This window comes from Toxorhynchites rutilus, chromosome 2 (assembly GCF_029784135.1).
Source record: "Toxorhynchites rutilus septentrionalis strain SRP chromosome 2, ASM2978413v1, whole genome shotgun sequence".
In the NCBI taxonomy this organism is placed as follows: Eukaryota; Metazoa; Arthropoda; class Insecta; order Diptera; family Culicidae; genus Toxorhynchites; species Toxorhynchites rutilus.
Window position 1 is genome coordinate 102,781,199 of NC_073745.1, and position 144,179 is coordinate 102,925,377.

Consider the following 144,179-nt stretch of genomic DNA (forward strand, 5'->3'; position numbering starts at 1 on the left):
ATGCCAAAACATGTGCTAAAAATTGATTTTGGATGTAGAATGGATTATTCAATATCATTTTGAGTATTTTGTTTTGTATCATTTGTAACTTGTTCCTATGAGTGCGTGCACAGTTTTCCCAGACTGGAGACACATATAAGATCACAGGCAAAATAATGGATTGATATACTGCTAAGTTGTTGCTCGAAGATAATCTACACCCAAACCAGCATTGCGAGAAAACATTTCATCTTCGACAGAAAAAATGCTTCTTCGTGTCTTGAAGCGTCAAATGAGCAAATAGAATCATCTGCCTCAAAAGCTTTAAAATGTGTGTATGTATGGGAGCAGAAATCTCATTCTTTTTCCTTTTTTTATCTCTTTTGGGATTGCACAAAAAAAAAGTTCGAACGATGTTAACAGGGATCGAACCAAGGCCGGTTGGAATGCAAGGCTGTTTCTCTCGACCACATAACTACTGGTGTTGTTGTGTAAATACGTGATAATATTACACCTCATTATGGAATGAAGTTGGAAAGTGTTTTTTACGAGTGAAAAGGAGAGCATAAAGGTGATCTATATCCATCTCGGTCTGAGGTCTGAGTGTATGTGGCAAAGTATGCTCGTATCGCTCGCTCATATTGATCTTATGTTGCTATGCTGTCTGTCTGATTCTTATGGACTCGGAAACTACTGAACCGATCAACATGAAAATTGGTCTCCAGAACTCCAGAACTAATCAAGCAAATAGAACCAAATTTTGTATGTGGAGGCTTAGGGTGCAATAAATGTTTTCCTGGTGGTTTGACACCAGTAGTGAGAAATTAGGGAGATTTCTGCCTTGAAGCACGTGACCGACTGTTGCTTATCAGTCCTCCCCCAACAGCTCCCGCAGGTGAGTGTGGACACGATTCGGCCGACAGTGGACAGGCTGACACAATGTAGTTATGAAGAAATCAAATTATCTAAAATCTACCAGTGTCCATGTGCTATATGAAACGTCCCATACCAGAAAAACAAAAAGAAGAAAAAACTGCTGCGATGTGGACCGCGAAACAATGGACCAAAATAGAAAGAATATGAAAAAGATTAACATTTAGTTCAGCGAATATGCTTAAAGTGTAGGAGAAGATAATGAAAAACATCTACCAGTGTGTTAAAAATTTCAAAAAGGTAGGCCAAAATTTCTAAATTCTATGGGCAGCAAGTTTGAAGGTGATTCGTTTGAAGCTAAGAGGTAATCGTTCAGTGCCATGTGACGAAACGTCTGTCGTATGAAGAATCTATATATATAAAAATGGATTTCTGTCTGTCTGTCTGTCTGTCCGTCTGTCTGGCTGTCTGTCTGATTCTTATGGTTGTCGGTTTGCTATAAAAGGTGTATATATAAATGGTGGGATGAACAAGTATGACGAGACAGTTATAATGAACAGTGCTGCCAATACGCATTCTGGAGCCCACACATCCTCCCCCCTCTCTAAAAAACGAAATATGGGGAATAAATGAAGAAAATTTATCTCTCTTCAGTTTTTCTTCCAACATTTTATGCTGCCCTCTTATAGTCGATGTCGCTCATGCCTCTGCACCCTTCGACATCCCAGAAAACCATACGTTCTAACAAATTTAGCCGTAGCTGAGTTACGCTCATGAGCGATAGCGACTTCTGTCGTAGGATCTGTGGTATGACTGCATTACCAGTTTCGATCAAAATTCTTTTCCAATTCCACAGCATTTCAAATCTCTTCATTTTTTTTACTGGCTGTTTCATGAGCATCTACTACCTTCTCAAGCTGTACATAATCCGCTTTAACATGACTGATCTCAAATTTGCGGTTGCCATGAGCCGCTTCAACCAAATCACGCGCGGTCGTCGTGATCGTCTTCCTATTCACCATATCGCTGTCGTCGCGATTCACATTCAATCTAGCGCAGCCGTCGCAATACGCTTCATTGAAACCAAGCGCGGTCGTCGCGATCCGCTTTGAATTCAACCTAGCGTGGTCGACTCGATCCATTTTTAAATAAAACTGGCGCGGTCGTCTCGATCCGCTTTTAATTAAACCTGGCGCGGTCGTCACGATCCGCTCTTAATTCATACTAGTACGGTCGTCGCGATCCGTTTTTAAATAAACCTGGCGCGGTCGTCACGATTCGCTTTTAATTCAACATGGCGCGGTCGTCTCGATACGCTTTCAGTTTTATCAAACGTGGTAGTTCCGACACTTTCTACATATCTGATCTTACATCAAAGCACATCACTTCCCTTCATATTCATTTTTTTTGTTACTTTAACCCGCTGTGCGAAACCAGCGATTCAATTCACAAGTTCTGGCCTACCCACATTTGAATCAGCATTGAATCGTATCTCAAAGTTAAATACCCGTCCGCTAATCTAAATCATTAAACTGCACGCCTCAGCATGAGGCATTTTGTATCACCGCCTGTAAGAAAAACTGATAGAACAAAATTAGTTAAGTTTAGACTGTTTGGAGTAACTTTGCTTCCTTGGGCATGGTGAACGAGGAATCCAAGTTCCGCCATGAGAAAATTGTCATCAACCAGCAACAGCAGTCGCAACAGAACTTACTCCCGGCTATTCCACAAGAGGATGGAATAAAATCTATTGACTTTATCGCGCTTTGCTGTGTGACATTAGTGGTTGGAATCGCGGCACGCCTTTTCTAAGATTGTTGTGCAGATCGACTAATCGGATCCAGCAACGTACGGAGCTTGGACTCCGCTGCATAATCATACCGTACAACACAACATAGGGAAACCAATGACTATCAACCAAATTCACATCGTACTTAGACGCAACACTTCCATTTACCGCAGTCCACTCCAGCTCCTGGCAGGATCGCCAATGTGAATATCCGGGCTACTTGGAGTGGGCGGTTTTGCTCCGGGGCTCGGTAAACATGTCTGATCTCTGCTATGACTGGAGCGAAAAAGCCCCTTTTCCGTTTGGTGTAATGCTGCCATACAAATGAAACACAAATTTCTTCATAACTCGAGAACTAATCAAGCAAACGAAACCAAGTTTGGCATGTGAAGATTTAGGGAGCATGAAACGTTTCTATGGTGAATAGCTACTCCTCTCTGAGGGGCGTCTTCATTCTATCATATTAGAATTGTGTCTGAAAATAATCTGATATTATAATGATGAGTTTTGGTAGAAGTACTAGGTAAATTCAACGGGGTCGATTAGAAGATCTATTAATGAACAGTTCTAAGATTGGACTCATGAACTTGCGCTTAGTGAGAAAACGTGAATGTTTGAAGGTATTGATAACAAAAAACAAATTTTGGGCGGGACGAAGTTTTCCGGGTCAGCTTGTCTATATATATAAAAATGGTTTTATGTCTGTCTGTCTGCCTGTCTGATTCTTATGAACTCGGAAACCACTGAACCGATCGACATGAAAATTGGTATGTAGGGGTTTTTGGGATCGGGGAAGGTTCTTATGATAGTTCGAGACCCCTCCCCCCTTTCTAAGGGTGGGCTGTCATACATATGAAACACAAATTTCTGCATAACTCGAAAACTAATGATGGTATGACACCCCTCTCTCCTTTGGAATGGAGAGGGGGTCCCATAAAAATAATACACATATTTCTACCAAACATGAAAATTGAAAAATTTCGGAAAACTCTGAGGGAAAATGGGAAAATTAGGAAAATTTAATTCGCATATGTTCTACAATTACATATTGACAAACGTTGTTAGTCCATTTGATGTTTACGCTAACGAAATTGATCTTCGTTCGAAAATGGAAATGGATTTTAATGTGATAAAACGCACTATGTCGTCTTCTATCTATATAAATAAAAATGGGTCACCGATTGTGTTGATAAGAGCAAAACTCGAGAAAAGAATTGTCCGATTTAGGGCTGTCTTCATTCTATCATATTTTCTGTATCAAACATTTATTCCATGTAACGGAGAAACATGTTATGTGCGAGTGGATGAAAAGTCTTGCACGAGAATTGTGCCTGAAAATAATCTGATATTATAATGTCGTTTTTTGGTAGAAGTACTAGAATGTAATAGTAAAAAATAATTTTAATAGGGTAGATTAGAAGATCAATTAATGAACAGTTCTGCGATTGGACCCATGAACGTGCGCTTAGTAAGAAAACGTGGATGTGATAATGAAGAATAAATTATGGGCGGGACGAAGTTTGCCGGATCAGCTAGTAGATGAAATTAAATGAAATTAAAATTAATTCGCATAAAAACAATATATTTACAGATCAACCATACAAACACACTCATTCATTCATTCCGCAAAATTTCCAGTTCCTCGGGTATAGCGTGAATCCTCAGTTGCTTCTCCATCAACAAATCCAGCAGCTGGGAAAGCTCTTGCGGTGCAAAAAACGCCCCATCCAAATACAGAGCTTTGTTCCACGGACACGCCTCCAGGGCCATATAAACCGTTTTTCTACAATCCTCCAAAACATTGCGCCCAGTTTCCGTCCTCGTGCAGTTCGGCTGATCAAACAGCTCCCGCAAATAGAGTCTCCACAGAAGAGCATTCTGACGCAGGGTGGACTCTCTTCGGACAGCGTGTTTCAGCAAGTTCAGTATGCGGCGTTTATACGTTTCCCCACCTCGTTTGCAATCATTCTCATCGCCTACCGTCGAGTAGAGGTTCCTTATGCGAGCGGCTGCCACCATCAGCAGGACGGACGTCGTGGTCAGACGTTTGCCCAGAATGGTTCGCATCTGGAACCACGAAAGTGATTCGGAAAAAGTGCACAACCGGATGGCGTTAAGATTGTCCGGATATTCGTGCAAAACTCGATCGATCACTTGCATGAAGCCGATGTTGCTGAATTCGTCTAGCCGGAATTCTAGGATTTTGAGATAAATTTCGAAGATTTGCTCCCGAATGTAGGCGTGGCGTTGGTTGTCCACGTTGTTGAAGTGAAACAGAAACCCATCGATTTTTCTGATGGTTTCCGCCTTGGATTTAATCAGTGCCATATAATAGAGATACACTTTCAAACTGTTAACTGTAGGATTGGGTCTGAAATACTGTTCCAGCAGCATATGTTCACCATGATCATCTTCCTGTAAGTGATGATTGGCACGATCTTTCAACTTTTGCAGGGCCAGTAGTTTCGATGGATCCCCAACAGAATCTGAAGGGTTTAGAGAAATCTCATTTGGGTTCAGGGCAAGTTTGGTCATCAGATGAATTGCTTCCGTTTTTCTGTTCTCTTTCAGTAGGATTTCGGTAAGTCTAAGCACGAGTGTGAACAAATCATTATCATCTGAACGGTCTTCCGCAGAACAGAACATTTGAATGGAAGTGTTAAAAATCTTCATACAACTTGTTCCGAATCCTTCCATCTCATACTCAATCAGTCCGTACTCAACGTAAAATTCAAGCTCGTTCTGGTATTTACTGTTCTTGAGCAGTTTTTTTATCCGTCCTCGGCATGACTTTTTCCGTTCGTCATTAAGGTTCTCCATGGTCTTATCGTTCACAATTAGGATCCGTTCAAGTTTCAGATAGAGCAGAAGTAACGCAATATTTTTTTCGTCAGAGAAATACTCCGAAGCAGATATCAGCAACTCTCGCATCACATCGAGATACGATTCGAAGGCGAGGTTTGTGTTGATGAAGGAAGGTGGCGTGCAAAGCTCCTTTATCAGATTCATCACAACCGAGTCGACTTTCCTGTTTCTGTTAAGATCCAACAGCAGGGGGAGAAGCTGTTCGGCGTGATCGGATTCATATGGTTCTGGTTTGAAAACAGTGCATCTCTCGAAGGCGCTGCTCTCGAAAGGATATTTCATAAGTTTCAGAATCAGAATTACGAGATCGAAGGAATACTCTTTGTTGATCAGTGGATACACAAAACCGATGACATCCTCGTGTAGAACCATCCTTTGGGGATCACTGCACATATTTGTTCCCCCAAAGGGCAGGAAATGGAAAGCGCTACGGAGTTTCTCGATCCTCAACCAGATCTCGTTCATGGGAAGTCCCGATTTGAGAATCAACTCCTCGTATTCGATCAGCTGATGGTAATGCTCTGGCGAAGCGAACAAATGTTTCCCACTTGCGAAAGTGGTGCTCACGTTTAAACTGACGGTCAGCTGTATCAACCCGAAAAGGTGCTCCCAGAGGCCGGCTTGTCTACAGAAAGTTGCGCACTTCTTGAAAAATCTCAACATCACCTCGTCACTTCTTTTTGCCATGAATAGCGAGCGCGTGCTTTTTTCATACAATTTCAGCACATTCGGAGCGATACACTGAGCCATTGCAGACTGCTTGTTGCTAATCAAGGCATCCCACAGCAGAACGTTCGTGTTATCCTTCGAAATCAGCTTCTGGATCATTTCCAGCACTTCGTCCGTTGGATGAACCTTCACAATACCCTCAAGATACAGCTGCAGCAGTCTTTCATCGTCGGGATGATATCGCATGGCTTTCTCGATGATGGCAAGCTCTGCCTTATGATTCTGATAACTATCCATATGAACCGGATGATTTTCCTTGAACTCTATGTAATCAATCCATTTCTCGACCGAGTTATTACTTCGGGCGTCTTTTTCCATCTCAATCTCTTTGTCCTTGATATCATCCTTCCACTCGGAATCTTTCGTGAATTGCTTGGCTTTTTTAAAATACCGAAAGTATCGCTGAATTTTTGCACCCTGAAATTTTCCTTTTCTACCAAAGCGATAGCAACCCAATCGATACTTGGGACAGGCTGGACGATGCAGAGTCTCCACCGTAAGATAAATCTTAAGCGCATCCAAGTCGGTGTAATATTCAAGCTCAGAAACCACCACCGGTGGTTGCAGTAGCAATTTCGACTTCGCATCGGTCTCCCCGGGGTTGCTCTCGCTGTCGCTCGAAGAATGCCTCCGCTTTTTGTGGTGTTTCTTTTTCTTCTTCTTCCGTTCGCGTTTTGATGAACGATTGGATCTGGTGTTCGTTTCAATCGCCCCTATGTTATTTTGATCCGACTCGGAGGCATCATCGCGATTACCGGCGCTAGGGAAAGCGATAAAGCTTTGGTTCGACAGCCAAGATAAATCGTTAGGCTTGGAAGGTACTGACACTGTAAATGGTTTCATTTCTTTATTGGTTTGAGAATCATTTTAATTGATGATACCATACCTGCTGGATTACTCGAAACGCTTGAGGAATACGCTGGGAATAAAGACATCGCAATTATATATGAGAACAAACCATTCGATACGAGAACCGCAGTCTGTTGGCAAACAAAGTGAGTTTTTACGAAGAGAAACTTCAAATTTTATTATTACGGCGACACTGAAAGAAAAACGATGCAAAAATGGAACGTTTTAGGGTGCTCATCACTGTTTGGCCGATGCCAAATATTCGACTATTTTTGATAGATAAAATTTGATCAACCGAAGCCAAAGCCAAATATTTGACTGTTTTTGACAGATAAAATTTGATCAACGTGTATTGATCAAATATTTTCGACACAAAACACGACGAGCGAATATTTAGTACTTGTTTGCTTAAACTTTTTTAGACCAATTTGTCAAACAATGTACTGACATACGTTAAATATTTCAATCAAATTTTTTGTATTTTTGATGTTTGGCATGATGTTTTTAAGCGATTTCTTGCAATAACCAATAATCAGACCACCAGAGATGCCAGATTTACAGATATGTTTGTAAACTAAAGCACTAGGTTCGCCCCGAAAGCTGTTAGTTTCGCACTGAGATGTTTCACGGGTTGGCACTCGGGTTCACCAATACAACTATACTGAACTGTCAAGTTCCGAGTATTGTTCTGGAAAATCTGAAAATAAAGACTATGAAAATTGAAAACCTGCTGCTTTTGCTGCTGTGGAATTAGGCTTCGTGTGTTTTCATTGAGAGGCGAAAATAATGATGGATATTTATGTGGAACTAGCTGACCCGGCAAACTTCGTCCCGCCCAAAATTTGTTTTTCGTTATCAATACCTTCACACATTCACGTTTTCTTACTAAGCGCAAGTTCATGAGTCCAATCGCAGAACTGTTCATTGAATGATCTTCTAATTGGCCCCGTTGAATTTTCCTTTTACTAAAAAATTTTAAAACTCATCATTATAATATCAGATTATTTTCAGATACAATTCTCGTTCAAGATTTTTCAGCCACTTGCAAATAACATGTTTCTCCGTTACATGGAAAAGTTGTTTGGTACAGAAAATATGATAGAATAAAGACAGACAGAGAAATCTTCACATGCCAAATTTGGCTCCATTTGCTTGATTAGTATGGCAGCCTCCTCTTTGAGAGGGGGTGGAGTGTCTAACCACCCTAGAAACATTGATTGCACCCGAAAAACCTCCACATGCCAAATTTGGTTTCATTTGCTTGATTAATTCTCGAGTAATGCAGAAATTTGTGTTTCATTTGTATGGCAGCCCCTACTAAGAGAGGAGGGAGGATTATCTAACCACAGTAAGAACATTTATTGTACCCTAAAACCTCCACATACCAAATTTGATTTCGTTTGCTTGATCAATTCTCGAGTAATGCAGAAATTTGTGTTTCATTTGTATGGCAGCCCCCCCTAAGAGAAGGGGGAGGAGTGTCTAACCACCATAGAAACATTTATTGCAGCCTAAAACCACCATATGCCTATTTTGGTTTCATTTGTTTGACTGATTGTTGAGTAATGCAGAAATTTGTGTTTCATTTGTATGACAGACAGGAGGAGTATCTGACCACCGTAAAAATATTTATTGCACCCTAAAATCTGCAAATGACAAATTTGGTTTGATTTGCTTGATTAATTCTCAGGTAATGCATAAATTTGTGTTTCATTTGTATGGCAGACTAAAAACAAAGCATGAATAAATTGAATTGTAAGCCGGTAAGAACAGTAATAGAAAAACGTAAATGTGCCCTCTGTTTCCAATACTCTCTACTTTGCCAGCCTGCCCAGAGGCACTTGGTTTTCGTAAAAAAAATTCTAAACATTAACTTCTGTTCTATAATTCCGTATTTTTGGTTGAGCATGATCTCTTTCTTTGCAAAGACAACATTGTCAAAGAAACAAGAGTTGAATTCAATGGGATCCATTGGTTGAATTAATAACATTGCGATGTCCATATAATATTCGAAATATTGAGGGTGGGCTTACTGAGACCCCAAACAGCAGGGCGTGCTGTTGAAGAGTTTCGTCAAGATTAAAGGTAGGATTATTCAGGAACAGGATTATCAAACATATTCGTTTGTCTACATCTAACTTCCGAAAAGTTCTTTGCCGTTTTCTGAAATGTTTTATTCCTTCTCGTTCATAATCCATGATCCAGGAACCAACGGTGGAGTTGATTTTCTTGCAGCTTGTATTTAATTGTGATCGTGATAATCCCAGGAAGTAGTAGCTGTACAAACAAAGTTTTTTTTTTGTAATGATATTGACCCGTTTACAAGAATTGAATTTTTCATGCAATCTTTAAAATTCACGAAAATACTCGCAAACTAATAAGCAAAGACGATAATCAGATTTGTCATTCTTGACATATTTGTCTGTCAACAGTGAACGCGACTATTTTTACGACCGTTTGAAGCGCGGCTATTTCTAACCGTCGTGTCCAGTTAGGGAATAGACGCACAATAAAAGTTAGAGCAAAAAAACCGTTTTTTTCATGGTGGCCCTAACGTAACTTAGATAGAGAGCGCTAAAGTCCTGGTGTAAACAGATAATGTGAAATCTATAACGGCCCTTACACGATCATCCGTACTGACATTTCCAGTAATGATATTCATTCGAGATTCACTTCAATCCACAATGTCATTATTTTTCAACCCTACACAATCATCTCCATCGTTATTACTTTTCTAAAACATTATTATGGTCTTTGATTTAATATGTACGCTCCAACACAAATGAAAAGAGTTTGCAGAACTACAATGTTATTGCACAATATATTTTGCTGCGTATTAACTTATACTAATGCGTGAACGTTTATAGCATGCCAAGGAAACTGGATATGTACAATCTATTTCAACTTTGTGGAATTACACGATATTTTTTATTGTCATTCTGTTGAACTAATGTCAATACGAATTATCGTGTAAGTGCCCAAAACCAAAGAAGCAAGTGCTTACCTCTCACTGGCAGATTTCGAGAAAACTCCCTAAAATTACTATGGAACTCGCTTTTGCGGATAAAGTGCGCTACACATATAGCATCACCGTCACCGTCTCGTCAACTGTTCTGTTGGACTTATTTTGCCGACGTCAAAGCTACCGGTGATGGTGTATGTGAATGCTACCACACGATTTCCATGGAAGAATATTTGACATTTCTCGCGTAACTTTTGAAAAGGTCCAATGTAACATTTTCGCCAACTCGAGAAAAACGTAGTTGAAGACCCGAACATTATTTCGCGAATTGTCTTTAAAGCTATCAATCTTTATCAGTGTTTTCACCACTAGCTGTCAGGAATAACTCCGTAAAACCAATCGTAACCATTGTTCCGTGATTTGAGATTAAGGTTGAAGCCTCGGAGCAAAAAATGTTACATTGGACGTTTTGACTGCCCGCGTTTGCACATTGGACATATTACGTTGCCCTATAAAAATTTGAAACTAACTAATAAACAACAATCCAAATATCAGCATTTCGTTCTAAAGACTGATTATTATTGTTATCACTCGTTGAATTGCACTGAAATCGATAACAACACCTATAAAAAACAAATTCCAAAACGACCGAAGTACGACTGCGAGTTGTATTGACTGCTTTGTTACTTCGGACGGTTCGGCCGTCGGAGGAAAGTGGCGTCCGAAGTAACAGTTGGGTGCTTAAAATTCGAATCTGTACATTGGATATTTTTTGTATCGGCGACAAAAAGATGAAGAAGATAGATACGTGAACGATTGTTTTTGTAATACATTCAATGATTGAAAACTAATAGCGTGCATCCATTAACTCGATTTGTTTACATTTGTTACATAGGACATTTTCAAAAGTTACGCGAGATTTCATTCTTTTATGTTGACTTCACGGTAACGGGACGATGTATGTGTAGCGCACTTAACACGCACAGCGGAATACCCGCTCATCAATAATCGGGGTTCAACTGTATTATAAAATTTCAAAAACGTATTCAAAAGTACATTCTTAATATTAGTACTAAAATAAAAAAAAATAACCTTTGATTTATTTTTTGTTGATGTACTAAAGGTAACACAGACCCCTCGGTATCCGCTTTTCGATTGTCAAACTCAGTCAGCTGAGCGAATGGCGCGCGTGTATCTGCTTGTTTACGTTTTTCGGTGGTCACCTTCTGTTTTATTTTCATCATTTTCTGTTTCGCACAATAGTTGTTGATTTAAATGTAATCTGTTTATGTTACCAGCGAGCAAAATATCAAAATGTGCAATCATAAACTACTCGTCGAAAAGTATGCACAGCATCGGAAAGTCCACGAAGATTTCCTCAAGATGTTCGAGACCCTTTTCGAGACTGCAATGAGTGAGGATTCCAGTGGAATAAATGCTTCTGTTCTCACTTTTGTTCTCTTCTTTTAAGATATGCAAAGTCTTGCCTCACAAGTTACACGTCAATACGATGAAATTTTACACCAATTAAAACAAAGTCCGTCCCCACCCCGTTCACCCAAACGACGGAAAGCACACTCATTCGAATCACCTTCCACGTCGTTCCGAATGAACGATTCGTCTATGATTCAGAATAAATCCGATCCGGAGGTATCAAGTTCAGCCTTGAACCTGAACATAAATCCTCCGGATTCGGAGGAGTCATTTTTTGTTTTAACTCAAAGTCCTACCAGAGATCCATTGTCGCCAAAGGCGACTTCCAGTGGAAAAACGATTATCCAATGTACACCACCGAAGAAAAGTTGGTTCAAAGCGGCACTCTTCCAAGAGCAAGAGCAGCAAAAAACTCCGGATGTAGAGAAAAAAAGGAAAAAGAATAACCTCTCGTTGAGCAGATATCCCGGCACCTCTCACATGTCCCCGGAATCGCATAAACAATTTGAGCAACTTCCAATCCGACAAAAGATGACTACACCCAAGCCTACTGCTTCCCGTGTTGGTGATCAGCAGGAAAATCTGGCACCTGTGGGGAAATGGACCTCAAAGAAAACAAATAATGCCGGAGGACTGGGTAGGACGGATTCAACCTTACGGTGGACCCCAACAAACGTTAAGCATGAGAGTACTTTGCTGAATAAAACAAGGTAAGATGCATGCGTTTTAGCGATTGTACATCGCTCATCGTTATTTATTCAACGCAGGTTAAGGCAAACCAAACTACGATTCCCGGATGATACGAGCAAACGAGCGACTGACGACGATGAGACATTTTGCAGTGATTTTGTTGTCCCAAGTCCCACGTCATTCAGTGGTTCTCGTTTCCTCAAAAGCGTGAAAAAGAAGGAACAATCCTCACTGGTTGCTGATAATACACATTCAGAGCGTGTCGAAACTGAACTTACAAAACCTGATGAGGATGATTTTGACATCGATCAAACTTATTTCTCTGAGGCGGAAAAAGTCATGAATCCATCCAGACCAAAAACGGAACCTCTCAGCCAGAGCAAATCAAAAACTTTCGTCAAAGAGTCGGTTCTAGAGAAAGAAACTCAGCAGCCGGATTTGGATACCAGCAGCGTATTGTTGGTGAAACGTCCATCACAGGAGGAAATCATAAGTATCGAAGAAACACAACCGGACAACAATGATCTATTTATGGCAGCGATTAAAGAGGAACACCGTAAGGAACAACAGGCACGCCAGTCGGTGTTGAATATAATGGGACCACCACGAGCCCCAATGAAGCTAGAGTTTCCTTTCAAGCGGGACAAATCGCCAGCAAGGAAGCCAACCGAAAGACGCTGTACGGAATGTACCAAACACTATCAGTTTTTGCTCAACCGTGGAATGGCGCCGGACGCGATTCAATACAAACTACCACGAAACTGTCGAGAGTGTCGTATCGCACAGCTGCATGAGACCCCGCCGGGCTTCTGGAATCCGGGTTTCTCGCCAACGCAACGAGACTGACATCACAATGTTGTGCCATATCCACAGACCATAATATAGTTTATAAGGCGGGCGCTTTTGTTGTGTTTGGTCGTCCCATAAAACATTTTTTTGTTAAGTTTGAACGCTTGTAGAATACTGTAAGACTTTGGAATTGAAGAAATAAAAAAATAGATTTTTCTTTTCACCTTGATTCATTACTGCTTATATTCTGCTAGGCATGCTTTCAATGAGTCCTCAACATTCCTTGATAACGCGCTGTTATTCCTGCGAGTTGCATATTTCGAAGCGGTTCTAAAAAGTTTCCCGAAAGAAAACAATTAAAAACATTGAAATTTATAGGCGAAATAACGCATTTCCATATCTTATATCTATAAATTAAAATGGAAGCCCAAATGTGTTGGTAAGCGCAAAACCCGAGGAAGGAAAAGTTCAATTTGAGTCATCTATATTTCGTTGTATTCGTCTCTTCCGGTAGATCAATATAGTGGAGAGAAAAATCGGAAAATTGAATTCCCATATGTTCTACAACTAGCTAATAGCGAATTCGTTTTTAAAACTGAGTCAGTGCCAAACTGACTCTGTAATAAAAAAACGTTTTCAGTTTCACGAATGCGTTGGTTTGTTGGTGTACGTTATATAGTCTGATTTGTTTATATTTACGACGGCAAATGTACAGTGTCGACGTCTGGTGGTGATATTAGTGCTTGGGAGGTAAATTGTTCTCCATCAGATCAGAAGGGCCAAGTGCAGTGTAAACATATAAAAGTTTGAATGAAAATTTGTACTTCATATTGTTCGATTACCTAACACATGTAGTTCTGACACTCACTTAACCATTTGTCGATGCATTTCCTGTTTGTTCCACAAATAATTACTATTATAATATAAAATCATCATTAGACACAGTTTTCGTTCAATATGTTTCTGCGATATCGGAAAAATCCTCTTATTTAATCACATAAAATAAATATTCGATACGTTAAAGTAAATTTTCATTCATAATTTTGATTTTGAAATTTATTCCACCTGAATATCCATCATTTTCACCTCCCAATGAAAGCACACGTAGCTTAATGCCGTCTACTCGAATATACTCTTCAAAATCAGAATCCGAATTGGATTACGCTTCCAATAATACAAAAGCAAAAGCAGCAGGTTTTCCGTTTTCATAGTCTTTATTTTTAGATTTTCCAAAATAATATTCGGAACTTGACAGTTCAGTATAGTTGTATTGGTGAACCCGAGTGCCAACCCGTGAAACATCTCAGTGCGAAACTAACAGTTTTCGGGGCGAACTAGTGCGACACTGAGTGCGAAACTGAGTGAATAAAAAAACGTTTTGACAGCAGTTAGTGCGGCACTGGGGTTGAAACTGAACAAAAACGAATTCGCTATAAGCGTTGTTAGTTCATTTGATGTTGCCGATAACGAAATTGATTTTTGTTTGAAAGTGGAAAAGAATTTTCAGACGGAATAATGCATTCCTATATCTTCTATCTATATAAACAAAAATGGAAGGCCAAATGTGTTGGTGTGCCCTAAACCCGAGGAAGGAATGGTCCGATTTGAGCTGTCTTTATTTTGTAATATTCTCTGTATCAAACATGTATTCAGTGCAACGGAGGAACATGTTATTTCCAAATACTTGAAGAATCTTGAACGAGAATTGTGTCTTAAAATGATTTTATATTATAAGGACGAATTTTTGTAGAAGTACTAGACAATTTATAGTAAAAGAAAATTGTAAAGGGTCAAAGGGTAATCAATCAATGAAGAGTTCAGTGGTTGGACTCACCAACGTTCACTTAGTAAGAAAACGTGGATGTTTGAAAGTATTCTAATCAAAAAATCTATTTTGGGTGGAACGAAGTTCGTCGGGTCAACTAGTTCGAGAATAAAGATTTTGTATCGTGAGACATTTTTTTATACGATTTTTTTGTGCAAATCGGTTGCGTGACTTACGTGCCACTCTGTAGAATACTGGCTCAAAGTGCGCTACACATTGCTACTCTCTCTCTTACGAGGTCTTTCAGATTAACAGCTCACCCAAAAAAATCGAGTAGCTCCTTATAATTTTTTTTATCTGATTTGAGACACTTTATCACAATGTGACATTCGTATCATTTACTGAAGGAGAAAAACGAAAAGAATTAAAATACAGTGAAAACTAACTAAACTAAATTTCTTTGAACACATTTGCATCTTTCAAAAACCTGATTACTGCTTCTTCCTGCCTGTTGGTGTTTGCAAGAATAGTTGCTATTGTGCCATTCATTTCATATTTTCTTCTTTTTTCGTCGAGTCATCTGCAATCCACAAGTATATCAGTCACAGTAAGCTGCGTTCCGAAGAAGCGGCACCTTGGTGGGGGTTTCTTTTCTAAGGGTGGGTTTAGACTAGTGATATATTCATGTGAAGAAATATGATGAGATTTATAGAAATCGCATCAACCGTTTACACTAGCGTGAACTTCTATAATGAATATATTCATATCTTAGGTGAATTTATTCACCTGAAGTAGAACTGCATCCAACTTTAGTGATTTCTCACCAGTGAGAAATTCACAATCGTTTACATATGCTGAATTTATTCAAGTTATATATACCTCGAATAAGTGTATCATATTTATTCTCACCCGTTTACATCTATTTTCACGTGAATAAATCCATCTATAGCTATAGATCTCCCTAATGTAAACCCGCCATAAAACATGGGAGTGGGTCAGTCGGGTGTGCCCAATGCGTAGCCTGATGAGAACACATTGCTCCGATGAATTTTTACAGTCCACATATTTGCAGACGATTGGCTTAATTTGACGTAAGTGCGCATGTGTTTGTCTCAACTAGTTTTCCCAAACACACCAGATGCGTTGTTTTATGAAACGTACAGCATCTTGTGCGGGAATTGCCATGATTTGTGGAGTTTCGTTCCGTCCTTGGTTCGCTAATCTATCAGCTTCCTCATTTCCCGAAATTTCCGCTTGACCAGGAATCCAACAGAACATAACATTTCTCCCTCCCACTTCACGTTCAATCGCTTGAATCCAGGGATGAGTTGATTTCCCTTTTTGAAGAGCATCCAAACAGCTGGCCGAATCGGTTAGTATGATGGTTGGTTCCTGGTTACTAGTCTCTGATAAAGCAGCCTTAAGTGCGAATGCTTCTGCTGACATTATGCCACACATTCCTGACAAGCTGAGAGAAATTCGTTTAGTTCCTGTTACAGTTCCCGCACCAGTTGTTTCGTTGATCTGTGATCCGTCAATGAATACTCTAACATGATTGGGAAATTTGTTTGTAATGATTTCAGTAAAAATCGACACGACAATTTGGCTTGCAGTGACGGCTCTCTTTTTTTAAGTCGCTACATATAGATGGTGATGGGGTTAACCACTCCCTGTCGTTTTGTCTCAATATGTTACAAACGTTTGGCAAAGATTGTCCTGTTCGGGCTGAGAAAAGATCAGCTGCTCGTTTCATTACCGGTAGGACAGTTACTGATCTGTTTTTTCCGCGAGTCGCACTGTGAGTTGTGATAAGCGCTGTATCAGTACAAGACGAAATGGTAGACAACCTGCTTCAGTCATAATGGAGTGGATGGGGCTGGTTTTGAACGCACCTGAGGCATGTCTTATTACTTCATTGTACGTTGTTGAAAGGATGCGTTCCAATGCATCTAAGTTGATACTAGTGAAGACTACAATAGTACAATAGTTTAGATGTTACAAAAGCTGACCCTATGTTTAGAAGGGTTGAGCGACTGCTTCTGACTAAACGGCGTCCCAGTATTAGGAGTATGTTCAATCTACGATCGCAACTGTGTTTGGTCTCTTTGAAGTGTTGAAGAAGATTGATTTTTGCGTCTAGTAGTATCCCAAGAATTCGTAACTTTCTCACATATGGAATCGGAGTAAAATTGACTTTGATGGCTCGAACTCGCTGTTAAATAATTTTTGAAATTTCAAAATTATATAAAAGAACAAGTGCCCTTTAAGTTGATCATGTCTAAACCTTCATTTATTTCACTTTCTAAATTCTCCAAAAAAGTACGAATTTAAAATCCCCATAATCACATCTTTCGGACACTTTTTGAAACACAACTTTTTCTATCACGCCACAGTCGGCTGAAAAAAAACTAAATAAAGCTAACGGAGCGACCGGAAAGCACGTCTTTAATGATGACTACTCTCACGAGACTCCTCAATTCATGTTTACCTTTCAGGACTAGAACTCGAAAGCTATTTGGGATTGAGTGGGGGTATTACAGATAAAGAACAAGGAAGCCTAACCTAATGAGTGGAAAGTAATCTAAAACGACTAGTGCATTTCTCTTAATTCCACGGCTTCCCAAAAGCTATCCTTTCCTCGTTCAGGTAAATTTATTCATCAATATCGACTCCAGTTGTACAGTGGCGTAAAAATATTCTAGCGTATGCAATGAGTGTAACTTCTCACCCAGAGAACCGTCGCTAACGTTGTGGTAGCGAGCAGTTGGTACTAGGTGAAAATGATACGTTTGAACTAACATTCATTCTTCTCTTGTGTAATGCTCGTTTCTCGATGCTAGCGCACGTTTCATGAACACCAAGTTCGAACAAGTGAAGGAAATCATACTTTCTTATGTCTACCAAAAAATCATCTTCTTTCGAATCTTGATTACTCATCTCTCTTTCTCGTCTAGTGAACAACCTAATTATATTAACAACTTAAACCTACGGGGATGAAATTGTGTGTGTTCCTATCTGTACATATACACATATATCCTACCAAGCAGTTGGAAAGGAAATCGTGATATGCAATAGTACAATAGTAGTAGTCACCGGACAGAAAGTGGGCGCGGAATACAGTGAGTGAGGGGTTCTCGATGCTGCAGTGCGATGCAGTTCGCATTTTGCCAGGAGGACTAGTTGCACTGGTGTCGAATTCGTCTGATAGTTCTCACTAAGCCGGCTGTTTTCTATATCACCCCAATCGAAGATGGATGAACCGTGAGCACCATTAGCTGAGGCTTCCTGTTGTAAAATTTGTTTGAGTCAAGACACACATGCGGAAGATTGAATGACGAATTCGGCACAGTCACCCCTATTCTGTATTTCAACCGATTCGAAATATTTCGAACGACTTGATAAAATTCCATTCTGTGTTTCGTTTGGGTTGTTTTTGCATTCCGTTCGATCTGTTTCTCTTCGAACATTAAATGGACAAAACGTTCGAAATAGGAAATGCGAAATTGTAACTCGAACGAAATAACGGTTTCGAACGAAATGGAAATCCGTCGGAATACAGAATAGGGCTGAGTATGTCTGATGCTACCGAGAGCGTACTGTATTTCAATCGCAGTTTCCATCGCAAATAAATGCAAAGAAAATAGAGTGAGTCCCGAAAAAGTAAGAATACATAAGGTAGGCTTACTAGCCAGGCTGCCTACGCGCACAATGCTACACTTTACGTAGAGTTAAATATCGTCGTAATCCTCGTCCATGTCTGGAATCGCGCTGGAGGAAACGCTGGAATAAAGAGGAGCAACGGCAGCGACCGCAGTTCCGCTAGTGGCTACTAGCGATGAAGAAGCAAGGACAGATGCGTTCTGCGCGGCGGACACAGTAGAATGTTGAAAGATGTAGGGGTTTTTACTGCTCGAACCGGACGAAGACGCATTGCTTAGCGCCGAAAGGGGCGTCGAGGGCGTTGAGGGAGTGTGCGCAGTTGGCGTTGAAGGCACTTGCTTTGACACGATGACGCCACCACCTGTTAGCGCCGGTGATGAAGATGCTGATGATGATGACTGTGGTTTGGAACTGAAGTTTGTGATACTGCTCAGATCGATCTTGATCGTCGGTTGGGACTGATGGCGGGCGTTCGATGACTGCTTTGGTTGTTCTGCTGCAATCGTCATCGGGAGCTTCAGGTTGGTGTAGTCTATTTTGATGGTGGGTTGATCAATGTTTGCGGGAGGCACCACAGCGGGAGTGAGTGGCTCGATTTTGAATGATATCTGAAATAAAAACAGTTGCAGCGAAATGATCTAGAGCAATTCCACGCCAAATCAGCCAGCAAATTCTGACTCGACCTTCTCAAATTTTTTTTAAACTTGGTACTTATGATGGATGCTTCCCAAAAACACAATTTTTATTATTATATGACCAATTTAAATTACGACTGATTTTCGAAAAAGGCGTAATCGAAACCATTGGTCTTTCTTTCAAAAAATCGTAAATCAAAATCCAGATGAATATGATGTTCGACAAAGGGGCTGTCCACATACCACATGGACACAAAACGCACGATTTTAGACTCCCCCTCCCCCTCCGTGGACAAGCGTGGACATTGACCAGACCCCTTTCCCTGTTGTCCACGTGGACATTCCTGAATATTTTTTCTTTATTCTTTCTCTCTCAATTTCTGTTCTCAGGCACCAAACTTTTACCGTGCAGAACTATAGTCAAAAACCAGGACCTCATTTTGAGAGACTGTTTCGAAAGATGGCACACGAACGAGAGTTTTAGAATATATTTTTAATATAAAAAGAGTATTCTAAAACGCATTAGTCAGTAGATACACATCTAAAGTTCACAACGAATTGAAAAATCTTGTTTATCTTTCATTATCATACAAATTTTACATCACTGCAATGTCTTGTTTACATCCTTTGCATTGTAAAAAATACGTTCATTTACCAAAAAAAAATCATGAAAAAGTATTTTGCATAAAGCTGTTTACTTTTTTCTTTCCAACACTGTACTTAGGATATTTGGTAACGTATCGAGGAGCTCTTGATCAAACTTATAAATCTTCACAAACTGCTTCTCTGATTAGTTCTCTGACACAAAATTGCTAGATTATTTACTTCCGTAGCAATTTCATTTTAAGCATTTCCAAAAACCACGAATTGTACCATTGTGTTCACACTGACAATTATTTCAAAAAAAACATCAGGCGGCTCAAACTTTTGTTTTTTAAATATGCAGAACAAGCATAATAGGAAACTTTTAAAATTTTTAATAATGAAAAACAGATTTCGTTGATTTTTAACACGTTGAGCACAGCGTCGGTCCCTAGCGGCCGACATTGAGCTTTTTGGTAGAAAAGTGCTGAGTGTCTGGGACTAACAGCTACAAATAATAAAATAAAAATAAATACGGTTTGTTTTCGAATGTTCCACAAAATGTGACTACTTACTAGTCAAATTGCGGACTCTTTTTTTTTATCTATACAATAAGTATTTTTGGGAACTAGAACTGACACTGATATTGTGCAAACGCCTCTGATGCGCGCTGAACGAAAAGCACTGCAAGAAAAAAATCGGGGCCTAACGTGTTAAATATAGATGTGATTTTTTTTTCTCAAATATTTATTTCACGTATACACGTAGACATTGGCTATACCCCTACCCCCCTCACGGGGACAATCATGGACATTTTCGTAACACCTACAGCGCCGAATAACCCCACCAACCCTTCAATATTTTTTTGTATATTTTTATTAAAAAGCCCTTCCAATTTAACTAAGTTTGATGTACAGTGGTGCCGTGGTAAACTCTCCTAAATGGAGATACAATTTTTTGAAAATTTATGAAATTTCAGTACTTTGTGAAATTTTAGCTTTACAAGAAAAGTAACGGAATAAACTACACGCTATTTGGCATGAAAAACTGTAAACTGTATTGTCCTAAGACTGACCATTTTCGAGAGCTGAGAGCGAGCAGCATGGAACCGGATACACGACCAGACAATATGCTCGATGTCGTGGTAGCCATCGCCACGATCACAAAGATTGTTTGCTGCGAGCCCAATGCGATAAAGATGCGCGTTTAGGTTGTAGTGATTGGCCATAAGCCGAGGTATCACGCGAATGAAATCACGACCTACATCAATCCCTTCAACCATGCACTCGTCGTGACCTTAGGGATAATCGTGTGTAACCAACGAGCGAACTCATCTTCACTCCACATGCGCTGCCAATTTTGTATTGATAACAAAAAACAAATTTTGGGCGGGACGAAGTTTGCCGGGCCAGCTAGTAAAGACATAAAACTTGACTGAGGAGTCAGTTGGAGTATATTTTCACAGCTGTAGGATAATTCTGTGAAACGAAGAGTAAGCGGGGGTACTCCTGCCAAGACTTCGAGACTCATCGTATGTGTCGAATCCAAACACCCCATGGTTATACGCAAGCAACGATATTGTATCCTCTCCAGCTTGAGAATATGAATCACGGGATAGCAAAAACTGGTATATTCTAACACTGATAACATCGTTGTTTTGTATAGCTTAATGAGGTCTCCTGGATGGGCACCCCACCATGTTCCGGTAATTGTTTGGAGAAAATTGATTCTTTGCTGGCATTTCTGTTTCAGATACACAATGTGTCTTCCCCAGGTACATTTTGAATCAAAATATACACCCAGATATTTTAAAAACTTAGAGTGCATGATAGTATTGCCGGATAGGTGAAGCTGGAATTGGACGGGTTCGTGCTTCCTAGAAAAAACGACCATTTCAGTTTTCTCCATAGAGAATTCGATACCCAGCTTAAGGGCCCACGTGAACAGATTATTCAGGGTATCTTGCAACGACTTTTGCAGAACGACGGGATTAGTACCCGTGATGGAAATAATTCTATCGTCTGCAAGTTGTCTCAGCGTGCAGTCTATAGTTAGACAATCATCCATATCATTGATGTAAAAACTGTACAAGCAGGAGGCAGGAGGCAGGAGCCTTGCGGTAGGCCCATAAAACTGTAACGAGAAGATTTCGAGATGCCATGAGAGAAAATCTTGTGCTTTTCTGGCAGTAAATTGTACAGGAAATTATTCAGAACTGGTGAAAGTCCACGATTATGAAGCTTCTCTGAGAGAATTTCCATGGAAACTGAATCAAAGACCACTTTGATATCGAGAAAAACGAAAGCCATTTGTTATTTGCGAGCAAATGCGATTTGGATTTCATAAGATAGCAGCGCGAGACAATCATTCGTCCCTTCACCTCGGCGGAAGCCAAACTGGGTATTTGACAGCAAATTGTTCGTTTCGGCCCACTTGTCCAAACGAAGTAGAATCATTTTCTCTAATATTTTTCTAATTTTTTACAGGATAACATTGCAATCGGCCTATACGAATCGCAAGCTGGCTTGTTGGGTTTTCGTATGGCTATCACTCTCACTTGTCTCCAGTCATGCGGGACAATATTCAGCTGCAGAAACTTGTTGAACAAGTTCAGCAAACGCTGTTTTGCCAAGTCGGGAAGGTACTTCAACAAGTTGATTTAATCTTGTCCGACCCCGGAGCTGAATTGTTACATGAGAGAAGGGCAATTGAGAGTTCCGCCATCGAAAAATTCTCATGATCGCTTTGAAGCGGAAAAAATTCAAGTTCAATTGAATAAAAAAATGTTATAGAGGTGGCTTTTGAGCAGAGGGTGTCAACTGATAGATGTGAAATTGGAAATTCTTCACAAGAATGTCAAAATCGCTCATGTCAAAATTGATAAATTGGTACATCACGATTTCATTAAAAATGAACAAGCAAGATTTCCGAAAACAAGAAAACAATGTTTGACAGAAGAAATTATTATACTTATAACGTAAAATTATACTTTCGTTTTACAAGATGAGGTGCAGAGCTATTGGAATAATTCCCAGTGCACAATACACCCGTTTGCAGTTTATTGCAATGATAATAGTACACTACAGAACTTGAGCTTTATTGTCATTTCTGAGGTTTTGAAACATGGTGCCTTTGCAGTGCTGCTGTTTATATCGAAATTATTGGGGCATTTGAAATCGACTGTATCTATAAAAAAGTGTATCTTTATGTCAGATGGTGCTGCTTCTCAGTACAAGAATAGAAAACACATTGCTAGTCTATGAGAATATACGAGAAGCTATGGTTCAGAAGTTGAATGGCATTTTTTTTGCAACTTCACATGTGATGCAATAGGAGGAACTTCCAAACGAATGGCAAGAAGAGCTAGTTTCTTTTGAATTTTTTGCTTTTTTCTTCACAAATATAAATGGTATGTGAAGGATTGTTGATGGAAATAACGATAAATAAAATAACAACAAATAAGTGTTCCGACATCGTATGGAAATTTCACTGACATCGTTTCCACTATAAGAGCCTCCGCATACTGCAGACTGATTTGTCGGTCGATACGAAGAAGTATGCATGTGCGCACATTACGCCGATTCAGTTGGGTCGGTTTTTGCACCAGAAGGCCGACGCGATCAAACTGTTGGTTAATAGAAAGTCTATAGTATGCGGGGCTCTAAAAAATGATTAGGGGAACCCGAGGCAAGAGTTCCACCTTAAGCTAATACGCGTTTTTGAATGCTCTTTTGTTATATTTTTTCCATTTTTTTGCTGGTTTGTTCATTTATACTCCTATTTAGGTGTAGCTACGCATCAAATTGTTCAAAAGTTATGTTTACTATGAAAATGTTTCATTTACAAAAATTATGTTTTTGGCTTGTATTTTTCCAATACGGGGCAAGAGTGCCAATCATATAAAATTATAATTTTTGATGAAAAAAGGACTGTGAAATTCACGGTGGTTCCAAAGAACGCAAACTCGAGTTCTGGTGGCTTTCACGGAAACCGGCAAGCCAATCTTCTCCGGCCAATTTGGATGTTTTGTCGAAAGAGTGATCTTAAATATTTCACTCTGCGATTTTATACCCTAGGTTCGGGATGTCGTGTGTTGTCAGCCCATGAAATAACTTCTGCATATTAAGGATGTGACTCACGAGTTACTCCTCCTGTTGTTTAGAAAACACAGTTTTAAAACGGACTAACTTCTGCACATATTTGGCAAATGTTCTTCTGGGCAAACTATATTCCTCCGCAGCTCGTCTCCATGATTCACATAATGTACGGCAACAACCATAGTTTTCATCTGCCACTGTTTTCGGAACGAAATCCGTTCATATTTACAAATCATGACCAAAACAAACACAATCACGATTACACTATTTGCGTTTGAGAGATCGAATTCGAGGTTACGACTATAGCATTTTTCCCCCGGTAATAATGGCTCCTTTTGCCCCGGAAGTTAGAGATAATAAATTAATTTTTTATTGAAATAAATGCGTACGATTTAAATTAGTTCATACAGTTGAAGAAAAATGATTATTCTATTTGTATTTATGGGTGGAGTCATGCAAACATATAGAAACTGAGGGTATTTCGTTAATTTGCGCCTGTGCGTTCTTATTTCGTTTCGTTTCTTTGTTTTTAAGAGGCTTTAAACTTTGCAGTTCATTCGCCTCCAAAATGTGCGTTCTTATATAGATTGGAGTTGTTAGAAGCTCGGTTAGTATTTATATGTTTTCCAATAAAAAAATATTTAAGGTTCTGGCTGATAATATGTGAGATATATGCAGTATCTGTAAAAAACAAAGTTCTGTAGTTAAATAATTGTAAAAGAAGGAAATAGGCAAAATAATCAGATGGGCACTCTTGCCCCGGGTTCCCCTATATTTCTAGAACGGTTGGTCCCAGAACGAAGCGTTATATGTAGGTTTTCATGTTGAATCGTATGTAGACAAAGTATTACAAAGTATTGAAATTTCATATATTTTCACTAATTCATATCTCCATTTTGGTGAATTTACCACAGCACCACTGTACGTCAAACTTTGTTTCATTGGAAGGGCTTTCCACTAAAAATATTCACAAAAATAACGAAGGGAGGTGTTTCAAGATATAAAAGTTTTTAATATTAAATTCAATTTTTGAGTAAGATTTTTTGACAGTGCACAGTGAAATGTAATTTTTTCAAAATAGTTCATTGATTTTCCAACAACTTTGTCGAACATCTTATTTTAATCAGACATCTGGATTTTGAGTTACAATTTTTTGAAAGAAAGATCGATTATTTCGATGACGTCCTTTTCAAAAATAAATCGTAATTCAAATTGGTCATATGCTAATGAAAATTGTGTTTCCATCATAAATGTGGGAAGTGGGAAGTTTCCATCATAAGTACCAAGTTTGAAAAAAATCGGAGAAGATCGGGTCAGCGGCCGGCTGATTTAGCGTGGAATTGCTCTCTATGAAAACCTTTTTTTCAATGTACCTTATAGTTGTTACTGTTGGGACCAGAACTGTTATTGTTCGATTGTAGCTGCTGTTGGGTGGCGCTCGACCCAACCGGCGACAGGTTCGGTAGAATATTGATTTTGATAGGGCCGGTACTCGTTGAGGTGGCGCTAACGGCCGGTGCCGAATGCAGTCTAGTTAGCTTCCGGGGTACTTCCCGATTACTACTACTGGATTCATCGAGCGATATTTCTTTATAGAAGTTCGCTTGGTTATGCGCTCGCTTTGCACTATTTGACTGATGCTGCTGTGAGTGAGAGGCTGGTTGATTTGGAATTTGTGTAGACAACACACCGCCATAGTTACTGCTACCCGCCGATGTATATGATTCCGATCGTTGCAACTGCATTCCACCTGAGTTGGGCTCACTAGTCGTGGAAAAGGTCGCACCGCTGTGACTCGTACCGCCTCCGTTCGAAGAGGATGACGTGGATGTAGACGCGGGTGAAGCTGCAGTTTCGTTACCGTAGCCAGCTTCGGAACCGGACAGCTGATCTTCGTTGACGCCGATGTCCGGTATGTTTTTCACCAGGTCGCGCAAGAAATCAAAACGACTCTCGGAAATAATGCACTGTTTCATGTGGGACGGTGAGAGAGTCTTCGCATTCCGAGCGTTGGTTATGCGAAGTGTCTTCGTCAGCAGGGATTCAACGAAGAGTTCGAGGGTTCGAGGTATTAAAGAGAGTTAAGGAAAATTGATGAGGGGTTTTTATCGTACTTAGTATAATGGGAACTGTTTGTTATATTTCCTCGCTAACCTGGGCTATATATATAGATAAAACCGTTAGCTGTATAGTTACACCAACTCATTAGCAATAAGTCTCATTTCATCACCATGTGGACTTATGTTTTCTTTGAAAATGCCAACAAGAATTCCGATCATAAGTGGCAGAATTCATTTAGCTAGACCAATTTTCCAAACGTTTTTCGATATTTATTGAGCCTCTACAAAAAATCAATTGTGCGTCCAAACGAATGGAACACAAATTTCTGCATACCTCGAAAACCAATCAAGCAAATGAAGCCCAATTTGACATTTGAATGTTTTAGGGGGCAAGAAACGTTTCTATGGTGAGTAGACACTCCTCCCCTCTCTCTAAAGGGGGGCTGTCATACAAATGAAAAACAAATTTCTGGATAACTCGAAAACCAGTCAAGCAAATGGAGCTAAACTTGGCATCTAAAGGTTTTAGGGAGCAAGAAACGTTTCTATGGTGAGTAGACACTCCTCCCCCTCTCGATGGGGGGGGGGCTGCCATACAAATGAAACACAAATTTCTGCATAGCCAAATTTGGCATGTGAAGGTTTTAGGGGACAAAAAATGTTTCTATGGTGGTTAGACACTCCTTCTCCTTTTTAAAGGGGGGGGGGTCCACCATACGTATGAAACACACATTTCTGCAAACATCGAAAACCAATCAAGCAAATGAAGCCAAATTTAGTAAGTGAAGGTTTTAGGGGAAAAAAACGTTTCTATGGTGAGTACACTCGTCCCCCCTCTCTAAGAGGGGGGCTATCATGCAGATGAAGCATAAGTTTCTGCATAACTCAAGAACTAATCAAGCAAATGGAACCAATTTCGGTATATGGAGGTTTTAGGGGGCAATAGACGTTTCTATGGTGGTTTGACACTCTTCCCCCTCCCTAAGGTGGGGGGCTACTCGAGAATCAATCACGCAAACGGAACCAAATTTGGGATGTGAGAGTTTTTGAGTACGAGAAATGTTTCTATGATGGTATAACACCCCTCTCTCCTCGGACTCGTCGGACTCGATTATATGTGATTCGATTATATACAATTTTGGACTCGATTATATAGAGTTGGTATTTTTTTTGTGTTTCAAATATGACTTATTTCAATAAGAAATGTAACCTTTCAACGTTAAGGTGTAATTTAAGTGACTAATTCATGTACAGTGGAGTAAAAATCGTGATTTTTGAAGATTTTGCTTGAATTTTCACCAGGAATTAATTATATCGATATTGCAGCCAAATTAAGATAGATAGAAGTTGGGTGTCAAAGAACAAATTGTGGAGCGGATAGAGAGCTTTGATTGATAGAATCAATCCAGTTTAATAAAAAAAATCAGGATGACATTAATAATAACACATAAAAAATTACTAACTTTTAAGTTTTTCACTTCCAAAATGTTATTAAAATCCATTAATTTAGATGTACACTACTATATCCTGTATCAAATTTTCTCATCTTTCAAATGAAAGCAACAGAATCGTCTTCCGTAGCGTACTTTGTAATGTAGAGTCTGTTCGAGGCAACAGAGTCCGAAACAAAAAAAAGTTCTATAACTCTGTCATTGTTGAAATTCGAACATATGCGTAGAAGGATTTTTTCCATCAAATATGATCATCTATCACCCTCTGAGAGAATCTGGATAATTTTTTTTTTCATGTGAGAAAGGTATTTCCTGACTTTAAGGGGATGAATCAAAAATCAAATTCCTCTTTTATATTAAAAAAAAAACAAAAATACATGCAAAAAAACCAATAAAAAATTATTTTTTTTGATTCGATTATATACAGGATTCGATTATATATAGTGAAAAGAAATCAGAAACTGTATATAATCGAGTCCGCGCTGTATGTACATTTAGAGTACGAGTACGAAGTAAATATTTTCAAGTGATTTTTGGAATGCTGTAACTTCGTGAAAACTTCGCGAATGAAGATGGGATGTACATAATTTTTAAGTTTCAATATTCAAGTTCTGGGGTATTCTACGTACACATTCTCATCATGTGTGTATGTGTTGTGGACAAAAATATCGGAAAGAAATAAACGATAGCCCTAATACGTTTGAAAATTTCCATAGAGTCGCTCTAAAACAGTGGCACTCAACGTGTTTACAATCTTTGTGTTATTATAGCAATGTCCACGCAATCATCAAGTCACGGTGATCCAAACTCTCTCCCTTTCACGCATACTCTGTTGCTTGAAACAAGAAACATCGAATTATTTGTGCCATTATCAACTGTCTTCGCTGTTCGTTCCAACTGAACATTCTAGAACTTTAAATTTGATGCATGAAAGTGATGTAAATCTCGTCTTGATGAGTTGATTTTTGAGAAAGTTACAGCATTTCAAAAATCATTCAAAAAATCGACTTTGCAGTCTATTCCTCTGACATTTTTGTCGAGACAACCATAGATCACAGAATTTCGATTAACCATGATTGATGTATAAGCGTCCACAGTGTCTGAGCTTTACCTTTTGTCGTCAACGTAATATACAAGGGCGGTCCGGTAAGTGCTTAGTCTCATAGTCCGATGGTGTCAGTATCGCAAGAGAGATTATCTACGTGTAGTACATCCTCGTAAACGGCTACTGTCAAAATTTCAGCCGAATCGGAATCGTAGTTTTGTTTTGACCGTGTGTGGAAGCAGGCGTGTTCGCGAATTTTAGAAAAATGGAAATTCCGCCGTCGCCACGACCAAATTGGTCGAGTTGCACTACGAATTGCTGCCCCATCCACCGCATTCTCCAGATTTATCCCGTGCGACTTTTTGTTTGTTTCCAAACTTGAAAAGTCACTCGCCTAGCAGAAATTTGGGTCGAATGAGGTCATCGCCGCCACGGCGATTTTTTTCACATAAATTAAAGAAGTTGGAGCATCGCTGGGTCAAGTGTATCAAAGTAAAAGGAGATTATGTTGAGAAATAAATCGCCACTTTTCCAAAATTTTTGTTTTTTTGTAGGCTAAGTACTTATCGGACTGCCCTCGTAAAACTCCCATCATTACATAGAGAATTTTCGATGGACTTCGATGTGATTGAAGGTTCCATCCACAGATTATCTTTCTGTACAATTTGTTGATTCATGGCGCGTTTTCCAAAAACGCAGAAATCAACTCCATTCACTTCACAGATCGACATGATAGTTAACAAAACTTTCGCTGCCAAATGAGGCTGACACTGAAATAGAAACAGCGGGAATGATTCTACAACAGATTTTTTTTTTGCTCAGACTAGAGCCATAAAAATTCTTATTGTATTAAAAGGCCAATGAGTTTAATATTCGTTACACGCAATGGATGAATCAACGTCAACACGTACATGTTTGTTACCCATTAGAATGTTCAAACCAAATACTATTTGAAAAGGATATAGATTATAACAGGAACCGCTTGTGCAACTTTACCGACCTCTTCATCGGTCTGCATAATCTTCTTGATTCTTCCCTAAAACGATACAAAACAGAAGTCTTTCAGTGAAACATACATATAAACAAACACAAAATAAAGCACATAACAAATCTAAGAGCACCCAGCAAGCTGCACCATTTTTGGCAAAAGCTAATTGGCGGGCTTCCGCATCCCAACGGGCGCAGCCAGTTGCTTTACTGATCGAACAACACCAAACATTCTAGAGAACCACAATCCGCTTACCGCCGGAAATCGGGCATTGTATTTTTTCTTCTTCGACGGCATTGTTTCGCACTGTATTTTTCACCTTCCAAACAAACGTTACGCCAGACACTAAACGCCTTTAGGCGGTCCGTTGTGGGAAGTTTGCGGCAAACACTATTCTAAACGTATAGACTTCAGATTCAGCGAATATTTTGGCTATTTTGTGCGAAATCAGATACCGCAATCTCTTTGCATCTTCTTTTCGACTTTCCTTGTTCGTTGTATGTTGCTCAGGAGGGCTTTGGCGTTTTGTTGGATTGTTTGATGTGTTCCGAGGGGTTCACTGATTGTTTGTATTACAATACGTTTCATGAAATAATCTTAAAGGCTGATTTAGACTATGCCAGTCAGCGCTCTAGTTGAAGTATCCAGTGAACAGAGAACAGACACTCTGTTCAAGTTACTTGTACCAGTATCGAACAAGTAATTGGCCTCTAACTTGAACAGAGTGTCTGTTCTCTATTCACTGGATACTTCAACTAGAGCGCTGACTGGCATCGTCTAAATCAGCCTTTAGTAACTCGGTTCGAGATTTTCTTCGAAGTCTAGATCAACTTGTCAAAAGGGTCTATCTTCTTTGATCGATTCTCTTCACCGTCTTTCTCTTTCGATAACCACGGCCTTTCAGACAGATTTGGCTCCAGTTTGCCATGTAGTTTGATAAACGAGGTCCCCTTTTCACACTCCTTGTCGTCGAACACATCAGGAAATCATATTACTGCTGAGTTATTAATGAAAGAGAATGTAGATGAATAGAATCGATCAAAGAAGATAGACCATTTTGACATGTTGATCTAGAAGTGTGGATCAAGACGGGTCTATGGTACTAGGTGAGGCCGTTTCGTCACTAAGTTGGTTAGAGCATCCGCACCAATGCGTCGTTACAGACATTTTGACAATCCTCACCATAACGCAGCAACCCCACTGGTGGTTGCGGTTCAGGTGTGGGAAATAGTAATCGGCCTCTCGGTGAATAGTGAGTTAACAAATTTGGCAACGCGATAGCAACCGAGCCAAGTGTTGCTATTTTCAACAAACGTCAAACATCTGTTGTGGGTTTCATTCGTCTTGTGTTCGTTTTTTGTGATTTTGCTCTGAAATATTATTTCGGAAGTGTATAAGTGTATTTATCTACCAAAAATTAAACGCGACGAAAAGAGAATTAACTGACACTTGTCATTTCTTCTAGTAATAGCAATTGTATTTAGCAACCTGCGGTGCGAAAAAGAAGTGATACTATAGCAACCGCGATAGCAACGACGGGTGCGCAAATCGATGAGTTAAAAAAATTAGCAACGGCTAAAACTCGAGACTAGAAGCCTTGAATAGTAACGCATTGGTGCGGATGCCCTTAGGGGAGCGATATATGAAAACAGTACGGAAGAAAGCAGAAGGGGAATTATTTCCTTCATCTTGATCAGGAGCGAGCTTCGGCACTAGCGCATTGTGTTTTGTTTACAAACAAAACACAGTAGACTTCCAAGATGGCTGAAGAGTGGTTTTAGCAAGTTGGCCCACCTTAGGATATACTTCTATGCGCCTTGGTATGGATATTATTGTGCGTTTATTCCCTAACTTGACACGACGGTTAGAAATAGTCGCACTTGAAGCGGTCGTAAAAATAGTCGCGTTTGCTGTTGACAGGTAAATGTATCAATAATGACAAATCTTATAAACGCATTTGCTAATTGAGGGGCTTAGAATGAAAGGAGTGTAAGTGATTTGATCGATTTCTCTACATCGACTCTCTATTTTGGTCATAACTTAGCTGCAAACTCAAGCCGGGTTCAGACGGTGCGAGTAAGCATACGAGTCGGTCTAGTCAGTTACTGCAGTGGAGCTACTCACACCGTGTGAACACATCATGCCAGTTAGTGTCATGTGTAATCCGGCGTGCGAGCTACTTCAAAGTTTTTTGAATTTACTTGCACTCGCATCCCTCAAAACGTCAAAAACAGAATTTAGCGTTCGAATCATGGATGCCAAATATAAAGAAATGTCTCTATTTTTAAGATATTTGAAAATATGCGAAGATATTTAAAGACTTGAGAATTATTGGAAAAACAAATAAAACCCTCATAGTTTCTAAATGAAATCGTTGTTATTTCGTTTTGCACGCTGGCGGGGCACGCTTTCTTTTTGAGATAGTTTTCTTGAGAATCTCTAATATAGAATCATTATCAGGCACAATTTTCATTCAAAATTCACTCATAACTTGCAAAAAAAAGTATTGCGAAATAAATAAAATTTAAAAAAATCTTTCAGACTGCCATTTATAGCATCACATACCTCCGGAATTATCTTAGCTATGGATGCTTTCGAGATTCTAAAAAAATATCAATAACAATCTGAACGATATTCCAGAAAAAAGGCACATCAATGTCATTTCTAATTTCACTCTTGCAGGTACAGCATCCCTCATGAGTGTATCTTGGCGTTGTATTTGTGGAGCAATTAAACCCAATAGTTTTTCCACCTGTTCAGGTGTTATTCTCAACACTGCTTTGTAATCTCGGGGATCCTCATCGCAGAGTTCCTTCAATATTGTATTTGTTGTTCCTTTTCTTTGCATCCAATTCCTGGCCCGAATCCCTTTTTTCTTTCTGTTTTTTCGGATAGTACCTTCAGTTCAAAGAAATTCAGCACAAAGTATGTATTTTTAATCACGATCAGCTTCTGTTTCGCTATAAAATTGTGTAATGATACATTCAACTGAAAACCTAAGAAGAAAACTGCCAATAGAGAAGTAGATTTCGGATCAATCATCTGACAAATTCGGACCTGATTGCTGTTTCTGACTATTTGATGGACTTTTGAAAAATCGCCTGGCATCCCTGGTAAACCCGTGCCGTCATATCTAGTTTCTCGCCAACAGCTCACACTGTGTGAACGGACAAGGCGAATAAACCAATTGTCAAGCGAGTTCACCGGGTCAGTAGCTGCTCATTGACAAGTCAGCTACTAGCAACGTATAAATAGGCCTTCATTCTCAGCTGTAATTAACAAAGTGGAAGATAGGTCAAAACCTCATCTATCGGATTCTATAGCAAACTCAAATTGGAACGTTTTTGTAATTGAGTTATTAACTAAAGAAAAAGTTGATGAAGAGAAATCGATCAAGTCACTTACACCCCTTGCATTCTAAGCCCCTCAATTATTCTTCGACTATTTTGGTGAAATTTAAAGGATTGATAACATCAGGAAAATAAAATTCTTGATATTTTTTAGCATTGTTGGGCTTAACATCAACATAAACTATCATTATTTGTATGGTTACTACTTCCTGGGATTATCACGATCACAATTAGACACAATCTACAAGAAGTCTAAATCAATCATTAGTTCTTGGATCGCAGATTATCAATGAGAAAGAATTGCAACTCTTTGCAAACGACAGAGCACTTTTCGAATGTTTGATGTAGTTAAACGAACCTAGTTGATAAACCAATTCCTCTCTGCTTTTCATAGTATGACATAATAGAAAGTTTTGAAATAGTGGGAATATTTATGCGTCATAAGTTCTACGATTGCTGTCGAAAAATGCATGTTTCTAATGGTAGCGTTACATCATATTCAGGTAAATGATGGACTGTGCTCGCACTCATTGTGATGCGAACATCATGCAGAATTTGCGTTCGCTCCTCTTCGGCTTCGTCCATTTTACAAACCAATTGATATTGTTATTGTCAGGTCCCATTGTTGGTTACAGCGAAGACGAATCAAATTCCATGAACGTGTTTAACAATTTTTTATTAAGAACAGGAGTTATAAAAATCTTAAAGTTCATAAACTTGTAGCTAAGTATAATAACAATTGTGTATGACTTACTTTAGTGGTTCTTGCTGTTTTTATTATCAGTTTTAAACCCAACCGTACTCTTAAGTTAGGTGAATCAAGCGACTCTAAGAGCCCCCGCATACTACAGACTTTCTGTCAACCAACAGTTTGGTCGGGTCGGCCTTCTGGTGCAAAAACCGACCCAACTGAATCGGCGTAATGTGCGCACATGCATACCTTTCCGTACTGATTAAGAAGCCGAGCAAACTATCAGCCGACAAATCAGGCTGCAGTCTGCGGGGGCTCTAACAGTATTTTCCGTGGCCACCGTTCGCTTCGCCGTGGCACCTTTTATCAGGAAGTATTAAATTCTTTGGTTATTTCTGGGCTGCTAAGTATACATTTTATAATGTTGAAATATTTTTCTAATTGCGAGATAATAAATAATGGCAATCTTATGACATCTATATCACATTTGAGTACCTGGTAGCAAGAAACAACTTAATGTGGTATCGCGGGGAACTCACACTTCCAAATGAAGTCACCGTCGCTGCAAACGCTATCAAATTATAATAGATTAATATTCTGTGATTCGATGATAAAATTCAATTACTTCAACCACCGCTCAATACTTTTGTCGAGGAAATTTCTCAATATTTTCAAATTACTTCAATCAGCCGTATGGCACCCGCCATGTTTTTGGTGCCAACATCTCACACGTCAGAAGCATTTTTTTTCTTCAAAACAGCGATCCGCGTTGACGGCAGTGAGCTTCGTTTACTAGTTTAGGGGAGTGTCAAAAAACAGCTGATTTTCAGTCGGAGTGAACGTTTTCAAAATTAAAATTATGAACGAAAATTAGCTTTTCCATATCAAATTAGTATTCTGTTTAAATTAAAAACATGTTTGTTTGGAGGTGGGGAAAAAGTCTCATACGAAAATTGTTTATGAAGACAACTTTATATTATAGAGAAAAAAATCACCAACAATGTTGGAATTGTATGACCATATGAATGAATGAAAGTCAGAAATACGTGTTTCTAATAATTAAATAACATAATGTGAAAATTTTCATTCAAATTTTAAAATTTGGAAACCGGCTCCGTGTCTTCTAATCTGGTAGAGATTACACTAACGATTTTGGGACCCAAATTATGGCTCTAATAGCGAATTCGTTTTTGTTCAGTTTCAACCCCAGTGCCGCACTAACTGCTGTCAAAACGTTTTTTTATTCACTCAGTTTCGCACTCAGTGTCGCACTAGTTCGCCCCGAAAGCTGTTAGTTTCGCACTGAGATGTTTCACGGGTTGGCACTCGGGTTCACCAATACAACTATACTGAACTGTCAAGTTCCGAGTATTGTTTTGGAAAATCTAAAAATAGAGACTATGAAAATGGAAAACCTGCTGCTCTTGCTTTTGTATTATTTGAATCGTAATTCAATTCGGATTCTGATTTTGAAGAGTATATTCGTGTAGACGGCATTAAGCTCCGTGTGCTTTCATTGGGAGGCGAAAATTATTATGGATATTCAGGTGGAATAAACATGCTCTCAAAATCAAAATTAGGAATGAAAATTTACTTTAACGTATCGAATATTTATTTTATGTGATGAAATAAGAGGGTTTTTTTCCGATATCGCAGAAACATTGAACGAAAACTGTGTCTAATGATGATTTTATATTATAATAGTAATTATTTGTAGAACAAACAGGAAATGCATCGACAAATGGTTAAGTGAGTGTCATGACTAAATGTGTTAGGTAATCAAACAATATGAAGTAAAAATTTTCATTCAAACTTTTATATTTTTACACCGCACTTGGCCCTTCTGATCTTATAGAGAATACTTTACCTCCCAAGCACTAATATCTCCACCAGACGTCGACACTGTACATTTGTCGTCGCAAATATAAACAAATCAGACTATACAACGCACACCAACAAACCACCGCATTCGTGAAACTGAAAACGTTTTTTTATTACAAAGTCAGTGTGGCACTGACTCAGTTTTAAAAACGAATTCGCTATAACTTGAAGTCGCCACCAGACGTCGACGTCATCGCGAATTACCAATTTACCACCATCTGACATATCGTGATGTCGATGATGAACTTTTACAGCAGAGGGATAGTGAGATAGGCGGTGACGGTAGGTAGAGTGAGATAGCGATAATCGTGTCATACACCTGACTTCAATCACTTGTAAGCACTTGTTTTTGTTTTGTATACTTCGTCCTACCGATCACGACGATCCGTCAACCGGTAATGGGTGTGGCTACAGATCAGTGGCGTAAATCTATGGTGGGGGCAGATGATAAACATTTCGATGGGGTGCAATAAACACCAATTGAATCTGACAGTATGAAACTGTTTTCGAAATGTATTTGTATGTAATGTTAACTAAAATATTTCTTTGAATGTGTTATCTGATTTCTTACAACCTGAGAATGCATATTTGAGTTGTAGCATACCATGAAAAGATACACTCTTATTTTTTGTAAACCGATACCCCTTTTGAAAAATTGAGCCCGTTGTTTATAAAATTAAAAGCGATCAAACAAATATAGGAGATTTTCAATCTATCAAAAACATTAAAAACTAGAGATGGTCAAACCGTTCACGGCCGGTACGAAAGAACTAGTTCGCCAAAAAGAGTGAACGAACGTTCGCCCCATGAACTGATGGCGAGCGATCGGATTGTAAACGAACTGATTCAGAAATAACTGTTTGCGAGTGAATTGTTTGAGAACGAAGTGTTTGCGGGCGAAATGTTTGCAAACGAACGAGTGCAGCTAAACTGATTTGCGCTGGACGGAATGGATGAATATAACGAGAACGCTTGTAAGAAGTATAAAATGATATTGTCATTTACGAGAAAAATGCATGTAACGCAGGGTTTATTTTGCTCAATTGTGGGTTTAAAATTAAATTTGATTTTCTTAGTTTTAAAGGCAAAGCTATATATTTAATGTATTTTTTCAATTCTCGCGTAACATTCATATACTTCCTGATTATCAGAAAAACAACTGGGGGAAGCTGGGACGGTCCATTCATTAGGTAAACATAAAATCTTCTAGTGAGGGCAAGTTAAGAAATAAGTTTTTTCGTTGCTTCCAATCCATTGTATGGCCTGTTGCATGTAGGCGTTATCATTATTGTTTATATGATTGATTGTTAGTGAAAATTTTTAAAAAATCGCTGCGGAATTTTTTTCTCTGAATGAACCATTATGAAACATTATCTTACATGGAACCTTTGTTTTTTCTAACAGAAAATATGAAAAATTTCACATAGTTATTACATATACTATTGTCGGCCGATAAACATATTTTCACATGCAGTTTGTGACTTTTAAAGAAGCACCATATCTTTCCCCATTAAATTTCAAACATAAAAATCAAAAACAAAAAATCTCCTATTCAATTCAAAGGTAGCAATGAATAGCTGTCTATTGATGTTGAGTTCCAGCTAAGATTCTATGCTGTTTTTAATACCGCTGAACGAAAGAGCGAAAGAACGGTTCAAAAGAACTGTTTCACTTAGATGAAGAGTTAGTGACTGAACCGTTCATCAAAGTGAACTGCTTTGCCCATCCCTATTAGAAACACAGAACAGAAAATTTCGCTTGTTATCCACTATTTCACCGATACGTTATGCAATTTGCGTAATTGTCGGTAAAATTGCGATTCCGCCGATATGACAAATAAACACGAACTGTCACAAAATAGTAACGCCCAGTGTAACGGTTGGTGTTCGTAGAGCATTGTGTGTTGTTTCGTAAGAACTCAGAATTGGGTTGTTCACACCGAAAGGATCAATATTTAGTTGAATATTAGTTCGTTTATTACCTATTATGCGAATAGGACGTTTGGGAAAAATAGGAATTGGCTGGTAATTACTTTGCGAATTTATCATCTATTCAAAAACTGTTTTTATTGCTTATCTTTCTTCCGCAAAGGGGTTTCATCACGGTTGCCGGAATCGCCGGGTTTGTGTACTCAAAGCATTTGGTTGATAAGAATCGTTATGAGAATATGAAAATTCGCAAGCGCATGAGGGAATCCAATCTAGGCGAATATACTGTAGAATCTCCAAGACGCTATTAAATTGATCCGCAATCAAGGAGCTATAATTTGTGGAGGCTACTTATAATCTGATAGAAACGTCCAAGTAAACGCAACAAATCCGTTCAAAATGAGTTCCCAACAGCTGGATGCCGCTCAGCAAGCCAAACTGCAACTGATGCAGGATATGGAAATCGAAATGATGTCCGACCTCTACACTAGAATGACTCATGCTTGTCATAAGAAGTGCATACCTCCAAAATACGCCGATGCTGAATTGGGTAGGCGCTTCACAATTTGATAAATCCTAAAGTCTAACATAAAAATATATTATTGTTTCAGGCAAAGGCGAATCCGTTTGTCTGGATCGCTGCGTGGCCAAGTACCTGGAAATCCACGAGCGTATAGGCAAGAAACTCACCGCCATGAGTGCGCAGGACGAGGATCTCAAGAAAAAGATGGGCGTGTAAGCTTGGATGGATATTTTTCCGTACTTGATAAAGTCAACATGAGTTCTAGTTTCATTAGCATTGTAATAATTTTTGTTGAATCATGCAATTCCGTCATTTTCGACGGAGAAGTTATTATGAAGTTAGGAGTGTTCATTATGCGTGCCATTGGGTTCCAATTGTAATTAACATGCGACGCGTTTAATAAAATACACCCGATGAAAACAAACGGTTTTTTTCATCTTCGTACGTTTTGTAAATACCCACTTACCACTACTGGAAAAGATCCATTCTACTAGACAAAAATAATACGAAGGAAGGTAGGAAGGTATTGAATTAGAGAGACTTTAAACTCTGAGAGTTCATTCGTCTCTTAAATAATACGAATTGCCATCGTTTGTCATGTAGCTGTAGAATTGTTGAATTTCCAACATATTAAACGGTAGGAATATGGAAATGAAAAAGTAATAACTCTACACTACGAGGGACAATTAACTATGTTTGAAATATAGGCGAAAGCCATTATCCTATAACATCATTGAAATATGAGTTAACACTGACATTTCTGAAAGATCAAACAAGAAATTGTGATAAAAACATTCAGTAATAAAATAAAGATAAAGTTGAGTAAGGGCCACTTTCCAAGACGAGGATGAAAATGAGTGATTTATTTACTCGTCTTGAGCACGCCTAGTAAGATTATTATTTTGGACGGCCGCTTTCTTTTACCTTGACCTGAGCTTTGATCATGTTTATGTCGACTTCCTTTTTTTCTTTATTGAGACTGCATCGCCATGAGCCCCCGAGTTTGCCTATGCTGGATTTTAATCCTGTGCTCGTTTGCTGTATTCATTTCCATACATCCGTACTATGTAGGGGTAGTGGGGGGAAAGTGGTCACCTGCTTGTTTGGTAGTATAACTATTGACTATTGACACCGTATTTATAGTCACCTTGTGTTTGAAGAATTTCATGACTTTTGAATCACCCGTTCAATAATAATTTAAACAAATTTCACCAAGAAAACATGCATAAATCTATCCCTTCTAGCTTGACGAAACCTATGTACATTATGATAAGAGTTAGTTCAATTTTAAAACTTCCAGCAATGTTATCAGGATGATTATTGTTGTTGTTCGGCTCAATCGAGCGCCTGGGACGGCAGCCATCAGTTCCAGTCTGGAAATCGACTGACGCTTTAGCGGCGCTACTTTTGCGCGAGACATGACCAGATTACAGTTCAGTTCTCCATTGACGACCGACCTTAGGTATGCCACGCAGCCATAAGCGTGCTTCCTCGCATCCGTAAAGATGTGCAGCTCGAGGGACTCTACCGATGAAGATTCAGCATCACCCAGACAACATCGTGGAATTCGTAATTCCTCGACTTTTGGAAGCAATCCAATCCACGGCTGCCACTGGTTCCAACCGTGTTCATCGATTTGGTGATCCCACTCGCAGCCACTTCGCCAGAGATGTTGGACAAGCATCTTTCCATGAATCGTGAATGGGGACAGTAGCCCCAATGGGTCGAAAAACCCCATAACACAGCTTAGAACGTTTCGTTTTGTAGGACGCTTTTCACCGCACAAATAGACTTGCATTTCCGGCCGGGGAGTCGCGGAAAAGGCAAAGGCAACATTTTCTTGCTCCCAAATTACCCCAAGGACCCGTTCATTGGACTTCTGCTTATCATGATTGAAGACAACTGCTCCCCCAGGTTTGGCGTCCCATAACGCTGTCAGAACTTCCAGCGAATTCGACACCCAGTTTCGAATGTCAAATCCGGCTCGCTTGTGGATAAACCTCACCTGTTTCGCTCGTTCTACCGCTTCCTCAATCGTGTCGACACTGTCGAAGTAGTCATCGACATAGTGTCTTTTGATGATGGCCATCGCTGCTTCTGGGAACTGCCCGGCATGCTCCTCCGCATTCCGGTTCTTGACGTACTGTGCTGACGCAGGCGAGCTCGTTGACCCAAACGTGGCGACATTCATCACGTACACTTTCGGCTCTTTTGCGCTGTTGTTCCGGAACCATTGGGCGGATTTGTCCTTGGCGATCATCTTCATTTGATGGTACATCTCGCGGAAGTCCCCACCGAAAGCAATCCGTCGCTCCCGGAAGTTGAGAAGCACTGACACCAGCGGCACTAGTAGGTCCGGCCCCTTCAGCAGCATGGAGTTGAGGGAGATTCCTTGGACCATCGCCGCAGCGTCCCAAATGAGTCGAACTTTGTCAGGCTTCTTCGGATTTAGCACCACATTCAGCGGGAGATACCACACTTTTTTGGGATCCGCAGTACGCAGCTCTTCTTCGGTGGCTTCGTGGGCATATTCTTTTGTTTGATATTCTTCGATCTGCTTTCGAACGTTTCGATACAATTCCGGCGACCTTTCCAGCTTTCTCTCCAACTGCTTGAGCCGCTTCAGCACCATAGGGTAGCTGTCCGGGAAGCTCACGTCGTCCATGATCCAGAGGAGCCCCGTCTCGAAGTGGTCCCCTACGCGTTTCGTAGTCTGCTCTAGGATCGACCGAGCCCTCTTGTCGATTCCTGGTGCACTTGTACCACGGATTCTTCGAGTGCGTAATGGTTCTTGAGGAGATCGTGAAGATCTTCGTTAGATACCTGTTGGTGGTAGCCTAGATAGTTGCCCTGCGATTCAGGAGATGCTCGTCGGGGCCCGTACACCGTCCAGCCGAGTTGACACCGTACTTCGATTGGCTCGCTCGTAGTGCCTATCTTCGCTTCCAGGGGAGCAAAGGCGTGAATGTTGCTTAGCCCAATGAGAATTCCTGGTCGACCATCATACGAGCTGATCGGCAATCCCCGCATGTGGTCGTACTGCGCCGATAGTTCATCAGGCTTGTGCGTCTGGTGCGGTAGTCTTAGCTTGTCGACCGTATACACCGATCTCAGCAAAGTCTTCTCCGGATTCTCCTCATCAACAGCGGAAGTCCACAGATTCATTCGCCTGGTCCGCAGTCCAGTTGAGAACTAGCTTTTCTTTCACTCCGTTTAGCCCCAGACGATCAGCCATCTCTATCAACGTGATGGAAGCTCCTTCGTCTAGGAATGCAAGCACAGCCAGCGATTTTTCTCCGCAGTGAACCTTAACTGGAATCATCCGGAACATCATTGTACCGCTGGGCTTGATGTGCGCGTGCATTCCAACTGCCAATTCTCTGCAATCATCTACGTCGCACCGAATCGTGAAACGACATTGCCCACTGTGCTCGTTCAGGCAAACCGTGCAAAGTTTCCATTTGGTGACTATCTTCATTCTGTCTGCAAAGGATAAGTTTTTGAAGTCCTGACAGTTATTTAGTTATCTGAACAGTTGTGTTATTCACACTACATACATGAGAGAAAATTTTTTTTACTCGTAATAGTTCCTATTTCGTGCTCCAGTACATAGCTCAATGGAAGAATATTTTACAATGATGCTACATCCCATGAAAAAATTGGATCTAATTCACAATATTGTTCCGTCAACGAACTCGATTCATAGTTGCAGTTCTCCAAGTTCTTCTTGCCAAGTACTGTTCCTGGGCTCCTGTTTTTCTTGTATCACCGGTTTCGATGCGAACACCATCTTTGTAGGGCTGCTGTTCGGCAATCTTACAACATGCTGTATACCGCCATGTTCGAAAACATCAAGTGCTTGTGAATCCTCTTGACGAATTTATACAAAGCTAAATCAGCTCATGCGACATCTACATTATAGCTCAGAACCACAAAAGTGAGGGTGTTTGTTTATTTGACGCACTGAAAAGCAAGATTCGGTCGTGATTATTCATTTTATTTCTATTAAGATTCATTTCAACCATTAAATGCCATCAGTATATTTTAAGAAAGTTAGAGCTTTGTATATTCACTATGGTTTCAACACGCGATTGAACCAGTGTCATTGATAATCTTCGAAAATTTTGAGTTTGATGACGCATACAGGTTATGCATACTGTGGATAATGGTGATGAAATCGATATCATATTAAGTTAGATGATATCATTGATAATTTTGACGTAGAACTACGTCTCTCATTAAGGGTGCCAAATCAGAAAACATGTCACGTTTTTATGAAATACAGTTAACGTTAATAACTATGTTTGCTGCGAACGGATGTAGACGATCTACATACCAAACGAATCGGAAATTCCCTAAGATTTGTTTTTTTGACATTTCTTACTGGATCGGAAAGATGTTTGCATCAACTGATAGGGAATATTTCTACGCATCTATCGCAATTAATAAAATGTTATTTTTCATTAGATAAACAATTGAGTTACTGTAAAACGTTAAGCGTTATATAAACGCCCTAACTACCTCGCTTTGATTGGCCCGATTGACGGTTTCCCCAACACAGCCATCAAAATCAAGCAGCATTGGGGAAATCGGCATGGCAAATACATGAAAGTCGGGGGTATTTTTGTTCTGACTGAAATGTGTTTCCCTAACACGGACTTTAAATCCATGGAGCGTGGGGAAATTGGCATTGCGAATGCATGTAAGTCGTGGGCATTTTTGTTGCGACTCTAATGTGTTTCCTTAACGTAGACTTGAAATCAATGGAGCGTGGGGAAACTGGCATTATAAGTCAGGAGTATTTTTGTTCTGGCTGGAATATATTTCCTTAACACAGACTTCAAATTCATGGAGCGTGGGGAAAATGGCATTGAAAATTCATGCAAGTCGGGGTTTTTTTTTGTTCCGATTGAAATGTGTTTCCCTAGAAGCCCCCGCGGACTGCAGAAAGAGCTTTTGTTGGCCGATAGTTTGACTGGCCGACTTAATCAGTACAAAGCGACATGCATATGCGCACACTTCACCAATTCAGTATCGGCAAACCGCATTCAAACTGTTTTGTCGGCAAACTATCGGCCGTCTGTTTAATCAGTACTGGCTAGTTTTGACCTGCGGCCATACGACGATTGTTTATTGATCGATAATTCAATTCGCTCTCAATTTTGGAATCCGACATACATGCCGTGCGAATCACTGAGAATGGGATGTACCCAATACTCTCGGATTCTGTTTTTGATTTTCCTTCTCCGTTGTCAAACGATGATTAAACAATATGCGTTCGACGTACATATCAAAATCGAAACTGAGTGCCTGAAATTAATCAAATCAAGTGAATTCGCGGTTCAAGAAGTACGTACACTTGAGAGATGCAACCTTCAGAGGGAAATGTAAAATAAAATAATCGTTTGATAATTGTTCCGTTCACATATTTTGTAGTAACGTAAAAGAAATGTCATTAAATTTACTTATAACGAAGAACATAATCTATCACAATGCATAAATTGACCTTATATGGCATTTATTCAACCTTTTTACTCACAACTGAATATATTAAATTCGGAAATTGTTTCATTCAATCAAAAAGTCAATCAACGCAAACAAATGATTGCTAAGCTAAGGTAGTCCCACGTCAACATTGCGGTTATATCATAGATATAACCCACCCATTTTTATGCTATATATTACAATCCCCTGATGTGTAAACAGTTTAAATTGATGAAAACTAGAAGCATTTCCATTTTCCCAAACATTTGTTCTGTTCATTTGTGAGCTTCCCTACCCATGCCGTCAATAACGAGCAACTTATCAATGGTCAACGGAAGCGAATGATTTACAGTCACTGTGAACAAAGAAAAGAAGAAGAATAACGAAGAACAATATTTGCCTGGAGCAAAAATATTGGATCTCGCTGACGCAAACTTTCAGTATCGTTCTAGATACGAAGCAATGAACATCGTTTGTTCTTCCTTGTTTTGCGTCATCACATGTCTTCGTTTCGGATTGAGCTGTGGACACGACCAAATATCTCTAGTATTGCAATCCTTACATCAAACTGACGCCATTTCATTAGGGTCCTGAACTACACAATTATGTGGGGAATCATCGAATTAGGCTATCATCGGCTTACCAAGAAAATAATTGTATAAGAATTTCGTGTGTCATTTGATTTCACATGACAGTAGTAAAACTATCTCCACCAAGGAAGGCAGCTAAGCTAATCGAGACCGGAAATATTAAAAGAAAGAGCTTCTGTTGAGAAGAGCGCAGAGCGAAGATAAGTGTGTGTGTGTAACATAATATCCGAAGTTATTAATAAGTGATTTGAACAAAAAACAACGTAGTTCTACGTCAACAAAATGGTCGTGCCTTGGACACAACCTCCTATAATTTTTTTTTCTTTCTTTATTAAAGAGACTTTCAGCCAAAGGCTGGTTCATCTCTATACATCATTGATAATGTAAGGGTCGATACGAGAAGGATTTGCAGTATTTTTAGCAAAACACATGCCACTCATCGTTTATCTAGTTGAGAAAAAATAAAAGTAACAACACTTATAACAAGCAATTCTTCAAAATACACATACCACATTGTAAAATGGTGATTCTCTAACCTTTTTAGCGTAGAAAGAATACGTGAAACCGGGAAATTCGAAGATAAATTCTGATTTTTCTCGAAAATTTGAACGAATTTCACACCAGAAAAACAAAACATCATCATTTTACTCGCTGCGCCATCTGGTAGTAAATCCAACGTAAATTCGTCAATAGAGATAAATAAATAAAAATATATAACATGCGCGACTTCTATTGGCTATACGTCTTCGAATTTCACGGCTTTTGTTGTTGTCAGTGATTATCAACGAGCCAAGGTGTACAAATTCCTCTACCACCTCGAGCTCATCGCCGTCGATCACAATACTGCTGCCAAGAAGGATTATGTTATGATCAGTCCCTCCGGCTAGCATGTATTCAGTCTTTAACGCATTGATCCCAAGCCCAATCAACCCTGCTTCGTGTTTCAGCCGGGCATACATGTCTGCTATCGTCGCATGTGTTCTTCCGACTATGTCCACGTTGTCGGCGAAGCAGATAAACTGACTAGACTTGTTTAAAATCGTGCCCTGCATATTGAAGTCCGTTCTTTGGAGGGCAAACAAGAGAGTCCATCGCCTTGTCGAAGTCCCTGTGAGTCTCGAACGATTCCGACAGATTGCTTGAGATCCGCACACTGCACCACACATCGTCCTGCGTTCCCTGAATCAGTCTTGTCAGCTTTCGAGGAAAGCCATGTTCGTTAAAGGAGTACCGAAAAATTTCTTCGTTTTTTTCAAAAATTAATGCTTTATTCTGCAAAAATGGTTACAAATTTAATATTCAAAGTATTGCCCATCGCTAGTCACAACTTTTTCCCATCTTTCTGGCAATCCACGGATCCCTTTGAGGAACTAATCGGCCGGTTTTTCGGCTAACTACGAAACGATCCAATTTTTGACTTCATCAAAATTGGAGAAGTGCTGGTCAACCAGGCCATATTGCATCGATCGAAAAAGCTAGTAATCGGACGGAGCAATGTCTGGAGAACACGGCGGGTGGGATGGGACCTCCCATTTCAGCGTTTCCAAGTATGTTTTGAACAGTTACGCGACATGCGGCCGAGCATAGTCGTGCTGCAAAATAACTTTATCGTGTCTTCGCTTGTATTGTTTTTAAATATGTTCGTATGTGTTTTTTGATATTTGTGAATTAAACCAGTGCAAAGTCTCAAAATTCTAAAAAAAATTATCAAATTTCATAAACATATATATTTTTGTACCGCGGAGCATTGCTAAAATTCGGAAAAAAAATCACACATATCTAGAAAAGGCGTATAAACACATTCTAAACCATCAAAATTCAACTTGCAGAGAGGTCCAGCAATCAGGATGTTTTTGTAAGATTGCTTATGACATCCGACCCTCTAATAAGCAGCTTGCGAAAACGAAAATCGAAAGAGGTCCAACTGCAATAAAACTACTGCAAAATAACTCAAATTTGAGCTCTGATAGTGAGAAAGAATCAGAAATTGATTTATAAATTAATATAATGCGATTAAACATCAGTAGTAGATAAAGTATTAAGAAAACAGAGCAAAATTGAGTTAATTGCGCTGTAAAAGTTATAAAATAAAAATGGTATAAAAAGTGATGGTTCCGAGAGTCCCCGAGTTCGAATAGTAGTTTGCCGTATACTCCGAGCCCTGACGAACAAAATAACGTTGAGTATTGATGCACAGACGTGCACATTTCTGGATCATTGATTGAATAAAAGTGACATATTTCTGCTTTGCTTTGTTTCATGAAATTTATAGATCTACAATGTTGCTGAAGACATAACTCAACTATCTCGTAAAAATGAACACAGATTTCTGCATTACTCGGATCAAGCAAATGAAACCAAATTAGGCATATGGAGGTTTTAGGGTGCAAAAATTTTTTCTATGGTGGTTAGACACTCCACCCCCCTCTCTAAAGGGGAGCTGCCATACAAACGAAACACAAATTTCTGCATTTATCGAGAATTAATCAAACAAATAAAACCAAGTTTTAGGGGGCACGAAACATTTCTATGGTGAATCGACACTTTTTCCTCCGGGGGATCTGCCATACAAAAGAAACACAAGTTTCTGCACTACTCGAGAATTAATCAAGCAAATGAAACCATATTAGGCATGTGAAGGTTTTTGATTATGAGAAATATGATATGACACCCCTCGCTCCTCTGAAATGGAGAGGGGGTCCCGTAAAAATAATACACATATTTCAACCAAGCATATTCCAACCAAACATGACAATTGATTTTTTTTAATGTGATAAAACGCACTCCTATATCTTCTTCTATCTATATAAATAAAAATGGATCACCGAATGTGTTCCTAAGAGCAAAACTCGAGAAAGGAATTGTTCGATTTAGGGCTGTCCTTATTCTATCATATTTTCTGTATCAAACATTTATTCTATGTAACGGAGAAACAAGTTATTTGCATGTGGTTGAAAAATCATGAACGAGGATTGTGTCTGAAAATAATCTGATATTAAAATGACGAGTTTTGGTAGAAGTACTAGGAATTTTATAGTAAAAAGTAATGTTAAAGGGTAGATTGGAAAATCAATCAATGAACAGTTCTGCGTTTGGACCTATGCGCTTAGTAAAAAACGTGAATGTGTTAATGAAAAATAAATTTTGGGCGGAACGAAGTTTGCCGGGTCAGCTAGTAAATAAATAAACCGAAAAAAAGAAGATCAATTCTTCCATCTGGTTCGCCCAGGATATAATGAAGCGGGCCGAAGGTAAGGTAAGGAGGGCGCCTAACGGAACCGATGAACAGAATACGGTGGCCAAATCTGGTGCCAGGAAGTGATTGGTGCAGCCGAAATGCGTCGTAATGGACAACGAGACGTACATTAGAGGGGACGCCAAGCAGATCCACGACCTGGAGTTTTTCATCGGCAAGTCCCGCCTGGATATTCAGTGGAAGTTCCGAGAGAAGAAGATCGATAAATTTGTCAAGAAGTACTTGTTGTAGTAGATGATTTAAGGACGCGGTAAATTCAGCAAGTATATTTGAAAAACAATGCATCCAGAAGCGTCTGCTGCCCTTTCTCCGGTCCCACGAACTCGGGTTTGCCCGAAACTCGGGTTTTGGTACGAAACCAACGATGTTGTTTTTGTGCCGAAGAGTGCAAATCCACCACTCACCAGAGCTTCGCCCAATAGAAAAATTCTTGACGAGTGTGAAGGGAATGTTTCGGAAAACAAGAAAGTCTTCAAAAACGACCAGGATTTGGAAAAAGAGTGGATGAAAGTGTGTAAGAAAGATGACGGAAGTGTTGCACAGATGGGTAACGTTAAGTCCGAAGTGCGGGTCTAGGAGAGGAAGTTGGATAAACTAACTTTTCTAAAACATAGCTAATAAGTATTTATTTTCTGAGAGTTCAAAAAATATCCGACTTGAAAGGAAATTTTGGTGATCATTTTTGTCTGTTGCATTTTTTCAGAGTACGGTCTTTTTACTCCACAAAAGAGAGAGAGAGAGAGAAAGAGAGAGAGAGAGAAAGAGAGAGAGAGAGAGAGAGAGAGAGAGAGAAAGAGAGAGAGAGAGAGAGAGAGAGAGGGCTTGCAACTCCGCCTGCGAATGAAGGATCTCTATAGTAGCATGTCCGAAAAAGAACCTGAAACTGTTGAGAACCAGAGAGGTTCTAAAGTCCCTAATCACGTCACTCACCACAGCTAATCTTTGTTTTTACCTCCCCCACTAACAACTATCCATTCTCTGATAACCAGGCGACCCTACTGGCGACGAACATCATACTAATATTCCTTCCCTTCCACTGGTGGCTATAAGGGCATGGCCGGCGTCGTTATTTATTATTCAAAGTTCGATTCACCGTAACTTGCACAATGAGAATACTACTCCTAAGCGTCATTCGGTGTTGCCTTTGTGCAATTTTACTGGTTCAGGTCAATCACGCAGAGCAACTACGAAGTGTACAGTCTCCCTAAGCACAAGCTCAGACTAGAGAGGGTGTGTCGAACCTATTTTATGGTCTGTTATCATGAATTTCTCTATACATTATCCTCGTGTTGTATTTCCGAATTCTGGAGGTTTTCTTGTTCACATTTTATTATTGCTCTATTTGAGGGATTTATTCGCCATACAATGCAGTAACTAATATGCTCACTTTTTTGCTTGTATACTACACGCACGATCATAGAAAACAACAATGTAACTATCATGATACGTAACCTAATATATATTAAGCAGCTACTTACAGTAACATTTCTATTCGAATTGCTTTGTTGCTCCTCCCTTTTTGCTAGACATTTGTGTCCGTTAATTAGAATAAACGTTCACATCCAACGAGGGGAAACTCATCGTTGGATGTAGATTAAGTACAAGTGTTGGATGTAGGTTAAGTGTTGTAAATAAGTTCGAAAAAAATTCTGACTTTTCGTTACAGAGCGCGCTCACTCGCGGCTTGATTGTTTTTCTGTACGGCCTCGGCTAAAAGGGAAGAGATGGAGGTGTTACTAATGCACAGGCACACAATATAATTTACTTGGAGGCACTTTAAGAACATTGGTTTCCAAACTTCGGATTTTCCTAATGGTTGTTTTATCAGCTACCTACTGTTCATCTTACTCGCTACTAATGTGACTATGTAATACTTACTACCTTCTCAAAAGGATGCAACACTACAAGGAATAAACGGTTCCAAGTTACCCCATGGATAGTTTCGATAAGCTCTCATTGCCGACATAGGATAAACAAGGGGGTGGAACTATATAAACTATAAACATTTTCTACTACTTTAATATTTACAATCCAACCAATTCGATTGTAAACAAATATCGTCTCTAACAAGTGGCTTGTTTCGTGTATAAATATATGGTTAAGGCAAGATTTTTTTTCACGCGCACGATTGCTTGTTTCTGTTGTTCGGTTTAACGATGCACCGTTTATTGCGTTTGTTAACTTGGAGCAAAATCTACTAATTGTGTGCAGTGTTTGTTTTGTTTTAACATTGTGTTGATATGTGTTTCTTACTTTTTCACGCGTTCATTTGATTTTTATCATACATCATATTGAAATAATTTCAGTCCTTTGAATATGTTTGTTTTGTTTTGTTGTAAAGCGCTACATGTTAGTAAAATGTTGTTTTTCCTTCCTATTTGGATGTTTGTTTCCTTTGTTTTCTAGTTAAGGCGTATTTTTACATTCTTGTTTCTTCTAACGGTGGTGGTTGAAGGCAATTACTGTTGTGTTTCGCTCCGTGTTCTACTAGACATGATTCTTTTTCCGACGCGGCTCATATGCTAGCTGTTGTTTCACAAGTCTCTGGGTCCGTTTCTATTCAATGATGCGTATAATTTGCGGTACACTTGGGAGGGCGGTATCAACCCCTGGCACGCCCTCGCTTGTGTTTGTACTGTGTGTTGTTGTTTTTGCGATACATATTTTGTCATAACTGGATTACACGCATTTTCCCACAGCAAACTTGAATGGAGGCAAAGATAGTGCAGTGGAGCGCGCCACTACATATGATTATGAGGCGCGGATCGCGACTGTCTTCATTGTTGCAAGAAGTAGAGCTCGCACGTTTACCGTTTCATTCCCGCGAAAAAGAAAAAAATAACAATACGAAAAAAGTAGAAAATTAATGTCATAGCTAGCGGTAAATTGTGCAATGCAATGATAGAAGAATCGGATTATGCCTGCATGATCTGATTTATTCGAATGCAGTTGGTGATTCGGAAAATTCTACTACAGTGACACAAACTCGAATTCATACCCCACAATGCAGATCTTTTTTCACTATTTTTGATCGTCGAAAACAAACTTTCGAAACATTCTATTTAGATGATGATTTATACATCATTTTAAAACTTAAACCTTCAGCTTTTGGAATATGTTACTAGCATATTGTTATTTTGGTGTGTGTAGATGTAGTGGACAAAAATATCGGGACGACATAAGAAATCGATTTTCTTTCGTATTTTTCAAAAATTCATAAATTCATGCCAACATAGTCAGTTGCTAAATCCATTAAACCTTATCAACCAGCTTTCTTTTGATCCCTATAACGTTTCTGTAGGATTTCTCTTCACAGATATTTTTATTTGGATGAAAATAACCCCTTGAGTTTTTCTGGGTAAGGAGTGCATGTATATGTGGGAATGCGTATGTCTACTAGGATTGGGTGATCTTTAGAAAAAGATCTATTCCATAAACCACCCTTTTAAGGGCATCTAATTTAAGTTTTACGGAAGATATTTATAAAAATCTACGAAAATTAGTTGGAAACAGAGGAAGTTACTGAGATGCATGTATTTGCATCTCTTTCGCGCCATGCACTGTAAGAGTTCTTCTCGTTGAGAAAGTTTGTGAGTTGTGTGTTTATGAATTTAGGGTTGAACATCGAATAAATAATCAACATTTCTATTCAAACATCAAAGGCATTTTAGTTGGCATATTTTAAGCATGAAAGTTACAAAAAAAAAACTGAAGGTCCAGAAAAATTGTATTTTTCAGGGCATTCATCTTGTACTGTCAGCTTACTGAATATGTTGGTGTAAATATAACTTGTGACCAATTTTTTTGTAATGATCAAACTTACAGAATTGCTTCTCCTAAATTTACGTCCACTAATTTGACAAAGTTGAAAAAAAAACCCAAAGTTTATGGAATTTATCAGGTGATTTTAAGTGAGATATATTTTCGCTGGAAAATAAATTTCAGAAAAATATAGACTATCAAAAAATTAGAAAGATCGAAAAGAAAAGATTGACTTTCTCGATTTTTTGGAGTACAAGGGATCGATCCAAAAAATCGGAAAATTGACAGGAAAAGATCGATCTTCTAAATATCGATCCAAGATCGCCCAATCCTAATGTATACGTGTGAGTGTCAACACTCCTTGCAATCCTTGTACCTACAAAGCATGAAAACGAATTGTTCATTATGAGAGTACGCAAATCATTTTGATATTCCGGGTCGATACGCCATGAAGTGCTATTCAATTTACTCAAAACTTCGATCGATCGGCTAGGAAGAACGGCTGAACGTATCAATATGAAACTGAAGCGGTACCACTGAAGCACCTCTCGACTGTAATGGCAGCTTGCCAAATATGGCCAAAATTTCATCGGATCTTTGTGAGTCTTAATAAACGGAAGAAGTTTCTGAAGGCACTCTTCTCCAGACGTTTTTGAGTTCATTGTCGTGCTTGTGCCGAGAACTTTGGTTTTATGTTCACAGCTGCAAATCCTATGCCAAATCAAGAACTTTCTGGCAAATTTATCAACGAAGCGAGCCTCAATTTGCGGGAGCCCCGGATTTGCTTAAAATTTTCTGAGAACCTTCAACCTCAGCTTCTGATGGTAAGTTCTATTGCGACGCGTCTTCATGGAGCAGAAGCAGATATACGTTCACGGAAACGTTCCAGCACATCATACACGGACGATTCAGTCACTTTCAGCGATTTCGGAATTTCAGTACCTGACCACGCCGGCACACCTTTTTTAAAACAAAACGGACCAACGTAAAATTGTGTAAAGATACGTAAAACAATTACTTAAACAATTTGTTGTTAAAAGATTTAAGATACGCCTACTACGACCACTGCTATCGAATGAACAGTGATTCCGGATTCTTAATGTTCCAAGCAGGGTCCGACATTTAGGAATGCGAAACACGAGAATCGACTACCCTCTTAGTCGGTTCGTCTAGGACTACTTGAATTGATTAGAAATGATTCGAAGAGAGTTAAGAGCGAGGGCGACTGATGAACTATTCTAGCAAATGGTTAATCTAATTGGCGTAACTTGAATATATATCTTCCTCTTCATACAACCTGACTTCAATCCATCACCATTTCCCCATGAACCTCGTTGCCCGCGTACACAATCTTATTTTAACGTCCATATAAAGTGAAACGGAAAATTGATTACCAATGTAAAAATAATTGTAATAAAAATAACCATTAATGGACGGCTCCATTGCTTACTCACCGTGAACTCAAACATCGATACATGCACTATATAAATAGAATACCAAGTATATTACTCTCTGCTATTTTGATATAGTGGTAGGCAGTCTTCCATGTTTCACAAAAAACACTGCGTCCGGAATAAACATGTCCACGCTGTTGTTCACAGTTTTGTGTTTGAGTACAAACATGATTTTTTCGTACCTATGTTAGAAAATGTGAAATGTTTGTATTCGTGGTATGTTTGGACATACGATGTTTAATCCCAATGTTTCACATGATGTTCGAACATGGTGTACAGTTTCTCTTGCATTTTCACCCCAAGCACCGGCAGTGCGTAGAGTAGAAGAAGCGAATCGGACACCACACCACCACCACTCAACGCGTGGTGTGTTGGTATGTTGACATGGAAAAAATGCTTTCAATTCATGACAATGGGTGCTTCATCAAAAATATTGGGCAAATAAAATAAACCTCTTTTTCGGTTCTGAACAAAATAAACATCGATTGATATGACAGTTTTTCACATTTGATATCATTATTTAGTGCACGCATCAATTTATATATTGAATTCATGAAACATTCGCTATTATTAGCTATTTGAACAAGTACTAAAATTGAATTATTCAGCAGTGACATGTTAGGCGTGATGCTAACCACTCGACCACGGGAGCAACAATTTTGGCTGGATATTTGAATACAAATGGCCAATACTGCTTGTTCGCGACGATCGCGACCCGAGCTATAAAACGAGCGGAGAAGAGGAGAAGAAAGGATGATGCAATCGCATGCACACATAGCATATGTAGTGCAGTGTAAGTGTAGCTTTTAGTTTTTTCCTTCATTCAGTTTGTGATAACATCGAGAAATTAATGGTGTGTTTTAGCCGCTGAAATTTCTCTGCTGGTTCTGCTGTGTGCCGCTAAAGGTTGCATCTAAAACTAATTTTTGGGTATTTATTTTTTTGGTCAGCATTTGTACGACGTCGCCCGCTATGCAGTCGGCTCCCCAGACTTTAATTGCCAACATGCACGCAAAAAAAAAATAGAAAGCTTCTTTCTATTCAGAGAATATTTTCTTTGAACGAAACCAAGGATTATTTAATCAGACTTGCAAATGTGCATGAACGATCTATAAACTTTTACTTAGTCGCGGCAATACATACACACACTCTTTACAGATACGCGGGCCGAAGGTTGTGCAGTCCACTGATGATTCAACAAGAGCCAAAGGTTGTACCGCTCATGACAACTCTACACTAGCTGATGATTGCGCCGGCTAGTGATCATTCTATCCTGGATTCCTCGAGTCGAAAAAGACGCACCACGCTAGATATGGGGTGCAGACTAGGGGGGCGTTGCTGATTAACGGTCAGCTGCATCCCAATAGGAAGTATCCCATGTCGGGCACACGTACGGAGCACTGAAGACTGCAACATCCCAATTATGAGAACACTTGTAATACTAACCTCGAGCCAACCGCGAGTAATCGGTTACATATTACTAACATAGTTGTAAGCAAACATTGTCAAAATATTGAACTCCCGGCCCCGTTAGGCTGACGCTATATGAGCCTTAATAAAAATATATTTTGGTGCATGAACTTATAGCCTCTTAGTTCGTCCAATTTTTGAAATGCGAACTAAATTTCAAGTTCGTTTCTGTGAAAAAGTATTCTACGAAGAAATGTTTTGGGATGAATAATTACTTTCCGTGTATGAAAAGAAACGAAACGAAAGCAATGAATACTGCGACATCGGGTGATATGTTTGTACATGATGTTCTTGAATTATAAACATCGTGTTTGTTTTCACATGTCTATGTTTGTGTATCATTGTTCGTGTTGGGGATAGACACTCAACACTAGCGAGAATCATGTTCGAATTCAAACAAAAACATGGAATTTTCACATCGCGTGGACATGTGTAAGTGTTTTTCGGAAGACTGGTGGTAGGCAAAGAAAAAAAGTAAAATGGTCTGAGCCCAATGAGGCACATATGAGGATGAGCAGTATGCCTACTGCTATATTTGTATATTTGGATTGGTAAAAAAAAATATGGTGTCGTCATTATTTGCATTTAATATGGAATGTAAATGGAGAAACAAAACAATGTTTAAATAACGCTCGGTTTCATGATGTCATGAGCCAATTGAAAATGAAATCTTGTAACTGATTGCTTTTTAATAAATGATATTTGTATTATGACTTATTTCCATCATTTAAAAGGTAAAAAGGTCCAGAGTCGTGTTCTTAGTTCTCAGGAATAGCAGAATTTTGAATGAAATGCTGCTTGATTGTAAACTATTTTCTCGGATCGCATACACCGATACTGTGAGCCTTACAAATATTGTCAAATTATCGCGAAAATGATGAAAATCTCTTTGTTTCTATGATAGTGAAAAAGACACACAAAAATATAATTTTTATTCATCTTCTCCGACATGATTCCACAAATATAAACTGCACACTACCGCATTATACTTCAGCGGGAATTCCAAAAGATTATCTGTTTTTAATTGATAAGAAACATACTAAAAATAACGTTTTTGCATGGATGTAGAAGGCAATTGAATGTAAACACAAATATGAACGTCACATATCGAGAAGTAGCTATGGCAGCGCGTACTATCACGCACACTACGCTCGCAAATTCTACCATCTGCTCCACCTATACTTCTTACTCATGGGTCTGAGCCTAGAGGCATGGATGGAAACTTGACGTAGGACTTTGAGAACAAATGCGAATTGAGTTCTTTCATTGCAAAATTTTTGATAATACCAACGTACTCATATTTATGATAGAGACTTGCATTGCATGATATGATTAGACAACAACCTTTCTAATAAAATATCTGCCAACGCTTAACTCTATGAAACAGCCTCTCATCGAAACTTTAGGTATAATGAGGTGTCGCCATCTTCAAGTCATCCCCTCTTCTTTGATTCTGATAAGTGTTGCTATCAGTGAAGAAAATAATCAATTGATTTATTTGAATTCGAACGAGCAATCACCATCAGTCATGCTGGACAACATGAGCTGCTTTGACGGATGGGCATGTTTCATTCATACGGATCTCTTCTCACTCTATCCTTCCCATTCGATTGAATAACCGCACCTTCATTCAAGCCGCTCGTCATGCTGTTATTTGAGATTTACGTTTGTCTCTATCAATTGAACTAGTGATCGAGTCTCAATTGACACCCGAGGATGCTATGGCTTGTTTGAAACGAGAAACAGAGGAACAGCTGGCGAGAATGGTTTTTCTAATTTCTCTCATTCTTACGCTTCTCGAATTAATATGAGAGTGTAATACCAGGGACAGACATACAGCTGTACTTGCGCTGTAAGGGTATAGCGTTGTACAGGTACTATCGTACCATGACAGACATACTTTGGTTGTACATTGTACCGTATGTCAAACTGACAATCAGAAATTTTTCCAATTTTCACCACATATTTCAATGAAAAAGGTTTTTATTTAGTGTCTCAACTATCAAACACAACAAACAAGTTTCCAATCTGAGTTATTAACTCAAGAGAAAGTCAATGAAAAGAATATTTACCAAGTGTTTTGATTCAGTTTGTTCATGCTACCCACCACTAACCATTTGTGGCGCTGCGCACAGTACAACTGTAGCCATGTACAGCGGTAAAATAGGTCGGTACAGGTACAGCGATTGTACCGAGTTGCTTGCATGGTTCTAGCGCTGTACATGGTGACAGACATACAATTTTCGAAGTACAACGGTAGTACAGCTGTATGTCTGTCATAAGTATAACGCTAACACATGCGTAAGGGGGCATTATGGCGGGTTTACATTAGGGAGATCTATAGCTATAGATGGATTTATTCACGTGAAAATAGGTGTAAACCGGTGAGAATAAATAGGATACACTTATTCGAGGTATACATAACTTGAATAAATTCAGCATATGTAAACGCTTGTGAATTTTTCACTGGTGAGAAATCACTAAAGTTGGATGCAGTTCTACTTCAGGTGAATAAATTCATTGAAAATATGAATATATTCATTATAGAAGTTCACGCTAGTGTAAACGGTTGATGTGATTTCTATAAATCTCATCATATTTCTTCACATGAATATACCCTTAGAAAAAACTCTCCCATAGCCTGCTTTGTGAATTAGGGTGGCAGCGAAAATGGTCATGTCAAATTTAAAAAATCGATCATGCACATTTTGTTTATTGGCACAAAAAAATGACCTGTGCAAAGTTTCAGCTCGATCGGACATGATTTAGGGGTGCCTCAAAGCGCTCAAAGTTTTAATTTTTTTTATCCTTAACAATCTTCCAAGAGGGGAGTAAGGGAAATTTGGCAATTCGAAATTTAGTTTTCAATGCCAAATGTCTTAAAAATGCATAAAACGTCGAGGTCTGGTGTTATCTTGAAAAAAAAATTTTGACCGTACATCGACTTTTTGGGACTTTGGCCTGAGTGGCCAAAACATCAAAATTTTGAGTGCTTTGAGACACCCCTCAAGCATGTCTGATCGAGCTGAAACTTTGCACAGGTTATTTTTTTTGTGCCAATAAACAAAATGTACATGGTCGGTTTTTGAAATTCGATTATGAATTTTTTTTACATACATCCATTGCCTTGCCTATGACAGTGAATAAACCGAAATCATGCTTCAATACCGAAAGCCGAGGTTGTGAAAATGAATTATTTGTTTTCGTTCGACTCAATACATTAGCCCCATTCAAATGAGAAGAAATAGCATTCTCTTGACAATGAACCCTTTCGGATCTCAGTTGACGAGGTTGACGAATTTGATGACGAATGGTATTATTTGTCATTTTCGTCGATTTCTTTGAGATTGTTGCGATTGAATTTTCACTGCACTGGTTGCTATCGGCAAATGTAGAATAATTCTTAATATGCAATAACTCACCTTGTCCGTCACGAAAAAAAGTGAAAACGGATAACAAAACCAGACCATGAAGTAGAGTAAAGCAGTTAATTTTGATGAACGGCATCGGTTATTTGGTCTTTCGATCAGTGGTATCAATACCGACATCAAGAACAACATAGAATGTTAGCTGAAACCAGGAAACACAGGCATTTTCACAGCTATCCATGTCCTGGCATTGATATCTTTAGATTGGTTAGGACATTTTCTAATTTGTGTGGATTTTTTTTAATTACTAGGGAAAGAAAAGGCGCTTCTTCGTAAAAACTTGCAAATTGTATTTAAAAATATTATTAAAATATATTTTTCTCACCAGACAAATACTGTGTGTAATAATTTGATTCGCACAACTTTTCAAATTTTATGTTCGGAATCACTCTAGTTTTCATCGAAGATCATGTCTGATAATAACCCTATCAGAGAAGTAATCCCGTAACGACGTTTTTAAATACTCACTAACAACCCGGTAATGCTTATCACGATAAAACGTACCCGCAATTGGCCAAACAATGGATTGAGAGCAACGAAAATTTTTCTTTTGATCTGATTATCAAAAGATTATTTGTTTACCGTATTAATTACCACAGCTTCTACTGGTTTTGTTCTGATAAACTGAAAGTATCTAAAGAGTACACATGAATTGGAAAAACTGCTTGAACTGCATTCCACATGTATTCAGTTCAGCAACTAATTTCCTATCCAATGGTATTTAGTACAACATATATCGCATATATCGATTTTGTGTAATGTGCATTTGAAATCTCTTATTTTTTCGTCACACTTTTCGTAGAGTGACCCTCCTATATAGAAATCAAAGACGTAGTCCTACGTCAAAAGCAAAAAAATGTCAACAAGACAGTTGAAATTACAGTTACGCGGGGGATACGTACCTCGTAAAAACCGCGTTAATTCCAAAATCTGAGTAGAAAACCGCGTTAATTGGAAAATCCGCGCAAAAAACAAGGTAACCTAAAATCTACGTAAGCATCGGTATAGAGTGTGGCTCTGATTACCGTCATATGCTCTAGGGAGCAAGAAGAAGAAATGTGAGCTGAGAGAGAGAGAGATGTGATATTGCTCAGGTTAGCGCGTTTATTGGAAAATCTGCGTAAAAAAACCTCGTAAAAACTGGGTGTACAGCTTTTTTGTATTGGAGAGTGTGTGTATAATTTATTTACGTTGATACATGCATACATGATACATGAGAGCGTGAAACGAATTAAGTCTGGGGGAGTCACTTCGATTTGCCATGAAGTCCATTTGAAGCATTTGAAAGTGAACAATGGAATGAGACGGTACTTCGTTAGAACAGTTAGCAAGGAGAGAGCCCGAATGAATGTTGATTCATGTTGACGGAGACTTGCTTGAAGAAGCAAAAACTCATTTCCAATTGAATGCGAAGACCGATGGCTTCATAGTACCCTGAATATCCTCAGTTGCTATACCTTGCAACTCAAAGTATGGGCAATCATAAATGTATAGAATGACTGCAACACTCGCGCGAAACCTTTTTCAATGTTCGCACCAAAATATGTGGACCAATTCAATATCATCGGGAGAACATTTGCGATGTGAGACCGATTCAAATTCCGAACTAAACTCGAATGGACAGAACTAATTTTGAAAGAGTCACTCTTGATAGGAACGAGGTACACAACAGCGGCGAATTCGAGGTCTCCGTGAATTTGTCTACCTAGGTTTGATGTTACAAAAGACAACTCCGATTCTGTATTGAACGTTAAGGATCAAGTTAAGTACAGGGGAACGAAGTATAGAGTAGCTAACTAAAGAAGCTTTACAGCGAACCCAATATTCAGGAAGTTGTCTTCAAAGTTAGTGTCCGCATCAAAATGTAGTGAAAACAAGAAGAAAGGGCAGTTTATGAACCTGAACCTGGAGGAGCGTGGATTGAAAGTAGCCATGGGTTCGGATTCGGGTAAATAAAAAATAGGTATCATCACATTGACAAGTGAGAAATGACCGAATCGATCGATCTTTAGGATCACTTGAACTTGAATTTTGCTCTATGAAATACGATTATTCGAATGTTTTGCTCCACATCGTTCCCTATCATTCCCGTCAGTCTACAAGTTCGAGATGCACGGTATGCCAATATATCTTCACGTATTATATGATAGATTAATCTGAGACCTATCGAAAAAGTCAACAACACATGTTTGATCCAAAGCATCAAAATCTCCAGCTATCAGTTTACACAATTTCAGAATTGGTTCAGACGAAAACAACACAACACGTATCACACGAGCGTTCCGTAACACTTTTGTACACAACACACAACATTGGCAAAATCAGCACCTGGTGGTCGTAATACATGCCAACCGATAAAACTAAATATATGTTGCAACTAGCTTGCGCGTAGTACGAATTGCCACCGTTTTTTCCTCCACTTAATCGCTTTTTCGCTTCTTCGTATAAATACATATATCCTCTCTCTCTTTACCTTTTCCCCGCGGCGGTTGCGAACTTTTTGATGCTTATCATCATCTTTTACTACCCAGGTCTACTTATGTGTTTAAATCGCTGCATACGACGACTTCATCTACAAATAGAGAAGTTGCATGTTTCCCGAGTGCTAATTAAAACAGGTTTTGCAACATATGCACATACAAACATACAAACGCACACACATACACATTCACATATTTGTCTTAAATGAACTTGTTATATCCGATTACTATTGAGCTTCTGGTTTCCCACAGTTATTTCATCACTTTCTTCTGAGCTTTTCGTTAACTTGCGCGCTGGTAATAAACGCTCAACTTGTATAAAAAAAACCTACACACTCTGAACGACCTTAAGATTAGTTAAAAATGCTTTGGTTCCAACGGAAAAAAGGAACGAGTGCGTTTCTGTGTTCCGACCCACTCACTCTTCCTCCTCTTCCTCCTCGATCGACATCGACGAGCGGCCACTTTGCAGCAGCACTTTGGTCCTCAATCAGGAAATAATCGTCGGGTAGCGATTCATGATTGGGCCATTGCTGCCGCTGCCACTGCTACTCACGTACAGCTCGTTGCCGCTGCCATTGGACGCACTGGACGCAGCCACCGCTGCCGTCGTTAGGCTCCCACCGGGGGTCTGTATCAGCGGTGGACCTGCACCGTCCGGCCGGGGACAGCCTATCGTGAGCTGAACCTGCAGGCCGGACTCCTTGATCAGATTCACTACGTCACCGTGGCTCATGCCGGTGATGTCGATCGCGTTTACCGCCACTATCCGGTCGCCAATTTTAAGCTCACTGCATCGTTCCGCCGGGCTGCCCGGTATGAGATCGCCGATGGAGGACCCATGGAACTGGCCCGACGAAGATATTATCACAAATCCGAAGCCCTCGTTCTCGTTACGGGACACCAGCACATTGTACGGATAACGTGGATTCGGAGGGGGCGGTGGGGCTTTGTTCATTTTCCTTCGCCGCAGTATCATGGTGACGTGGCCCCGCAAACCGGCCTCGCCCATCAGCTGTACCACCCGGTGGTGGGATGCGTTTTCCTGGAATGAAGGGAGGGAGTTTGTTAGTGTGATAATAATTTGAACACTTAGGTGAAGCTTCAAACGACTTAATAGTATTGGGTACTTTTTTAATCATCTGTTGTACAAGCAATTCATCTTTTATAGTGTAACCCTATCCGTTCTATTTTGGTACTGTTCATTTTCGACATTATGCGAACCAGTACAGAACCAAAATCGAATCGTACAATTTTCTAATCCAATGTTTTTCTCGGTTCTGTACGCAAAGGACCATGGGTTGGTTCAAAAGTAGATTAAGTTGATAGGTTGCAATGCTGAAACGGTTCGATTCTCGGGACGTTAAATTGTTAAGCTTGATGTCAAAACTAAACAAGTAGTGTTTGGTTTGTTTGGGACAGAATCTGAACACCCCCAAAATACACAGCTTCAGAAATACACCAACAATGAGTGAAATATTTTGCAGAGTGGTGGACGTTTGCTTGTGCTTTTTGAAAATATAACAATTATTTATATTGCAAGCGTGCGGAATTCAATTGCAAACAAATCCTAATTTAGGTAAATTCATGCATTATAGTAGTGGCTATCGCAACAAATAGTTATCAACATTTTGCCTAATCATCAAACAGTATGCCACATAATGTGTGCTGAGCTGATGACATGAAGGGGGTGACCGGAATAAATCGCCACAGTAAACAACTGCAACAGAAACAACCGCTTAGAAAAAGTGTAGTAGGCTAGAAATATTTGGCGCGGGAAAAACATCATGTGCCTCACATTTCTATTATAAATTTATTCTCTTGTTCTCGTTTTTCGAAATTTATTCTGAGGACAATGTAATGGGGACGAAGTCCCCATTTGGCGAGGATAAGGAATCGAGGCGGCCCATGCCGCCAAGATGACGCAATCCGAGTCCACCGCCGACCCGCCGTCGGAAGCGGCGGTGTCTCGCACGCAAACCTGGGATCCACTGATTGCCCGGTTAGTTTGAAACATAGGATACGATCCTTTAGCAATGTCCGACCGAGCTCTAGCGAGCGTCGGACGGTATACGTCTGCCCGGGGCGTTACGTTTGCCTGGGGCGATACGTTTGCCCGGTTAATTCTTGTTTTGAAATACAATACCGCGCCACAATATTTATAGCCTACTACACATTTTATAAGCGGTGGTTTCTGTTGCAGTCGTTTTCTGTGGCGATTTATTCCGGGAACCCATGAAGGGATATCTTCCAATGCAGTCTTGAATAACCGAGCCAAAGCGTTGCATTTGTACCCGCTTTTGTAGACCGTGTTAGCAAAACGACTTCTGGAGTGTAAAAGAACGTCTGAACTTTGCCTTGATTCTATTTATTATTGATATCATATCACAACGAGTGGACTCAGAAGAAATACTAGGAAACCTAATTTTTTACGCACCGATTAGGAACCTGAGAAACCCTAACATTTTTTACATAGATTATCGAAGAACGAATTATGCCAAATATAGTCCTATTAATCTTATGATGAGCCTCTGTAACGAACACAGTGAAACAATTGATGTAACCATGTCAAGGTCAATGCTCAAAGACTATCTGAATAGCATAAGATATCGTTAAATTTCACTGTAATATTTGGGCAGCATATTTAGTCTACGCTGGTTTGACGAAATAAATAAATAAAAAAAATTGATTCTGTAACTTGTTAAAATCGTCTTTTAAATTAAACGAATAAATTATCCAGCCAGCTCTCTTTAGATTTTTAGTTTTAAGTAAGTAGTTTTAAGTAGTATTAAGAATGTATCGGTCTACAATTTAGATTGACGACAATAAAAATAAAATAAAAAATAAATATAATATATAATATATCGAAACATATCGAAAACCGGGTGGCGAAAAGTTTTCGTCAAAACAAAAAAAAACTATGGCTGGGTTATACCTATGTTATAACCGCAAGGTTGACGTAGAACTGCCGTTGGCTTAGTAATCATTTGTTTTTTTTCAATTAGCAATAATCGCACCTCGGATGTTCCTCATTGGGTACGATATCGCCGCTGCGCAGAGCTATCTTTTATATGTATGATTAAATTATTGATTAAACTAATGAATGAATGAAACAATTTACGAATTCAATTGCAAACAAATTCCAATTTAGGTCAATTCATGCATAATGGTAGTGGTTATCGAAGCAAATAGTTATCAATATTTTGCCTAATCATCAAACGGTATGCTTGAAAGTTCAGTGAGCCGGTGACATGAAGGGATATGCAGTCTTGAATAACCAAGTCAAAGCGTTGCATTTGTACTCGCTTTTGTAGACCGTGTGAGCAAAACCATTTCCGAAGTGTAAAAATGCATGGGAGTATAAAAGTACTGCCGAGATCAGCAATGCCGATTTTCCCAACTTATTGGTTTCGGAATCTGTGTTGGGAAAACACATTCCGGTTTGCAAACAAAGTATAGTAGAGTACAAACGTACTCGCAGCTTGCATCTCATTTGCAATGCCAATTTTCCCACGCTCCATAGTTTTGAAATCCGTTTTAGGGATACATTCCGATTTGCAGAAACGCAAGCGAGTACAAAAGTACCCGCTGCTTGTATCTATTTTGCAAGGCCGATTTCCCCAGTTTCCATGGTTTTAAAGTCTGTGTTAGGGAAACATTCCGATTTGCAAAAGCGCAAACGAGTACAAAAGTACCCGTTGACTGCATCTCATTTGCAATGCCTGTTTCCCCAGGCTCCATGGTTTTGAAGTATGTGTTAGGGAAACATTCCGATTTGCAGAAATGCAAGCGAGTACAAAATAACCCGCTGCATGTATCTATTTTGCAAGGCCGATTTCCCCAGGCTCTATGGTTTTGAAGTCTGTGTTAGGGAAACATCCATTCATTCCAGCGATGGTATCTCGATCGTTGCGCAATTATAACTGAGTGGATTTCCGAGCGTCACTCGCTTTATTTCAATAGCCTGTTTGAGAGCAAGAAACAAGTTTTTGAATAAAAAAGTAACAAGTATAGAGCGCGTACACATTTTATCTTTCGAATGAAGTGTTCATCATATCATTTCGTTCGGTTGTTTAGGAGCTATTAACGCTCAAAATCTCGTTCTCCGGCGTAACGCTTTCGTTTTCGTAACTTTGAACTTACACCCCAGTATAGAAATGAGAGACGTAGTCCTACGTCAAAAATGCATGGGTTATAAAAGTACTGCCAACTTCCATGTATCTGCAATGCCGATTTTCCTAACTTCTTGGTTTCGGAATTTGCAGAAACGCAAACGAGTACGGAAGTACCCGTAGCTTGCATCTATTTTGCAATGACAATTTCCCTTGGTTCCATGGTTTTCAAATCTGTGTTAGGGAAACATCCCAATTTGCAAAAACGCAAACGAGTACGAAAGTACCCGCAGCATACATCTATTTTGCAATACCGATTTCCCCAGGCTCCATGGTTTTGAAGTCTGTGTTAGGGAAACATCCATTCATTCCAGCGATCCTACCTCAATCGTTGCGCAATCATAACTGAGAGGATTTCCGAGCGGCACTCGCTTATTTACCGATTGGTGTGATTTCAATAGCCTGCTTTGAAAGCAATTTTAAGACTATTGAAACAAGTTCTTGGATCAAAAGGTGACAAGCATAAGACGCGTAGATATTTTATCTTTCGAATGAAGTGTTTATCATACTATTTCGATCAGTTGTTTAGGAGATATTAACGCTCAAAATATCGTTGCTCCGGCGCAACGAGGAAATATTGCAATGTAAGCACATCCTGTTCTACGGAGTACAAATAACATACTTGCGATTGCAAATCGCAGTCCTAACCCTGCTACGAGCGAACAGCATTCTTTCTTGATGCTGAGAGGTTTTACAGAAGTTGAAGTAGTACGATACATAGAAAGAATGGTTATTCTGTGTTTTACCACCCTGTCTGCAGACGTGTTTGTAAAACTTTTAGTTCGAAGAAACTCGTTCAAAGTTCCTTTTATTTTGGTAAAAGCCCAAGTGCAATAAAAAGTGATTGTGTGGAATCTTCTTTCATTTTTCTTTCTCACGCCAATCATCATGCTAAATACAATTGATCACACATATACACACTTGTGAAAGAATTGCACTTGAGGAAGAATTTTAAACTGTAAACTATAAACTAATCGGTGGTTGATGGTTATTTTTTACAATCTAAGAACGTTTCGGGGAATCATTGTTGTATAACATGCTGGTTGAACAATATCGACAAGAAAACAAGTCGCAGGAAGTTCCTAGAAATCCTTCTAAAGGGTGTGTCACATCAAATTGCATCACGGAAAAAACGCTGTAGAAAATCGCCCAGTAGACCGATCCTTTTAAAAATTTTAGACAGTAAAATAAAAACTATTAAACAACTTTTGGCATTTTCTTTTAATTCCTACTTCGAGCCCAAGCCCGTATGCTCGCACCTTCCTCTTTACCCCGTCCATAAGGTTCTGTACAACGTCAGGTTGTAGTTTTTTTTGAACAGAAATCCATTTTCTCTTGAAGTCCGCCTCCGATTTGACAACTTTTGGGTTCATCCGGAGGGCCTGCTTCATAATCGCCCAATATTTCTCTATTGGGCGAAGCTCCGGCGCGTTGGGCGGGTTCATTTCCTTTGGCACGAAGGTGACCCCGTTGGCTTCGTACCACTCCAACGCGTCCTTTGAATAGTGGCACGAAGCGAGATCCGGCCAGAAGATGGTCGGACCCTCGTGCTGCTTCAATAGTGGTAGTAAGCGCTTCTGTAGGCACTCCTTAAGGTAAACCTGTCCGTTTACCGTGCCGGTCATCACGAAGGGGGCGCTCCGCTTTCCGCGCTTGCCACACCATGTACTTTTTGGCAAACTTGCATAGTTTCTGCTTGCGAATCTCCTCCGGAACGCTGAATTTGTCCTCTGCGGAGAATAACAACAGGCCCGGCAGCTGACGAAAGTCCGCTTTGACGTAGGTTTCGTCGTCCATTACCAAGCAATGCGGCTTCGTCAGCATTTCGGTGTACAGCTTCCGGGCTCGCGTCTTCCCCACCATGTTTTGCCTTTCGTCGCGGTTAGGAGCCTTCTGAACCTTGTATGTACGCAGGCCCTCCCGCTGCTTGGTCCGCTGGACGAATGAACTTGACAAATTCAGCTTATTGGCGACATCCCGGACCGAACTTCTCGGATCACGTCTAAACTGCTTAACTACGCGCTTGTGATCTTTTTCACTGACGGAGCATCCATTTTTGCCATTCTTCACCTTCCGATCGATGGTTAGGTTCTCGAAGTATCGTTTTAGTACTCTGCTGACCGTGGATTGGACGATTCCCAGTATCTTACCGATGTCCCGATGTGACAACTCCGGATTCTCGAAATGAGTGCACAGGATTAATTCACGACGCTCTTTTTCGTTCGACAACATTCTTCCAAATTTACGAAAAATTGACAGTGGAGCATGGCCAACGTGATCTATACACTCTTATCTGATTATAAGCGAAAGCAGAAGATATAATTCCTAAAAATTAAATTTCTACAGCGTTTTTTCCGTGATGCAATTTGATGTGACACACCCTTTATATCATCTTTTTATGTCCCATCAAAAATTAAATTCTTTGTTTATCAAGACACATAGACGAAGAATATTAGAAATATACAAACTTGATATTGCGGAACCTAATCTGGTAACTATCTAGAAGATCAATATACATTCTTCTCTTCGAATAAAGACCCAAAAAACACGCTACAACTGCATGAAATGAAAAAAAAAATATGTTTGTCTCGAGTATGCAATTATAGTACGTTCTGATTCATACACCAATGAAACCTCGATTGATACGTTTGTATGTTATTTTACAGCTCTTTATACTTTCATGAATTATATTCAGTTGCTTATTTTCAATTAATAACAGGAAAAAATCGAATTTCGTTATTTGTGTTGGAGTATCAAAAATTACTATGTTTTGAGGAGGTCGAATTAGATGACGATTAAAACTGAATGAAGACGAAGAAACAATATTTTCTGGAGTTTTTCCATTCAATCTTACCCTTGTCTTCAAATAAATACCAATAAATCCAACAAAAAAATACACAATAGCAATGTTACAGAGAAGTTCAATTTTCGGTCTATGGCACCGTGCGTGAGTATACCAGTTATGATTTTGCACGCGAGTACAGGAGTGTTGAATACCGATTGATTCCGAAATGGAAGTCAAATAAATAATTGCGTAGTCTTACGTCAACCGTGTTTTGGGTACCATTCCCCATGGTTTTTTTTATTAATCATTCTGTTTTTGTAGAAAAAATAAAAAAAGTTATTGACCATATTTGAATACATGAGTTAGAATATAAATTTACAGCACGTTTGAAAGGAAGATCGAAACAGTTTCAGAATCAAAATTGTCTCCAATGTTGTTTTTGGCTTGCTTCATCCAAATCGTTGCCTTAACTCAATACGGCTTGGATTCGATGGTTTGGGGAACATTTTCGCCGGATAGATTTCGAATATCGGTGTCACGACGCACGGTACACTGAAAGCTGGAATATTTTTAAAATCACCTACTCCATAGACGTGTTTCAATAAACATCTCACCATTTTTAACACCATCTTTGATCTTTGATAGAACTCTGCTCCGCCTGTGCTTCTCGCTAGGCTTCCTCTCTGGCGAAGCTGATCGATCATTTAGGATCTCCGCCGCCAGAGAATCATTTCGCATTGCAGCGGCTACTTCTTCCGCTTTAACGTAGCGATATTCTTTGTTTCCTAGCTTCACATTAACAACCAGATCTTGCGTTGCATCTTCCCGTTCCCACCCTGTCGTGGCTAAGATTTCGCTAACCCGTTGGATGGATTGGTAACATTTTTTGATGTTCGCCTCTAGCCTGGCGAAGGAATCATGAAAATCGGATTCGACACGAGTCATCTTCGAGTCGATTTCCAACAACCGCGAGTGGATTATGTGGAGGGTATTTTCCTGTAGCATTTCCCTGTGATGCTTGGTAGAAGAAGGTGCTGATGACATCGATTCGTTTTTTCCGGTTTTCGAATGCAGGTGCTTGCAAGATTCAAAGCTAGTCAAAGACGACATCGATTTGAGATGTGGAAAAGCCTTGTTGGACATTCTTTTTTTTCTTGCTTTCAGTGAGACGATAAACTGGACCGTACTTCGAATTTGGAGTGATATTTGTTGTTCTGAGCAAGGGTAACTTGATCACAGCTTTGTGAATGTAGAATCCCAGGTGTGTAAAAGTTGATTTTACTATTATCGTCAGTAGTAGATAGATTGAATTGATACCAATCGAATAATCCCGTTTCGAACATTAATGTGTTAATGTGAATTGAATTGTAACGAAAAGTTGAATTATATGAAAGGAAATATAGACCAATGCTCGTAGATAGTTGGATAAAAGATAGAACCGAATTGAAGTAGTTGTTGCTGAAGAATTGAAATAGAAAACTAAAATGTAAGGAAAATAATTATGTGTACGTATGTTATCAAAAAATGAAAATAATTACAGCTTTGAGTGCTTGAAAGTAACAGTACTCTAAGTTTTTTTACGAACGAAATACAAGTCCTGTTAGGTCATCGAAAAGGAAAGGAACCATCGGTGCCTCTGTCTGATATTCATGCAAAAACGATTCAACTATTGATGCTACCGTAACTCAAAAAATCAATTTCGGTTCCAGCAGCATATCATTCACAGCATTGGCGACAATCTCGAAGACTTTTGACCGGAAAACTGATGCAAAGTTCCATTTTAAGTTTGGAGCTTTTCTTAAGCTTATTTTCCTCTTGTTTCTTTACCTCGCCGACAAACCGTCTGAGGCGTGGTAGCGTTTGAACTGCACGTCCTGCTACACGTTCATTTTCCACCCAGCGAACATCACAAAACTTCAACGAAAATCTAGTTAAACCCGTCACGGCTGTGTAATCTGCCCTTCTCAGAGGAAAAAGTCATTCAAATTACATTAGGTTTTTCCAGGCCCCTTCTTGGAAGTGGAAATCCAGAACCGTATGGAGTTCGCATCTACACCAAGGTTGATAATTTCGCACGACAGGTTGATGTAAGTTCTTGAACCTCGTGTGTACATTTTCTTAAATATTTTCCAGTTTACTGCTGGGCTATCCATGAAGAAAAAGAAGGTCGCTTGCTTAGAAGGTCGTAACGCGCCAATACACATACAGTAACATTTTAGAGCGTCACAAAAAAACACTGAGCTTAAAACCCGATTTCGTGAAGCAATTCCCGACTTTTTCCCGATGGATTTTGATTCCCGACTTTTTACCGCATTTCCCACTTTTCCCGAATGGGTGGCCACTCTGCAATACGGATCAAAGCCGTTTTGTTCGTATAACTGTACCCAAACTAACGTTGTCAGAAAGCATTTCATTTTCGACAGAAAACATGCCATTTCGTGCCTTGAAGCGTCAAATAGGCAAATAATGCCATCTGTCCCCCAACGCTTTAAAATGTTTGTATGTATGGAAGCAGACATTTTTTTCTTTTTTCTTGTTTCATCTCTTTTTGGGATTGCACCCAAAAAAAAAAAGTCCAAACGACGACAACGGGGATCGAACCAAGGCCGGCTAGGACGCAAGACTGTTTTACACGACCATGCTATCCACATGGATAATGATGCTGCTCGGCAAATGTGTGATAATATTGCACCTGATAATAAAGTGAAGTTGGAAAGTATTTTCTAAGAGTGAAAAAGGAGCGCAATATTTATTTTTTCCATAGCACATAGCTCAGATTGCAGTGAAACTATTTATGGCAGAATTTTAGTCTAGAAATTTGAAAAAAATAAAAAAAAATCTTTCATATTTCTGTAGTTTAGGTATTCAAAAGTCCTAGAAAGGACTTATTGAAAATCCTATTGTTTATCGAGTTAGAGCCATTTTAGTGATGCGGTATTCAACCTGATACGGCCATAACAATGAACTTCAAACACGTTTTTCTCGAAACTAGTTTTTTTTCAAACTGACGTACACGATATCTCAAGTTCTACTGAACCGATTCATGTCGAATTCATATGGATACAATCCGCAAACTTCTCTCTATCGCATGAACCTATAAAAATTTTACTATTTTTAAAAAATAGAGAAACGTAATAAAAAACGTCCATAACATAATGTACAAGCACATCGTAACAAACGTTTTTGACTAGCGGCATCTTTACTGATTCAGAATCTGTTCGATTTATTTGTTTCAGATAACCAGAAGGGCTGGAGGCGTGTACGCCATGGCACAACTTTTTTTCTAACCCTGTATAATATTTTTTCTTCGTTCAATTCTTGTTTTATTGTTGAAAGAAACGTACCCCCTTAAACAACTTTGCATACTTGAAATAAAAAAAAAAACGTTTTGGAAATGGGCTCAAGTTCTTTCCGTAATTTTTTACAATAACGTATTTTTGTAAAATTGAGAAAAAATAAATTATGAACAGCCCGTACAATAACCCACAAATTATCAATACATCAGAAGATGAGCACTTCTACAGGGGAAGAGTTTTGCTACCAACAACTTTTTCTTCAAGATAGCGACATAGTTCGACAAAGTTTAAGATGATTCTAAAAATGGACCTTCGCCAAAAAGCCAATCTCAAATTCAACTTCAATCACTCCTGACATTTGTGGGTGTAAATTTTCGTGATTAGTATTTTCTTGACATGTTTCTAAATAGAAAATAGATTGTGCAATATGTCAATCACGAGAATTTACACACTTAAATTTCTCGAGTTAAACATTAGTAATAATTATTAAAAGAAAACAGGGAATGTTGTTTTTTGAACTTTTTGCCTGTAGCAGTGTCCTTCTTCCGATGTATGGATGACTTAATGGTTATCGTATAAATTATTCATAGAATTTAAAAAAAACGTTTTTAAAAAATGAATTTTAATTTTTGAAATATTTTTGAAGTGATTATTTTTAATTTGCTTGATAACCCCAAATGAAAATTTAAACAATTTATTACATTTTATTTTTCGACCGCCATTTATTAGTTCTTATAGTTTTTAAGTTAGCATTTTTTTTTGCAAAAAGCTCAAAAATTACAGAAAATTCAAACCGTTAGGATCTGAGAAATTTTAGTTAAGGAATGGAATTTCTGAAATCGTTTAATTTTCTTTAAAAAATATTAAACACAATAAAAAAAATCACTGAGAAAAATTATTTTTATTTTTTTTACAGGGGAAAAGTTTTTTTAGCCAAAATTTTTCCATGTTTTTTTTCTGAAAATAAAACAATTTATTCTATTAATTTTGTACACATTTTTACAATCTAGTTTATGTTAATTTATTAATTCTGAGTAAGTTTTATGTTTTCTCTGTGATCTAAAAATATATAAATCTTTTGTGAATGATTTTGTTTCAATAAAACATGAAAATTTCGATTAATCTTTTTTCGGAAAAAATCACCTGTTTTCATCTGATTGTCAGCACTTCGAAAATACTCAATAGTGAAAAAAATAAGATAAACCGTCTCCCTCGACTATTTCTCACGTGGATATCAGAAATCGAAACAAAACCTTGCTAGCGAAGACGCGAACTTGCTAATAACTCAAATTGACATATTATTTGCAGATGGACACAAAAAAAAAGCATCATTCCCCAATGCCGACGACCAAAACAATGCATCAGGGAGGCAGCTTTGCCGTGATTATTATATAAATAGTTCTGCAATGAATCACGCACACTGGCGAGAGAGAAAGAGCAGCAGCCAGACAACGATGATGACTCATCTCATATTCTTGCTGTATCAATAATGTTGGGAAACAACCGGTATTTCGTGAGGCTTTCGTCCTGCATACCGGGCGGCGATCGCATTCCACGCAAGTTATGCGCGCGACTCATTCGTAGTAGGTTATATACGGCATATTGGTGAATTATAGAAAGCACTCACCACATTAACTCCGTTGATATTCAAAATCTCATCGCCGGAAGCGATCCGCGTGTCTTTATCCGCTGCACCGCCAGGTACGATGTGTCCAACGGTCACCTGGGAACCCTCCTCGGTGCCGCCGACTATTCGAAAGCCAAAACCAAGCGCCTGGCGCTCCAGTGTCACCTCGGTCAGGGTGTAATCCTCCAGTGGAAGAGCACCGGGATACATTGGACCACCACCGTACATTTGGGGCGAGTGTTGGCTTCCGACCGGACCCCGCCAGCTGGGAGGCTGTGTCGGATAGTAATGCTGATCGAACGCTGACGGAGGTTGCGATTGATGCTGTGGCGGCAGTGGCACCGGGGCTTTGTGGTGATGATATAAATTGTCGTACTGAGGTTGCTGCTGCTGCTGTTGATGAAGAGAACGCTTGCGATCCATCAGATACTCGTTTAGGCGTTTGCCGATATTGTCGCTCATCTGAGGAGGGAGCTGATACGGCAGTTGCTGGAAATGACTTGGATTATTCGCGTAACCACGATTGAGTGTTTGCTGCTGATATATGTGCTGTTGGTGTTGATGTTGCTGTTGGCGTTGGTAATCCTGACAATCGTAACAAAAACAGTTTTCATGATGGTAAGTTGGTTGTAGGGGAACAGGATTTGGTCCATAACCAACATGACTCGTGGCGATTGGAGGCACAGGAGGCGGAGGAACAAGTGGCGGAGAATATAACTGGTTATAGCCGTGGTTGTAACTCGGTTGATGTTGGAGATGACTTCCGTGGTCGTACTGAGTTTGATGATTGTGATAGATTGTATCAGTCGTACTATTGTTGGAACTGCTTATTGTTAGCTCTCCCAATCTGTCCGCAAGGTTCGAATGCTTCTCCGAATGATACTGCTCATCGTTGTTGAACGAACCAATATCGTTGGCAATAGAATCATTATCATGAGAGCTGCTGTTGGATTTCATGTTCAGATTGAGATCCATTTTAGGATCGTTGCTATTCTTATTTACATCCAATTCAATATCGTCCGTATTCAGGTCAGATAATGGCAGAGATGGAGTTTTTGCTCTAGCTCTAGTATCTACCAAAGGTGTTTTGGGTCGCGTTGGAAGAATTTCCTTCGCTTGAGTGCTATAAAGATCCGCCGTAGGCGTCTTACTCCTGAACAAACTATTTCCCCCGATTCCATACCCATCCTTCTTCAGTAATCCCCCACCGAACTTAGCCATCTCGATACTTTTCCTTAATTTATTCGTCATTTTGCTGCTGCCCACCAACAAAGCCGATGGTCCTCTCTGAACCTTAAGGGTCGTCTCTATATTCTTAGGACAATCCTTCAAAACTTGCACTACCTCATTGTGAGACATATCCTTAACAGGAATGGAATTTATGCTCAATAGAATATCCCCCTCCTGTAAATTCTTACAACACTGTCGATCCAGAATCTTTTTCACCTTCTGACCGTAAGAACTATCCGTTATCGTAAACCCAAACCCGGTATCACTCTTCACAATATTTATATGTAGTATCTCCGGTATCTCGAATGGATTGTCCTTATTTTTGTAATGCTGCTGGTAGGGATGAGTGTCACTAAAATACACGTCTCCACCATTTGCAGTGGCACCACCGGATTGAATTTTCGCCAACGGATTCTTATGCTGGACATCTCCCGGGTCCATGAAACCTCCCGTTTCCAGAAACTTCAGATCGGACTCGGTCATTGCCCCATTGTTCAAACCATCAACTGCAATCGTTGTTACAACCTCCGTGTTTGGATCATTGGGATCAAACGGCAGTGGATAACCCCGACAAACATCCAGATGCACCTCTTCGCCAGGAAGTATCGATTGAAATATATTCACCATCTCATGGTGTGTAAACCCGAGTACACAAATATCGTTCACATAAACCAACACATCGCCCGTCTTCAGCTTGCCGTCCATCCAAGCCGGACCATTCGGTACGATCGATTTGATCTGCAGAAACTCCTCCACATTGTCGTCTCCACCAACAATCGTAAACCCAAGTCCTCGGGTTGATTTGACCAGCGTTGTCATCAACCGTTCCCCTCGCAAGTTTGCGGGATTTTTGGTGAAATGATTTGGCCGTCCAACACCGTTTCCCGCCTCGATGTGTCCGGTGGTGCCATTGGTGTTGTTGTAACTATTTAGCCCCGAAGAGGTGGCGGTACCCACCACCGTCATGTTCGGGTTTCGTTCGCTCATCCGTTTGGCCTGCAAGACCGGATTTTCGTACTGCGTCTTCCGGTTCACGTGATCGATGTAATAGGTGCCGTAGTGTGGATCGCAGATCTTCTCCCACCCGTACGGCAACTCATCGTCCTGACAATCGGCGAGGGATTTCTTCTGGAATTTGGACAGCCGCGGATCGAGCCAGTGCGATGTGCCCGTGTTGTGGCTGGAAAGAGAGTGAATAAGAGGAAGAATTATGAAAAGAGTTTTGTATAAAACAGAAAATACTGTTGTAATTTTAATAATTTAATTTTAATAAGTAACATATTTTGTTAAACGTATTGCTCCTTGAAGTTTACAGTAGAATGAACTATGAAAGCAAAGTATTGATATGTAATCTCTTCGAACTTGAGCTTGGGAAGACTGTACACTGAGTAGCTGATCTACGTAATTGACCTGAACCATCGAAATTGCACAAAGAACACACTAAAAAAAATCTTCACTCTCAATGTGATTTAATTTTGAAAAGTTGTGCGCAATCCTCTGACCCACCCCACAAAATTCCGAAAATCAGAGCGCAATCTTCATCGCAAAGCATTCAATTCAAATCAGTAAGTTCCTCTACCACTACCACCCTGTAATTCGAAGTTTCATTACAGAAACATAGATTTCTCCGAACATTTTGACAATTCATGATTTGGTTAAAAGCTTGACAATTTACTTCGATGACAACATATTGGGTTGGGGAAAAAGAAATGTCGTATATTGTCAATATATGGCAACACTTAAACATATCTTGTGTTGTACTTATCGCATCGGGTCATACTATACAGGGGTACGACTAAAACGTCAAATCCCTTATATTGCCAGTGTACCCAATATTGCTGCGGTTTACTGACATTTTGGTTCAATCAATTACTGTTGTTTACAACTCGGTCCGGTTATATAGTCGAATAGTGGCTAACTTTAAACTCCATATTAAATGTGAACACCTCCATGTGAAACCGAAATATGAAAATCGCTCATGCAGTTAGAATAAAGCAGCGCATTTTTCGATTTCAATCCTCGTAAATGATATGTTGATAAACAAATGACGCCATTTTGATTTTGATTTTGGGTAGCCTATATTCAATTGATGTCTAACCCCTGATACTATACGGCTATTTAAAGACGACAACCTGTGCTACAAGTGTCGTTTTGACAGTGTTGTGATTGTCCTTTTCAGTCTCAAGTTATAGCGCGTCAAAGATGGAGTCCACCAAGCAAGAAATTCGCCTTATTTTACGTTTTTACTACCTACGAGGTAAAACTGCAACGAAGGCGGCCGAAAAAAATCGTGTAGTTTATGGACCCGATACTGTAACGATTCGCACAGCACATCGTTGGTTTGATCGATTTCGTTCTGGTTGTAGTGGCTGTCGAAGATACACCCCGTACTGGTAGGCCAATCGTCGTGGAAACCGATAAAATCGTTGAAATTATCCAAGTAAACCGGCATGTGAGCACTCGCTCGATTGGCCAGGAACTGGGTATAGACCATAAAACCGTTTGGAACCATTTGCAGAAGATTGGATTCCATTCACTATGAACTGCTCAACTATGGCCAGACCTCCAACTCGGTTCTCTACTGTGAGCAGCTTGACCGTTTGAAGCAGGCGATTGACCAGAAGCGGCCAGAAATGATCAATAGGAATGGTGTTGTTTTCCACTAGGACAACGCTCAGCCTCATACATCTTTAATGATCCGCCAGAAGCTACGGGAGCTCGGATGGGATGTCCTATTGCACCCACCGTATAGTCCGGACCTGGCTCCAAGTGATGTCTTCCGGTCCATGCAAAACACTCTTGGTGATACTAAGTTGGCATCAAAAGAGGCTTGCGAAAACTGGCTGTCTGAGTTTCTTGCAAATAAGGAGGGGGAGTTTTATGAGGGGGGATAATTAAGTTGTCTCAATGGCAACAAGTTTGCGAACAATATATATTTGACGGCGCATATTTGACATAAATTGGTTAATTTTAAGAATGTTAAATAAAACGTCAAAGCGTCAGAAATACGACATTTATTTTTCCCCAACCCTATATCCACAGCAGTGGAACTCTATACAATTCACTGACTAAAAAGTGTCCACATTTTCATCTCTTGTTTACGTGAAGAATATATTTTTTTCAGGCGCACTTGATTTGAGAGTGTATGGATTTCTAGCTGTCTTGACGCAAGGTCTTTAATGAAGAATGATAAGATGGGAAGGTTTATATAAACATGTTTATAATAACATTTTAAAAGTTTATTTAAATATTAATATTGCCCTTCTTTAACTATTCAGTGCAATTTTATCAAAATTTGAAAGAGAAATTAAAAAAGGAATGTTTTTTTAAAATATTTTTCTGAGATGCTTTAAAATTGCGACAAGATTGAAATTTGGTGTGAAATAGTGAATTGTGGAAAATTAAGTGGCAAATTTTAAAATAAAGTTTTTCTGTAGAATTTAATTTCTGAGTATGTTTGAATGACAGATTGAAGTTGATTCATAGAAGAATAAGATTTCGTTTGATATGTCGATTTTTGAAATCGACTCAATTGTTGAAAAGTTATGACATTTTGGAAGAAATCTTACTTACTTAATCAGCAAAAGGCCCCAGTGGCATGTACTGTACACAAACGTCGTCTCCATTCACATGAATTTTATATTTTTTTCCAATTCTTAACTTCCAAACTTATTCCAAGGATCAACTTATAATATCTTTCTATTAATCCGTAAACATGCCTTGTAGTAACTTAAAAAAAACTCATAAACGACAAAAAGAGTCTTCGATTTTATATTTTTGATATATTTTTTACAGTTTTACTGTACACATTCACTTATTGGCGCTTTTTTAGTTGGAGTGCTTTTTAATTGACGGTTCGCTAGTTGGAGCACGCGCCAATCAAAAAGCAATCATCCGTCATAATTGTATGTCAGTTTTACTCTGTTGTTCCAATGCCATTTTTATTGAAGGGGTCTTTGAATGTTAAACTCAAAAAATGAAGACACAGTATAAAAGTTTTTAGTTTTGCAGTTTATTTGACAAATATTTTTGTTTAAAAATATATATAAATATATATACATATATAAAGTGAATCACATCTACTATTCAAGGAAGTTAATGATATTCATATTTTCTAGTATCAATCCAAATGCAGTAATCCTAATTATTATTGCCGCACTAAAAGACATGAAAGACAACAAGAGAAACGCGAACTTTGGAATTTGTGAACTATTGCAGTATTACTTGAGCCATTCCATACCAAACTGATATAGTGGTTTTCAGATCTTCGTGAAAATTGGTAGCTTGTTTTCGTTATGGTAAAACATTGAACCTGTATTTTTTTTTTGTGATTCGATTTTATTCACTTTCTTCCAAAAATGGCTTTTATTAAAAACTCATAACTTTTGAACCACTAAGCCGATTCAGATGATCGATACATCAAATTGAAGTTAATTAGCTAGTCGTTTTTGAAAAATATGAAGCTTGCGAGAAATTCGAATCTTGTTTTCGTAATTATTGATTGTATCCATTTTTTAAAGTTTACATGGTTTCGGGACCAATGGCGCTATAATTTTCTATATTTTTTTCTTGAAAACTGAGGATTTTTTTTACACATTTACATTCTTTAGATGTGTTCTTTCTTTCTTTTTTGAGTTATAATTTTTAAATGTTAACCGATAGTTCGGAATATTAATTTCTTCCCCTTTTTATAACCGATAGTTCGGAATATTAATTATTTCCTTTTTCCAGATGATCGATATATCAAATTAAAGCCAATGATCTAGAATTTTTTGGAAAATTATTGCACTTGCGAAAGAAATGAAATGTTTTCGTGATTAATAATTGTATCTGTTTTTTATAGTTTACATGGTTTCGGGACCGAGAGCGCTATATTTTTTATATATATTTTTTTGAAATCTGAGGATTTTTATGTTCTTGAGTTATGATTTTTCAGAGCTTACATGTTTTTAAGATTCGTTCGATCATCCTGTGCGATTAGACAATATATTAGGCTGTCAAAAAAGTCCTGCGGTATTTCCGCGAGGTGTCCTTGTAAGCGCGTAGTTCTAGTTGTATTCATTGTATCGAGTCATACTTGTTGGAAAGGTATTTTTGCGCGCTATAATATAGTCCTTGACAGTGTTTTGTTTGGTTAAGTCGTTCGTGAGTTATAGTGTCGCAAATATGGAGCAAAATAAAGAGAAAATCCGACATATTTTACAGTACTACTATGACAAAGGCAAAAATGCATCTCAAGCTGCCAATAAAATTTGTGCAGTTTATGGACGCGATACAGTTTCCATTTCCACCGCACAACGATGGTTTCAACGTTTTCGTTCTGGTGTAGAGGTCGTCAAAGATGCGCCACGCTCCGGAAGGCCTGTCGTCGAAAATTGCCACAAAATCGCTGAATTAGCCGAGAAAGACCGGCATAGTAGCAGCCGTAGCATCGGCCAAGAGCTGGGGATAAGTCACCAAACCGTTATTAATCATTTGAAGAAGCTTGGATTCACAAAGAAGCTCGATGTATGGGTGTCACACACGTTGACGCAAAAAACATCTTTGACCGTATCGACGCATGTGAATCGCTGCTGAATCGCAACAAAATCGACCCGTTTCTGAAGCGGATGGTGACTGGCGATGAAAAGTGGGTCACTTACGACAACGTGAAGCGCAAACGGTCGTGGTCGAAGCCCGCTGAAGCGGCTCAGACGGTGACCAAGCCCTCATTAAAGGCCAGGAAGGTTCTGCTGTGTGTTTGGTGGGATTGTCAAGGAATAATCTATTATGAGCTGCTTCCCTATGGCCAAACGCTCAATTTGGACCTGTACTGCCAACAACTGGACCGCTTGAAGGTAGCACTCATGAAGAAGAGGCCATCTTTGATAAACAGAGGCCGCATTGTCTTCCATCAGGACAACGCCAGGCCACACACTTCTTTGGTGACGCGCCAGAAGCTCCGGGAGCTCGGATGGGAGGTTCTTTTGCATCCGCCGTATAGTCCGGACCTTGCACCAAGTGACTACCACCTGTTTTTGTCCATGGCGAACGAGCTAGGTAGTCGAAGTTAGCCACAAAAGAGGCCTGTGAAAATTGGCTATCCGAGTTTTTTTGCCAATAAGGAAGCGAGCTTCTATAACAGGGTTATTATGAAATTGGTATCTCGTTGGGAATAAGTCATCGAACAAAACGGCGCATATTTGGCTTAAAACAGATGATTGCATAAAATTATTTATGAACAAATGAAAATTCAAAAAAAATACCGCAGGACTTTTTTGACAGCCTAATATATGCGAATAGAATTCGCCTTTTTTGCAAGTGTGAAATTATTGACTTCAATTAACTATGTCGATTGTCTGAATCGGTTCAGTAGATCAAAAGTTATGAATTTTTGAAAAACGTCATTTTTGCAAAAAAGGAGAGAAATGCTTATTGACAAATCATAATCCAAAAACGGAGAACACATTTTTGGATATGTTATCTAAAAAAACCTCAGCTCTCGAGAAAAAAAAATATAGCGCCCTTGGACAATGAAAACTATAAAGAACAAATACGATCAATAATTAAGAAAACAAAATTATTTTTTTACAAGTTTTTTTCAAAAAAGACTAGCTAACTGGACAATTTGATATGTCGATCATCTGAATCGGTTTAGTAGTTCAAAAGATATGAATTTTTGAAAAAAGTTATTTTTGGAAAAGGGTAAAAACTAGATTTTTCGAACCACCCTAAAATGGAATGGGATCTAATATTTTGCGGTAAGGAATAAATCTACCAATTTACACGAAAATCTGCGAACCACTATATCGATTTGACTTGGAATATATATAACACTTAAAAAGTAGTTTGGTGTTAATTTCCCCGGCAACTAAAAAGCTGATTACTAGAAACTAATTGATGTTAACGTTTCATTACCTTGTAAATTCTAAATACAATACCAACAGAAGGTATTTAAAAAAATTAAAATGGCGTTCTACGGGGTGTGTTCGAAACTGAAAAAATGGAATTTATTCATAAATCATATTTTTATGTGGTTTTTCAAGCGTACATACATTTTTTGTTCGTATAATTATTGTATCATTCAATTTATTCCGATGAGAATGCTTTGAAATATTTCAACTGATGCTCTTACCACATTTCTATTTTTTTTATTCAATGTCCAATTTCTGTGGCGGAGCTTCATTCGTAAATTACACATTTGTCATCATTGGTGGAATACGACCATACATGTTGTTGTTATAGTACAGCAAGCTATGATTACAATACATATGGGTTTATTTTGATAATGCAAATATTAACGACATTATACATAAACCGACAGAAATGCATTATAATATTTGTCCACAGCACTTTCAGCGTCTATATGTATATTTTATTCAATTTTTAGTTCGGAATTTCTATCCCATTCGCCGTGTTTATCATGATGATGCTAACATTAATAACATTTTATACGAACCTCCCACCTTATATATATAATGTCTCCCACAGTTTTAGAGACATCTTAACATTATGTTCAATTTTTAGAGCGTAAACCATCTGTCAATTTTTTCACTGTTTATATTTTCGTGCCACAAATCGTTGCCACTTTTTTCACTCAAGTTCCACTTCTCTTCTCTGCCTATATCACTGATATCTGTCATCAATGAAATTATAAACTGAGCAATTTGACTCAAGCTGGCCCATAAAACGTGAAGTCAAGGTATTGTTATTTCTTGTAAATGTATTGCTAATCTACGTTACGAATTATTAAGTACGAATACGAAAAATGGATAGTGCTTCCGTGGCCGAGTTCGATTTCCTTCTGGTTGGGGGATTTTTCGTAAAAAAAAATTCTTCCGATTTGTCACAGCTTTCCACTCCAGATTGTACTCAAGGCGTGTTATTTGACATAGAAAACCTCAACTAAGTACTACTAATAAAAATGACGCATAGAATATCTACAGTCAATCGCAAAATTGTGTATACACATGGTACTTGACGATACTTTCCATTTATTTGATACAAAATATTTTTGATACATTAATTCTTTTGATGTATGTTAGTTACTCACACATTCGCAATAAAATTTCGCGAATTTTCTTTTTGGGTAATTATGTAACTCTAAAAGAACAAATTTCAATTCGGGGCATTGCAAAGTTGAGTGTACACCTTAAATTTCATCAAACAAACAAACCTTGTAAGTGAGATCATTGCAAATTAGGGTACTTCTTTGGTCAATGTGTAATGACAACACCCGACCACTGCTTGGGCAGTGTTGGTTTTTGTTTTTCATTGAGGTTTTATAATGTTTTTATTAAAATGATAAGTAAGAGAAAATAAATAGATATTGTTACACGTACAATGATAATTAGCAAGACTTGTAGAGGGAAGACATTGCGGGAAATAGCAGCTGCTGTCGGAAGAACCCACTCTACAGTGAAGAAAATCATATACAAGTGGAAATACGAAGAAATCATGGAAGATCTCCAGGTAGAGAAAGCAAATGGATCCTGTCTCCTGATAATAAACGGGTAGTTTGGCAAACATTGTGAAAGAAAGATGAAACAACCCTAAATCGACTATCGAAGTAGCCGGCACCATTGGAAGGCCTGTCAGCGCAGACACTGTCCGGAGAGTAACATCCAGGAACAATCTGAGAGGTCGTGTTGGTCGTAAAAATCTCTCATCTCAAATGTGAATATGAAAAAAAATTATTTTAGTTTGCTAAGATTATGTAAACAAACCTAAGGAGTTCTGGAACAAGGTCCTCTATACAAATGAGACGAAAACCAATGGCGAACAGCATATGTACTGCAGTGAAAAATGAAATCGAAAAAAATGGTTACGCATTTGTTCTACAATGATAAGATTGTCTGATTGAAGGTAATTTATTTAATTGGAATTGATTTTGACGACATTGATATTTATGTTTAGCCATTTTGTAAATATTAATGGATTTTCAGGTGGAAAATGAAAATGAATCGCCAAAATGTGGTTATCAAATTCGAGTAAAGATTGTCCGATTTGAGCTGACATCCCTTCGTAGATCAATATAATGGTGAGAAAATTTGTTTTTTTGAAAATTTTGAAGAAAAAAGGAAGAAAATCTAAAAAAAAATTGAGCAATTTGAAACTCCTCTCGAGCTTGGTAATCTGATAGAGTTTATTGCAAATTATAGATTGATATTTATTTTCTACTAGTTGACCTGGCAAACTTCGTCCTGCCCAACATTCATTTTTCGTTATCACATCCACATTTTCTTACTGAGCGCACGTTCATGGGTCCAATAGCAGAACTGTTCATTAATAGGTATTCTAATCTACCCTTTAAAATTACCTTTTACTCTAAAATTCCTAGTACTATCAGATTATTTTCAGACACAATTCTCGATTTTTTAACCACTCGCAAATAACATGTTTCTCCGTTACATGGAATAAATGTTTGATATGGAAAATATGATACGACAATAAAGACAGCCCTGAATCGGACAATTCCTTTCTCGAGTATTGCTCACATCAACACATTCGGTGATCCATTTTTATTTATATAGATAGAAGGCGATATAGGAGTGCGTTTATTCATAATAAAGTCCATTTACACATTCGAACGAAGATCAATTTCATTTCAGAAGAGGGAGGGGTGGTATACTATAGTAGAAACATTTCTCCTACCCAAAAACAATCACATCCCAAATTTGGCTCCATTTGCTTGATTAGTTATGCAGAAATTTGTGTTTCATAGTGTGTATGGCAGCCCCCCTAAGAGAGGGGGATGAGGTTCTAACCACCATAGAACTTTTAATGTACCCTAAAACCTCCACATGCCAAATTTCGTTTCATTTGCTTGATTAACTCTCGAATAATCCAGAAATTTGTGTTTCATTTGAATGATAGCCCCCCTTAGAGAGGGGGGAGGTGTCTCAAACTATCATAAGAACCTTCCCCGAACCCAAAAACCCCTACATACCAATTTTCATGTCGATCGGTTCATTAGTTTCCGAGTCCATAAGAATCGGACAGACAGACAGAAAAAAATCAATTTTGGGCAAGACAAAGTTAGCTTTTAGCTTTTAGTTTTTAGAAAATATATGTATTGGAAAAATCCCTTCAATTTAATAAAGTTTGACATATAACGATGCCGTGTTGCATGTCGCAGAATAATAAAATTTCATTTTTTTGAATTCAAATCTTTATTTTGGTAGATCTGACATGGCTCCCCTTCACATCAAACTTTGTTAAATTGAAAAAGTTTTTAATAGAAGGATATATAAAACAAATATTGAAAGGGACATGTTCTGGGTTATAAAAAAAATGTTAATATTAAATTCAATTTTTGAGTGACACTTTTCAACAGTTTGCTCAAAATTTATTCCCAACAACTTTGTTGCACATGTATTAGTCAGACAACTGGATTCCGAGTTACGATATATATGGGCCATGATAAATACATCAGTCGTAATTAAAATTGGTAATCTTAAATGTGTGAATTTAGGGTAGTAGAGTGAAGAGAGTTTTCGTGCCATTGGCGGATCACCATTGCACCCTGAAAAGACGTTGTTTAGTGCGCTTTATGGACCGGTGGAAACATTGGTACTTCTGTCATCAAAAATGATAACAATTAATAATGATCGCTACAAGGTTATGATCAGCGACTATTTTGGCCTTAATGTGATGAAACATATTGTTTCATCAAGACAGTACAGCGTGCCCCAATAGATTTATTGTAAGAAACGTTTGGCGAACGGAAAATCAAACGTAATGAACATGACGAACTTTGCATACTAGAAATATTCGAAAAATAATTAGACTACTTTTTGGAAAAAGCCAAATTTTTTTTCTTAATTTTTTACAAAAATTTATAACCTAAAAACTATGATACCTATAAAATTCTTGCATAGGATGAAATGTAGGAAATTGTTTAAATTTTCATTAAAAAATGCCAAAAATTCTAATCTTCTAATCTTATAGTTTTTAAGTTAAGATTTTCCGAAAAAAAAGTTGAAAAAACTCAAAATAAAAAAAAACCTACAAAAAAATCTATCTGACCTACAGAATTTTAGTCAAAGAATGGAATATAGGAAATTATTTTGGTTTTCATTAAAAATTATCAAAGAATTTTTTGGAAAAAAAACTCATTAAAAAAATATTTTGAATATTAAAATTCATTTTTCTCGAAAATATTTGCTTTTAAAATTCTGAAAAAAAGATATAAGTAGCCCTTAAAATTTCCAACAAGTTTTCCAAACATCGGACGATGGGCACATTTACATGGGAAAAGTCTTTCGAACAACAACTTTTTCATTTCATTTCTTTTTCTGAATTGTAATTTTTAAAATAACTTTTTTGTCAGCGAAATTTTTTTCCAAAAAATTTTTGATATTTTTTTTGTGAAAATTTAAACAATTTCCTACATTTCATCTTTTGACAATAATTTTGTAAGTATCATAGTTTTCAAATTATATACTTTTGTAAAAAATTTTAAAAAAAATTGTCTTTTTCCAAAAAGTAGTCTACTTCTTTTTCGAATATTTCAAGTACGCTAAGTTGCTTAAATGACCCATGTCTTTACACCCACAACGTTTCACTACTATCTGAGATGGTGCTGCCAACTACTAAGACGAGTTGGCATGAAATTCGTCACACATGAATAAGCTGCGGATGATTGATGTCTTGGATGATAACATTCGTCATGTTATCACTGATACATGTCCTCCATTGCTGCAAAAAGTAAGCGAAACTTTGACCTCCCCCGGGCTAGCCGATATGTCGGAAATAATGAATTGCCAAATGTGTTGCTAAGCGCAAAACTTGAGAAAGGATCGTCCCATTTAAGCTGTTCTTATTTTATTGTATTCGTCGCTGCCCATAGATCAATGTTACGGCGAGAAAAATTGGAAAATTTTGATGTAAAATTTGAAGGAAAATTTTGAAGTACATAATTCAGAAAGTATTGAACTCCCGGCCCCATGAGGCTAACGCCATATGAGCCTTTATAAAAATATATATTTTGGAAAAAAAAATAATTCAGAAAAATTTATTACTACAAAGTTCATTCGCTTTTAGCCTTGAAAATGGCCAAATAGAAGATCAATCAATGGATAGTTCTGGGATTGAACACACGAACGTTCGCTTAGTAAGAAAAGGTGGGTGTTCGAGAGAGATGACTCTAGTTTAATATATTGAGCTGGCGAATGTCGTCCAACCTAAAATTGGTTTCTTGTATGAATACTCTCGAAACGCAAATGAACCATCTACTTTATAATTGACACCATGTATCAATGTTTCAATTCAATTTAAAATTATATGTCTCTATAGAAACACACGGTACGTATGTATTATTTATTTTCAGAATGATGTATTTAAGGGTAAAGAAAAAATGAATTCAAAATACAATAAATGAAAAAAGTCCTGTGTCTACGAAGAAATATCTGTTTTAAATAGTCCCAGTCGATGGTTCGTGAAGTTTGATGTTTTCAAATTGCTGAAAAAAAAACAAAACTTGTATTACTCACTCGATAAAGTACACCTCTCCACTATCGGTATATGCCTTCTCCCATTTGGGCGGCAACGGCCCAAGTCCGTCATCCTCCTCCATCTGAGCCGTGGAAGATATATCCGATTTCTGATCGTAGAAAACGCCCGATCCGTTGTTTATTTCGACAGATTGCTGTGGCTGATGTTGTTGTTGTTGTTGCTGTTGCTGTTGAAGCTGCTGGTGATGCAGATGATTATGGCTGTGATGATGGTGATGATGATGGTGTTGATGTTGGGTCCCATTATTAATGATAGCCCCCGTTGGACTCATCATTAAATCGGGTCCTACATCCGTACCGTCGTCACTACATGATGCCTTTCCGATAGCGACAGAACCTCCGCCCCCAACACCACCGCCGTTGATGTTGCTGCTGTTAACACCCACTTTCAACAGATCTTTACCGGTTTCGGATTTCACACTAGCACTACTGTTACTTCCAGCGGCCCCTGACTCATTCATCTTTAGCTGGTTAATTTCACTTTTCTCTGTCATTGAATCGTGTTGTTTTTCCCCCGCAACGAAACTGGCTCGGTCACTTCTTGGTCACCACCATTACCTCCGCGCCGCACTCTAGCTTTTCTTGGCCGAAACGGTATGCGTGCAGGGTATTAAAAACCTTGTTGTATCAATAACACAGTTGTTTCCATACATCGATTCACACTAACACACTGTGCACAATTGGAATTCTTATTGTGAAAAAAAACGCACATTTAAATGCATTAACGGACGTAAACTCCGATGGTGTGTATTTTTAGCCACATTGCTTTATACGCTCTTTTTGGATCACCTTTTTTCGTATTATTTCTTCTACACACCGTTCCACAGCTTGCCTCATCTCGTGTGGCAGGCACTTGACTCTCCCGGGGGCAGGTTCTTCGACCGCTTTAATTCTATGGCATTGCTTCTCTCTTTCTCACTTTTCAACTGGCTTATGGATCACCTGTCGTCACATATATTACCTTTCCAAGGCGCCCTTTTTTCACCAACCTGATCACTTCTTTAGCACTATGACCGCTGATACTGGTTTACTTCGCATGTCACAACCGACTGACTGAGGCCAGCCCTCATCCACAACACACGCGAGATGGATGATGTTGACTGTGATGCACAATAAATGAGACGTTCCACTTCGTTCCACAACACAATCTGCTCAAATATGAGACGTGAATCATTCACCGCACGACACGTTCCAGGTGAAAACTGCGAACCTTCGCCAACTTCACTTAATCAGAGCAAAAAAAAAACACACACACCCGTGACAACACTTTGAATCCGCATTTGATCAGCTCTCTCCTTGCAAACAACATTAATTTTAAAAGGCTTGAAGAAAGCCTTCACACGTTCACGTGCGGCAGGTGGGATTATGATTAAGATTAAGTTTATTTCACTTCAAAAAACCATCCGAAACCGATGCCCGACTGTTAGGCCTGTTGGGAGAGAAGAAGAAAACACAATCATTCGATATGGAATCTATTTTCAACAAAACGCTAAATGAATAAATTTGTGGCCGTCGCGCAACAGAAATTATTTCAACCGTGGAGCTTTGTGGCAGCAGCGGTGCTGTTGTTCCGAACCGAGATAAATTCGTAATAACCGCTCTCTACATTCTGCAACACGGTTGCGCCTGTAGGTCTCGTGGTGCGAACCAACCACACCACGACACAGTGGTGAAATATAATATACCCTCAGCGGTGACGACCGTAGTCACTGTGGTTGTCGTCGTGTTGAACAGCCCCATTGATCTTTCCTTTCATTCATAAGCCTTCTCTGCTCCGGTCTAGGGATCCGTACATAGGCTTTTCCGCACATACATTACAGCAGAGGTTGCCAGATAGGCTGTCGGCTGTCCGTAGATCTACGAATTTTGCGTTTGATTTTTACGGAACTTGTATTGAAATCCATAAAAAAAACTATTCAGTTGCTTCAGTTTTGAAGGCTTATTTATTCGATGTATTACCAAAAAAAATCTGGCATCTCTGCACTACAGTAGTAGTATCAAGCATCGCGCCTCCTCATTCCAAGTTCCTCTCAAATGGCTGTTATGAACTAGATCACGATAAAACGCTATGTTTCGTCAACCTACGCTGAGAGGCGCCGCAACTGTATGTGAAACCCTGATCAGCCATCCATCAGCTATGGGCCCTCTCCTGTTCACTTGTTCGACATTTGTTAACTATGAAACCTCAGCCCGTTATCATCATGTTGTAACGTGTTTTCATAAGCACTGATAGCGATAACACATGTTGGGTAAACACACGATTGAATTCATCTATCTATGGCTATGGTTAAACATTTGCTGTGTTGTGTCACGAGCCAAAGGTTTGGCCCCGGGTTACGGGTTAGTGCGAAACTATGAAAAGCATTTAAAATGCACTTTCTAGCGGTGAATTATACTTGGCACATGAGGCCAAGCTGAACGAAGATGTGCTGTTTGAGGAGCTGGGACCGGTGTCAATTGATGTTATATGATCAGTTGTAGATTAATTTAATTTATTTTAGAGATTGTTAGCAGGTGTTAACGAGTGGGACCATTCTGAGCAGATACGAGAGTTGTATTGCATATCTAAATCACGTATATCAAATTATGAAATGCCATCATTGAGAATTATTCACTATAGACTTTCGTTCGGAGTTTCATAACATTTCGCTCAGGACGTGTTGACGAACATGTTGCCTTATTTAGGTGGACTAAACATAAAAATCCATTAGGAGACCTTATAAGTGGCAATATTTCGCAATCCGCCCTTATGAATTGACAACTGAATGTCCCGAAGCAAGAATGAAATTTAGATTCCTGATTTTTTTTAACTATGAAATTTAGCAGTTCACATAAGATATGATATCTGTAATCTAGATCGGATACAGTCTGCAGATTATTGACATCGAGAAATGACCAAACGGATGGAGATAAACAAAACTAAGACAGATAATTGAGTTTGATAAATTTCCCATGGAAGGTAATTATATTAGCTTACTTGCAAAAAAATTCTATGCTCTTGCGAGCGGCCTTCCGGCAGTTAACCGGAACATTTGCCATGGCAGACGCAAACATGCGTGTAGGCATGTTTTTGAGTTGTTTCATCGTTTTATTCATCAATTCATTCTCAGTTTTCGCGACAAAATTGTTGAAGTAGATCTTACGCTTCAGGTTTGCCCAGAAATTCTAGATGGGACGCAGCTAGGGGACATTGGGCGGGTTCGCCGACTTGGGTACCTCATCGATATTCAACCGCTCCATCCCCTCTAACGAGTAGTGGTCCGAGACCATATCCGGCCAGAACACCGCGTCTTCGCCCTCATGGTATTTATTGATGAACGACTCAACTTCCGGCAGGCACTTCGTGCTATAAATTTCCCCGTTCACAGACAATGCGGAGCCAAAGAAGAGCGGCTTCGGCATCACGGTTAGAGTTCGACTGATAGAGCTGTCAAATTTTTTCTGCTGACTCATGGGTTACTATGATTGATGCTGCATGGGTAGTTTCGTCAGTGCATGTGAAGGTAAACCCATGAAAAATCGACAATTTTTATCCATTTTTTCAATGCGAACGTTATCTCCTCCTGTTTTCTGGGATTCGGCAACGCAATCAGGCAACAATGTTATGTTACAAGTTTTACGAACTTGACTGGCTAAAAAGTAATGTTCGATTAGAATTCGATAAATTTGACCGAATGTAAAGACTCTCCTCACTGTTCAATACGTCGTGGACCGTGAGTTTCTGCCATATAATGGTACAGTGAAGGAGAAGAATTGTTGTGCGACATATGCGTGAACAGGAAACGTAAGCATTAATCAATTTGCACAATATCTATTTATTGACCAACAAACAAATGCTGGTCATGGTATAGCCATGGGCCGCAAAAAAGATAATAAAGAAGAGTAAGCCCAAGACACGACCGCATTGTTAAGGTAAGACTACCAAATCATAACCGGTGAGAAACCAAACATTATAGAAATTCAAGAATGAAACTCTTTAGTTCATAGTGTGGCCCGGGACGATTACATTTTTGTTCCTTCACCGCCATAGAATCAATAATTCATATGTGTGATTCAGTGTAACATTTAGAAAATGAACAAATTTTATCAATTTTCTCATGTGTTCTCCTTTAACATTTTGTATTAAGATCGCTTGTGCATCGTCAATCATGAGTTTTCAAACAAGATTTGACAGCGCCATCAGTTGAACTGCGGAAGTGATGGCGAGAACAACTGAAGCAACTGCGCTTCATGGTTTGTGCGTAATGAGAGCTCCATCCCGTTGCGAAGAAAGTGGACGTCGTCAAGTACTTCGAATCCGCCGGATACGCCCGTTCCGCATCATTTTGAAGCTACAACTTTTAGAATATTTTACGTACATATTTTTATCTAGGTGTGTGTAGGTGTAGTGGGCAACAATATCGGGAAGAAATGAATCAATTTTTCTTTGTTTTTTCAAGAATATTCTGGATTAACAATTTTTTTTGATAACCATCTAAACAGAAAATCCAATTATCTTTATCAACCAACTTTTATTTGGTTCCAAGAACGTTCCTTTAGGATCTTCCCACACAGAAATATTTCAGTTTGAATGAAAAATTACCCCTTCGTCTTTGATGATGAATAATTCAATAAAAAACCATCACACCGCAAATCGAAAGGCAGTTTTAAAAACTGCTATAATTCTGCCCAAGGATAATTTGTTACTTTGACAAAAAAGATTTCTGCAAAACTCGAGAACCAAGCATGCTAACGGAGACAAATTCAACATATCTAAGTTTTAGGGGGCAAGAAATATTTTTATGGTGATTCAACACTCCTCCTCCTCTTCATTTGGTTGCCATACAAATGAAACATAAATTTCTGCATAACTCAAGAACTAAGCAAGCAAATGGAAACAACTTTGGCATTTGGAGGTTTTAGGGGTCAAGAAATGTTTTGGCCCCCATGTGGCCAGCCTCGACAATATATCCTTCTATGTACTGCAACAACGCAACTTGATTCGCAATTGTTCGAACCGTATACTTGACCTCATTTTCTCAAATAACGCATTTGTGAACAACGGTACCGTATCCGTTGCTCGGGAACCGATTGTTCCCATTGATCGCTGTCATCCTACCTTATTTTATTCTGTGGAATGAAAACCACCTGTCCTCTATGAAGAAGCTTATTACTTTGAAAGACTCGATTTCCACCGAGCTGATTACGACGCTTTGAACCAATTACTTTCACAGGTAGATTGGTCTGAAGTTTTCCAATCCTCTGATGTTGATAGTGCCACCAACTCCTTCAACCGCATTCTTATGAGTTGCATAACGCGGGCAGTGCCACGTAGCAGACCCCCAAGAAATTCTGCATGGTCTAACGGTCGCCTTCGAACACTACGCAGAAGGCGTTCCAAATTTTCGAAACTATTCTGCCGCCTAAGATGCCTATCCTTAAACGCCAATTCGATGAGGCCAGACGAATATATCGCGGATACAATCGCTTTCTCTACAAACGCTACGTTAAAAGGAGACAGGACGATCTCCGAAGGAATCCCAAACGGTTCTGGCACTTCGTAAATTCTAAACGCGAAGAGTATGAGCTGCCAACCTCTATGCATTTTGGAGATCGTAGATCGTATTCCTACTGAGGACGAAAGGGTAACGGCGATCAATGGAGTCCCTATAGATGCTATTGATTTCAACGTTTTCGAAATTACCGGAGAGATGGTGGACCCTGCAATAGATAAGCTCAAGCCCACGGGCCGGATAAGATTCCCTCTTGCGTTTTCAAGAAATGCAGAACTTGGATGATTCGACCTCTTCAAGCTATTTACAACCGCTCTCTCCAACACCAAAAACTTCCGACAGTCTGGAAATCCTCTTATGTGATTCCTATTCTCAAGAAGGGTGACAAAACTGTCATCTCTAATTACCGTGGAATAACATCTTTGTCGGTGGGATCAAAATGCCTTGAATTCATTGTGAATGCTGTATTGTTCAGTACATGCAAGAGCTACATTGACCATTTCCAACACGGATTTTACCCAAAGCGATCAGTTGAGAGCAATCTCTGTGATTTCATAACGACTTGCGTCGGTGCGTTGGACGACGGAGTACAGGTGAATACACGGAAATCAAAGCTGTTTTCGACACCGTTAATCACGAAATACTACTGGTTAAACTATTTCGACTTGGAGTATCGGAGAGAATGTGCAACTGGCTTCATTCGTATCTACACAACAGGCAACTTTGCGTCAAAACTGGATGCTGTGAGTCTTCGTATTCCTCGCCACGTTCTGCTGTAACTTTGGCTCTTGCCTAAACTTTGGCTTCATCAATTATTAAAAGTTCCGAGCTGCCCTATGTCGTTTGATCAAATGCATAGAATTCAAGATTGTGATCATCGTACCGTTGCTTTGTCGATTTAAATGTTAAACCCGTTTTATGCCAAGCGTTCGAAAAATCGAACAGCAACTTCGATAAATTTTCATGGATTTGGAAAGCAACCATATGGTAGTTTTTTGGCATCAAATGATAGCTTAGTCTATCAGCTGGCACCTTCTATCAATTTCTTTCAAGCTGGTATCACTTTATTGGGCATAAAATCGGTTTAAAGCAACTATGTGCGGAAAGTACATAACCTCACATAATCTAACAAAAAACAAAACCTTACAAAATTTGAAAATATGTAAACTTTTCTACACCATTACTTTGATTAAAGATCAGACATCGTGATATAGGAAAAAATCCATTGGATTGAATCTTCTACAGGAAAAAAATGTAGATTTTGGCCAATGTTTTTGTTTGGCGCTTTTTTGTTTTTTTTTGTCATTTTCCGGAAAACGGAAAAAATAATTCTTGAAAATTGGGGTTTCTGTGAGGCCAATAATCAAAATTACACCAATGGCGTTTGTTAGAAAAATAATTTTTACAGCTTGGTCGTTAATGGGTTAATTTTGTTTTTGTTATAATCAATCGACAGTTGCCGAAAAAATCGAATCCGTACGTGTGGCAACACTGGACCCCATTTTTCTCGCCGAAACTTTGTAAATGAATCAAATATTGAAAAATCCTTTTGACACCACTACGTACAATTTCAATAATTTTGGTCTAAGAACAATTGACCTTGGCATATGTCTGATTTTTTTACGTTGATATTTTCATTGCTCAATAAAAGCTAAAATAATTAAATAAAAGTAAAGTACGCGGGAAGAGTTTACTTTGCGTCACTTATCGTTATTTAGGGAAGAAGGCGGTCCAAAATCCGCATTTTTAGCGTTACGTGATTTGTGTACTACGTTTTTTTTTCTGAAACACCGGGTTTTCCCAAAAGTGCGAGATTACCGAACGTTTTTCGTTCGTAGTTATTCGTACCAAAACAAAAGAAAAAGAAAATTTTTGGATAACATGATGAACGATTAGTATGAAAAGCACATTTGTTCTAAACATATGATATTACTAATACAGGTCGGACTCGATTATATGTGATTCGATTATGTACAATTTTGGACTCGATTATATAGTTTGGAAAAAAATATTTTTTTTAATATTACAAATATGACTCATTTCAAGAAGAAATGTAAGCTTTCAAAGTTAAGGTGAAGTTTAAGTGGCTATTACTTGTACAGTGGGGTAAAAATCGTGATTTTTGAAGATTTTGCTTGAATTTTCACTAGGAATTGTTTATATCGATATTGCAGCCAAATTAAGAAAGATAGAAGTTGGGTGTCAAAGAACAAATTGTAGAGCGGTTAAAGAGCTTCAATTTAATTGATAGAAACAATCTAGTTTAATATAAATTTTTAGCATAAAATTAATGATGACACATTAAAAATTATTAACTTTTAAGTTTCTCACTTCCAATATGTTATTAAAATCCACTAATTTAGTTGTTCCCCTACTAAATCCTGTACTAATTTTTTTCACCTTTCAAATGTAAGCATCAGAATCGTCTTCCGTAGCGAACTTTTTAATGTAGTGCCAGTTTGAGGCAACAGAGTCCGAAACAACAACAAAATCTATAACTCTGTCATCGTTGAAATTCGAACATATACGTAGGAGGATTTTTTCATCAACTATGGTCGTCTATCACCTCCTGAGAGAATCTGGATAAATTTATTTTTTTCATGTGAGAACGGTGTCTGACTTTAAGGGGATGAATCAAAAATCAAATTCCTCTTTTATTTTCAAAAAACGAAAAATACATGCAAAAAAAAACAAATAACAAATTTTTTTTGACTCGATTATACACAGTGAAAAGAAATAAAAAACTGTATATAATCGAGTACGCGCTATATCCAGATTGCTCTAGTGCCTGTCAATTGTGTGGTTAGCGTCTCACATTATCATGCCGGGTGTTCGGCTTCGATTCCCGTTCTGGCCGGAGGATTTTTCGTCAGAGAAATTTCCTTCGACTTGCACTCTGGTCACGCGTATTCTAGAGCTTGCCCCTCGGAATACATTCAAGGCGTGTTTCTTGGCTTAAAAAATCTCAACTGAGTATTAGTAAATGACGCTAGTTATTGCATACGTTGAGACGGCAAAAGTTCCACAGGGAACATTAAAGCCATTCAAAAAAAAAAAGATATGTAGTAACAAGAGACGAAACAAACAAGAGAGACCGATGGATTTTTATCATCGAACGATGTTTCAACGCAGCTAGGGCAACGTTATTCTACGGTGTCGTGAGCTGTGCCCACAACTCATGGTCGGCATGTACGCGAAGGTAGGGGGCGAACGACTGCGATTCCTACGACACAATCGACAGAAGCAGCATGAGAACGAATAAATTCATCTGCGAGAAGCTATCAAAAGCAATTCCTTAACAGCCTTTGTTATTGCCAGGCTAAAACGCATTGCATTGTAATGGAAATCGATAGTGTAATTGCCTCGGAAATTCCAGATTCGTCTACTGATCAACTATTCATCCGTATTCTTAAATATGATCGAGACAGAATAACTCAAGATATCGCATTGTTCATTCTTCAATCCGTACGACTCAAGTCGAATCAAGTTGTGAAAATGTGATAATGCACGACAACTTGACATAGATGGCATTGAGCTTCGTGTTCCATTTCTGTAAAAATAGGAACGAATTTCCGGGTGGAATAAATACGCTTTTAGATAAAAAAAAAATATTGATGGAAAATAAGCTATACTTGTTCAAATATGTTTTGTATGTAACACATATTTTCTATATTTTCTGCAAGTGGGTATAAATCGTGTACGAAAATTGTGTCTGATAAAGTTTTTATATTATGAATTAAGTTTTAGTGGAAATGTTGTTAGAAAAAAAAAAAAAAAGGTGAAGTTAGGGTCAGGACTATGTCATCTAAGTATTCAATCTAACCAGTATCTTCTAATCCGATAGAAGGAAAATTGCTCCACAACTTTTTCATCAAGGTAAGGTTGCCACAGATCAATTAAATTTGAGTGGAACAGATTTCAGAATGCGAAAGTCGATTTCGCTCGAATCGTGGAATCCGATCGGCTTTCAGACCAAAAAGCTGAGCAAAACATTCAATGTTCATATTAATGTTGAGTTCCGCTGTTCGGCGAAAAGCAGTAAATACAAATAAAAGTCCGTGAATAAGGGAAGCAATATGGTTGTCGATGTGACTACTTCTAGATTGAATGACAACGACGAAATGATGCGCCAACAAATTTGCCAGTATATCAGCACCAATGAAGTTGGCTGTCATATCTTCGGTCTCACAATTCATGAACGGGACCCAACAGTCACGAATTTGGGTGTCCATTCAGAAAACCTATTTTTCACTGACGAGACCGTTGTTCAAATTGATATGGATTGCCTTCATTTCATTTTCTACTTTAAAAATATATTACTTTCTTTCACTTTACATTCTACTTATTACCATTATTACCATTATTACCATACTTATTTACATTATAACACTTTCAATCAAACACATCAGTTACGTAAATCAAATACATTGAAAAAAGATGGTTTGAATGTTTTTATTTTTTCTATTGTTGTCGGCGGTCATCGTCTAGTCTAAAGCGCTCAAATTTTCTGTATATCATAGCTGTTATCGCCATGTCTTCCTTTGATCTTCATCAACGAATGGATCAAAAACGTAAAATCATTCAAACATACTTACACTATATTAGTTATTGTTCATTCAATCACCAAAATATTAACTAGAAATAATTTATTTGGCAGAACAACGTTTGCCGGGTCAGCTAGTAGTATATAGAATGAATGATACAACAAAGATTTTTATTTTAAATTCTGGAGATTTTTTTTCAATCTACTATCCTGCCGTACTACGCCTAGTTGTCCCATGTTCTAAAATCAGCATCTGAGAAAAACGCAATCAATGTTTTCTAGCATATTTGTCTACCAGAAGTTTGAGGCATTTCAGCTTAGCAATACTCCGAGTTTTTTATAAACAGTAAACTATTGTTTAATGAAATGTGAAGAGTTTCGCTCAGTTGAATCAATCAAGCTTGTTTACGGTTCAAAAATACATGGTGGTACAGTTAGGTCTAGAATAACGACATAGGACAATTGAACTTGATGTTGTTTTTTGAAATACTGGGAACAAACAAACAAGTTTTTTGGCGTTTTTCCGAAAGATTATGAAAGATTATTTCCGATAATTATGCATAAAAACATCGTTTTATGTAGAACATTTACACAACATAAATCTCATTGTTATTAGGCATTCGCTAACAAGGTGTATATTTTTTTGTTAAACTTTTTTTATTTGTTTGGGAATTAGTTCCTTCTTCCAATCCAGAAATGAGTGCATTAGCCCTGCTGAAAGCATGCAATAAAATTCTTGTACTTGAACCAATTCATTCATTATGGATTTACAAAAAAAACACATGGCTGAACAGTTAGGGGTTGTGGGGGTAAATTGGTCATAGGGGGCAAAGTGGTCACCTGCTTGTTTGGTAGTATAACTATTGACTACAGATACCGCATTGATAGTCACCTTATGTTCGAGAATTTTCATGACTTTTGAGACACCATGTACTTCAGTAGAGCTGTCGAATGTCAAAATATAAATAAAAACAGAAATCGTTCTCTCGGTAGCCATTCGGCCGATGTTTTGTGCACATCGTAATTAAGGATTTTCTCGTGATATTTATTTTTTTCGACCTGCTAATCTTCGACAAATCATCAGTTTTGATGACTGTTCACATATTCTAGGTGAGGTGAAGAGATATTTTGTTCAATTTCAGTGATTAATTCGCATAGGAATTACTTTTATGTTTGGGGGCAAAGTGGTCAGTGGTGAATAAGGACTTGCAATGTTATGTTTGCTAAAGCTGATATACCTCATCACATTCTGTTCTTGAATGGGTCCCTTCTGTGGTTTTGATCCTGGGAAAATATGCCACACCAACTAAACCAAGCCTCATTATGTGAAACATTATGGGGCTCTTACTACGTTTTTGTATGTATGAGAAAATCTCAATTACGACTCTAGGTTAATAGCTCAAGCTTGTTTCATAGATGTACCTACTATTTCAAAAATGATTTAAACAAATTCGGACGAAAAACCCATAAATCTATACCATTTAGCATGATATGTGTTGATGACCACTTTGCCCCCAATAGGTGACCATTTTACCTCCACGCCAAAAAATGTTCGATTTTTCAAAAAATGAAAAATATACTTTTCTGAATTTTTATAGTGAAAACCGTGTGCTATCTTGAATAACAATAAGTTGAACTACAATATTCTTCCAAAAACGGTGATTGAAGTGGTATGTGGGCGCAGGAAATGGGCATATTCCTTAGGGTGACCACTATGCCCCCAATTCCCCTATGCCTAGAATATCAACATGGGACAATTGAGCTTGATGTTGGTTTTTTGAAAAGCTGGGAACACACAATAAGTTTTTCTTGTGTTTTTTGGAAGATTATGTATAAAAACATTGTTTTATGAATAAAAGTGAAAATTGTCAAAAAGTAACATGGGACAACTATGCGTAGAACGACAATATCCTCATTGCAAACGTTCGAAAATGTTCGCTCATAGAAAAGCACTAGAGCATGAGCCAATCAAAAATAAAAATTCTTGATGAACATGAAAACCGGCGCTCGGCGATGCAGCGAGCATGAAATTGCATAACAAACATATTTTGTCGCTGCTCCCGATCTATGAATACCAAGGAATTGAATGTGGTATTTTTGTGTATTTCTCCTCTCTCGTGTATGTACCCTACCACTTGTTGTCACCCTCTTCTCTTCAACATGTTTTATGTTTTGTCGTGGCTACACCCACACATATATACAGAACAGCATTACATTCACTCACTTCCACCTGTCCGTTTGCCATGATGCAGTGTTGTGATGCGAAGGCAACATCCGTTTTCACCTCAGCCGCCGAGGGTGCATTATTAAAAGCCCGTAACCTGCCGGTTTCTTGCACTGTCCAGCGTCGCACCACTTTTTTGTTTTGTATTTTTCACTCGTATCCTTGAATAGAACACAACCACTTTTGCCACACCACTGCGAAACAACTTCCACTGAACATTCTTTCCGATAGAGGAGAGGTGATCTCGATTTCTTAACTGTTATGCTGTGATGCTTCTTGGCGAATGAGCTCGGAGCGTGGAAACGAACAATCTGAAATGATGTTGGCGCGCGCGCCTGTGTTTGTGAATACATCAGATGACGGTTGTAATTTGAGGAGCGCACTTTGCTTTGCTTGCTTGTGTTACAAGCGGGTATTCGTTCGTTAGTTTGTATTAATGTTTTTGGGATAAAGCTTCAACCTCGAAGAAATTCCTATGCTCCTTTGGCAATCGGAGGCAACGGAATTCACCAATTCAAACAGCAAAAAAATATGTTAGCTTCAATGTAATCTAATAATTCAATATTCTACCTTCGCTCTTAGCGGTCCATTTATATCTTGGCATGATCTGGATAAACGCACCATGCTTCAGTGCACTCTTGTGTACACATCCTTATCTGAATACGTATATACAAATCATCCCACAGCCCTTATTCAAAGCTAACCCGAAAAGCATAACCAACATAATGCTAACCGCCTCATAGCGCCAAAATAGCACATCTTTGTCGAAAGTATTCAGGATGAATGCCTTATTTATCCGTCAAACCTTTTGATGACTATATACAACAGTAGTAGAAGCAAGTGGTAGCGGGGTTGAGAGCAGAGACATCGTCGTATCGTCGACTGAGTGCTGCTCCAGCGGTGTATTTGCGACAGCGACGGTTCGTCGAAGAGAATGTATGTAAACGTATGCGAATGAATAAAAAAAAACAACAAAACCAATTTCTTGCGATCGTGTCACTTAAAACCTACTTTCTCTCCTTTAGAACGCATTAAATTCACAGCAAATCTTCCAAATCTCGATTTCACGCACTTCAGTACACTATTTAGAGATACTTTCCGGCGCGAAAAAATAATTTCAGTAGCGGAATATCTGAAAAATAAACCGAGCGATAATTCAGCCGACTTTTCGTTTCAAACAAAAACTCAAAATTGACGACGACCCGTTGGACGCGATATGATTTGTGTATGTATGACGGACTCAGGTATGATGAAGAGAGAAAGAAAACAAGAGCTGGAATTTCAAAATAATTGAGCGGTGCCGTCGGAGTTCCATAGGGTAAATATGTGTTGTGAAGGCAAATAGGAAATATTAAAAGTTATTCTTCTTTATCTCTGCATTTTATATTAAATATCGTTTGGATATACAGTAGAACCCCGATTATCCGTGGAATAGTCTGGCTAGCTCACCGTGAATAACGAAAATAGCGGATAACGCGATAATGGACTGAAAATTAGTTCCGAAGACGAAAAAAATGTAAGGAGTTGTATCTAGGACACGACCGCATATTTTCGACGTAGAACTACGCAATTATATTATGCAATCCACTTGTTTACCACTTCGAATATTATTTTAGAATGCATCGATATTTTTGTAATAGATTATGTTCTTCGTTACAAATAAATTTAATTAATGCCCTTTTACGTTTGATATGATGCCTAGGACTACCAAAATATGTGAATGGAAGAATTGTTAAACGATCATTGTATTTTACATTTCCTTCTGAAATTATTGTACATCTCATGTTTACATAATTCTCGAACCGCGAAAGTTCATTCACCCCTCTGGTAATGACGATTTTCCTAGGCTTCTCGGTTTAAAAGTACGTTTTAGGGAAACATATTTCGGTCTGCACAACGACAAGCGAGTACAAAAGTACTCAACACCAAACAATACCCCCGACTTGCATGTATTTGCAAAGCGGATTCCCCCAGGCACATTAATTTAGAAGTCCGTGTTAGGGAAACACAGTCCAGTGGGGAAAAAATACCCCCGACTTGCATGTTTTGACAAAGCGGATTCCCCCAGGCACATTGATTTTGAAGTCCGTGTTAGCGAAACACAGTGGGAACAAAAATACCCCCGATTTGCATGTATAAAGCTGATTTCCACAGCTAGAGACGTCGGTTAATCGTTCGATTAATTCAAATAATCGAATATCTGCAATTATAATCGAGTAATTTGGTATCGAATAATGAGAAATCAAAATATGAATACATCGAATAGTTATCACAGTAATCACGATTGATGAAACCATTTTCAAGGTTAATACATTTTTAGGTCAAGAGATAGGCTATGGATTTTTTTATCAATCATGAAATGGTAAATTTATCAATATACTGAAAAATCATTTCATTCAAAAACCATGATTCTACTCCATGTTTATTTTACAATTATATTTAATGTAACTTTTAAAATTAAAATATCATAATCTTTTTTATTATACAATGTCTGTTCATTATTGTTACAAGAAAAAAATATTCGCTCGATTAATCGAATACAGGAAGACAATTATTCGAATGAATCGAATATTTCAAAATGATCCGACGATTAATCGATAATCGAATAAACTGAAAAATTTAGACATCTCTATCCACAGGTACATCGATTTTGAAGTCTGTGTTGGGGAAACCGTAAATCGGTTCAATCAAAATTTGGCAGTTAGGGCGTTTAGATAACGCTTGACATTTTAAAGTTATTCAATTGTTCATCTCATGAAAAATAATATTTTATTAAATGTGATAGATACGTAGAAATATTTCCTATCAATTGATGCAAACATCTTTCCGATCTGTTAAGAAATGTTCGAATTGTAAGCATTCGAAATACGAATAAAGTTAGCTCACAAATCGGCAGAACAAATGTATGGGAAAAAGGAAGTTCTTCCAGTTTTCATGATTTTAAACCGTTTAGAGATTAGCGAATTGTAATGTATAGCATATCATACAAATCTTAGAGAATGTCAGATTCGATTGGTATGCAAATCATTAGAGTTCATTCATAGTGAAAATAGTTATTAACGTTCACTTTATTTCATAAAAACGTGACCTGTTTTCTGATTTGGCACCCTTCCTGAAAGACGCAGTTCTACGTCAAAAATATATTTCAGAATGAATACTATGTTATATCAATACAGAAATCATTAAAATATCCATCTACAAGGTCGTGTACACCAGTAGTCAGATAATGTGAAATACCATGATCAAAACAAAAGAGCATGAGCCTACCGCTCAGTGAAAAAAATCCGGGAAGGCACACAGATTTACTACTGAACTTGATGTCGCGAATAATTCGCACCTTGGATCATCCGATCGCGTATAATTGGGATTTCACTGTAGTGAAAATCAGCTGTAGCGTGTGTTTTATTATGGGAAATTCATCTCATATTTATTCGAATTCATGTCAATTGAAAAGCAAAGGAAGTTTCACAAAAAAGTCGATGGGTCTGGGCCTGTCTGAGCCTAGGGGTACGGACAGGATTTTGACATAGGACTGTGATTGTGTGTAGTAATTGCATTTGAATTTAGCTTTTTCATTGTTCAAATTCAATAATTTTTTCTCTTTTAATACATCAAATGGAAGCCCTGAAAAAAATCGTGTCCTCTTTGAAATTGATCCTTTAAACAGGTTATACCATGGACAGACATACAACTGTACTAGCGCTGTACGTGTACAGCGTTGTACAGGTACCACGATAGCATGACACACATACTTTGGTTGTACATTGTACCGCATGTCAGACTGACAAATAGAAGTTTGAATTTATTGCATTGTATTTTCACCAATATTTCAATGACAAAGGTTTTTATTTAGCGTCTAAACTATCGAACACAACAAATATGTTTCCACTCTGAGTTATTAACTCAAGAGAAAGTCAATGAAAAGAATATAAACCAAATGTTTTGATTCGTTTTGTTCATGCTACCCACCACTAACCATCTATGGCGCTGCGCACAGTACAACTGTAGCCATGTACAGCGGTAAAACAGGTCGATACAGGTACAGCGATTGTACCGAGTTGCTTGCATGGTTTTAGCGCTGTACATGGTGACAGACATACAATTTTCGAAGCACAACGGTAGTACAGCTGTATGTCTGTCATGAGTATTAGATGAGGTAACGTGGTAGAATCCACATTCTGTCAAAAAGGGTACACGAAAATACCATTAAAGACATTAATACCCTTTTCTTCTGTTTATACAATTATGCAGAAGAAGACAAGGAGTCATTATTCATCATTTTTAAACACGAGTCTAAATAGTTAAGATCTACATAAATAGAAGCCTAAGTCAAATAAATCTATGACTACAGAAATATATTATAGAAAAAAAGCATTTTCTCCTTCGTTGCTACGTTGTTCGGAACATAGTTTGTAGAGGATTGTAATAACTTTATTGCCAGGTGATGCACATTGAGTATTCAATGGCCATGAGCGCTCTCTTGGGAAGTTCGTGTAGCTGCTGTAGTGAACTGATCTCATTGGGTGCTTAGCTATAGGAAATGAGTAGGAAAAGGAAAGAAGAATGGGCAAGTACATTCAAGGAAGTGAAGCGGGCTTCTAAGGATGACATATATGGGGAATATATAATATTGAGATCGCTACTACTCAATCACAGCATTCTTTCAAAACCAAACAACATTCTCGATATTATGACATCCTGGACTATAATTACCTAAATTGTTAGTAGCAAGACCGACATGATAAAGACGTGAACTGTGCCCGAATTGATTGAACGTTGGGGATAATAGAGTAAAACCATCTTCCGAGATATTCTGTATTCTGATTAATGCATATTATCGGCAAATGGAGAATAATTCATAACACGTATCAATTCACAGTGTGAGGTTACACCTGTATGTAGGCAACAACATTGCTCGTTGCATCGGGGAGAAAAGCGAGTGGTAGTGCAATCGAAAAAACAAACCCATTTCAATCATCAAATTGTCAAACTTTTGACGTAGGATTACGTCTTTCGGGAACATATTGGGGTACAAATTGAAAATTGAAAATCGAGCACATCGTGAAAATTGTCCAATTTCAAATGCTTATTACTCAGTCATTTCATGATGGATTGATGAAATTGTTGCGTCAATGGATTTCCGCACTCCATAACAATTTTTTATATTGAAGAAAATAATATATGTCATGAAACTAACTATCGAACAATTGAAAACTCTCAACCCCTATCCTAACGGAAATACCCACTTCTAATTGGTCGAAGTTGACGACACATGCGGCGGGTCCCTAACAGAGACATCAAAACCAAGCTGCCTGGGGGAATTCGGCATTGCGAATACATAAAAGTAGGAGGAGCTTTTGCTCCCACCGAAATGTGTTCCCTAACAGAGACATCAAATCAATCTGCCTGGGGGAAATCGACATTGCAAATACATGAAAGTAGGGGGAATTTTTGTTTCTTCTGAAATGTATTCCCTAACAGAGACATCAAAACCAATCTGCCTGGGGGAAATCAACATTGCAAATACATGAATACATTTCGGTAGGAACTTTTGTTCCTACCGAAATGTATTCCCTAACAGAAACATCAAAACCAAGGTTCCCGGAGGAAATCGGCATTGCAAATATATAAAAGTTGGGGGCATTTTTATATTGCAAGTAAGGTGAATGATAATAATCAAGGTGTGTTCCCGCTCGAGAACGGGTCGTTTGGTTTAAGCTGTCTGTTTTGTTGTGTTCATTTCCACCAAAGGAAAGTTTATACGGTGGGAAAAATTGGGAAGGTGAAGAAATATTAGAAAAAGAGATTGCTCTACATATAGTAATAGGTGTTGTTAGTCCAATTAAAATTCGCATTGGGTTGAATAAACACGCAGACAGTAAAAATTATAAAAGAAAATTAGCTTTTCCATTTGAATATGTTTTCTCTATATTAAAGAAACATGTTTTTACTGATGAGAAAAATTGATAATTTTGTTTGGTATTGGTAATTATCTTATATTACATTGGTGAGTTTTTTTTCTCTTTATTTCATCCATCAATAACACAGGAGGCATCATGGTGGAGTGAACAAACAATACCCAACAACCAAACAAAACAGATCTTCCCAGGAGGCCACCAAATAATTATCAAAGAGTTTAACGATGTAATTCTTCAAACATATCCAAATCCAACAGATAGCCTAACGGAATCCTACGTCAACTATGCGGTCGTGTCTCGGACACAACCCTCCTGTGACTTTTTTACTATACTTTCTATTCGTGTTCCGAGCAAAAAATTGCTGGATAAATTTCCTGTCTAATGGTATTGTGCGTCTATTCCCTAATTGGACACGACGATTTGAAATTGTCGCACTTGGAACGGTCGTAAAAATAGTCGCGTTTACTGTTGACAGATAAATATGTCATTTTCGTGAAATTTAAAAGATTGATAGCAGCATGGAATATTCAACTATTGAAAACATTCAGCATTATCGGTCTAATGAAATTGCTACTTCCTGGGATTATCACGATAACAATTAGATGAAATTTTGAAGAAGTGCAAATCAACCATCAGTTTCTGGATCGTGGACTAAGAACAAGCAGGAATAATAACTCTTAGGCGGCTCTCACACCGGAGCAATAAGCAACTAGCAAACTGTAATACGCAATATGCAACAGGAAACCTATTTTGTTGTTCTTCGCATACCAGAGCATTAAAAACCCCTGACATTATGAAAACAATTAATGTACGAAACTTGTCAAAATATGGGCGATAAGTTGCTCTTCAACCGACACGCCGTGTTGCTAGTGACATGTGTTGCTCTGTAAAGGCGACAGAGATATCGTATTGCGTCGGTGTGCGAGATCAACAAACCCACATGGAATGGAAAAATCCATTGGCGATAATATTGCTTATTGCATGTAGACAGTTGCTAGTTGCTTATTGCTCCGGTGTGCGAGCCGCCTTAGACCAAGATAGAGCACTTTCCGAAAGTTAGTTGGAAACAGCTGAATCTGGTTGATCAACCTGTACCAGAAAAATCCTATATTGTATATCGATGAAACTCCCCAATAGTTCGCGTTGCATTCTGGAGTCTCAATCAGCTCATCGTTAATTAGTTAAATAGTGCAGGCATATGAATTGGAAAATCTTGGCAAGAAGAGTTATGCAGATACGTAAATAGGCATCGAAAGATATGTTAATAAATTGAACTATTTTCATTGGGATCTTCATCAACTCTTGTTTCTTGAGAGAGTTGCCTTCGGAAATCGTGGGTTACCGAGGATACGGAATTATAGAACAGAAGTTGGTGTTTAGAGGAGAGTTTTGCCAAAAACCAAGAATTTCGTCCTTCCGCTTTTTAGGACAAGCTGGCATGTTTTTTTTTTCAAAATGCAAAATGTTTTTAAAATGTGGTTATACTGCTGGTGGTAAATTCAATCAATCGGTTATATATTAAAAAAGTACAAAAATGATAAATGTTTTCTTTAGTTTATTCTTTATTTTATTCATCAACACTAAAATTTGTGAATATTATCGTTAGCATTTGCAGCATTTGCAAATTTGCAATTTTCGTTAGCTTTTGTTGCTGAATCAGTTTTCTGCTGTCGGCAATGAAGAATTCATTGCATCGAACAATGGACGAAAATTTCTCGCTTGGGCTTTGAACTTTTGTATCTGTGCATGAATTTATGAATCACTCATAGCGAGGGAGTCAATTCGTTCACACGAATTGTAATATTCTCGTTAATATTATAAGCCACAGATCATGATTTGTTGTTTGAAGTTGGTTTCCTACCAAGATGGGCACAGCTCAACAAAGGTGAAGATGTTCATTCGGTGGAGTTTTCGTCATTAATTTTGAACGCACTGCTACCAGTAGCTCAAGGATGTTATTCGCGCATTTTCCCCATAAACTGTCCGATGCCTTCGAAATCATGCTGAGTGGCTGGCACTCCTGTTTTGTCTTTTTGTACGGAATGCAGTAATTTCATGGTCACCATTGCTCATAATGTATGTGATGTCTTCGCAAAGGAATGTTTAAAGATGTGAATTTAAATTTCATACCCACGACATTTTGATAACAACTTGGTTTATTTGTGATTTGTTTTTATTTTGTGTTTTGACATTTGAAACAAAGTTTAAGGGGTGATCAGCAACATGTTTGTGTGAATTTGATCACCCCTCGTAGAAAGCGACGATTGAAATAAGAAGATGAAATCTAGAGCAACATGTCAAAAGGGCCAATCTTCTTTGATCGATTCTCCCCATCTACATTTTCTTTCGTTAATACCTCATCGGTATAAGCATTTCCTTATGTTTTCGACGATAAGGAGTGTGAAAGGTAATCTCGTTTATCAAACTAGACGGCAAAACTGGAGCAAAATCTGTCGGAAACACCGTGGTTATTGAAAGAGAAAGTTGATGAAGAGAATCGATCAAAGAAGATAGACCCTTTTGACATGTTGCTCTAGAAATGACCTGATGCTGAGATTATAATATTGTGCGTCTATTCCCTAACTGGACACGACGATTAGAAATAGTCGCGCTTCAAACGGTCGTAAAAATAGTCGCGTTTGCATTTAACAGATAAATCTGTCATATGTGACAAATCATATTATCGTGTTTGCTTATGTTTTTGCAAGCATGTATTTTCGAGAAATTCAAATAATTGATAACAGCACGCAAAATCCGATTCTTAAAAACGTTCAGCATCGTCGGGCTAATATAAACACAAAATATCATTGTCCATACGGCTACTACTTCCTGGGATTATCACGATTATCACGCAAAGTGTAAATCAACCATTAGTTTCTAGAACGTATTTTATGAACGAGAAGATATAACAAGACTTAGCAAACGACAGAGCTTTTCCGAAAGTTTGATGTGGACAAACGAACCTGACTGATGAACCTGGTTCTATACCACATGCATATCAAATTACTTCGAAACCCTTGGACGGAAACTACGTCCAGACTATCCAGATGAAGTTTCAATGTGGATGATGGATGGTGCTTGTATACATTGTGATGCGAATATTATAAAATTCCTCTCTTCTGAGTGCTGTTCAACGCACACTTATCAAATTATTTCCAAAATGTTGTTATATTTTTGGCGATAAGTTCAATTAATCGGCTATGTACTAAAAGCAACAAAAATGATCAATGTTTTCTTTATTTTATTCATCAAATAAATCCGTGCAAGAAAATAGGTACTAAAATTAGTGATTAATATCGTTTGCATCAGTAATTTTCGATGCTAAATTCTGAATTGGTTTTTTTAGCACTTTCAGTTCTTGTATCTGTGCATGAACATAGGAAGCTTTCATAACGAGGGAGTCAGTTCGTTCATACAAAGTATCGTTAAATGACAAAATACTCTCGATAATATTATAAGCCAATTGTAGACTATGATATGTCGCTTGAAGTTGGTTTCCTTCCGAGAGTAACACTGTTCGGTACAGGTGAAGGTATTGATCCAGCGGAGCTTCTGTCATGACCTTTTAACGCATATCTCCTGGTCTGAAAAAAATGAAAGTGTCTTGGTATCACTGGTTTCTTTAGTATCAAAGTTAGATAGTAGTGATATGTTATATTTTATTACTATTTTGTTTTTCTCGGTATTTTCATAGCCGTCTATATGATATCCTGACTACAGGAACTTCAAATTACGAAAACCAGCATCTTCACCAAGAAACTTGCTCGGAATATCATCCGTCTTCTGGAATGCTATAAATATTTTTTATTACAAAAAATACAGGAAAATTATTGTAGTCCAACCGCAAAATTACATATCGAACCTTTTTTTTAACACTGTTTCACCAGTTAATTTATTTATAGTTTGTTTTAATTTTCGTTTTGACATTTGGAACAAAGTTGAGGGGTGATCAATATGGATACTCCATGGATTTAATCACCCCTCGTGAAAAGCGACGATTTAAACAGGTAGCTGAAATGACCTAAGAATCCAACAGTCAAGTAAATTCACAATATAAGAAGGTTAAATGAATAACCGTCGAAGGGCTATTTTAACCGTCATAGATCCCACGTGGATCATATCTACTTTAACAACCCAAATAAATTCGAAGCGGTTCATAACGCTCCAATATACGTTGGACAACACTTTCCAATAAAAATCAACGCGTGGCTGACGATTATAGCATTTTTAAAGGTTTCAACACTGAGAGAACGAACGAGGAGCAAATGTCCTTACATAGCCACTCGATTCACTCAGGCATGCGTTAACATACAAATAATGCACGATGGGCCATACCATGGCTAACATAATCTAGTGTAAACAAGTCTGAGCAGAAAAGAGTTTAATAAGGGGAAAATAAATAACTTGAACACAATGAAAATACAAAAAAAAACTGGATAAAATTGTAAAAAGTTAAAGTAAGCTTTTAACTGTTTTGCTGGCGCACTTTCAGAAAAAATGGCAATATTTAAAAAAACTGGACGGTTAGCAACTCTGCAGTCACTATATGGCGTTTCGCCGTCGTTCTATGGATTGGCAAAAAATAATAAGTGATAAAGTTCTAAACACCAATAACATTGATGGCGTTGTTTGCGATTAGGATTACCAAAGGCTCACTGCCTGGAGTTGAACATTTAGCAAAACGTTGACACAGTGTTCTCAGAAGTAGTAGTCGGAGAAATAATGTTCAAAGATATCACAGCTCACAGTCGTAAAATCAAAGAACATTTCAACATTCGACTAACAATAGTTCCTGTTGATAAAATATAGCGGTCAATTGGTCCATGATTTATCCTATGAAGCAGGGTCGTTCCCTCAAAACGAGTTATAATTTGGAACCAATAATTGGTAGCTTATCAGAATTGGTAACACCATTCATCAAAACGAATGGAAAACTTCCAATCCAATGTGGGGGACTCCTATCGTTTTTCAAACCATTAGGTTTTTTCCCAAAATGTAATCTAAAAAAAATAGTTTGGCCCACCATCACTTGGTACCCATATAGAGCACAGCCCTGTTTGTCGGAGTTACATTTTCGGAGGATACTGTCAAACTGCTATCTCTCAATGCATTTAGTTGTTTTCCATCGTCAAATCCTATGTACACAGTGGACGGCAATCGGGAGTCGGTTTCTATATTCCAAAGGAGAAAGTAATAAGTTTCCAATTACCTTATGAATATTGCATAAAAAGTAGTTTGCTTTCGGCGCAAACATTATCCTGAATCCCAGTGTTCATCACGTAGTCTCGCAACTGATATTGCCTGTTTTGATTCGTCAGTCTCCCTCCAGCGTCGCGATTTCGTTTCTTTCTGCAAGTTCGTGTGTGCGCGAAGAAATTTAACCGTATATTTCAGCAAACATGATAACCGTTGATAAGATTAAGCAAAAATATCCGATCCATTGGCCGGTTTGGAACAACGACACGGAAGAATTACAGAAGGCGATCGATAGCCAACAGGTAAATATGATTAATTCCAAAGTCACCGCTACATTTGGCAGCAATTTAAGCTCGCAGTTTCTGTTTATTAATTTAATTAGCTTATGAAATATAATTCGATTATATGTATGCATGAATAACGGCTGTGTCGAAAGGTGACCGGACACCCGACCAGGGGCTGACTAGCAAATTACATAAATCTTCCGCTGAAGTGCGTATCTATGCTTCTGTCGTGACGAATTGTTCATCCCACTGGGGAGAACGGAAGCAAGAGTCGAAATGTGTAGCAATAAATTGTGTTGCGGAAGCCTTAATCACTAATCGATTGTCGCATCATTTTCTGAATGATTGTGTGTGTTTAATTCCAGCATGATCTGGAACAGCTGGACAGCCGAGGTCGGACGCCGCTTATGTTGGCTGTGAAACTGTGCCATCTGGACTGTGTGAAAGCACTGCTGACGGCAAGAAGTAATGCTAATTTTGAGTGCGATGGTTGGTCTGGTAAGTACACATAGCGTAGCGCGGAAAGATGAGGATTTTTAGGAAAAATTAGCAGCTGAGAGAATAGAGAAAAAGCGCAGCCTTACTGCCCATCTGTTACATGGGCAATGTAGCGGTAGGTTCAAAGTACTCATAATCACAGGCACAAATGAATGTGATTTGATAAGGACGCAGGATATAGAGTCATATGAGGGGTGAAGTCGTATGTTTATTTTTGTTTACCTGCGACTGATAAGAGAAAAATCGTCTTTTTAAATAGATGCACATGTATACTGGAGTCGCTTTTTACGCGGGGGATACGTGGCGCGTGAACAAAACCCGCGTAAATTCCAAAATCCGCGTAAAAATAAATCGGGTAATTTTAAAAATCCGTGTAAAAATCTAACAAATTATTAGTTTGAAATGCTACCCATATTCTACAGTGATAGACATTTGTTTAGCCGCACTTGAAAAAAAAAACTTGAAACACTTACAAAACAACTAGGAATGTTCTTTTTATCGGGATACTTATTTGCTGTAGTAATAGTATATTTAAGTCACTTTTATTGAAAGGACATGCGTCACAATCACACACACACTAAGCGGCATCGGTGGATATAAACATTCAAACGTCGTTTTTTCCCGAGACATACGTTTAGCCGCAGGGCATAAAAATCGAGTTTTCGCATAATCACCAAGCCTTTATCTGTTTTTTTTGTAAAAATACTTGGGAATGTTCAATTTACAGGTAAATAGTAGATGTGCAACGTAAGAAGTTGATCAGATTAGTGATTTACTTAGAATTTAAATGAATGGCGAAAGGTATTCTATTAACGGAAGATAGGCGGAAAATAATAAAGATATTCAGTGTACAAAAGTTTTCTAATCGCTCGATCGTAACAAAAATTGGTCTATCTGAGAAAGTGGTACGGAATTTATTTAAATAGTGCCAGAAATATGGGATATAAAGACCAACAAATGGTAACACCAAAGCTACTTTGCGTCTTAAAGGTCGAATAAGACACGAAGCAACCAGGAAACGATGTCCTGCTCATACATTAAGACAGAATCGGTTGTTCCAGTAACGAAGAGGCATATTGCGCGCATCTTGAATGAGTCACCAAATATCATGTGGAAGAAATCTCAGGGTAAGCCGAAACTGACCGCCACCCATAAACAGAATCATCTCATTTTCGCCCGGCAATACATGGAATGGAAATTAGAATGGAAAAGTGTTGTATTTTCCGGCGAAAAAAGTTCAATTTGGATGGTCCGGACTGTTACAGTTGCTATTGGTACAATTTAGGTCAACTGCATGTCGTGAGATCGAAGCGAAACTTTGGGGCGGAAGTTTGACAGTGTGGGGAGCCGTTTCCTATCACAGCAAGCTTCCCATTTGTTTCATTTTCACCCGAATGAACTCCGAAAAGTATCTTTAATTACTGGAGGATTTGATTGGCCATATTGAAAATAACGCTACCGAGGATGTCGTTTTTCCAGCAGGATTATGCATAGATCCACATTTCCAGGCATGGCATGGTTTGCCGAGAAGAACACTCCGCTTCTTGAATGACCTGCTGGCAGTCGATTGCAATCCCATGGAGAACCTATGGAGAATCTTGGCCGAGATGGTCTATTTCCAGTCTCAAGGCAGTAATTCAGGGCTATAATCAATATGGCAACACTTTAAAAGCTGTCTAACTCGATGCCAAATCGAGTTTTCAAAGTGATCCGAATTGGAGGTGGACATACTAAATGCCGCACAAATTTTCTTTTATTGAACTTTTAGGATGCGGCTAAACAAATGTCCATCCTGATTCCACATATTTGAGTTACTTAGAAAACAAAAAGAGGATTTATACTTTTTTTTAGAATGAGTTCGATGAAAATAAACAATAATTGTCTTTTATGAGCAAAACTGTACAAGGAATTGACTTATTTTTAAAAATATCAAGGAAGAATAGGGTGCGACTAAACGAATGTCTACCACTGTATTAATTGATTAACCATTTTTTTGCATGATACAATCATGATATCTGTATCTCCTTTTATTTCTCAGCTACTGATCAGTGATACAATACAAACTTATTTCATGAAAAGTCACATCAATTAGCATATTGAATTTTAACGCAGTTAATATGTGCCTCGTAAAAAAACCGCGTAAATTCCGAAATCCGCGTGGAAACAAACCGCGTAAATTCCAAAAACCGCGTATAAAACTCCTATACAAAATGTTCACCACCTCGAAAAAACACTTTATGCAAAATATCAGCTCAATCGGGCTTAAGGGACAGTGGCGCAAAGCGGTCAAAATTTGTGTTTTTTGAAAATAGAAAAATCACCCAAGGGGGGAGTAAAGGAAATCGGGGTTTTCGAAAAAAATTATGCCAAACGTCTTAAAATTGCATGAAACGTCGAGATATAGTGTCATCTAAAAAAAAATGCCACAAATCGACACTCTGGGACTTTAAACCATAGGTCTCGACGATCTCGACGAGTAATGTAATTTTAAACTTTTTGACCCCAACAATTTTTTTTGAAAACCTCGATTTTCTGTGATCTTTCGTTTTTCAAAAAAAAACTCAAATTTTAACGTCTGTGACACTAATAAATGAAGTTCGAATGAGCTAATATAGGTTTGGGGAAAAAGAAATGTATTTGTGATCGAAATTTGACGCTTTATTTAACATACTTTAAATTATCCAATATAAGTCAAATACGCGCCGTTTTGTTCGCAAACTTGTTGCCATTTAGAAAGCAACTTCATTATCCCCCCCCCTTATAAAACCCCTCTCCTTATTTGCAAAAAACTCAGACAGCCAGGTTTTGCAAACTTCTTTTGAGGCCAACTTAGTATCACCAAAAGCGTTTTGCATGGACCGGAAGAGATGATAATCACTTGGAGCCAGGTCCGTACTATACGGTGGGTGCAATAGGACATCCTATCCGAGCTCCCGTAGCTTCTGTCGGGTCATCAAAGATGTGTGAGGCCGAGCGTTGTGCTGGTGGAAAACAACACCATTCCTATTGATCATTTCTGGTCAATCGCCTGCTTCAAACGGCCAAGCTGCTCACAGTAGAGAACCGAGTTGAGGGTCTGACCATAGTTGAGAAACTCATAGTGGATGATTCCCTTCCAATCCCACCAAACACACAGCAAAACCTTCCTGGCCGTCAATCCGGGCTTGGCGATGGTTTGGACAGGCTCATCGCGCTTCGACCACGACTTTTTTGACGTAGGACTACGTCTAACCGGAAGATATAGGGGGTGAAATGGAAATCTAGGCACTGAACAAGTAGGAAAAAATGCAAGATTTGGAACGCTTATAACTCGAGCATTTCTCAATAGATCGCAAAGGTTTTTGCATCAATTGATAGGAAATATATCTACGCATCTATCATAACGAATAACATTTCATTTTTCTTGAGATAAATAATTGAATAATTGTGAAATATCAAGCATTGTCAAAATGCACTATGTGCCCATTTTTGATTGGTCCATTTTGTGCTCCTCAAATCGTACCGACCAAAACGGGCAACCAGAGCAGCAGCGAAATAGAATGAAGCACGATTGGAAAGGAAAAAGAAAAAAATTAACGAAACATTGGTCGCAGTCTCACACATGCGTAATTCTCGAGCCAGCCAGTCAGCTTAAAAATCCACGCTCCGCTGCCGTAACGATCATTCTTTGTGTGGACACCGACTGGACAACATCGTTGCTGGACGAGCTGGACGGCGAGGGATCGAGTGCCTTTCTCAAGGCAAGAGGGCGGAGGTGGTAGCGCTGGAGTAGAGTAATAGAGTAGAGTAGAGTTTTCAAAGGGCCTTTCTCAAGGCTAGAGACGAATGAACTGCAAAAGTTTAAAGTCTCTATAATTCAAGACCTTCCTTCCTTCCGTAACTATCATTCTCATTTAAACCGTACACCACATCGGTTCGCATCACAACACATCAACAAACCAACCCAAACAGCCATGTCTGGACATGGCAAAGGAGGAAAAGTGAAGGGAAAGGCAAAATCCCGCTCGAACCGTGTTGATCTGGAGTTCCCCGCAAGGGTAGCTAGGCCGAGCGCGTTAGTACCAGTGCACCAGTCCACCTAGCCGGCGTTATATAGTTTCGGCCGCCGAAGTGATCGAGTTAGCTGGTAAAGCTGCTCGCGACGATAAGAAAACCCGCATTCGGAACAGAACACATTCGGTTCGGTGGACCTCAAGACAACAGGCAGTTGCAGCGAGTGGGGAGTGCCAAACGCAATCACAAAACGGCATCAGGTAGCAGAAGAAAAAAGTTTGTTCTTTATACAAACTGCTTTGGTGGCAAATCCACAACAAGGCGGCATCGAGGGCGTTCGAAATGGTTTTTTTTTCAAAACCACGAGTACTAAGTTTTCTAAATTGGAACCATTCCATAAAACAAGGCGCTTTTCAGGGCCATTAAACCTTCCAAAAAAGAGTTTAGGAAATACAGTTCACTGCTTTCTAAAACATTATCCAAAATAATAATAAAACACAAATAGATTTTTTCATAATTTGTTTGCCAGGATCTGATGAGTATGTGAATTTGGCAGTTGTTCTGAGCTTATTGATAGTTGGGGACTTTCCTGATTATTTAATCTTCACCAATTCTTAAATTGTTTCCAGATTGAAAGTACAGTAATTTACAATTAGTTCGACATTTAGCTAATTGGACGGACATGTAATGCGACTTATTTAGTTGGACATTTTTGTAAACATAGAGATCCAAATTATGACCCCACATTGAAAGTCGACACTGTACCACTGTCATCGCAAATGTTCAATTACAAGTTAAAATCGCCTCCAATGCGACACTGAGTGGCGCTTCGGCACGTCGCATTGAATGTAATTTACTGTACAACATGTCACAAAGCTGGATGAGAAGAAATTTTCCAAGTGTGGAAGCTGTGGCGAGTGGCAACAAATCGCTAAACAGGAAGGTTTAGCCGAACAAGATGGGGATATCGAGTGATAACAAAACAATAAACTCTTTAGATTGAAGATAATTTTGTGATCCTGAAAAGGACCCTTTTTAGCCTGCATGTGAATCCAACGAGCGAACAAATCGTAATGAATGTATTTTTTTGCCATCGCTCCCTTTTAACGCTCATTCGTTCGTCTCGTTGGACTCGCACCTCTGGCTGAGTCTGCCGATTTGTCTCTATCCTGTGAGTGTGTACCGCTAGAGTATAAAACACGCGGACCCCAAAAAAATATCTTATTTTCTTTCAAACCGTAAACCCGTGTGGTTGTACGGCATCGGCATCGTGGACGTAACAAAGGAGGACAAGTTAAGGGAAAGGCAAAGTCCCACTCGAACCGTGCAGGTGTGCAGTTCCTCGTAGGTGTATCCGCCAGTTGCTCAGCAAGGGTAGCTAGGCCGAGCGCGATAGTACCAGTGCACCAGTCCACCTAGCCGGCGTTATATAGTTTCGGCCGCCGAAGTGATCGAGTTGGCTGGTAAAGCTGCTCGCGACGATAAGAAAACCCGCATTCAGAACAGAACACATCAAGACAACAACAGGCAGTTGCAGCGAGTGGCGAGTGGCAAACGCAATCGCAAAACGGCATCAGGTAGCAGAAGAAAAAAGTTTGTTCTTTATACAATCTGCTTTGGTGGCAAATCCAGAACAAGGCTTCATCGAGGGCGTTCGAAATGGTTTTTTTCAAAACCACGAGTACTAAGTTTTCTAAATTGGAACCATTCCATAAAACAAGGCGCTTTTCAGGGCCATTAAACCTTCCAAAAAAGAGTTTAGGAAATACAGTTCAATGCTTTCTAAAACAATATCCAAAATAATAATAAAAAAAAAATTGAATTTTTCATAATTTGTTTGCCAGGATATGATGAGTATGTGAATTTGGCAGTTGTTCTGAGCTTATTGATTTTCACCAATTCTTAAATTGCTTCTAGATTGAAAGTACAGTAATTTACACTTATCTCGACATTTAGCTAATTGGACGGACCTGTAATGCGACATATTTAGTTGGACATTTTTGTAAACATAGAGTTCGGGGTCCAAATTATGACCCCACATTGAAAGTCGACACTGTACCACTGTCATCGCAAATGTTCAATTACAGGTTAAAATTACCTCCAATCCGATACTGAGTGGTGGTAATGCGACGTGCCATTGAATGTAATTTACTGTAAAATATGTCACAAGCTGGATGGGAAGAAATTTTCCTACTGTGAAAGCTGTGGCGAGTGGCAAACGCAATAGCTAAACAGGAAGGTTTAACCGAACAAGATGGGAATATCGAGTGATAACAAAAACACAACACCAAAGGTTCTTTTCAGAACCATCAACATATTCATAAACAATAAACAGTAAACTAATCCATTTTTCAGGTAGATAAGTAGGTATTCACGTAGGAGAAAAAAATAAAACAATATATTTAAAATATATATTTAACAAAAGCTGTCCCCTTTGTATAGTCCTACGTCACTCCGGTTATGTCCCCGACATTACCCACCCGTCTTTTTTCGTTTTAGATTGTCGTACGTGATCCAATTTTCATCACCAGTCACCATCTTCTACAAAAATGGGTCGAGTTCGTTCCGTTTCAGTAGTGCATCGCAGGCGTTGATTCGGTCTAAAAGATTTTTTTGCGTCAACTCGTGTGGCATCCATACATCCAGCTTTTTTTGGAATCCAATCTTTTGCAAATGGTTTCAAAGAACGACGCAGAACGACATCGATCAAACCAACCCTGTGCTGTGCGAATCGTTACAGTATCGGGTCCATAAACTACACGAATTTTTTCGGTCGCCTTCTTTGCAGTTTTACCTCGCAGGTAGTAAAAACGTAAAATATGACGAATTTCTTGCTTGGTGGACTCCATCTTCGACGCGCTTTAATTTGAGACTGAAAAGGACAATCACAACACTGTCAAAACGGCACTTGTAGCACAGATTGTCGTCTTTAAATAGCCGTATAGTATGACCCGATGCGATAAGTACAACAAAAGATATGTTTAAGTGTTGCCATATATTGACAATATACGACATTTCTTTTTCCCCAACCCAATATTTTGCATAGAGTATATTATCGTGCAAATCAACGTTTCGCAGCAAGTTCCGAATGAAAAATCGAGGTAACTATTTTTATTGGTACCCAAAACCACACGTTTCGTCTCGTATTCCGAAAAAAATAAGTCCCGGAGTGTCGATTTTTGCCAAAAAAATTTTTCCGAGATGTCACTAATTCTCGACGTTTCATGCAATTTTAAGACATTTGGCATTAACAATTTTTTTTTCGAAAACCCCGATTTCCTTTCCTTTACGATTCGGTGATTTTTCGATTTTCAAGAAACTCAAACTTTGACCGCTTTGCGCCACCCTCTCCGATTGAGCTAATATTTGTCATAGGGTGTTTTTTCGAGGTGGTGAACATTTTTTATGAGGTAACTTTTTGAAATTAGAGATGACCATTTTCATTGGCACCCTAATATATATCTTTTCAAGTCAACATAGCCACATAATCAGTTTATTCTATTATAGAACCCGTACTAAAATAATGCTGATTTGCAACTACGCTTTTGGAAATTCCATTGCTCCTGAACATCCAGAACGTAGCACGGAGCATTCATGGATGGTGCACAGTCTGTTTAACCATTTGCCTGCGGAGGAGCACGATAGCGCTTCTCTTGTTTTATGTTTTCATTTTTGACTTGGAACCTTTAAAGTAGGATTTCGTCTTTCGGAAACATAATGAGGGTACAAATTGAAAAAAATATAGATTCTATCGCTTCTTGCTTATTAATTTTTAGACGGATTGAAGAAATTTTTGCACAGATCCATCAGTCTTTTGTCACCTAATCGGTTCTCTACGTTTATTGTTTTTGACGTAGGACTACGTCTTTCATTTCTATACCGGGGTGTAAAATCAAAGTTTCGAAAACGAAAGCGTTACGCCGGAGACCGAGATTTTGAGTGTTAATAGCTCCTAAACAACTGAACGAAATGGTATGATAAACACTTCATTCGAAAGATAAAATGTCTACGCGTTCTATACTTGTTACTTTCTGATCCAAAAACTTGTTTCAATGGTCTTAAATTTGCTTTCAAAACAGGCTATTGAAATCACCAATCGGTATATAAGCGAGCGCCGCTCGGAAATCCACTCAGTTCTAATTGAACAGCGATTGGAGCATGTTGTCGCTGTTGTGGTGAAGCTCTTCATTTATCATGAAAGCGCGGATCAACGGTGTCACCAAGAGCCTGTTTGTGCACCTTAGGCCAGAAGGGAATCCATCAGGAGGAGAGTGAGGCCACAAACGGTTCCCTGCGAAGATCTCGAAGCAGCCGCTACACACACACACATACACGCGTGGAATTCTTTCCGTTTGGATGCCATTCAGCATCGAGAAAGATCCGGAAAATAATCTGCCAGTTCCTCTGGGAATTTAAAAATACATTCATGTGAAAGAGTATATTTGAATGTTTTCTATCTATGTAACACTGTGACCAAATATGTTTCAATCAAGTGCTATTAACAGGTGGTTATCGAGTTAGCATAAACCACTGGTGGGCTTCCAGTATCGAGGAAAATGTGGAAATATCTAAACGTTACTGAAAATAATATGCCAGTTCCTCTGGGAATTTAAAAATACATTCATGTGAAAGAGTTTATTTTGATGTTTTCTATCCATGTAACACTGTGACCAAATATTTTTCAATCAAGTGCTATTAACAGATGGTTATCGAGTTAGCATAAGCCTCTGGTGGGCTTCCAGTATCGAGGAACATGTGGAAATATCCAATCGTTACTGAAAATAATCTGCCAGTTCCAGCATACTTAAGCGATATTCTGGTGGTGAGACGCATTCATTTTTCGTGAGGACATCGACAAGACAACATCGTTGCTGAGGATGCTGGACGGCGAAGGATCGAGATCTGCCCTGAAACGCAAACAGTTTGTTTGAAACTGTGAGGGAGCACAGAGAAGCCGATCCTTCAGGAGAAGAGAAGGTGACCATCGAAGCAGCCGCTACACATACACATACACGCACGGAATTCTTTCCGTTTGGATGCGGTTCAGCATCGAGAAAAATCCGGAAAATAATCGGCCAGTTCCTCTGGGAATTTAAAATTACATTCATGTGAAAGAGTTTATTTTAATGTTTTCTATCCATGTAACACTGTGACCAAATACATTTGGTTTTGTGATTTTTCAATCAATCGCAATTAAGGATAGGATAGCTTCTGAAGATTATTCTTCCCCATCAGTAGGATATTTCCGTATCCAATAGTGGATGCATAAAACCTTGTGCCTCCAACGTAACTCTCGTTTTCGAAGTTCTCCAAATATTCATTCATTCAGAATGAATTCAGATTCAACTTCAAACAAATCATCTCTAAATCAACGATAGTCCTACGTCACCCTTGCGGTTATACTATAGATATAGCCCACTTCCTGTTTTTTGTTGAATAAACTCAAACGCATTTTCGCAGATGCTCACAAAATTAAAAAAAAATTCGACAGATGTTCAATCGGTTAAAAAATTACAGGAGGTTGTGTTCAAGACACGATCGCATTGTTGACGTAGAACTACGCTGTGGTTTAATTCAAGTCGCTTGTTTATAACTGCAGATATTATTTTACATTGCTACGAAAATTTTGAAATAACCATTCCATCAGTTTGGTCGTCCTGAAAAGTTTTTTTTTTATTGTAGAATCATTTGACGATAATTGTTTGGTGATTCATTCTGTTAACCTCCATAACCTCGAAAAGAGTAACGCTGCTTCATTATGACCAAGATAAGCGCAAATACAATCCTAGTTGAAAGCAGTTTTGCGACTGGCACGCGAGTCCAAATAAATTTATAACTTTATATAACCTATTGGTATTACCCAAAAATCAGAAAACAGATCACGTTTTTACGAAACAAAGTGAACGTTAATAACTTTTTTCACTGCGAACGAATTCTGATGATTTGCATATCAATGGAATCGGAAACTCTCTAAGATTTGTGTAATATGCAATACATTACAATTTTCTTATCCATAAACGGCTTAAGTTAAAGAAAACTGGAAGCATTCCCATTTTCCCATATATTTGTTCTGCCGATTCGTGTGCTCACCTTCCCGTACCATCAATAACGAGTAACCAATACATTCGTTTCTGCCCGTTTTCAGCTTCTTTGGTATAAGAAAGCCATACCCGATTTGAATGTCGTGAGCGTGCTTGCTAGACAGAATAACGAGCGGACATCATTTATTGTCATACAGATTTATCTATCATGTAGGATATGCTATTTAGTACGTTGGTAAGGTCCAAAATTTTGCATTGAAAGGACTGAACTGGCTGCCGATTGAATCCTCCCAAATCCACTTGTCCATTCCCGTTTCTCTTCTCTATAAATGAGTTGTACCCGTTGGGATCAAATCACTACAGAATCCACACAAATGCGCTGTAAGATGATTGCTTCTAATCGAAAACCAGAGAATGTCACGTTTTTCGTGTTAATGTTGGAATATCTATCTGATTTTTCTTACAACCCGTTTAAAGTTCAGTTCATATAACGAAAAAACGTATTTTAGGGCCACCATTTGAAGTTTGAATGAGTTAAATTTACAGATTTCTGAACAGTTACAAAAACTCAATTCAAATGTCCTTAAAGTCGTATGTCAAGTTTTCGTGCTTACCTCTAGGTTCAGACCTTTCTGCCTTTTTACATCGACATCTTGTGATTGCGTTCGTTGTGCTAAACCATCTACACTCAACCTGTCACCCACCGGGCTCTTCTGGTTAATAAAATGTTATTTTTCATGAGATAAACAATTGAATAACTGTAAAATATTAAACGTTATCTAAACGCCCTAACTGCAACGTTTTGATTGACCCGATTTACGGTTTCCCCAACACAGACTTGTAAACCAAGCATCCTGGAGAAATCGACATTGCAAACAAATGCAAGTCGGGGGTCTCCGTAGCCACATTGGTTGCGCGTTCGCTTGGTAAGCGATCGATCGTGAGTTCAAAACTCAGGGCCCCCATTGACCATCTTTGTGTTGTTACAGAATAACAACGTCCACGCAACAATCATCAGCGATGGAGATCGATCCACGGTCGAAATAAGATCTATTCATCCATACAACTGCTCTGCTCTGCAAGACACATCGGGCTGCTGTTCTATAAATAACTCAACAATGGATCAACGACTGTCTCCGCTGTCCAGTCTTAACTGGATAATGGAAGAACAGATAGAAAACTCTTACGCCTAAATGGCTACTGTGTAAATTTGTACCATTTGCAATGGTATAGAAGGGAATACTCTAACGCCGAAAAATGGCAACTGTGTAATGTGCTAATTATAGATATGATAAATATGTGACATGTACACGATTCAAATTCGGCTCTGTTTACAGCTAAAATGCTAATGAGCCTAAATTAAACAAAAGGGATAAAAAAAAATGCAAGTCAGCGGTATTTTGGCATTGGTTCAAACTCTTACAAACTTACAAAGCAAATACGTTGAATTCAATTGAGTTTAAAAATCGATTTATTCAATCCATAATTTAATAAACACAAACAACACAAAATTACTAAGCCAACGGACGTCAACTTAGCGGTTATATCATTGATATAATCCAGCCATTTTCTTTGACATAAGACTACGTCTTTCAGTGATCACACCAAATCAGATAATAGGTGATGATTTATTGTGAAATAGTTTTAACGCTAATATATATTTTAGCTCTGAACGGATTTTTATGATTCGCATTCCAATCGATCGGAAATTCTCTAAATTTTGTCGGTACGTTTCCTAATCCATAAATGATTTATGTTAAGGAAAATTGGAAGAATACACATTTTCGTATCGTGTTACCGTGGCCGAATATTTATCAACGAGGTACAATATTCGCTTATCACTGCTGATCAGACGAACGTAAATCGGTTACTCGAAACGAGCAACATGGATAGAGAAAATATTGCAATCTCAGCTCCGCCGTATTCTATTCATTGAGTATAAACAAACCGTTCGCAATTTCAAATTACAGTATTCACAATTCATCAGTCATCTAGCTAGCGACCAGACGGCAGCAAGGCTTTCGAAACGATCTTCCGCAAGGCAGAGCGTTTAGTTTAGTTTTCAAATAGGCTTTTTAGGGCAAGAGGCGACTGAATTGGTGCATTTTAAAGCTTCTGTAATTCAAAACATCATCATCATTCAAGTTATCTCGTTCCAGCTATCAGACAGCAATCTTTCTCAATGCTGATGTCACAAACACGGCGGTTTTGCTTTCCGCCACAGAACGCATCTTCAAAACATGCAAATAAGGATGGGTTATACCTATGATATAACCGCAAGATTGACGTAGGACTGCCGTTGGCTTAGTAATCATTTGTGTGTTTTCAATTAGCAATAATCGCACTTCGAATGTTCCTCATTAGGTACGATATCGCCGCTGCGCAGAGCTATTGATTAAATTATTGATAAAACTAGTAGATGAAAGAAACAGTTTACGAATTCAATTGCAAACAAATCCCAATTTAGGTCAATTTATACATTATGGTGGTGGTTATCGCAACAAATAGTTATCAACATTTTTCCTAATCATCAAACGGTATGCGTAGAAGTTCAGTGAGCTGGCGACATGAAGGGACATGCAGTCTTGAATAACCGAGCCAAAACGTTGCATTTATACCCGCTTTTGTGGACCGTGTAAGCTAAACGCATTCCGGAGTGTAAAAATGCATGGGGGTATAAAAAGTACTGCCGAGATCTGGAATGCCGATTTTCCCAACTTATTGGTTTCGGAAACTGTGTTGGGAAAACACATTCCGGTTTGCAAAAACACAAACGAGTACAAACGTACCCGCTGCTTGAATCTTTTTTGCCAGGTCGATTTCCCCAGGCTCCATGGTTTTAAAGTTTTTGTCAGGCAAACATTCCGATTTTCCAAAACACAAAAATACCCGCTGCTTGAATCTATTTTGCCATGCCGATTTCTCTTGGCTCCATGGTTTTGAAGTCTGTGTTAGGGAAACATTTCGATTTGCAAAAGCCCAAACGAGTACGAAAGTATCCGCTGCTTGCATCTACTTTGCAATGCCAGTTTCCTCAGGCTCCATGGTTTTAAAGTCTGTGTTAGGGAAACACTACGATTTGCAGAAACGCAAACGAGTACAAAAGTACCCGCTGCTTGTAAAGGGTGTGTCACATCAAATTGCATCACGGAAAAAACGCTGTAGAAATTTAATTTTTAGGGATTATATCTTCAGCTTTCGCTTATAATCAGATAAGAGTGTATAGATCACGTTGGCCATGCTTCACTGTCAATTTTTCGTAAATTTGGAAAAATGTAGTCGAATGAAAAAGAGCGTCGTGAATTAATCCTGTGCACTCATTTCGAGAATCCGGAGTTGTCACATCGGGACATCGGTAAGATGCTGGGAATCTTCCAATCCACGGTCAGCAGAGTACTAAAACGATACTTCGAGAACCTAACCATCGACCGGAAGGTGAAGAACGGCAAAAATGGATGCTCCGTCAGTGGAAATGATCACAAGCGCGTAGTTAAGCAGTTTAGACGTGATCCGAGAAGTTCGGTCCGGGATGTCGCCAATAAGCTGAATTTGTCAAGTTCATTCGTCCAGCGGACCAAGCAGCGGGAGGGCCTGCGTACATACAAGGTTCAGAAGGCTCCTAACCGCGACGAAAGGCAAAACATGGTGGGGAAGACGCGAGCCCGGAAGCTGTACACCGAAATGCTGACGAAGCCGCATTGCCTGGTAATGGACGACGAAACCTACGTTAAAGTGGACTTTCGTCAGCTGCCGGGCCTGTTGTTCTTCTCCGCAGAAGACAAATTCAGCGTTCCGGAGGAGATTCGCAAGCAGAAACTATCCAAGTTTGCCAAAAAGTAGATGGTGTGGCAAGCGATCTGCTCTTGCGGGAAGCGGAGCGCCCCCTTCGTGATGACCGGCACGGTAAACGGGCAGGTTTACCTTAAGGAGTGCCTACAGAAGTGCTTACTACCACTATTGAAGCAGCACGAGGGCCCGACCATCTTCTGGCCGGATCTCGCTTCGTGCCACTATTCAAAGGACGTGTTGGAGTGGTACGAAGCCAACGGGGTCACCTTCGTGCCAAAGGAAATGAACCCGCCCAACGCGCCGGAGCTTCGTCCAATAGAGAAATATTGGGCGATTATGAAGCAGGCCCTCCGGAAGAACCCAAAAGTTGTCAAATCGGAGGCGGACTTCAAGAGAAAATGGATTTCTGTTCAAAAAAAACTACAACCTGACGTTGTACAGAACCTTATGGACGGGGTAAAGAGGAAGGTGCGAGCATACGGGCTTGGGCTCGAAGTATGAATAAAAAGAAAATGCCAAAAGTTGTTTAATAGTTTTTATTTTACTGTCTGAAATTTTCAAAAGGATCGGTCTACTGGGCGAATTTCTACAGCGTTTTTTCCGTGATGCAATTTGATGTGACACACCCTTTATCTATTTTGCAATGCCGATTACTCGTGGCTCCATGGTTCTGAAGTATGTGTTAGGAAAAACATCCAATTTGCAAAACCGCAAACAAGTACGAAAGACTCGCTGCTTGCATCTATTTTGCAATGCCAGTTTCTTCAGACTCCATGGTTTTGAAGTGTGTGTTAGGGAAATATTACGATTTGCAAAAGCGCAAACGGGTACAAAAAAACCGCTGCTTGTATCTATTTTGCAGTGCCGATATCCCCAGCTCCATGGTTTTGAAGTCTGTGTTAGGGAATCATCCAATTGCTGTTCAATTATAACTGAGTGGATTTCCGAGCAGCACTCGCTTTTATACCGATTGGTGATTTCAATAGCCTGTTTTGAAAGCAATTTTAAGGCTATTGAAACATGTTTTTGGATCAAAAAGTAACAAGTATATAACGCGTAGATATTTTATCTTTCGAATTAGGTGTTTATCATACCATTTCGTTCAGTTGTTCAGAAGCTATTAACGCTCAAAATCTCGGTCTCCGGCGTAACGCTTTCATTTTCGAGACTTTGATTTTACATCCCAATATAGAAATGAAAGACGTAGTCCTACGTCAAAACCTCGCAAAGTGTAGAGTACAATCAAAGCAGAAGAGAAATATCAAATAGGACGTATGACGTCGATTTTCATACCATGGAGATCGTAGGAATTGTTGATTTTATACGTTATCACTGTGTGTAATACAAGAAAATGTGGCGATGCATCCTGAGTGCGTTACGTATATTGTTCTCGGTAGAACAAGAACGAATCATGGATTTTCAGCTGCGTGTCCAAAACAACGCAAACCCATTGATCCTTTTCAGAACCACTGAAACTTTCGGCTAAAGAGTTATTTTATAAATTTCGATGCATTTTAAAAATGTAATTTACATTATTTTTTTTTTTGCTGGAGAGCAGTTTTGTGAATTCAGGAATATGTTATGATTTATTGGTGTAATGATTTTAATTTGAATTATAGAGGCTTTAAACTTTCTCAGTTCATTCACTTCTAGCCTTGGAAAAGACCAATTTGAAAAATCAAATTAAACAACTCGATCTTGAGAAATACCATTTGGAAAACCGTGTTTCCGTCCGGTCGCTAGCTGGATGACTGGGAAATCGTGAATGACTCATTTGTATTTTTTTTTCAATCAATCATTCAGTTTTCGTGATTTCAATTATTGTTTCCGGGGTAAAAGTGACGTAAGGTATTTTTCAGCGTTGGGAGTTGTGTTCTTTGGTGGAAAACTGAAGATGAAAATTCGTTTCGATGCTATTGCTTTCGCCTCCGCCGCCATGACACAATAGATATGGTTCGGATATTCTGCTGCCGTTCCGCGTCTTCTGGGATTTTTCTTTCTGTGTTGGAGACATTATTTTGCTAGGAGATAATAGGAGATTTTTTTAATGTTTGTTCTCGCCGGCAATAATTTCGTAGTTTTATGTTAACAATGCGGTAGTGTATTGGTCATCACCGCATTTTTTTTTTTTTGTGGCCCGTGACAGCAAGACTTACACGTTTTTGTGGCCCCCATGGAAAAAAGGTTGAGTACCGCTATGCTAAACGAACTCATGATCACTTCCGAAGCGATTATATTATTTAAGTTCTGTGAGCTGATTCTAGCTGTAATTTATTTTGTTGACAATTATTGCAGCAATCATACGGTTCTTGTATTCATTACAAAGCTCTCTTTCTTTCGCAGTGGTTCAGGAAGCGGTCTGCTCAGGAGATGCAAACATCTTGACGGCGGTGCTCGAGGTACGAGATTTACAGCGGCACATGAAGCGAGTTTCACATGTGCCTCAGCTTTTACAACATCTGCAGGATACGCCGGACTTTTATGTGGAGATGAAGTGGGAATTTACGAGTTGGGTGCCGCTGATGTCTCGTGTGTGTCCTAGCGACACGTACAAGGTGTTCAAACGGGGTTCGAACGTGAGGATAGACACCACGCTGCTCGGATTCGATAACAACAATTGGCAGAGGGGAAACAGGAGTTACATTTTCAAGGGGCAATCCGAGTCGGCCACCATGATAGAAATCGATCACGATACCGGGGAGGTATCGGTGGAGCACATGCGAAGCATCGACTCGGAGGTTATCGATGGAATTCCTCCGTCAAAGGAATCGGTTTCGCTGAGACTTCAAGCGCCAGTGATTTGCAATCATATCGATATGGACAAGATTAGTTTCGAAAGGAACAAATCAGGGTTCTGGGGATGGCGAAGTGAAAAAAATGAAACGATCAACGGTTATGAGTGCAAAGTGTACGGAGCAAGTAACGTGGAGTTCATTACTCGTACACGGAATGAACATTTAAGCGAGGAGCAAGCGCGAATCAAGAGCTCCCGTACTCCTCTGCAACACTTCCTCGGTATGACGGAGGAAGACTACAATCACGCAGGTTCGAACGCTGTCCCTGCCGCGCAAAGTGCACTTAACGATTCCAGCTCGACACCTTTGTTAGGATCGGACAACAACAGTCCGCTGCAGGAAACGGCGAGCTCATCGAAGGAATTGCCCATGACAGCTCCCACCGCGGAGGAGTATTTCTCCGATATTGACCTCCAAGGGAGAGATGTTGGAAAACCGAAGAAAATCACGGCCAAGGTGCAGCGGTTCAAAGCTAACATGTGGCTGAGTGAAGAGTTCCCCATTAAATTGCAAGAACAAGTTCTACCGATTCTGGACCTAATGTCCACAATGGCCAGTCCGCATGTGTCGAAACTGAGAGATTTCGTCACAATGCAGCTTCCATCGGGATTCCCAGTGAAAATAGGTTGATGCTTTATTATTTTCAAATGGTTTGTTTTGATTGCAAATTGTTTTTTTTTGTAGAAATCCCACTTTTCCACGTATTGAACGCGGTTGTCACTTTTGGCAACGTGTTCGCAATAGAGACACCAGTGACTAACGTGAGCCACATCAAGGAGAGCGAGGAACGTACGACATGCATTATCGAGGATTGCTGCTTCGATGTCCCGTCCGAGTACGTGCGACGTGGTGCCGATTTCCGTCGTCAAATCACATTCGAAGATGAGGACGAGTTGATGCAGTTTGCGATTCAGCAAAGTTTAATCGAGTCCGGTAGCGAAAACGATGAGGTGGACATATGGGAAGCGCTGAGAGCCCAACGGCCACTGACACCAAACTTTTACGAAGACGAACAACTGCAAAGGTTTGTGTGATTGTTTTGTATTTTTTTGCATTTTCTGACAGATGCATTTTTGACGTGTTTGGATTCTTTTTAACGATTATATTTATTCTATATTTTCTTTGCATGTTTTAATTGTGCATCTTTTTTCCATTCGTTTTTTTATTCCATCTGTCTCACTAAACGTCTCTTTCCGTAACGTAACTCAACTTTAATATATTTCAACCATGTAGTGCTACCAAAGATGTAGATGATAAAGATGCCCGAAAAAGCACGCTATTGAGTACTGTGATGCCCAACTCACTCGCTAAAAGCCCACTGAAAAAGCTTTTCAATAAAAACTGAATCGTAATTTAGCGCCCATTTTACGCTTTTCAGTGGCTCATTTTGCAGTTTTGGAAGGCTTCCCAGTTTTGCTGTACACATTTGTTTAGTTTCAATATAAAATTCACCAAAACTCTTTTCCGGTATTATACATTTATTGTTGATAGAATCTTTTCAAGCTTAGACTTATTGGATTGAATACAAATAGTATCACCATTGTTTTTCGTGTTTTTTCTTTCATAAATACGTTGATGTACACCGCCGTCAGTATTCTGTTCTTTGTCAAGAGGCTTTAAACTTTTTCAGTTCATTCTCCTCTATTGTTTGCACGTTGACATCGAGCAAATTGTAATCAATTATATTTTGTCCTGCCAGGATTACTGGAAGAAACGCGTTTTTTTTGGTTTGTTTTTCCGACATTCTTGTGATATTTTCAAGCCACCGCAGTATTCACCTTCGCTGCTTCCGAATATATTACGTCTTTTAGTTACATATTGGGAGTACAAATGGAAAATTAAAATTGTCACGAAAAATTGCAATATTTTTGGTTTGCTATGTAGTTATTATTTCTTGATAAATCTGCGATTCTTGCATAAAATCGATTTGGCCAACAATGTACAGCGTGGCGCATAAGTCGCGCAACCGATTTGCACAAATATAGGGTAGATAGGGGCAATATGGTCCCCTTAAGAACGAAACGTCCTAAATCATGTATGAACATTTATAAATTATGCTATATGTTAAAACCTCACGATTTGAAACCTTATTGATCGATGTACATTGTATGAAAATGCTTTAGAAAAGATTCATGATGAAAATTTACACTTTTAAAAATGTATTCCATTTCCGTCGATCGAAAGCACTACGGGGCAAAATGGGCCACCATGTGTGGTAATATGACCATGTTGGTTGATTCAATCATTTGAGCATATTTTCACTGAGAAATAACGTCACAAGTTCATATTACGAAAGCTTATTCTATTCACGTATGTTTCATTGGATTTCATTCAATTTGTATGTACAAAAAGTAACAATGTGATCAAAATAATTGGACTGCAATTTTACGTTACTCAAAGCAGGAACAGAGAATATTTGTGCAGTTATGTACCCGCGAGTGGCATCGATAGCATTGGTTCTATCCATCGCCGTTCGTAGAGGAGCTGAATTGTGCCCCACAGTAGCAACATAGAGTGCCCTGTGGAAGATTCTATGATCGTTATTCCGTGTTCAGCACTCAGCGCTCAGCTGAAGTTATAGCGCTTTTCTGCCTTTTTTCCCGCATTGTTGGAATTTTGGAATTTCTGGTCTGTACTTGTTGAATGAAGATAATAATGTTTAGTCTAATTCGTTCTCCTATTGATAAAAAATAGTTACTGAAATCACTGATGTCTCATCCACGTTGAATTGCCTTACTGGTGGAATGTCGTATTTCTGCTGTACGTCCTCCAGTAAATCGTAGAATTTCCCGACTGCAACGCGATTGAATCCTTGTGCCCTGGTGGCGGAGATTGCTTTTGGTGTCCAAAGTGAGAGTTGTGGGTGGCGCTCTACAAAACCAGCCAACTAATCCATTTCGGCTAATACAACAAATAAAGGGTGAGGAATGTCATCTTTCGGCCAAATCGTACGCCAGCTTCCGGATTCCTTTCGCCGTAACACTGTAGAACTGTTGTTCCACAGAGAGAATATAATCTACAAGCTAAGAGAATTTCCGTCGTTAAAACATTACTAAATGATCCGAGTTGCTGGAGCAGCAAAGAATCTGCGCAACGTAAATAACGTTTGCGTATTTCTCGCGGGACACAATGCACTAAGGCTGCCGCGTTCAAGCTGGTCTGTGACCACCTTTTACGTTCGGATGTTCTGGTATTATTCGAACATGATTCCAAATCTAGTTATTTCCAACTATGTTTACAAATTTTGACAGCAGTATTTACAGGTTATGATGAAGAAATACCTGGTCATAATGCCCCAAGCAGCTATGCCCATTCCGCCCCGTACGTTTACGCTCAATGAAAATAAACTGTTCTTTTACATGAAACAGCAAAGCAGCGATGGAAGTGTGGAAATGTTCAGAAATAATACCAGTACGAATTGATATAAAGAACAGAGTAATAAATTTCAGTATGAAGCGTACAGAGTTTATTTCGTTGACAGCTTTTTTATATGGTTTTCGTGATTATCAGTTAGTGTGAGATATCCTTCAATATTTTTATAAAACAGTTGAATTGAAATACGGTTTTCACAGAGATACCTAAGTAGAGTATTTCTAACACAATTGTGTGAAAATAAGTGTCGTTGGTTCAATAACAAGCCCAAACGAAGGGTGGCCCATTTCGTCCCGCCTGGTCATATTGCCTTTATCTACCCTATCTCTACATATCTCTACATATCTACATATATATATTACCTCTACGACGGCAGTCGAACAACTGAACCGCTGAAGAACCAACACGCTCGATAGTTGCAGCGCGATCGTTATTTTTTTTTCCTTCAGAGAGCGTTGCGTGACTTATGGCGGGTTTACATCAGGGAGATCTATAGCTATAGATGGATTTATTCAGCCGAAAATAGATGTAAACGGGAGAGAATATATATGATCCACTTCTTCGAGGTATATATGTATAGAATTTATAGAATAAATTTAGGCATATGTAAGCGCTAGTGAATTTCTCACTGGTGAGAATTCACTAAAGTTGGATGCAGTTCAATAAATTCACCGAAAATATGAATATATTCATTATATAAGTTCGCGCTAGTGTAAACGGTTGATGAGATTTCCATAAATCTCACATGCATCAGACATGCATCCATACCTCTCACGCTATGAGTCATGAGTTCAATTCTCACTCACATTCTTCCAAAAATGGAAGTAACAGTGACGAACCAGCCAAAAGTGTTGAAAGTCACTATAATACAGAATCTGAAAGACAAGGAAAGCCGGAAGGCTTTTGCGTCAAATGAATCAAAGTTAATGAAACGGCTACGAGAATCAAAAGCGAAATCTCCGAATGATCCGTATTAAAATGACACGTTTGAACACTAATGTGTTCAAAGATCCTTCAAGATAACTTCAAACCGTTATAAGAAATTCAATTTCTTGTCTTTTGCGACACTTCACGGTGGTTTTTAAACTCAATCAAAAATTACAAACGATTCATTTATTGGAAGATATCGGTAGACCTTCATGAATTTTATTGTTTTAGCCTATAAAATCTGAAAATTAATGGAAAATCGAGGAATATCACGTTTTTCCGGGAGAGAGAACGTAAAAAAAAGAGATCGTGAGAAAGAGAGAACGTGAGAAAAAGAGAACGTGAAAACAAGAGAAAGAAAAAAAGAAAGAGAAGAGAAAGAGAAAGACAGAAAAAGAGAGAAGCAAGAAATTAAGAGAGAAAGTGAGAAAGACACACAGAGAGAAAGAGAGATAAAGAGAAGGATGCAGACAGAAGAAAAGATAGAAAGATGGAAAGAGAAGAGAAAGTGAGAGATAAAAAGGAAGGAAGAGAAAATAAGAGATAAAAAAGAAAGAGAGAAAATGAAAGATACAAAGAAAATAAGAGAAAGTAAGACATAAAATGAATAGAAGGGAAAGTGAAAGATAAAAAGAGAAGAAGAGAAGGGCAGAAGGGGAGAGATACAAAGAGCAGTAGAGAAAGTATGTGATGAAAAGAGAAGAGAAAGTGAGAGATATCGTGTGAGATAAAGAGATCTTGTGAGATAACCTGATCTTGTCAATTGGAATTTAAAAATGTGCTTTATGATGATGTTTGGCCCGTATTCTAAATTTGAGAAATATTTATGTTTTCATTAAAAAAATATCAAACAAAGTTTTCTAAAACAATTTGACTGAATTTTTTTTTTTTGAAAATGAAAATTCATTTTTCTCGAAAAAAAATTATGAAAAAATAGATATAAAATCCCTCACAATTTGCATTAAGTCACCCATACATCGGAAGATGAGCACAGAGAAATAGTTTTTCAGACAGCAACTTTTTCATGTTTTCTTTGAAAAATTACTATTAATGTTTAACTCGTATAAATTAGAACAAGAACATGTCAAACGTGATTATTTACACACAAAAATGTTACAAGTAAAACATTATTCTCTGAGGAGCATTCGTTCAAAAATACCTTATATTCCAGAAACTATAAAAGATAGAAAGTTGACGTCCTGCATAAAAGTTCATATTTTATTAAGATCTAAAACATTGTCGAATACACTATATTGCTATCTTGACTTTAAACAAAACTAGGATTAGTTTTAATTTTTTCAAAGAAAACATGAAAAAGTTGTTGTTAGAAACTTTTTTCCTGTAAAAGTGTCCATCTCTTACGATCTTACGATGTATGGAAGACTTGTTGAAAATTTTAAGGGCTATTCATATGACTTTGTTTTTAAATTTAAAAAAATACGTTTTTTGAGAAAAATAAGTCAAAATTTTTAAAATAATTTGTTTTCGGCGAATTTTTTTGGTTTTTAATGAAAATTTCAACAATTTTCTACATTTTATCCCTTGATATATTTTTTTTAGGTATCATAGTTTTTAAGCTATAATTTTTCGTATCGCGTCGTTATTGACTATTCAAAGTTCGAATCACCGTTACTTGCACAATGAGAATGATTTGCAACTGACAAGCGTCATTCAGTGTGTTATTTGTTCAATTTCGCTGGTTCAGGTCAACGGAGAGACCAGAGAGTAACTACGAAGTGTACAGTCTACACTTCAACTCGAAAGTTTCCTCACACGCTGAAGGCGATATACAGCTCAATAGAAGGGCCAGCATTCTTGAAATACTGGGCCATGCGGCTGTAGATACTCCGCAGCATCTCTTCTTTCTGGTAGCACTAAGATGCCGAAGGTTCTACTATAGGGTTCTACTTCTAGGTTTTTGTACGATAAAAGTATTCATTAGGGTTAGGTATTCGATCAGTTCACCTAGGTTCCTCGTACTCCATAAAGATCGAGATAAGAGTTTTTTCAAGTAAATGAGTGACCATAAGAAGCGATTTCGAGTGAATGCATGATCAACATTGGAAAATCAACAGCTGATCATTTTAACTACTTTCGAATAGAGTTTGCGATGAAGTTAAGATCAATCTAAGACATTTTGAATGTTGAAACTAACGGGTGTTAAATAAAAAATGAGATTTTTTTCAATCACATATAAAAAAAAATTTTTTTCATCGATTTCAGTATTTTTTATTAATAACATAATGTATTTTCTTCAAAAAAATGTCAGTGAATGTTTGAGTAAGGGCCGTGGTCTGCTGTTCGACGCAACTTTGTCGCGATGCTCTCACAAGAACGTTGTACGGCACTTACGTCCATTTTCCGGATACAATTCCGGATTCTTGTAGTCAGTTGCTTCGTGTCCTTGGCCCTCCAATTGTTTTTATACACTAGGGCACTGAGTGAGCCAAAGAAATCCTCTATTGGGCGGCACTGGGGCAAGTTTGTTGGGTTACTATCTTTCGGCACGAACAGTATCTTTTTCTCCTCAAGATACGCCAGCGTCTCCTTGGCGTAATGGGGAGACGCCTTGTCCGGCCAGAAGACGTACTTCTCATCCGCGTGATGCTCGTTCAGGAACGGCAGCAGGATTTTATCGAGGCACTCTTCTCGGTAGATTTGTTGGTTGATTGCCAGACCGCACGGCTTAAACCAAGGCTTTGAAATGCCCCGATCGGAAATGTCAATGTACAACATAACCTTTTTTTCAAACTTGTATTTTACTTCAGGCGGTGTGGATGACTTGTCGCTGGAGTAGTAATTATCATTTCCTGGAATATGCGTTTTGGACAGCGGAAAATAGCTTTCGTCGTCCAGAACGAAAGACGTCCCGCGGTATTTTTTGGTCATCCACCGTGATTTAACCGTCTCAATCTGCTCCTGCGTGTACTCCGGCGACCTCGTCTTCTTCCTGCAGACGATTCCTTCCATCTTGAGGGTCCGATGGATCAATACGTGGGAGCAACCATATTTCCGACCGGCGTCACGCAGGTTGGTTGCGTCCTTGTTGTCAAACATCTTCTTTAACGATGTCTTCCTCTGCTTCGTCATTATCGTCACCGGACGACCACTTCCGACCTTCCGGTCTACGTTCAGGGAACCCAGGATACGATATACCGTACTGACAGGTACATTTTCTTCCTTAAAATGTGCCACCGTGAACTTTTTTCCTTGCTGGAAATGCGTTTCGTAGAACCGTACAATGCGTTCGCGGAGCACGTGCTGTTTCGACGGGAGTCCAAAGAGCAATTTTCTTCGAGAAAGAAAATTTTACGCTCTTTATTTGAGTTACTGAAAGGTATTGAAAAAATTCTCATTTTTTATTTAACACCCGTTAAGAAGGGAAATTTGTTGTTTAGAAAACCAAATTCAATGAAACATCGTAAAGTAAACGTTCAACGGAAACACGTATAATTGCTGTTTTTATTTCGCTCATTTTATCAAGGATTTTTATCGATTTGTCTTACCCTTGGTGTTCCAGTGTTCCTCCGGAATAGATTCTGTTCAGCATGTTTGCGTAACAGGTAATATGCACGCATAGAATAGTATTTCACTCATAATTCTATGTACCTAGTCATTTGCGTGATACACTTTTCATGAAGCTTCACAACCACCCCTCACCGCTTATTACATATCACTATCGCTAGAAGAAACAATTTGCTTTTATGTGTCCTAATTCACAGAGCTTTGCAAGAATCACTTATCACTGGATTTCAAAGTGGTAGCGCAGTGGTGTCCCAGCACGAGCAGCAGCAGCAGCAGCAGGAAGCAGGAAGCAACGGAGCAGCTGACGCGGGAGCGGACGAAATCGACAGTATACCGGACTATCTGGATCCCAATCTCGAGCTGGCGATCAAACTCAGCGAGGAGGAGGAAAAGCGACGCGCAGAGGAACGCCAGCGAGAGGAGGAAATGCTGGCCGAAGTGATCCGACTGAGTCTGGAGGAAAAATAGAGGTCTCGGAGGTCGGCCAGTGTGCAGAGGTTGAGAAAAATCCTTACTTCTTTCGAGTATTTTGAAGTTTTAAATACATTACACATACCCACATAAACAATGATCCTCCTAATTCCAAAATTTAGTTGTAAGATGTAGCATTACAGAAATGTGGAAAACCAAGGTTCAACAAGAAAACGTCTGAAAGTAATCTGGTAAAAGCTGGAATATTGAATATTCGCGTAGCGTAATAATTTTCAAATTAAAGTGAAAAGTGCGACATATATATATATATTTATTATAACTAGCCATTTTTCATAATGTTTATACATTAGTGATGAAATACTTTTTATATATATTACATGTATAGTCTAGGTCGCTGAAAATCAACCAACTTACTCGCGATGACGAAGTTAGTTAACATTTTTTGTACTATTATTTCTTAATGTTTTTATTTTGGATACAATATATAGCTTTTCGTCCTCTTTCAAATGATGAGTGCAGAATAATTTTGATAATAAATCAGTCTAGCACTAAAAACGAACAACATATGTATTAAATAAAGCTTCCTTTAGGCTCGAAAGTCATTGGCGTGGGACGCAATAATTTGATTGGCGTACAGTTGCTAGGATATGGCTAGCCATTACCATCTTTTGTGTTATTCAGATATAATCAAGGAATAAAAACAGTATCGTTTGTATTTCTACCAAATGATCGCAAAGTTTAGTACACTGATTCGGACCCAGTTTGAAGAACAAGAAACACCATTATTGGGTAGTCCTATGGTTCTCGCAGAATCTGTTTACAATTTTGGGTTTTCTCCTATTGTTGGTTTTGAACCTATTGCATATTATAGGCTACTCAAAAAGTCATTCATTTTCACGTTACTAACTTTGTCATCGCTCATATGTTTTCCAATGATGTAACAGTTACAGCATGCAGTTCCTATCTGAATATCCGAATTGTAATCAGGATTCGACAAATTGAAAATGACCGAGCGTGCGAAATAGCTCTCATTTGCAGGAGCTATATGATAAGCTGCCCGAAACGAGTGCCTTTATTGGTCAGTCTTTATTTATTTATAATGATACCTCTTCACAATGTTTCCCCAATAAACCCGATCTATGGGTGCAGTTCTCCAACTCCCGGCTGCACCGATTTTTACCAAGTTTTGCTTCACCTGGTCCAACCACTTCGCTTGCTGGGCTCCTTTCCTTCTTGTTTCCATCGGATTTAATGCAAACACCTTCTTTGTGGGGCTGCTGCCCGGTAATCTTGCAACATGCCCTTCCCATCGCACTCTTCCATACTCCTATACGTCACCGTATATTTTTCTGAGCACTCCACCATGTGCTTGTGAGTCCTCTTCGAGCATCGTCTATGCTTCGTGTCTATGCAGAACAACCGGTCGAAGTTTGTTGGACCTTAAGGATTTGTGGAGCCCATAATAGGCGCGACTTCCGTTCACTATGCGTCTTCGAGTTTCACGGCTATTCTTGTTGTTAGTTGTTATCGACGAGCCAAAAGGTAGACAAATTCCCCCACCTCCGTCGATCACGACACTACTACCTGGAAGAATTCTGTTGTGATCAGTCCCTCCTGCTAGCATGTATTATTAGATTTATTGATCTCAAGCCCTGTCCCTTCCTTGATAATCACTAAAGAGGCGACCCTTCTGACCTTCGTGCGGCGAATATAATACAAACATTCCTTCCTCTCCCCTGGTGACTGTAAGGACGAAGCCGGCGTCGTTATTGACTATTTTAAGCTCGATTCATCGAAACTTGCACAATGAGAATGATTTGCTACTCCCAAGCGTCATTCGGAGTGTTCTCCATGCAAATTCGCTGGTTTAGGTCAATCACGGAGTACAACTACGAAGTGTACAGTCTACCCAAGCTCAAGCTTTCGGGGAAAGTCGCGTTCGTCCATAGCTGTTGTCGGTCAATTGTACTATTGTATCGATTGTATCGTTGTTTACTGCATGTGTAGCTCTGTTCAGGTGTTCATCGTAGTGCTGCCTCCAAAAAAAAAAAAAAAAAAAAAAAAAAAAAAAAAAAAAAAAAAAATTGCGCTATATCTCTCCCGGGGAAGGCCTCCCGGGTCATGGAGGCCTTGCCAACCCGCTGTCTCCCGGGCAAAGGAGATACACCCAGAAAATGGAGCTACGTTCACGAAGAATACTCAGAATGCGATCGCCCGAGGAGGGTCCCCGAACTGGAGCTGGTCCTGGAACGGGCGTAAGAGCGAGCGGCCAGCGGCTGGAGGGCGATGTGCAAGAGCGGGCCACCAGCCGGGTTCAACCCGAAGAGCTACCGCCACACGGAAACAGCAGCCATCGACATCACCAACGAAACGCTGCGCCTACGAGGCGTGTTGCGACTGTCAGACGACAGTCGTCCACACTTGTGGGTACTACTAGGCGACGGATCATGTGGACACATGAAATGAATGAATTCGTGATCCGCGCCTATTACATCTGCACTGCTTTGGAGACGGACATGAGCGGTCGCCCTCGAATACTCGCAATGTTCGAGGAAGCGTATCCAGAGTTCGTCGGGAGGCTTGACCAAAACGCGATGAACGCGAGGCGTAGAGCGATTGTACGCAACAATATGCTCTCCCAAACGCAAGTCGACGAGATCAAGCAGCAGGTGCAGAGAGAACTAAGCTCCAGAACAAGCAGAGCAAGCGATGTGTCGAGACGAAGTTCAGTACGGCTGAGCAATTCATTCGCGAGTGGGGCACGCGAATCAGCACCAGTGGAGGCCACAGTACAACAACCCCCTGAGCCGGAAGATCCACAGCCAGATCAACAACTACTACGCGATCTGGTCTTCCATTACGACGAGGCGATCTCACAGTTCCGCGACACGGACCCTTTGTCGCGCCCCAGGATCCCGAAGTTGCAGCATTCCCGCAGGCTGACAAGTGCAGTAAAGCTCATGAACGAGCACGTTCTTCCGCTGCACTTGGTTGATGCTGAGAACATGGAGGAGCTGCAACTGAAAGTTTACTGTGCTGCTGTGGCGACCGCCAAAAGTTTAGGATACCGTATTAGGCCAAGAGGCGGACTGCTCCAACATCTCCGTGAAAGGCGTGAGCCTCCATGGCGAAGGAGATTGGAGCAACGGATCCTAAACAAGCGCGCCGCAATTGGAAGACTGATGGCGTACAAAAGAGGCAGCAGATCGGCGAAATTATGTCGCCAAGTTGCTGTGATCGTGCGGCCTACTGAACTTCGCCAGCTGGGAGCTCACCAGCTGACGGAAAAACTCGACACACTGGTACAGCAATTGAGCGTCCTAACTAAACGGCTGAAACGTTACTCTGACTCTGCAAAGCGCCAGGAACAAAATCGGATGTTCAGAGATAACGAAAAAGCGTTCTACGACCACATTAGCGACGAGAAGCCCGACTACCGCGAAGGTTTGCCAGATATTAGCGATGTGACGAACTTCTGGGCTGGTATTTGGGAGACCCCAGTAGAACATCGCGACGGGCAAATGTGGTTAAGACGGGAGGAGGAGAGTTGTGGTGAAATTGGAGAGATGCCAGCTATCATCGTCGGAGAGAACGATGTCCGCGAAGCCTCGCGGTACCTGAGGAACTGGGCAGCACCGGGCCCCGATGGTGTCCAGAACTTTTGGCACAAGAAGCTGACCGTCGCACATCCAAAGATAGCTGAGTGCTTCAACAAGGTGCTACGTGACCCACACAACCTTCCTGAATTCGCCACCCGTGGCGTCACCTTCCTCCTCCCGAAAGACAGCAACACATTGAACCCATCAAAGTACAGACCGATAACGTGCCTATCGAGTCTGTACAAAATACTGAGCAGCATAATTACCGCCAAAGTTTCTGCTCACTGCGAACAGCATCACATCATCGCAGAAGAGCAGAAAGGATGCAGGAAAAATACGCATGGCTGCAAAGACCAGGCCATCATCGACGCAGCCATAGTCGGCCAGGCGGTATATAACCAGCGGAACCTAAGTATGGCCTACATCGATTACAGGAAGGCTTATGACTCCATACCTCACTCGTTTCTCGTCCGGGTATTGGAGCTCTACAAAATTGATCCCGTCGTCGTTAGGTTCCTGCAGCATGCGATGAGGCAGTGGAGTACGTCTCTGCACCTCAGTGATGGGGAAAATGTGTTGCAGTCTAGAACGCTGCAGATAAAGAGGGGGATATTCCAAGGCGACTCTTTCAGCCCGCTTTGGTTTTGTCTGGCACTGAACCCCCTCAGTAGGACGCTCAATAGAAACGGTCATGGCTATAAAATAAGGTATGGCGACGGCGCCCACGAAGAAGTGACCCATACCTTTTACATGGACGATCTCAAGGTCTACGCTGATTCACGTCAGCGTCTAGGTGTAGCTATCCGGGTTGTCGAAGACATAAGCAGGGACATCTGTATGGAGTTCGGCCTCGACAAGTGTCGCTGTGTCCACCTGCTGAAAGGACAACTTACCGAATCCGGAGGCTACGAGGTCTATGACGGCGAGTTTATAAGAGACATGGTTCGTGGCGAATCCTATAAATATCTTGGATTCCGACAGCTCACCGGGATTCGCCACTCCGACATCAAGACGGAGCTGCGAGACAAGTTCTTGAGTCGAGTGAACTGTGTCCTGAGGACTTTCCTCAACGCGGGGAACAAGGTACGCGCGATCAACACATTCGCGGTTCCCCTGCTGACCTTCAGTTTTGGTGTAGTCAAATGGAGCAAAACTGACCTAGAGGACCTTGAGAGGAGGATGAGGAAAGCATTTAAAGAGGCCGGAATGCACCATCCTCAATCGGCACTGGAGAGAGTTTCACTGCCACGCAAAGAAGGGGGACTTGGAATAGTCGACATATCTGCACTGTGTGTTGCCCAGGTACGACAACTGCGCGAGTACTTCGCAGAACGCGCCAACCAAAACGCGCTATACCGGGCTGTCTGCGCCGCCGACAGAGGATACAGCGCTCTGCACTTGGCGCAAGCGGAGTACCAACTCAACTGCAATCTGCAGACAGTGGAGGAGAAGATTGCAGCTTGGAAGCAGAAGGCAGTGCATGGTGCCCACCCCCATCAACTGGATCGGCCACACGTCGACAAGGCCGCATCTAATCTGTGGCTAACGCGTGGTGAACTCTCTTCAGTAGTAGAAGCCGACATGATAGCCATCCAGGACAGGATAATGCCGACGAGAAACTGCAGGCGGTACGTCTGGCATCAAGACGTTGATGACATTTGCCGGATGTGCCATCAACCAGGTGAAAACATAGAGCACATTATGGGAGGCTGTCCCGTTTTGGCCAACGCAGCCTACACCGAGCGCCACAACAACGTGGCCCGTATTGTTCATCGACAACTGGCGCTCCAATGTGCTCTACTGGAAGACAACGTACCAAACTACCGGTACCTGCCTGCACCTGTCCTGGAAAATGACCGTTTCAAGCTGTACTGGGATCGCACTGTTCTGACCGACCTCTCGATCCACCACAACCGGCCAGATATAATGGTTTACGACAAGAGCGACCGCAAAGTCACCATCATCGATGTCGCTATTCCACTGAACCAGAATCTGGAGGAGACCCACGGTCGCAAAATCTGCAAGTACCGACCATTGGCCGTGGAGCTCAAGGAACTGTGGGGGCTAAGGGAGGTCCCAAGAATTGTTCCAGTCGTTCTCTCTGGAACTGGAATTGTCCCGAAGACACTTCTGGAAGCGCTAAAGGTGTTGAATATGGAGAAGGAATTGGCCGGCATCCAAAAGTCGGTCATCCTTAGCACCTGCGCGATTGTCCGACAATTCCTCGGTCAGGACTGAAACAGCACGAGCATGCAGATACGTGCATTCCGCAGAGCCTAGTCCCCCTTTGGCATTCAGAAGCCCGGGGGCAGGTGAAAATTCTGGCTAGGTTCGCCTAGTTAAGAAGTGAGATAAGTCTGCCAAAATAAAAATGGTTCTCAAATGGGGATCAACATAGGGTAGGAGCCTGACGAGCCTGAGAGCATAGGGTAGGAGACGAAGTTCAGTACGGCTGAGCAATTCATTCGCGAGTGGGGCACGCGAATCAGCACCAGTGGAGGCCACAGTACAACAACCCCCTGAGCCGGAAGATCCACAGCCAGATCAACAACTACTACGCGATCTGGTCTTCCATTACGACGAGGCGATCTCACAGTTCCGCGACACGGACCCTTTGTCGCGCCCCAGGATCCCGAAGTTGCAGCATTCCCGCAGGCTGACAAGTGCAGTAAAGCTCATGAACGAGCACGTTCTTCCGCTGCACTTGGTTGATGCTGAGAACATGGAGGAGCTGCAACTGAAAGTTTACTGTGCTGCTGTGGCGACCGCCAAAAGTTTAGGATACCGTATTAGGCCAAGAGGCGGACTGCTCCAACATCTCCGTGAAAGGCGTGAGCCTCCATGGCGAAGGAGATTGGAGCAACGGATCCTAAACAAGCGCGCCGCAATTGGAAGACTGATGGCGTACAAAAGAGGCAGCAGATCGGCGAAATTATGTCGCCAAGTTGCTGTGATCGTGCGGCCTACTGAACTTCGCCAGCTGGGAGCTCACCAGCTGACGGAAAAACTCGACACACTGGTACAGCAATTGAGCGTCCTTACAAAACGGCTGAAACGTTACTCTGACTCTGCAAAGCGCCAGGAACAAAATCGGATGTTCAGAGATAACGAGAAAGCGTTCTACGACCACATTAGCGACGAGAAGCCCGACTACCGCGAAGGTTTGCCAGATATTAGCGATGTGACGAACTTCTGGGCTGGTATTTGGGAGACCCCAGTAGAACATCGCGACGGGCAAATGTGGTTAAGACGGGAGGAGGAGAGTTGTGGTGAAATTGGAGAGATGCCAGCTATCATCGTCGGAGAGAACGATGTCCGCGAAGCCTCGCGGTACCTGAGGAACTGGGCAGCACCGGGCCCCGATGGTGTCCAGAACTTTTGGCACAAGAAGCTGACCGTCGCACATCCAAAGATAGCTGAGTGCTTCAACAAGGTGCTACGTGACCCACACAACCTTCCTGAATTCGCCACCCGTGGCGTCACCTTCCTCCTCCCGAAAGACAGCAACACATTGAACCCATCAAAGTACAGACCGATAACGTGCCTATCGAGTCTGTACAAAATACTGAGCAGCATAATTACCGCCAAAGTTTCTGCTCACTGCGAACAGCATCACATCATCGCAGAAGAGCAGAAAGGATGCAGGAAAAATACGCATGGCTGCAAAGACCAGGCCATCATCGACGCAGCCATAGTCGGCCAGGCGGTATATAACCAGCGGAACCTAAGTATGGCCTACATCGATTACAGGAAGGCTTATGACTCCATACCTCACTCGTTTCTCGTCCGGGTATTGGAGCTCTACAAAATTGATCCCGTCGTCGTTAGGTTCCTGCAGCATGCGATGAGGCAGTGGAGTACGTCTCTGCACCTCAGTGATGGGGAAAATGTGTTGCAGTCTAGAACGCTGCAGATAAAGAGGGGGATATTCCAAGGCGACTCTTTCAGCCCGCTTTGGTTTTGTCTGGCACTGAACCCCCTCAGTAGGACGCTCAATAGAAACGGTCATGGCTATAAAATAAGGTATGGCGACGGCGCCCACGAAGAAGTGACCCATACCTTTTACATGGACGATCTCAAGGTCTACGCTGATTCACGTCAGCGTCTAGGTGTAGCTATCCGGGTTGTCGAAGACATAAGCAGGGACATCTGTATGGAGTTCGGCCTCGACAAGTGTCGCTGTGTCCACCTGCTGAAAGGACAACTTACCGAATCCGGAGGCTACGAGGTCTATGACGGCGAGTTTATAAGAGACATGGTTCGTGGCGAATCCTATAAATATCTTGGATTCCGACAGCTCACCGGGATTCGCCACTCCGACATCAAGACGGAGCTGCGAGACAAGTTCTTGAGTCGAGTGAACTGTGTCCTGAGGACTTTCCTCAACGCGGGGAACAAGGTACGCGCGATCAACACATTCGCGGTTCCCCTGCTGACCTTCAGTTTTGGTGTAGTCAAATGGAGCAAAACTAACCTAGAGGACCTTGAGAGGAGGATGAGGAAAGCATTCAAAGAGGCCGGAATGCACCATCCTCAATCGGCACTGGAGAGAGTTTCACTACCACGCAAAGAAGGGGGACTTGGAATCGTCGACATTTCTGCACTGTGTGTTGCCCAGGTACGACAACTGCGCGAGTACTTCGCAGAACGCGCCAACCAAAACGCGCTATACCGGGCTGTCTGCGCCGCCGACAGAGGATACAGCGCTCTGCACTTGGCGCAAGCGGAGTACCAACTCAACTGCAATCTGCAGACAGTGGAGGAGAAGATTGCAGCTTGGAAGCAGAAGGCAGTGCATGGTGCCCACCCCCATCAACTGGACCGGCCACACGTCGACAAGGCCGCATCTAATCTGTGGCTAACGCGTGGTGAACTCTCTTCAGTAGTAGAAGCCGACATGATAGCCATCCAGGACAGGATAATGCCGACGAGAAACTGCAGGCGGTACGTCTGGCATCAAGACGTTGATGACATTTGCCGGATGTGCCATCAACCAGGTGAAAACATAGAGCACATTATGGGAGGCTGTCCCGTTTTGGCCAACGCAGCCTACACCGAGCGCCACAACAACGTGGCCCGTATTGTTCATCGACAACTGGCGCTCCAATGTGCTCTACTGGAAGACAACGTACCAAACTACCGGTACCTGCCTGCACCTGTCCTGGAAAATGACCGTTTCAAGCTGTACTGGGATCGCACTGTTCTGACCGACCTCTCGATCCACCACAACCGCCCAGATATAATGGTTTACGACAAGAGCGACCGCAAAGTCACCATCATCGATGTCGCTATTCCACTGAACCAGAATCTGGAGGAGACCCACGGTCGCAAAATCTGCAAGTACCGACCATTGGCCGTGGAGCTCAAGGAACTGTGGGGGCTAAGGGAGGTCCCAAGAATTGTTCCAGTCGTTCTCTCTGGAACTGGAATTATCCCGAAGACACTTCTGGAAGCGCTAAAGGTGTTGAACATCGAGAAGGAATTGGCCGGCATCCAAAAGTCGGTCATCCTTAGCACCTGCGCGATTGTCCGACAATTCCTCGGTCAGGACTAAAACAGCACGAGCATGCAGATACGTGCATTCCGCAGAGCCTAGTCCCCCTTTGGCATTCAGAAGCCCGGGGGCAGGTGAAAATTCTGGCTAGGTTCGCCTAGTTAAGAAGTGAGATAAGTCTGCCAAAAAAAAAATTGGTTCTCAAATGGGGATCAACATAGGGTAGGAGCCTGCCTGTTGGTCTCAAATGTTCCTATCTCACGCCTCCACGAAGATCATATGACGACATTTTTAGATCGGGCGTGAACTGGAAACACACACCTGGTCTTGGCTCCGAGAACGGGTGTCGAAAGTGGCTAAGTGAGGGGGTGCGAGCGAGTCAGAGCGCTATATCTCTCCCGGGGAAGGCCTCCCGGGTCATGGAGGCCTTGCCAACCCGCTGTCTCCCGGGCAAAGGAGATACACCCAGACAATGGAGCTAAGGTCAAGACGAATACTACGAATGCGATCACCCGAGGAGGGTCCCCGAACTGGAGCTGGTCCTGGAACGGGCGTAAGAGCGAGCGGCCAGCGGCTGGAGGGCGATGTGCAAGAGCGGGCCACCAGCCGGGTTCAACCCGAAGAGCTACCGCCACACGGAAACAGCAGCCATCGACATCACCCAAGAAACGCTGCGCCTACGAGACGTGTTGCGACTGCCAGACGACAGTCGTCCACACTTGTGGGTACCACTAGGCGCCGGATCATGTGGACACACGAAATGAATGAATTCGTGATCCGCGCCTATTACATCTGCACTGCTTTGGAGACGGACATGAGCGGTCGCCCTCGAATACTAACAATGTTCGAGGAAGCGTATCCAGAGTTCGTCGGGAGGCTTGATCAGAACGCGATGAACGCGAGGCGTAGAGCGA

At 39.6% G+C, this 144,179-nt stretch overlaps 9 protein-coding genes and 2 pseudogenes across 14 annotated transcripts; 4 read left to right on the forward strand and 7 right to left on the reverse strand.

Moving 5' to 3' along the window:
• Positions 1 to 4,214: 4,214 nt before the first annotated feature.
• On the reverse strand, positions 4,215 to 7,271 carry LOC129767383 (nuclear exosome regulator NRDE2). Its single transcript, XM_055768242.1, has 2 exons — positions 7,122 to 7,271; positions 4,215 to 7,062 (listed from the first exon to the last, which is right to left on the reverse strand). The coding sequence occupies exons 1-2, from the start codon at positions 7,168 to 7,170 to the stop codon at positions 4,256 to 4,258; spliced, it is 2,856 nt and encodes a 951-aa protein (XP_055624217.1). The 5' UTR covers positions 7,171 to 7,271; the 3' UTR covers positions 4,215 to 4,255.
• A 3,951-nt stretch (positions 7,272 to 11,222) lies between these two features.
• Positions 11,223 to 13,188, forward strand: LOC129768139 (uncharacterized). Of its 2 annotated transcripts, none has more exons than XM_055769578.1 (3): positions 11,223 to 11,460; positions 11,518 to 12,190; positions 12,248 to 13,188. In XM_055769578.1, exons 1-3 carry the CDS (start codon positions 11,361 to 11,363, stop codon positions 13,014 to 13,016), a joined length of 1,542 nt encoding a protein of 513 aa, XP_055625553.1. In that variant the 5' UTR covers positions 11,223 to 11,360; the 3' UTR covers positions 13,017 to 13,188. The 2 variants fall into 2 exon arrangements, with proteins under 2 accessions (XP_055625553.1, XP_055625554.1); XM_055769579.1 differs by having other exon boundaries at positions 11,323 to 11,453.
• A 5,119-nt stretch (positions 13,189 to 18,307) lies between these two features.
• LOC129769907 (dr1-associated corepressor homolog) lies at positions 18,308 to 29,771 on the reverse strand. The gene is made up of 4 exons (XM_055772443.1): positions 29,498 to 29,771; positions 29,218 to 29,290; positions 25,072 to 25,766; positions 18,308 to 18,992 (listed from the first exon to the last, which is right to left on the reverse strand). The coding sequence occupies exons 1-4, from the start codon at positions 29,537 to 29,539 to the stop codon at positions 18,453 to 18,455; spliced, it is 1,350 nt and encodes a 449-aa protein (XP_055628418.1). The 5' UTR covers positions 29,540 to 29,771; the 3' UTR covers positions 18,308 to 18,452.
• Positions 29,772 to 36,620: 6,849 nt separating this feature from the next.
• Positions 36,621 to 41,626, reverse strand: LOC129770717 (uncharacterized). 2 transcript variants are annotated; one of them, XM_055773712.1, is made up of 2 exons: positions 41,173 to 41,626; positions 36,621 to 41,094 (listed from the first exon to the last, which is right to left on the reverse strand). In XM_055773712.1, exon 2 carries the CDS (start codon positions 40,278 to 40,280, stop codon positions 38,892 to 38,894), a length of 1,389 nt encoding a protein of 462 aa, XP_055629687.1. In that variant the 5' UTR covers positions 40,281 to 41,094; positions 41,173 to 41,626; the 3' UTR covers positions 36,621 to 38,891. The 2 variants fall into 2 exon arrangements, with proteins under 2 accessions (XP_055629687.1, XP_055629686.1); XM_055773711.1 differs by having other exon boundaries at positions 36,621 to 41,098.
• LOC129770719 (uncharacterized) lies at positions 37,025 to 37,403 on the forward strand. The gene is made up of 2 exons (XM_055773714.1): positions 37,025 to 37,188; positions 37,256 to 37,403. Exons 1-2 carry the CDS (start codon positions 37,151 to 37,153, stop codon positions 37,401 to 37,403), a joined length of 186 nt encoding a protein of 61 aa, XP_055629689.1. The 5' UTR covers positions 37,025 to 37,150.
• Positions 37,492 to 38,039, forward strand: LOC129770718 (mitochondrial import inner membrane translocase subunit Tim10). The gene is made up of 2 exons (XM_055773713.1): positions 37,492 to 37,642; positions 37,704 to 38,039. Exons 1-2 carry the CDS (start codon positions 37,492 to 37,494, stop codon positions 37,829 to 37,831), a joined length of 279 nt encoding a protein of 92 aa, XP_055629688.1. The 3' UTR covers positions 37,832 to 38,039.
• Positions 41,627 to 48,254: 6,628 nt separating the features above from the next.
• On the reverse strand, positions 48,255 to 98,609 carry LOC129765172 (membrane-associated guanylate kinase, WW and PDZ domain-containing protein 1). Of its 2 annotated transcripts, XM_055765098.1 has the most exons (5): positions 98,414 to 98,609; positions 97,403 to 97,713; positions 85,123 to 86,572; positions 71,420 to 73,829; positions 48,255 to 60,584 (listed from the first exon to the last, which is right to left on the reverse strand). In XM_055765098.1, exons 3-5 carry the CDS (start codon positions 85,635 to 85,637, stop codon positions 60,030 to 60,032), a joined length of 3,480 nt encoding a protein of 1,159 aa, XP_055621073.1. In that variant the 5' UTR covers positions 85,638 to 86,572; positions 97,403 to 97,713; positions 98,414 to 98,609; the 3' UTR covers positions 48,255 to 60,029. The 2 variants fall into 2 exon arrangements, with proteins under 2 accessions (XP_055621073.1, XP_055621072.1); XM_055765097.1 differs by lacking the exon at positions 97,403 to 97,713.
• Positions 62,436 to 62,601, reverse strand: LOC129772167 (U4 spliceosomal RNA; annotated as a pseudogene).
• LOC129765173 (uncharacterized) lies at positions 66,795 to 67,690 on the reverse strand. 2 transcript variants are annotated; one of them, XM_055765101.1, is made up of 2 exons: positions 67,111 to 67,690; positions 66,795 to 67,048 (listed from the first exon to the last, which is right to left on the reverse strand). In XM_055765101.1, exons 1-2 carry the CDS (start codon positions 67,637 to 67,639, stop codon positions 67,032 to 67,034), a joined length of 546 nt encoding a protein of 181 aa, XP_055621076.1. In that variant the 5' UTR covers positions 67,640 to 67,690; the 3' UTR covers positions 66,795 to 67,031. The 2 variants fall into 2 exon arrangements, with proteins under 2 accessions (XP_055621076.1, XP_055621075.1); XM_055765100.1 differs by having other exon boundaries at positions 66,795 to 67,055.
• Positions 98,610 to 108,440: 9,831 nt separating the features above from the next.
• Positions 108,441 to 134,901, forward strand: LOC129767230 (ankyrin repeat domain-containing protein 13D). Of its 2 annotated transcripts, none has more exons than XM_055767900.1 (5): positions 108,441 to 108,818; positions 109,166 to 109,298; positions 125,465 to 126,541; positions 126,601 to 126,940; positions 133,938 to 134,901. In XM_055767900.1, the coding sequence occupies exons 1-5, from the start codon at positions 108,720 to 108,722 to the stop codon at positions 134,206 to 134,208; spliced, it is 1,920 nt and encodes a 639-aa protein (XP_055623875.1). In that variant the 5' UTR covers positions 108,441 to 108,719; the 3' UTR covers positions 134,209 to 134,901. The 2 variants fall into 2 exon arrangements, with proteins under 2 accessions (XP_055623875.1, XP_055623876.1); XM_055767901.1 differs by lacking the exon at positions 133,938 to 134,901 and adding an exon at positions 127,150 to 130,621.
• On the reverse strand, positions 121,650 to 121,722 carry LOC129772274 (U4 spliceosomal RNA; annotated as a pseudogene).
• Positions 134,902 to 144,179: the final 9,278 nt, after the last annotated feature.

What these genes read in the sequence shown, in the direction of transcription:
- LOC129770717 (XM_055773712.1), bottom strand. Translation starts at nt 40,280, where the DNA reads ATGGACGACGTGAGCTTCCCGGACAGCTACCCTATGGTGCTGAAGCGG.
- LOC129767383 (XM_055768242.1), bottom strand. Translation starts at nt 7,170, where the DNA reads ATGTCTTTATTCCCAGCGTATTCCTCAAGCGTTTCGAGTAATCCAGCA. An exon ending in CGTTTCGAGTAATCCAGCAG is followed by an intron (nt 7,063 to 7,121) that starts GTATGGTATCAT and finishes AACCATTTACAG; the next exon opens with TGTCAGTACCTTCCAAGCCT.
- LOC129770718 (XM_055773713.1), top strand. Translation starts at nt 37,492, where the DNA reads ATGAGTTCCCAACAGCTGGATGCCGCTCAGCAAGCCAAACTGCAACTG. An exon ending in ATACGCCGATGCTGAATTGG is followed by an intron (nt 37,643 to 37,703) that starts GTAGGCGCTTCA and finishes TTATTGTTTCAG; the next exon opens with GCAAAGGCGAATCCGTTTGT.
- LOC129767230 (XM_055767900.1), top strand. Translation starts at nt 108,720, where the DNA reads ATGATAACCGTTGATAAGATTAAGCAAAAATATCCGATCCATTGGCCG. An exon ending in TGAGTGCGATGGTTGGTCTG is followed by an intron (nt 109,299 to 125,464) that starts GTAAGTACACAT and finishes TTTCTTTCGCAG; the next exon opens with TGGTTCAGGAAGCGGTCTGC. An exon ending in GGGATTCCCAGTGAAAATAG is followed by an intron (nt 126,542 to 126,600) that starts GTTGATGCTTTA and finishes TTTTTTTTGTAG; the next exon opens with AAATCCCACTTTTCCACGTA.
- LOC129769907 (XM_055772443.1), bottom strand. Translation starts at nt 29,539, where the DNA reads ATGCCGTCGAAGAAGAAAAAATACAATGCCCGATTTCCGGCG. An exon ending in ACAATGCCCGATTTCCGGCG is followed by an intron (nt 29,291 to 29,497) that starts GTAAGCGGATTG and finishes GTATCGTTTTAG; the next exon opens with GGAAGAATCAAGAAGATTAT. An exon ending in AGCGGTTCCTGTTATAATCT is followed by an intron (nt 25,767 to 29,217) that starts ATATCCTTTTCA and finishes TCTCTTTAATAC; the next exon opens with CTCGAACCCTCGAACTCTTC.
- LOC129770719 (XM_055773714.1), top strand. Translation starts at nt 37,151, where the DNA reads ATGCGAATAGGACGTTTGGGAAAAATAGGAATTGGCTG. An exon ending in GGAAAAATAGGAATTGGCTG is followed by an intron (nt 37,189 to 37,255) that starts GTAATTACTTTG and finishes TCTTCCGCAAAG; the next exon opens with GGGTTTCATCACGGTTGCCG.
- LOC129765173 (XM_055765100.1), bottom strand. Translation starts at nt 67,639, where the DNA reads ATGTCCAACAAGGCTTTTCCACATCTCAAATCGATGTCGTCTTTGACT. An exon ending in CAAAGATGGTGTTAAAAATG is followed by an intron (nt 67,056 to 67,110) that starts GTGAGATGTTTA and finishes AAAATATTCCAG; the next exon opens with CTTTCAGTGTACCGTGCGTC.
- LOC129768139 (XM_055769578.1), top strand. Translation starts at nt 11,361, where the DNA reads ATGTGCAATCATAAACTACTCGTCGAAAAGTATGCACAGCATCGGAAA. An exon ending in CCTTTTCGAGACTGCAATGA is followed by an intron (nt 11,461 to 11,517) that starts GTGAGGATTCCA and finishes TCTTCTTTTAAG; the next exon opens with ATATGCAAAGTCTTGCCTCA. An exon ending in ACTTTGCTGAATAAAACAAG is followed by an intron (nt 12,191 to 12,247) that starts GTAAGATGCATG and finishes TATTCAACGCAG; the next exon opens with GTTAAGGCAAACCAAACTAC.
- LOC129765172 (XM_055765097.1), bottom strand. Translation starts at nt 85,637, where the DNA reads ATGACAGAGAAAAGTGAAATTAACCAGCTAAAGATGAATGAGTCAGGG. An exon ending in GGAGAGGTGTACTTTATCGA is followed by an intron (nt 73,830 to 85,122) that starts GTGAGTAATACA and finishes CTCTCTTTCCAG; the next exon opens with CCACAACACGGGCACATCGC. An exon ending in ATATCAACGGAGTTAATGTG is followed by an intron (nt 60,585 to 71,419) that starts GTGAGTGCTTTC and finishes CCTTCATTCCAG; the next exon opens with GAAAACGCATCCCACCACCG.